We start from the raw sequence: 144,179 nt of genomic DNA on the forward strand, positions 1-144,179 counted from the left end.
CATACACATTTTGTATGAACAAGAAACAAACGTCATTATCTTTTGTGTATTGAAAGTCACGTAAATGGGTAAACCACAAAACATTCTTAAACACTTAGCCATAAGCCATGCTGTGATCCCCGAGAAAGAAACATTTCGTACAGCCAGCAACTTTGGCCTTGTATGAGCATGAACAGACAAATTACCCAATATTTGTCCAAGAATTTTCATGAAATCATTTGGCTCGCTCCTCTGGCCAAGTATTCCACAAGATATAACTGTTGTTTCAATTTACGTCGACGGTTGTTGTCCCATAAGCCTATGACTCATTGTACAAATGTTACGTGACAGTGCTTGTCGGAACGGTTTTATTAAATGCAGGATGGTGTCCAAATTGTAAACGGCAACGTTTTCATATACTTTTTCTATTACTAAATATTCTCTCGAATGGTATCCTTGTACCCCAATAATTTTGCTGCCTTTACTGAAATTATGCTTGAACAACGTTTTCCTTCCTGCAGAAATTTAATTTTTATCGTAGACTGGAAATTCTCCTTCAGAGGATCAACCTTATTTCTGACAGACGTGTATATTTCTGACAAACACAATTATCTCGTTTATGCTACCGGTAAACTATGTGTGGCAATTCAATCCTATAATTAATAGCAATTAATTGATGCAAAGACGTCGTATGTTTGCCCTACGATATGAGGCAAATTGTTTGACGTTATAATATTCATGTTTTCCTTACTAGCCGTTTATAAAAGTGCTTGTATTGCTAAATACAACTTTTGACGTATGTAAGTGACCCGGATGTGCTGTTCCCCACCCATTTTCTGGCAATTGTATCCATATGGCATAAAAATAAACTAAGTTAAGTGATCTTATCCGTTATTGCAAGATGTACGGTTTGAATCAACACCGTTTCTGTTCCTTTGTGCAGTGTATTGCGGTTGTCATGATTACGAAAACATTCATGAACGGTAATGTATTAGAACAATTACTCATGTTTGTTTAGATTTTGTGAATGTCTCATTGGTAAATGTAATCAGTCGCTGGCCATGACAACTACTATTTTGACCATTCTACAATTGTCTTTCTTTCTTGATACTTCGCAGTTATGGTAAAATTTCAAGTTCAGGGAACAATAGCCGAAATGGCAGAAGTGGTAGTCAATGGTTTGGGTTTGAGTTTGATTAAAATCGCTATTCATTGGTAGACATCACGCCTATCAACCATACAAATGTACGGGTTAAATTTATGTTAGTCAGCAAAATCACGAATATGTGTATTTGCATGCTACTAAATTACGTTGATATGATGAATTTAAAGTTTACCACAGTGACTCCAGGGTTTGAATATTATGTGTGTTCTAAGTTTGTTTGCAACGATACCATAGTCGTCTATAACAGACGGCTCAAGGTGCGTAAATTGTATCTTTGTTAATGTTTGTTGAGCACATTTTACGGTATAAGTATACTTTGATAGTGGGCCAGTCACTTTTTGTTTGAGATATAGATAAAATAGTTGTTGTTGTCAATACTTATTGTTTTAGAACTGGGCTTGAGCCTAATCAATTATTAAAAGGTCATTGTGTGAAATACGTGATTGTGAAATCGGTGAAATTCGTTTAGAACAGAAAGTGCTAATAAATGTGTCACTGCTGATTTCTGCCAAATAGTATGAAACGTCGTTCTTCATAAGGCTAGTCTTAAGTTGGCTTGTAGTATCAATGTTATCAAAGTGCAATGTTTTTATTTTGTTTAGGGGCGTATGTGTACATAATAAATGAAAATCCCATAAAATTTACACTCCTTGCCATTAACTGTGGGACAACAAACTTTCTACAGTTTACGTCCGGGGGTTCACGAAACCAATGTAGAGTTTGAGATTCGCCTATAAGTGCAGCCAATGTGGAATTACAGAATAGCTATTCCGATCATGATATACGTAAGTGTGATTTATTTGAACTGGAATAAACCGCATCAATTGCTGTCCATTTTGGTGATAAAATGTTCGACCTAAGTCGCGCCAGTCGCACCACTGCGATAGTAGTGGCTTGTACATACGCCTGTGAACATATCTTGGCAGCTGGTTTTTTGATCAATTATGAATCAGCTTGATTATAAAATATGTATCATCCGATCGGCGAGGAGACACATTTTACAACTGAATATGTTGCAGATAAAACAGTTAGCGACTGAAGTAATTATAACGATATGGAAAGTCAAAGACTGAGTTAAACGAAATGTATGTATGTATATATATATATATATATATATATATATATATATATATAATATATATATATATATATATATATCTGTATGTCTGTCTGTCTGTCTGTCTGTATGTATGTGTATGTATGTATGTATGTATGTATGTATGTATCTGTATATCTATCTATGTATCTATGTATCTTTGTATCTATGTATCTATGTGTGTATCTATATATGTATCTATACATGCATATACATGCATGCATGCGTGTATGTTTATATGCGATTATGTGTCATCATTAGTACGAGTACTTTAAAGTTTATGAAGGCATTGGGATAGATCACGTGGTAAGGAGGCTGTAAAAAACTACAATAACGATAAGATGATATTCAGAAATCATATTTACAAGAACCAAGGACCATTTCAGGTCAAATTTTGCACATAGCATTATCACTGCAGGTGCTTTCAACTGTGGCAGCTGTTTGGGCGCCGCCAATGTTGCTTGCAGCTTTAACCATTTTAGGGGTTGAAAATTTCAGTTTTTCTAATATCCAATGAAAAGTTACTTTGATTGATATGAAAATTATTTAGCGAGGGGAGTTCGAGTCAGAGAACACAAAAACCAGACTTATTTTAATGTTTTGAGTTGCCATGGTAACTATTCTGGGATTGAAAATGTTACTTTTTCCCTAATTCCTATTAAAGAACTATTGATTGATGTAAAAATTGAATAGTAAAACAATCACACTCATTTTAATGTGAGATGTTTCCATGGCAACCATTTAGGAGTAAAAATTACCAGTTTTTCAAAGATTCCATCTAAAATCCAGTGAGTGAGAAAGGACAATTTAACCTACAACAGTCAGTAGTTTTAAGTAATGTCTCTATTGTAAGACAGTTTTGATGCAATTGGTGAATGCGGGCAACTTTTCAAGAGCTATCATTTACCAGCAAACCTGGCATGGTACTAGCAACTCTAGACACTTTGGAAGGAAAAAAGGCTGTGATGAAGGCCAAGCGCTCTCTACAAAAGTCAGATGAATATAAAACAGTCTATATTGAAAACGATGTTTCAAGAGATGTTCGACAAACGCATGCTAATTTTCGTAGTATTCTACGTGCCTTTTGAAAGGAAGCAGTGTCCCTAAGTTGGATAACTACTTCTTCTTCGGCCATAACTGAAAATTCATCTCAAGAAGAGCTGTACGTGGCTCGGGAGGTGTTGGCATATTTTTGCATATGCGTTTACTGAACCTGTACGATGTAACTGTAATAGATAATAATATGGAAGCTATCTTGTGGCTTAAACTCAAACACAGACTTTCTGAAGGCTCTTTTTATGTTGTTGTTATATATAACCTAAACGTTCTCTACGGGGAGATATTGGCAATGAATTCTTTGAATATATCTCACTCAACAATTGAATGTACTTGACCAAGATTGTGTCGACTTTCACGTTTTGTGTGGTGACTTCAACGCCAGATGCGGTCTATTGCAGGACTCTGTAACAGATTTACATGATGTATCATCGAGATTCGTTGTAGATGAGGTGAAAAATTCCTACGGTTATTTGCTGATTGACTTTTGCAAAGATAATAACATGTGCATGTTAAATGGGCGTGGCAATGATCAATATAATGGTTGTACGTCAGTATCAATTACAGGTTCTGCAGTAGTTGACTATTGTTTAGTACCAGTCGTCGACCTGAATAGATTCAACAATTTCCAAGTGTGGTCTAATGCACGACTTTGTGATGAGCTCGGTATTTTTCCTACCGGCACTGTACCCGACCATTGTGTTCTCACTTGGAATATTTGTGAAGAATTTGATGGCGAAAACGAGGTTTTTGTATTGCGCTCAGGTGACTGCAAGAACGTTGCACCGAAAACAAAACAGGTTTACCAGTTAGACCATATTTCAGATGAATTTATGTGCAACCAGAACACTCGTGTTCACGTCACTAAGGGAGCCTTCAGTAATTACAGGGGTGGGTGGGCGGGGGAATTTCGCGCACACCTGTACCGTAAAATGTGACCCCCTATCCTTCTGTCTAAAATGTGACCCTCCCCCCTTGTCCGACATTCTAAAACTTGACCCTCCAGTACCACTGCGGTTTTCTCCCCAGGAATAACTAAAACAGTATCGGCTAATTTACCTAACAATTGGTTCAATTGTTATGTTCGGGACAAATTACAAAGGGGAGGGCTGGTGTTTTTGGAGGGACAGTCGCAATTTATCCCGCAAGAATTTTTGAAGAGATATGGTGCTTCATACATTTGAGGGAGGGTCACCATATTTTGTGCAACTATAAGAAGGCAAGATGTGGCTGATTTAGTGCTTCATCCAAAAATATGAAATCATAATACATGGGAGTCTATCAGGCAAATTATTGACAATTTACCGCCACAAAACATGGTATATCTGTATATTATATATGTTTGATATTGTATCTAAATGTACTTTGCTTGAATGGTGTCTATGATGAAATTATGAATAGTTTTTTCCAATACAAAAATAGGTTAATCTTTGCATTTGTGTACTCTTGATTATTGATGTTAATGTTCTTTATTCGACTTGAGTGGTTACAAGTCTATGGTTGTGCAAGAAATTTGATTTTGGAATTTCACTGAAATGTCAATTCACTATGCATTGCGGTCTATGATGAAACTATGAATAATTTTTTTTCACTACAAAATTAGATAAATCCGTGCATTTAGGTATGCTTGATTATTCACATTGTTGTTCTTGATTAGACCAGAGTGGTTACAAGTCCATGATTTTGCAAGAAATTTGATTTTGGAATTTCAGTGAAATGTCAATTCACTATGCATTGCGGTCTATGATGAAACTATGAATATATTTTTTTTCAGTACAAAATTAGATAAATCTGTGCATTTATGTACGCTTGATTATTCACATTATTGTTCTTGATTAGACTAGAGTGGTTACAAGTCCATGATTGTGCAAGAAATTTGATTTTGGAATTTCAGTGAAATGTCAATTCACTATGCATTGCGGTCTATGATGAAACGTATATTGTTGGTGATTTCCAATTCAGGAAAATCACATGGACAATCAAAGTTTTGGCCATAAAATCAGCTTCTGTCAAAAGTGACCCTCCCCCCAAGATAGGTTTATAAAAAGTGACCCTCCCCCTTGAAGTGTTTTCTAAAAAGTGACCCTTCTTTCAAGTTCCCCTGGCCACCCCCTGTAATTACTGAAGGCTCCCTAAAATTATTGAAAATCTCGAACGAGCTCAATTGCAACAATCGGATGTTGATGCTATATACAATGATATCTATGAACTTTTCAAAAGTGAGATGGATACGCATCTAGAGTTCAAAGATATATCATTGAGAACCACGAAACGTCGAAGGAAAAATAAACCAAGGTGGTAAACACTACTCTCAGACTTGTGGAAATCAGCTTGTCAAAAAGAGAAACTATGGCTCAGATGCAAAGGTCCATCTAGGCTTAAATCAAAACTGAGACAATCATTTAGGGAAGCTAGACGGTTGTTTGATTCTGAATTAAGGAAAGCAAAATGATGATACAATAAATCACAACAACAGAAATTGCTGGATGTGCACACCGAGGGGACAAATTTCTGGAAAGACTTTAATGAGATATTTTCTTCAATAACACGTAAACAACCGATACCAATGGAAATTGTAAATAAGGGTGTATCATCTACTGATCCTGAGGCTGTGTTGAACAGGTGGAGAAACGATTTGACAAAATTATTCATCACGAATGAACCTACATTAAAAGATGACTCCGAAGAGTTTTGTTTTGATGATAAACACCTGTGTTTTCATAAATAAAAGCAATTTGACAGCGAGTATGATGACCTGATACCCCCAGACATATGCTATCCAGACTCTTCAGAGTTAAATCAACCAATCACAATTGCAGAAACTGAAAGGGCTATCCGAAAAGCAAAATGTGGCAAAGCGACAGGTTTGGATAAAATACGTAACGAAATTCTCAAGAACAAGGCCTCCACAAAATTACTGCATCGACTTCTTGCTTCGTGTTTTGATTCGGTAATTGTTCCAAGCATCTGGCGTCAAGGCCTTATTCATCCGATACCAAAAGGTGTAAACAAAGATTGGCGTGTCCCACTGAACTACAGAGGAATTACGCTGATATCATGTGTATGTAAAGTATTTACTTCAGTACTCAATAATCGTCTGTTGAACTGGTCAGAGAAACACGGCAAACTCGCTGGTGAACAAAATGGTTTTCGTAAACTGAGATCGTGTCTGCATCATATATTTGTATTGTATTCTGTGATCGCAAACCGATTTGACAAAGGAAAATCTACGTTTGCATGTTTTGTTGATGTGAGGAAGGCGTTTGACCGCGTGGAAAGAAACTGTTTATGGTATAAATTAAGTGAATGTGGAGTAACTGGAAATTTTCTGACTATTTTGAGATCCCTTTACAATGGTGTAACATGCATGGTACAGGTTACAAACTACCTCACAAACAGCTTTCCTGTTGATATCGGAGTCAAACTAGGTGACAATCTATCTCCAACACTTTTTTGCCATTTACCTCAACGATTTAGTAAGTGAAATTAAGAAAACAAGCACTGGAATAAAAGTTGGAGATGACACGGTCAGCATATTACTGTATGCAGACGATATCGTTTTATTGGCTGATACAGAGGAAAATTTGCAACGTTTACTTGTTATAGTTTTACTTGATATATTTTGTTTCATTGTGGGCCCATGTCAGTTGGCGTAACGTCAAAATATAAATACTTGGGTATGTACTTTAGTTAACATCTAGACTCCAACGTAACTACATTTCACCTCGCCGAATGTGCGTCGAAAGCAATTGGGATAATTATTGCAAAATGCAAATTGTATGGAGGAGTGTCATACCAAATGTACACGAAACTTTTTGATTGGTTGGTCGTTCCAATCCTTGACTACGCGTCAGCTGTTTGGCACCAAAATCATTAACAGTATTGATAACGTGCAACATAGAGCAATGCGGTCTTTTCTTGGAGTTGGGGTATCTAGCCCTATTGCATCACTGTATGGTGATATGGGTTGGATGCCAAGTGAGTACAGGCGCAAAGTAGAGGTTGTAAGGTTGTGGGTCAGATTGCAAGGACTACCAGACTCTAGATTAACCAAACGTGTATTTCTACATGCCCACAAGTGGAACATGCGGGCAAAGCTGATATTTAAAGAAGCAGGACTCTTGGATATATTTGAATAACACTGAACGTCAGTGCTAATGTTATAATGGATTTAGCCAAAGACAAACTGAAAGCGAGTGCATCAGTGAATTGGAGATGTCAGTGTTTAAATAAACCAAAACTTAGAACATATTGCACTTTTAAATATCACTATGATACTGAACCTTAAGTATCACTTAATTGTCAACACAAACACTGCTCAGTTGTTGATAGATTATGTAACGGAACATTGCCATTGAGAATCGAAACTGGGCGCTACTCCAACTTAGAGATTGCAGAGAGAAAATGTATTTTTTGTAATGATAATGCCGTTGAAGATGAGTTTCATTTGTCTTTAACTGTAGTCTTTATGACGATATTCGAACAAAATTTCGTTACACACCTACACATTTTTCCCTCAAAGAGAAATTGAGCTATTTATTCTCGAGTAAACATGTCAGAAAATTTTTAAGGTTACTGTATGAAATGTTTATAAGAAGGAGGAACACAGTAGCATCTATCTAATCCAAGTTTAGTAAATCCTAAACCGGATTCTAGATTGATGTTCGCACAGTGAACGGTATATAAAATACGTAAAGTGACTCATAAGCTGAACACTCGGCTGGGGTTTCATATTATTTAAATTTAACAGAATTGTATTTTTCTCTTGGTGTGCAGTGTTGTCCTTAGAAGCCGGGTGCCGGGTAAATAACCCGGCTGTTTTGCATTTTTTTCCCGGCTACTTTTAACATCATTAGATTCGGGATTGCACTGCCAGCTGTTAGACTGCACACGTACGATTAGCAGTTTAAAGTTTCGCGACCCCTTTCCCCGCATGGAACTGCACAAACACAAAACAGTTTTTAAATCCCCAATTGTGGCTTTTTGAGCCCGATCTTTTATTCGTTAAATAGTGTGATTGGCTGATGGACGCACCTATGGTGTTGCCTATGTTACGAGCAGTGTAATTGGTTGACTAGTATGAAGGTCATCTTAGGTAATTTTAACGATGGCGTCAAAAAGAAATGTGGCGTCGGCCACTGGCACCTTGCCGATGGAATATTTGTTCCCGAAGAAAGCCCAACAATACATTTAGTTTATGCATGAAAAACTTCAATTTCGCTGAATTTGTGAGAGAAAGGCGCCGAAAAGATGTGATTTTTATCGACGGTTCGAAGTTCATGAGACCATGGATGTAAAAAAATTTTTTACATCCATGATGAGATTGGCAAGCTAGTTTTCCGCCGCCGCGATGGCTGCCAACGTCACTACGTGTATGATCTTCTCAACAAAATTGAATCAAGTTATTCTCAGAGCAATACCGACGCATTTTATAGATTAATTTTTAAAAAATGAGCTAGGACTGATTTTTTAGAACTGACTGTTTATGTGAATGGGTATTTTATTTTCATTGATTATTTTTACGTACTAGAAACCATGGTCACACTCACAGGCATGTGTGTTGCCGACCGTTGCCGACCGGCGAATCATCGTCACGGCTCACAGCTTCACCGTGGCGCTGATCCCCCGTTGTTTAAGACAACAGGACAATACGTCGTGGATTCCGGCATGGGTTCAATTTCACTGCGCTCCTCCATGTTCTCCATGTTGGGTTGCCCGATAGTGTCTTTCGATGGAACCTCTGAATCATTTTTTTCACTGACTCGTGGAGCAAATTTGAAAGAAAATAGAGTTGTTTCCTTCCGACGCCATACTGCATATCTGCTTTGATCAAATTTGGGAACTGCGAGACGGGACGATCTTGCACGGTTGACATTTATTAGTAATTTGTTGCAACATTTCTGTCAATCACTCACTTTGTGTCATAAGTTTCAGAAACTATGAGGTAATGAAGAATGGGAAATGAGCAATGAAATGAGCAGACTGCAGGTGATTTAAGATTAAATGTTAAATCTTCACTGCAAATAAAACCATAAGTGTGTCATAGATAATACAAACAAAACAAAATCATGTTTGTTTGTTTTGTAGTATGTGAACCACGTCCAGCACGTCTAAGACACACAACAAAAGTACTGTTTCAGTCTCAGCTAAATGTCACCTCAGATGCCACCAGAGAACACCATTTCCACTCCAAAATTTCATTTTTCGCCTTGCGAGAGGGGGGGGGCCTCTTGCGCTCTCCCCCCCTCGTTCGCTACGCTCACTCGCCACTCGGTCGCTTCGCTCCCTCGCAGTACACCCGTCTACTTTCTTAAATTACCGGCTACTTTTAAATATAAGGACAACACTGGGTGTGAAACTGTGTCACTATAACAAAATTATCTACCTATCTATCTATATATCTATATACCAAATAATGGCATTTATAACAATTTTAAAATATCACTATTATCTTGCACCTATATTTGAAAGCTCTGCCGTGAGAAATTCATGGGTTTCTGCAGATATAATTTAATTATTGAATAATTGTGATAGAAGATTTGAAGTGTCTGTTATAGACTCTTAGTATATTCCTCATTTAACCGTTTAATACTTTTCCAGGAGTAACAGTCTCAAAGACTGATTGATTGTTATTTAATTTCTTGGCGAATTCACAATATTTTAAAGATATTGAAACTCTTATGTTATGATAATACAACTATTGGCAATAGAAAACTTAAGATAGTCTTATTGCTGTAAATATTTACAAACAATGCTTTGGGTTTGTCCAATGCCTACCAATCAATTTTGTCATCAGGTAAGTGCCTCGATCCATGGATGTAATGTCATTACAAGCATATCGACACACTTTATTTGAGAAGTATGTTCGTTTTCCCATACCTACATTAGTGGTTTATGAAAATTATATGCCATCGTTTACCTGTTATAATGAGTATGATCTATAATGTCAGTCATTTTGTTTAATTGCCCACCAAGCCATGTAATTAAAGTCATGAAGTTTACTGTTTAGCCGTTGTAAAATGGGGTATACAAAGTTAATGCGGAAAGAAATAATGGAAGGCATCTATTGAAACACGGGGTAAACGTAGGGTATAAACAGATAAACAATTTGATGATTAATGTTTTAAAATCTCGGGCGAGAGCTTTTACAGTCAATCATTGGTCAATGATAAATATTTTAAGTGGATCAAAATAATACTACTGCTATCAAAATGCTGAAAGCCCAAAGTTACAGATAATGGGCTTAAAAAGGACAGGGTTTGTTTCAAAATCATATCCTTTATTCATTAAAGTACACATCTGCTTTTCTACAGTTTTGTTAACCATTTTATGTATAAATGTAAGTAAATGATTGACTTGATGAAGTACTCATTACCTGTATCATATTCATGAAACAAAACTGTAAAACACTCTTGTCCGATAAACTTCCATCGAAGTACCCATCTTCTTCCTGACTATGCCCCATATAAATTCAATCCTCTGAATACTTGTACTTGAACCACACAGAAAGGGGAAATCTGGAGGACTTCTATCATTTCGCTGTTTGCATTTGTTCAACATGACTATTTTCTGTACCAATATAGCCTTGCACAACTCTTAGACATCTTCCATTATCAGCTACTGCATTGATATAGTGTCCTGCAATTACTCTGGGTTCATTATTTGTTATATAGGCCTCCATCCAAATGATATGCCGGGAAAAGCTATCAACAGCTCCATTTATAGCTATCCCATAAGGTTTTAATTTGTCATACGAATCTCTATGCCAAAACAAAATTTGGCCCCCAAGCTCTGTACTGTCGATGACGTACACGTCTATTAAGCCGTAATCTGACTCCCTCTGGATCTAATAGAAGAAGCAGTAATCTTATGGTTTCTCTGTCCACAACAAGTCCATGTTGAATACACTCCTGGTGCATCTACCGAAAGCCATAGAGTTGTCCATATCCATTAAGCTCCTTCTTAATAAAGGCAGCAAGACCATTCACATTAGACTTAAATTTGCGTCTATACAAACAAATTCTGTTCATACAGCGTCATAAATGTCGCACACTCAGTTCTGTGTTGTGTTGATGTTACAAAATAGTTTGAATTTCACCATTTCTCAACCCAAGCAGGAAAAAATGTTCAAGGAGTCGGTCTCTGTCATCCATATCTGAAATCGGAAAGTAATCATAATTTGTTAATAATGAAAGCAATATTTGTAAACCATACAGTTTCGATTCTATCATGAAGAAGAGATACACACAAATCAAACTCTATAGGTATTGCCAAAAAGCGAAACATACATGTCACGGTGCAAAGAGCACACACAAACTGTTGGTAGTTACAGAAGCGTTTTTGATCATACAGTAACCAATGCATTTTACTGGAAATCACTAAATATCAACGTCCTAATGGTGTGAAAGTATAAATTTGCGTACATGCATGCATGCTTTCCTTTCCTCTTGAAGAAAACAATAAGACACAGAGAAAAAATCTTATGAAATACATTGGTTCTAAAAGTTGTGATATGTCGGCTCACATAGATTTAAAGTACGGGAGAAATAATCGCCCATTAATTTGCTACACGATAGAGAACTACGAATGCAATGCAACTGTTATGCCTGACAGAGAAAGATGGCGTATCAATCAAGTTCTGAAAAATACAGAAACAAAATGAGAGCTTTCAAGGGGAGATATTATTTGGAAAAAATTACGATGTCGGCTGAATACCTACCTCTTGCCAGCTAAAAATGACAAACTTGAAAATCTTTATAACGTGAAATATTTCCACTTCACTTTAAACCTGCACTAACCTTCTCATTCTCTGGCAAACCAAATTATTTTGAAGTCCAACAACTCCCCGTCAATTAAAAATTACAGACATTAAGTAAAAATTACAGGTATAAAAAAATTACAGGTCTGAAAAAAAGTACAGGCATGCAAAAATAATACAGGTATGAATCAAAATTCAGGCATGGAATAAAAATTACTGCCATGGAAAAATAATTGCAGGCAAAATACAAAATTACAGGAATGAAATAAAAATTAGAGCTAAGAAAAAAAATACAGGCATGGAAAACAGTTAATGGCCTGAAATAAAAATTACAGGTAAGAAAAAAATTACAGGCATGAAATAAAAAAAACAGGTATTGAAAAATAATTACAGGCATAAAACAAAATTACAGGAATGAAATAAAAATCACAGGCATACAAAAATTACAGGTATGAAAAAAAGTTACAGGCCTAAAATAAAAATTGCAGGCAAGAAAAAAAATGCAGGCATGAAGAAAGTTACAGGCCTGAAATAAAAATTACAGGTAAGAAATAAAAATTAAAAATCTACCTTGTATTGTGACAACAAAATATTTGCCAATACGCTAATGTCATGTTTTTTTATGCTAGTCCACACAAAGTGTGATCAGAGTTAGGAACAGTGTTGACTGCAGCATTCTGTGGAAAATTATGACCCAGCTGATAGTTTTGACACGCATATCATGAAGGGAGTGAAAGGAAAACAGTGAGCACGTACTATCTTGGATTCAAATGTTTAATAAAGAATTATCATGGTTTGCCGGCAACTGTACAGAATCTATGTCACCTGTATGATATAATGTACTGTCTCTATGTCACCTGTATGATATAATGTACTGTCTCTATGTCCCATGTAGCGTATAATGCACATGCTACCTCTTTCCAATGACATATGTACGTGATGAGATACGTTTTACAAGTCCCTGCTTAGTTAAGAATCAAAATATTGTGATCTCGGTCGACAGCATAGCAAGATTTCTGAACGTCTCTCACACCTGTGTGTGGACTGATCCACTCACGACTGTCATCCCCTCGATTACTTGTATTTTGATCGTGCAAAGGTCACTAATTCAGATGAAATGCAGTGTTATTTTTTCAGCTTCAGGAGCAACTAAAAGGCAAATGACTGGCAGAAGTCATCACGTTTGACTTCAAACCCAATTCTCCAAAGAAGCTGTTCGTTTCAATTACGTGTTTGTGCTTGTGTTACTTTAAATTTTGAATATAACTACACAGTTCATTCTACCTCCATGAATGGCTCTTTGGCAAAAAGTATATCTAGTTAGCTATAAAAATTCAGCTCACATTATGGCCATATATGAGGGTCTTCGCAGATTGGATTTATTTCTTGCTTGGCGAGCATTTTTGATTTCAGCAATCGGATTAGTAAATAATCTTAAAAAGTGGTGCACTTACCAATATCAACTTCAAATTACTGCATTACATAAGGGGCCGTAGATAATTACAACAAGCGCATTGTAAACGCAATTTCTGTGTTTGGTGGAGAGGGGTTTGTCTGTATTTCGATTACCGCGCCCTAAATTCGCACTACATGTTCTGTTATATGGCAACATCTCACTACCCGTTTTAAGCTCACGTGTTCTCACGTTGTCTAATGTCATACCGATGTCTGTCCGTCTGTCCGTGTGTGTGTGAGTGTGTGTGTCTGTCTGTCTGTCTGTTTACACGATAGCTCATAAACGCCTGAACAGATTCAGATAAGATTTGGTATACAGGTGCCGTATGCTACTTGCAAGAGCTGATTAGATTTTGGTTAGTGTGGCTTGCATATTAATGAAGTTATGCAATATCATTTTTTTCCATACAATGGTTTCCCTATCGAGACGGTAATGACAGTGTAGACATATATTAAGAAATACAACACTAAATTTCATGAAACTTTTCACAGATGACAATCTCAGAACATTATGATGATACTGTGAGTGTCATGTCAATTATCCACTCATTTGCATATTTAATGAACTTTTGTTATCAGTGACATAACTCTGAAATTCCTCCACCAAACTTGATGATTCGTGCAACAAATATTGATCGGATATATATCTAATTATACTTAGAAGCATTGGGCAGTGTCAAGTTTAAAAATAGCTCATTTGCATATTTTATGAAGTTTTATAATTAGTCATATAACTCCAATATAACTGCACCAAATTTGATGAATTCTGCTGCAGATACTGATCTGATAGATATCAAATTGTGGTGTAAAGAATTTAGTTGTGTGGAGTTAATTAAGCGTTCATTTGCATATTTAAGTAACTTTGTATTTAATGATATTACTCCAAAATTACAGCATTACATTTGATGAAACTTGCTACAGATATTGATCTGATAAATATTTATTACACGTCTCACAAGGTTGTCGATTATATTGGTATGAATTGGATTTATTGACAGGAATAATGAAAAACAATACAATTAATCCTCGTCAGAGATAGTTACACTGGCAGTAGACCATACAGCATCAAGTCTTAGCTATCAGCAGTCTGTCTGCCACTCCGGTTCAGAGCTCAATTGAACTGCTGTCAGAACATACAATGTCTGTCTTTGTTCTTGTGTTTTTGTTAGTGATTATACTGAGGTCTGCAATTGTTGCGTAACATCTCCTTGCTCGATATTTTGTCGCTTTAAAATGAGACAGGTTGTACACTTGTTGTACACAACTTCATAACAGTCAAAAAGTATGCAGTAGTTCATGTCATACTGTATTATTTCATGCGTCCAGTAGCGTCTGATAAATGTCAAATATAGTGGAACAAATATTTATTTCTAAACATTAAATGGCAAAATACACGTTACCAGGTGACAATATGTAGTCTAACTTATATTAATGTAACGTATATACGGCTAGGTAACAGAGCTTCTTAGTTAATGACGAACAATGACATATAACACATACAATTTCGACGAAAAACCCACTGTAATAACAGAACGAAGAATGTCTAGAGCACCAAGCCCTCTCTGTCTCAACAAGAATAATTGAATCCCATACCCAAATGGACAGAGACAGAATGTCTCACACGAGTTTTGCGGATCTTGGCTCCTATAAGACATATGTTTCCAAAGCAAACATGTGACAGACTTACCATCTCTGTCGAGTGAGGTATAGGAAAATTACAACTATCTTATTTTATTGCAGAAGATACTAATATCATCAATACGTTTTTTGGTTTGTATCATTCCGTATACAATACATATTCCGCATCAGCTCAAATATAAGGCTGCGAAATTTGTTTATACAATTGAAAGTTTCCTTTTCACTGCTCTGGCAGCATTTACTATCAATAAAATGGCAATGTATAACTAGATATTACTGCAAGAAGACGTGTTTGGTCATTATTCCTACATATTTCTTACCAACAGAGAGTGCACAAATCCGTTCACTTTGAAATGTGTCGTCTGCTTGCGCTTTACGGGTTTACAGAACACGACAGCCCATTCGTCAAAATAATACGCTAAGGTTCTTCGCGGGAACAGCAACGGACAATGTACCATCTCAAAACAACAATAGATTCGCTCGCAAGACAATACAGCGTGTGCATACAGATCTATCTTTCTGTGGTGTTCTCACACTCCCAGCGTACTAGAGATGTGAGAAACGAATGAAACTTACAACAATAGTACTCACAGCTGCGAGTTAGTGTAGGACCACAATTAACACTGCTGTGCTGGTCACACAAATAAAGAAGTGTGCAATACAACGACAGGCATAACTATTTCCGTCTGGTCACGAAAAAGAAGTCTGTCCTATAAATAATTCTTCTTATAAAGCATAAAAATTCACAAAAGTGATGTTTTTAACAAAGTAGACATTAAATTGTACAATGTCTGTCAACAGATGAAAAATCTTTTCTTATTGTTGCAAATACATTGTACGTTGTTTCAGGTAAATACTCTCTGTGGACCAACTCGTAATCAACCGACAGCTGCCTGACATTGTTTAAATTAAACCATTGTTGTTTATTCAAACGTGTTACTATGTCCAAGGAACGTTATTTTCATTCCCTCTATCAGAACAAGTTTTCTCACATTTCAAACATTTCCTATTTTGATGAATAAAAAATACATGCTACTTTCTGTGGATGTACGGATTGACGTTAACGATTGCCAAATATCATTCTATAAGCTTCTCATACTAACCCGTAAGCTGACAAAATTGTTATTTTGACAGTAGTTGTCATGTGATCGTTGATTGTAGATATTGACGAGGATACATCATGGGCTTTTCCGACTAATGCAATTTGTAATAAGATGGTCCAGTACAAATTAAAAAAACTGGCTTCTCGATACAACTGACTTTTTTCTGAAATGTTGAAAAGTAGTATTCTAACTCATCTTTAGTGAATGAAGGAACTAATTTGATATATTTAACTACATCACACTCTGGCTGGAATTAATATAGCTGGGTCAAGTTTGTTGTTGCAAGCTAATCACATTGTTTTTATATGTTGTTATTTTTCTTTTGCTCTCTATACTTGTAACTCTTAGTTTTCTTTTTTAAACTTTATTTTCGTTACGCCAGGTCAATTTTCACCAATTCTACATAATTTATTAACGTTATTCTCGGTCTCTGTCCCATCATTATCAGAACAATCCCTATCGTATTCACTACTTATTGCTTTCTGTCTGGTTTTTTTTCATTGATGGTAAATTGTCCGTCTATAAACAATCCTTAGTTTTTCAACTCTGTGTTACGCATAAGAAAGACTTTCTCTGCTGTATATTTTGGTATATTACCATCATGTTACTGTTATAAAATGAAAATCTTTAAAGTTAATAAAATAAGTCCCAAGTGTGACTTCCTAGTCTTGACATTCTAAACGTGACAAAAATAACTCTCCCTTTCGTTGGTACGGAGTCCGATAAAGGACACAAAAACATTTTATTAACATACCTGGTCACGCGAAATCAATAAATACCCATAATAAAACCAGATGTGAACTGAATGCGCTCACGTGTTTTACAGCAGCCTCATTAATAGTACTACACTTCAAGGAACAGTCGGATATCTGTTTTATCATTGTATGTAGCTGGTTTCATCAATTTTCGCACAGTACTCTTAGAGTTAAATCACTAATTACAAAACTTAAATTAATATGTAAACGAACTATTTATTAACTTGAAACTGCCCAATGCTTTTCAGTACACTTAGATATGTATCAGATCAATCTTTGTTGCATGAATCATCAAATTTGGTACGAGAATTTCAGCGTTATGTCACTAATAACGAAATTTCATTAAATATGCAAATGCGCACATAATTGACATGACTTTCACAGTATCATCACAATTGTCTGTGATTGTCATCTGTGAAAAGTGCATGCAATGTTGTACAGTATTTCTTGATATATGTCATAACTGTCTCCATAAAAAATTATACGTCATTACTTAATTTATAAGCAAGCCATACTACCCAAAATCTAATAAGTTCTTGCAAGTAATATATGGTACCTATCTACCAAATCGGACTTGAATCTGTTTGGGTGTTTTTCGTTATTGTGTAAGCGGACAGACACACACACACACACGCACACGCGGACAGACAGACAGACATCGCTATGACATAAGCTCATGTGTGTGAACATGTGAGCTAAAAACCGGAACTACTTTAACCAGGATATGAAAAAAGAAGTATATAATGTAAAGATAAGTAAAACCTTTGAGAATCTTATCGATATAAGAAAGATATTCTTTTGAACGTTTATATCTCTTTATTTTAATGCGGTACATTTTACGTAAATATAACAATATCAATAAAACAAAAATATTCTTTGGGCCGTTTACCCTTCTGTAGGCCTAATACGGTAAAAATGTCGAATATACAATATGAATCGACATGAACTGTGTCTGTAAGAAATGAGTTGAAATCAGTATATTTTCCAGAACTATGTATATCTAGAGAACTTCGCTCCAATTCAAGCCTTTAGGGGGGGGGGGCAATTTCGACCATGTAAATTTTCTGCATGTTGTTGTATTTGATACAGCAATGAAGGGTTACAGTGCCTGTCAGAAAGTATAAGAGTGAAGTTCCCAATTATGAGTTATAAAAAGCAGGATGTTAATCGTGTCACAACGTGTCTAAAATCTATTATTTGCCGGAACAATTTTGTTCTCCAGGTTTTGACGAAACCCTTAATCATATTTCACTCATGTTCCCCCGGTACAAAAGAAATTTCTTTTCCTGTTGTGATACCTTATCAAAATCATGCTCTTTTTGGAAATACAAGTACTCTGCTCGTTTATAATCATTAACACTACTTATTAGAAGGTGAAGCAATAGACTTAAGGATTTGTATTATTTTTGTCCAAAGGGCACTGTAAATTGAAATATTTATAATTGAACCGCTACAATGTAAATACAAAGAAGTTAAAATGATACTGAATGTAAAACTTGGTCAGTACATGGTAATTTGACATACATGTTCACAAGTCGTCTTATAATGTAATCTCTAAGACTGTTTTTGGCATATCCGTTCTGAGGATCATGTTGAATTTTAGAATATTTATCAAGTCCAAATCTTATGAAAAATCAAGCATTTTTGAAAAGGTGTAAAAAATTGAAAATACTAATTTGGAATAGTAAACGTCATGGAAAGAGACATTCGTATTCACATTTTTTGAAACTTTTTATGGTTTCTGTCTTATGCAAGCTCATTTTGATGCCGGTATGGTACTTCAATTTTATTATATCGTCTGGTTATGTTGATGAAAACTAATCTTTATTTTTTCTGTAGAAGGTTGCAGTTTTGAGTTTCAAATGTCCATATAAAATATTTTACGATTTTTCTCATTGAACGCAGACCGCTGAATGTCATCATTGTTCTTGAAGACAATGCTGGAGTTTCTCCCGAGAAAAATAGAATTTCACTTCAACTTTTAACTTATAGATTCAGTGAAGTGGAAAAGATATAAGCTATCACATCATCACAAACAAAAGTAAAAGGCCACATGAATCACATGTTAAAGTACAGCATAAAGTCAATTTATCAAACTGCTAAGTATGCAATTTGTTTTCTGTCGCAATTTGTATGTTATTTTCAATTTATTTTCCTTGCTTATGTATTATGAAAACAGCATAAAAACACAATTATCTCCGATATTGAAAGAAACCTTGCAAGTTGTAAAGATAGCAATAATGAGAACACGGTTCATACAATCATTTAGGTAGTTTCCCTCATTTTTTAAATAAAGCATTTAAAGATCATCTTTCTCGTATTATGCATCAAGGCAAATTCCCTCACTTAAGATGATTAAATCTGGCACAATCCTAAAAAAAATTGTTTATGTATTTCAAAAGTGTCATCAAACATACAAAACTTAATATAAATCTTTATTCACGATTAAAAGTTTCCCTTATTTAGAAGAATGATATTTAGGACCTTCAACATAAACGCAGCAGTCGGGGTTTACTTATTAAAGGAATCATTATAGCTAACTGAACATTTAGCGAAAAGGCACACACGCAATTAATGCTTCATATTTAAAGTAAAGCCGGGGACAAATGCACTGTTCTACCCCAAATCTTTGGCAAAACTGCGGAGTCGGCGAGTGATTGCTTAATTTTTCGTAGAAATCAGCAAAATTTCCTACTAGTTTCATTGTTAATGACAACTTATTCAAGTTGAAGTGTAGATGTAACAAACTGTGGACAGCAATCGAGGTATTACATATAAAGGCTGCGTTGCACAGAGAATTCTGGCCATTTCCACATTGCCCCGTTACAGAACCCTCAAACTCGAGAGACAAAAGAGCGCCATCACCGACAAAACTAACATATTTTTTTTGGTTTGGCTTAAATTTCAAACTTAATTCTAAATTGGATAATGTAGAAGCAGGTATTCTTAGGAACACTTTATTTATTCTGGTCTAATCTTTAATACCATTTACCTGTAACCGTTCTGTGAAAAAGTTATCATACAATACTACGATATAGCCTGACAATGGTGTCGCTTATCTAAGTAATATTTGTATTTTGTCTGTAAAAGTTTAAAGTAGAATGCATTTATCCATCGGGTGGAATTGCGCTGATAGGTAACATACATTTTCAAAAGTTTATTTAATTTCAATTCTCCTCATGTCATTGATGTATTTAAGAGAAACAAATAGTCAAGTTGCTAAAATATAGTTTCGTTTCAAAACGTGACATGAAGACATGAAAGAGCTTAACTAATCCATTTTCTTTGCAGAATTCCTAAATTCATATAATAAATATATTATATTTTAAGCTTACATCAATCAAATGGACTGGGGGGTTTCTTCCTCTTATTACTAAAATTAAGAATGTGTGATACCTACACTATCATACAATTTAAAATATTGAATTTACCATTGGACATCAGGCTATCTTCGTTTCTGTGCAAATCTCTGCGGCTTCTAAAATTTGTTAATTAAGTAGTATTTTTCGATGTAAACCTCTTGCCAATTAGGATAGTGGACCAACGTTTCAGCATTCCGTTCTGTATCTGATACCGCGTAACAACAAGGTTTACTATAATTCACCGTATGTCACAGGTTCAGTGTCTGAGTACTGTTATCACAAAGACTGTTTAATATTATATTATCATTAATCCAAAGGGGGATTCAGTTATTATTGCTTTCTTATGCCATGGTTGTAAACTGCGCATCAATTAATATCATTGTTGACATTTAAACTCGTATAAGGCATAAGAACCTCAAAATGTCTGAGACTGCTGCTCATGAACTAAACTTGTAACAAATTCGCACCTGGACAATATACCTTCTGTATTTTAATGGAGACGTTCGACACTCGTTTAAATAAAACGTTATATAGGAGTAAAAGGTTTTGTGTCATGACCAACGGAAGGGAATTATTTATTTCTGTATATCTTACTCTATGTATTATATTGCGAAAAGGTATTGGACTATCACTGCAAGGATACCAAAATCTGGCCTGTGCCGGCAGATGGAAAAGGTTGAATGACGGCGAGGGTGTAAATGATCGTCAGATTGACGAGCCAACTGTAACCACTGTTAGCATAACCATGGGACTGTTAACTTAGTGAACGTTACAACGACAGTGAAATTTGTATTTTTAGCCATATTTTGAAACATGGATAATAAACTTTGCGCGGTAAATTATAGGATTTTTAGCGAATTCAAAATGAACTAGTAAAAAACATTCCTCAAAATAAGCGATACACTTTACGTAAACAAAGTGACCATCAGGCTAACTGTCAACAAATTTACTTTGTCGCTGTTCTCTATCATTTGATTCAAAATGAAGTTTCAAATCAAACGTGCAGACGTTAACAGTTACAACAAATATGCAAATTGTGAGTTGTCTCCGGAATCGTTCCAGTATCATCAACCATTTTGTATCTCCTTGGTAAAGTAGCAGTCACCAGTACTTCAAATCACACTGCGGTAAACGTTGTCAGATGATTGCACAAGCATACAGTGGAATTGACGTTGGACTTCGGAGATACCTGAAAGGCAATTGGCCTGTATTAATAGACGAGGGCGCTAAAAATAACAATTTCCTCAGAACAACCACGATATTTTCTTTTCGGGCTGAGGTAGTCAAACGTTTCTACTATTGCACTTCATCGTTTTGCCTGAACGTCCACGGAAGCCATCAAGATATTGGCCATTAAGAAGAAGATTATGTCAAATACGGCCAAATGCTGGACGTGTTAGATTATATGTCATAATGAAATAAAAGTGAATACGCAAAATGGCGTATCATTTACGGCAAGATGGCTTATTACCTGGTAATTACACTGGAGATGGATTATATAGCAAAAATAACAAACGCACATATGGATGGAACAATAGTGTTTTTGCAACTGCTTAAATAAAATTCAGTACAGTACGTTGGAGAAATAATTTAAAACAGACGGTTGCACTTTTGCTTGTGTACGTCAGGGTCAGGGTCTAATGTCAGGAAACGAATACTCAGTATCGCCTTTTGAAAAAGTTTGAATTGGAATAATTAGATAGTCCAGCGAAGGATAATACGAGTGACGTAATGACCGTGTCACTACGAGTCGAAGACGAGTGGTGATACGTTAATTACGTCACGAGCATTTTCCGAGCTTAGGGAATAATATACTTATCACATGCACAAGCCAAGAATTCGTTATTTTTTGCAAAGTAAAAGAAGTTTTCCATGACAATTCCGCGTTTTAACTTTTGAACTACTTTATGAATAATATTAATAAGCCGTGCGCAAGTTGTCAATCATTTCCAGTCGTCCGTTGCGTGACCGAGGAAGACGGCGTTCACGTTCGTTCATGTGTGGAGCAAATGCTAGACGACCTCTCGGTTTACACGTACCTTCCGCAAAATTATGCACTATTTCTAAGATAGCATGGGCCTAGAATTTACCTCAGACGAAGATACGCTATTTTTCGGGAACACAAATCGACTGAATCTCGACGGCGCGAACACTGTAAACGTTGCGCCTGACCCTGTACTGGTTGCAATGCCAAAGGAACCCACGGTAACGCGACCAGCTTCGAGTTCGTTGTTTCCGCAAATTATTCACGTAATTTCGGAATATACAGGCGGTACACTCTTGTGTTGGCGACAAAACTAAAACAAGGAGACTCAAAAATTTGCCTAGTTGGGGTATTTTGTGAGATTCTAATTATCATGATTGTTTACGATATTTTCACATCACACACATTTTGATCGTTAGAGTAATACCAGCCGCCATGTTGTTTGTTTACATTGACGAGCACACCGAAGGTCGGTACGTAGAACGACCACCGAATAAATCCCGTATTGGCTTATGCATGTGATAAACTATCATGTCGAAGTGCACACCGCCAAAATAAGAAATGCGAACCTTACAACCACTGCTTTGCCAAGAATTAGTGTTATCAACAGAATAACTACATCTGTGTAAAGTGGTTGTCACGTGGAATTCGACTCCATGACCTGAAATCCAAACACGAGACAAACTTAGTGACCATTATAAGTCTTTTAACGGGCTATTTATAATATTGACAAAAAATGGATTTTGGAGTGTTGACGAGTAACCTGAACTTCAAAGGCATGCTCCTATATTCGAGTAAATGTCACAGAGTAAAGGAAGATCTATGATTCGATGTTTGCTAAACGACAGGGAAATAGATGGTCGTTTTTGCTTCAGTAAGAACAAGGTTGATTAGGATATATTTAGGATATGCTTGGGCCAAAAATATTCATTTTGTTTGTCATCAACGGCCTTTTGTCAAAATCATGCGATGGCGTGGTTTTTCATTTAACATGATTGCAGCTAATTTGGGATAATTGGATGGTGAAGTAATGTCCATTTAATATACAAATGTAATCTCATTTTTCCCTCTGAGTAACACATTGCCATTCTTACATATATACAGCACACTCGACCAAGGAAACTGCTGATGCTGCTAGCCAAGATTGACACGCACAGGAAGAGTAACAAAACTATTTTCTCTGTTTTTGCCAATCAGAAAAAATTGCTTTGCAACTTATCATCTATTGTTTTTCGACAGAGTTATTAAGGAAATTTAGAATGTTGCGGTGCAATAAAATTCACATTCGATGCGACATAGCCAAAACACGTTCTTTTGCCGTGGAAGCGGCATTGGTTGGTGTATAGAATGAACCCATTCTTTTGCTTCAAAGGGCGATGTACACGACTAAGAACTAAGAAAGCAGTGTTTAACATCAAATATGGGAAAATGCATATGCACCATTAGTTCTCCTTAATACTAGAGTTTGACAGAGATTTTACAGAAAGATTAAATATAAATTTAAATATCGTGGCACCTACTGTTAGTGAGATCAAACGTCACATAATAGCTTCCTGTTCGGGTTATTTTATTTTCCGGTAGGAAGATGTTAGCAATGCTCCCATTAAATATTACTTCTCTGGAAAACGTCACACCTCCATCTCGGCTGCCATTTCCCGGTAATCCAGTTGACACATGTGCTGTAGTGTTCTCGTAGACATGTTCATAAGTTTCCAACACTATTTGAATGGCATGGTAGGGCTTGGGCGCCTGAGTAATCACGACATAATCCATATGAACAAACAGAGTTCGGGAACTTAACAACTATGGTACCCATTTTCACACAGCCGCCCTGACAACAACCAATATCCTTTGATTTCTATCACAAATTAATTTGTACATGCAGTTCCGTTTCTTTGTTACCTGAACTTTATGCAATGGTTGCTGTAGGCATATTCAGTGTTTTAGCTTACGTAGTCACAGAATATAAGTTTACAATAACTTACGCTGTTCAGCCTTGTTTTTAAACAAAACATACAGTACATGATAATATTCTCGTAAAGATATTTGCCTTATTTAGTAAGTTCCCGGACTCAAGACCCCGTCACGGATAACGGCTTTAACATACACAGGAACATTTACGTTTATCCTAACTTATTATTATAGGTTATAATTATGTGAAGGCACATATCAAGATTAAAATAGAATTATATAGGTCGTATATCAATAGATAGGAAAAGTTACTGAGGGCGTAACGATCAGAAATGACGAGGAAAATCACCAGATATGACAGATAGTTTCCTTGATATAGATCAAATGTCGAATAGGGAGAGTTTCTCAAAGATAGTTACAATGATCAGAAGAGGAAGTACTTACCATAGTCTCAAACATGTACTGCGTAGTAGCGTCGGCTTCAACATACTGCCCTATCACCATCGTTTTATTTAACGATTTGCGACGATAACCGAGCCAAATACCGATTTCCTTCGTGGCATTTTGTACTGAAAGTAATTATTTTGAGCAAAGGGTTTCTCACGATCGTGCTCATGACCACACAATACATATTGGTAAGCAAATTACATGGCTTTGACTTTGCGTTAGTGCCTGTTAGAATTTATTACAATCTTAAGGCAGTTTATGCAATGTATCAGGTGGCATCTTCATCCTAAATTATCGTGAAGTCTTCCTCGCAGTTTGTTTCTAAACTTCGAGCTCTATTTTCCGCAGCATCGCAAAACATGTGTTATAATGACCAGCATATAAATTATTACTATGCTTATATGTTTATGTACGACCACTTGTTTGAATAAATACTTTTGTGGCAGACTTTTGCTGATTAATATGAGCGTTCATACTGTAAATATATAAATTCGCCCTGTCCAAGCGTCTTCCCCTCAGCTACTTCTTGGTAATGTAAGGACAAAATTACACTTTGATACATTGTATATTCTGAGTGCCATCTAATTTTTGCAAACTACCTTCTTCACCTCTAGCCGAATAAAAAATGTAAAGCCGTTCATCACATTGAAATTATTAATGAAATAGTTAGCGCTTAACAGTTAATATTGAAATGCGTTGTAGAATCAATTGATAGTTTGATGCTGAATACCTTTGATCTCTTCTCCGTCTTCATTCTTAAATGCCAAGGTCAATATGTCTGTTGTAAATTGTTCTGTCATGTTTAATATTTGTTGAACATCAGCCTTTAGAAGAAATATCTAGAGTAGAAGAAAACATGTCCGTTTGTAATATTATTTGATTGGATTATTTATAGTTATAATCGAAGATAGATGAAAACAAAATAGTCGCGATACTTTCAAATTGGTAACAGTCACTGTGATGTACGAAAACGGTCTTGTGTTTTCGATCAATTATTCGCGCTTTGCGTGTATTGAAATAACATTGCTTCAGTCCAGACATACGCCTAGTGATACATAAATAAAAATGTCTGACAAACAATTTTAAAGGACTGTCTCAGATTTTTTACAAAGTAATGAACAGAGGACGACTTTGACGGACTTGTGTATGAAATAGAGACTTTCAGCCATTTCAAATTCTGATTATCTCAGACTTGATGAACATGTCTGTAAGCAAAATTCTCAGCCTGCTTATGACTCTATCAAGCATGCGTCTCAGAAGCGACTGTTGCATGAATACAACCAATTGCATTATAATGTATCGAAAAACTGATGAGAATAATAGTAAAATCAATATACAACAGGAAATTCGATATTGACAACGGTTTTTAGTCGCATTTTATGGGAAAAGACAGTATCATATTATACTGTCTGTGCAATTAACAGCTAAACGATAAGAGGGCAATCAACTCCGTCTGCAAAAGAGGAAACAATGTTTAGCAGGAGGTAAGGCTATAACAGAACAACACCAGCCGATCAATAACACTAGCACCGGCGTCTGACCTCCTGCCAGACAATGTTTCATCCTTTGCAGATGGAGTTGATTCATCTATTACCGCCTAGCTGATAATTGCACCAGACAATGTAATGTGATAGTTGACCACATCGATTTTACTGTTGTTTTCATCAGTTTTTCGATACACTATAATGCAATTTGTTGTAGCATGTTTTTGTTTGTAAAACAAAATAGTTACCTTCATTATTTAATGCAGCTTTGTATGCCTGGGAAGCCTTGTCGCACAAATTATGTTCGGAAATCACTTCAAGCGAAATATTTAACTACAACCTCTTCAATGCTTCAATACTGTTGTTTAAAGAATGGGAAATAACATGCCAACAGTTTGGCTAAATTTAAGTTTTGGTTGCGACGATGACAACAATCCTGATCTGAATACCTCTTTGAAAAGACACGTACCATTCTATTAACAGTAACGTTTTCTCTTAAATAGGGGAAAATATACTTCCTCGTGGGGATTTCGAGTCCGCTGCCAGGGTCAACCATCACAGTACTATCGCATAGGCTCTGTATCGAGTTCTTTTCAACATTCAGAACGAGTGAAGAAGTTTGAAGTACAATAGCACCACTGCCACTGGTCATTTTTTCAAGCATGAACATTCCAAGACTATCAACGATTGCCATAAGTGTTTCGGTGAAGTCTCCGGGTTTTGATAGATCAATGTCTTCGCTGACAAATGGCAAAACGTTGTCGATTATATCTTGTATATCATTGAATATTCCTGTAAAGCACATGAAAAAACTTTTAAATTGAAAGGATTCTTCTTAAGATAATGATACCTTTGGTCACACGTATCTCGAAAGAGTACTTATATATACAGAAATAACTTTTGACCTCAATAACGATACGTTTTGACAATATCATCAACCCAGAACATTCAGGTACATTAAACACGTGGATTTTTAGTTTGTCGGAAGATACATTTACAGCTTGCAGTTCAAACAATAAACGTCATCATCAGACACACGCGCGCGCACACACACACACACATACATACACTAAACAACTGAAATGCAAACCAACCTTCAGCCAATCTGATGCGCTCGTTCAGTGTTGAGTTTTTCTCTATAGCTTGCAGGATATTATCGTAGATTCTATCGATGCTCTAAACGCAGTAAGTAATAAAAATGTTGACAAATTGAATGTGTATTGTATAAAAATATGGTTTGCTAGAAATGCGGTATTCGTGGTAATTGTGATATTTTTAACCATGAAAATCGTGTACAAGTGTAAAGATAGCGGTAAATGTCAAAGATTGAAGTACTCTTCAATAGGCCAATAGCTTTAGTCCGCATAGGTAATGTTAACGATAGAAATGACTGAAGCGAATAGAACCAAAAAATACGCTTTCCTAAATTTTTCATTTACCATTTGGGAATATAGATATACCATGAAGTATGTCATGCCTTTCCCTGATACATGTTGTTGTCAGCTTTTTTCTAATATACATTTATGCTTATAGAAGAAAAAAAATCCTTGTTAACCTAGAATAAGATGTTATTGAAATTGTATATTATTTCGTATGATATAATATTGCAGAAATTTGGCTACAATATACAAATAGACGTAAGACGGACAGTATAAAAGTTGATTTTATCGGATACAAAACAATTACCACGATTTTTTCACTTGAATTACCTGTGATATTATAAAAGAATCCGATGTACTGCTCGGAGACGGCACAACAATAGTCGGATCAACGTTTTCTACACCTGGTCAGACAAAACAATGATGTTTGCTGAATAGCTGGACCCTTGAGAGGAAGCATCTATGCATGCTGCATCATGGGGCATAGAAACGAGCTCTTTCTTTGCTCTAAGCACTCCATGCACAGAACCTAGCAAAGTTGCATTTGTAAAACAATAAGGCATAGAGCAATATGTGAAAGTATACGAATGTAAAAAAGATTCGTAAACGTTATAATTTTGAGGCTTCTATTGATCCTGCTTCTATATATATATATATATATATATATATATATATATATATATATATATATATATATATATATATATATAGAACATGACTATTCTTGTAGTAATCATGAAAAAAAAGATTCAACTATATCCAATTTTTCTGTTGCTACCAAAACACCTCTTAAGGGCTTACTTCTGCTTCACTTTTGCGTACTGCTTCATATATTTGGTGAGAGGCATACACGTGAGCCATTCTCGACATGGTGGCTGATACGTAGATCAAATCATTTTGCTTAATGCAGTTTAAAATGTTAAATGAAGGCAGACCATAAACAGTGATCGTTTATATCCTATGTTAAGACTTTTAGAATTGGTCACATTTACCTGCCGATGCACATATGTACATTTTAGATACGGTGCAGAGACCAACGTCCCAAGCATGGCCTTTTGAAGCTCTAGATAAAGAGAATGACGTAAGTAAATTTTCATTGCAAATAACCCCGTTTCTAGCCTTCTGGCTTTCAATCAGCACATGAAAAGCAATTTGATAGAGGAAAGGACAGTTGAAAAGAACATGGGTTTTAATATATATATATATATATATATATATATATTATATTATATATATATATATATATATATATATATATATATTATATATATATATAATATATATATATATATATATGTATATTTAATTGAAGGATGTGTGAAACTTATATTTCGTTACTCTGTACTAAGTAATCTGTTTATTTATTTATTTATTTATTTATTTGTTTGTTTGTTTATTTATTTATTTATAACGCTCAGCTTAACATTGAACACTGTTCTTACCTAGGAGGAAATCTGTATATATATATATATATATATATATATATATATATATATATATATATATATATATATATATATATATATAGTTATTTAGTTACTCGCAAAGGAGAATTAATTTGCTGTAAGAAATTCATTTATTCATTGTTTAAGCACGTATGTTCCTGTTTTCAGTAATGTGATAACTCTATACATTACACTCTATGGGAACGCCCTCTTGTGTCAGGCATGCTCTTAAAGGAAAGTCCCGCTCCATAATATCATGTGAAACCTATGTTTTATCTTCAGAATTTGTTTTCAAAGTTCATCCTAACAGACGTACGTCTAGTGTCCTATGACACTTTTCACAAGTGTGCCAATCTCAAGAACAATTAGAGCTTGAATAACAGAGGAGAAACTTGAAAACGACCCTACGCTGCCTGTGAGGACTACCCTTACGCCAGAGCTAATCACTAAATTATTTTCAATCGGTCTCACTACAACATACTTCATAAACGAGGGGACGTTTAACCAACAAACAGACGGACCGACTAAGGGCTCCCCTGTCAGTCCGGTCTTCGCCGATATATTCATAGAATTCTTCGAGAAACGGGCTCTAAGCACCTTACATCATCCTCCTAGATTTTTGTTGCTAATATGTAAATGACACCATGACAATCATCAAGCGACCTTATTGTCAGGAATTCACTTACATCTCAACAATAGGCGCATCCAGGCATTTAAATCATGATCGACTTTGAGAAATACAATGTTATTCCCATGCTAGACTGCCTTGTCATCAGGAAACCTTGGATCGTTAGAGTTCTCTGTGTATGGTAAAACAACCCAGACAAACATATGCCTAAGCTTCAACAGCCACAAACCCCTAGAACACAAGCTTGGAGTGATCAGGTCCTTGACACATAGGGCTAATACCATATGTTTGACTGAAGAATCAAAACGCATCGATTCGCTCCACATTAAACAGAAGTTTGGTATATGTAATTATCTTTATCACATGAAATGCCCCAAATCACCACCCTTGTGATATATAAAGGACGGTTAAAAAGTCCGAATTATACCCCGTTCTACGTCTTCAACCGAGACCTCTTTTCTGCATATTACTTTTTAATACCGTTGCTCAGCGCGACCAGCTTGCGGCGACGCTGTATGTATACTTGAATTCGAGTCTTTTTCTGCAAACATTTTTAAAACAATAAAGGGATACTGTTTGTTATAAGCCTTGTTATAATGGTCTGAAAATTTGACAGGATTGGTAAATATCAAAATGCTGAACGTAAAATGAAATAATAAGAGGTAATAAACGGTGCTCTCGGGTATTTGGTTGCGGATATAAGACTTCTCGGGTGAAATTAGCATATTTGGGTGAAATAATCACCTAGAAAAGTAATACGTTGCGTACTATATGACTTACAGAAGCACGTAAATGTGAACGCAAAAAAGTGTGATATCATCTCTTCCAAACATGGCGTCGCTTGTAGTGAGAAATAGCAAGATATCCCTGATGTGTAAAATGGTATTTGAAGGTAAACCGACAAGGAAAGGAATGTCAAATTCGCCGAATTAACTTCTCAGACGCCCGAACGGAATCCCCATCGGCCATCTGTGCACTTTCTGTACGGTATGACCTGTAGCTCTGGTTTTGCCGTCCGACCCAAATACTCAGGGAAAGCCTTGAGGTGCAGTACTGCAGCTAAATCTTGGACTACTCAAATTCGATGCCATGTTTGCAAATACACCGGTGCACTGTTGATATAAGGAGACTACCTAGTTTGCTGAAAAGGTTGCCTTATTCAAAGCTACGACTCATGATCCTGCATCGCATATCCTCGTGTTCGCATTCTTTATCGCATTGTGTCATATCCGCATTCTGCATTGCATAAGTCCATGTTTGCATGTTGTATCGCGAATCAGCTTGTGCATGATCAAACGTAATTTCACATCGAATATTCTTGTTGTAGTTAAATTCTCGCATTCTTTATGTAAGAATGTCAAGTCTTCATTTCGAAATAATCGCATTTTCCATCTCATCATGTCATGTCGTGATTACGAATGTCAAATGTGCATGCCCAAGTGATCGCATTTTGCATCTCATCATGTCAAGTCGTGATTACGAAGGGCACGTCGTAACAACAAATACAATAGCTGAATTATGGCAGGCATCCGACGCCATACTCTGTCGTGAAGCAGTCATATGTGACAGCAGTGATGACAGCCAAAGTCAGTAAGCCGATCGGCCATCTAACCGAAACAATAAACAGCCCTTTTCAGGGCCATCACATTTTTCAGAAAGAGAACTACCGTTACTTTGCCCTATTTAATTACCTAAAGTATCTTTGTAATGGAAAGTTTTAGTGAATAAACAACCATTATTAGTGATAAGGTGCCGAATAAATAACTCGACCATTCTACATTGAATGGCAGACCCGGCAGGTACGTTATTGACTCTGTATCAAAATTTTAGTCCATGTGACTTACAGCGGTTTCCAGATTGGTCGCCTTCACACCCGATTGAAATTTATGAATGAATGTAATCTGCATATCACCAGGGGGAACCGACCGTCCACAACTATACGTACACTGGAAAGAAAGTAATCCGGCCCACAAAAATTCTACTCAATGGAATACTTCTGCGATCTGACGAAATAAATTTGCCTTATTTCTCCTCACGTATCGTACGAAGACTGTTCATGTGATGGATATATATTCACGTGATATTGTTGTCTGTGTGACGTCATCGTTCACTCGTGTAACACGCGGAGCCGCATAACATTGAATTATATGTAAGAAGTGATCATGGAATATGCCCAGCAGTCCAAAAGCCAATACCCTATCTCAGCAACATAAGAAAAACAACTACTAAGGGCCATTTTACTTTGCCCTATTTGAGGGAAGTTATAGAAGCTCTGAGTCGAAAATTTACCATGATAGGGATTCATATTCACACAACCCCAAGGAACATTATCAGAAGTACACTAGTGACTCCCAAGGCCAAAACAAAAGTGTTGAATAATTCTGGTGTGTTGTATAAAGTGCAATGTGGAGAGTGCTTTGCCCACTACATAGGTGAACCTGAGAGACGGCTGCACAAACGGACTCACGAAAACAAGAGGGATTCATCACCTGTTGGTCTCCACATAAGGGCGACCAAGCACACGTTTGACGATGACAACATGCCAGTTCTGGACCAGGAATCAAATTGTTTTCGACGTGGAGTAAAGGAAGCAATATATATCGCTGGCTATAACCCAGAATTAAATCGTGACCACGGCAGCTATACCTTACCATCAGTATACAGTAGCCTAATTCGAATGCGAATTGTTCACAAAGTGTCATTCATGTTGACGAAAGGTCTTGCTTACCGGGCAGACCCGAAAGCTACAGACAGTAGTAAAATTCTTTGTTTAGGGAAATGGTTGTTAATGTATACAATGTGCCCTCCCAGTTATCACCATAAGTCCCAGTTATGCCTATAGTGTGACGTCACACTATAGGTATACGGTTTACAGGATTTCCCTATACCCCTACTTCTGACGTCAGAAGTAGGGGTATACGGGGTCGGCACTTTTTTGTACTGAAACTGTTTGTAGGCATTCTCGTGCAGATGAAAACTGAGTGGGCACAAAGGAGTTTACTGAAAAATGCGCTAAATGTAATAAATAGCGAAAACGTCAAGGCTTTCGGTATCGATGATTGTGAAACTTTGTCTGTTTTTTGTCAACTTGGAAAAACGAGAGCGTTCACTGTTGTCTGCTCCCTACGTTCGCTACTACCACTGTACTGTGCTATCTCGTCACGAGCCGTAAACAGCCGAGTCATCGCTCAAAATCGACAAATGTATCACCGAACAAGAATCCAACATATATATTAAGAATATGATGTATCAAAGTCAACACATCATTTTGTCAGGTGACGGGTTAAATTCTTAGCATCGGCAAAGTGTTTTATTGCTGTTGAACTTTTGCGGTAGGCTGTACTAAAGCGAGGAAGTTTACTGTAGTAAAGTACGGCATACGCGGTTTTCAGAAGCTTGTGCCACTTCGTCGACAGCTCGATAGGAGCCGCGGCTACAATGAAGTGTTTTCATAAGACATGAGTAAAATCGAGATCGAATGAACGTTACATCGCAAATGTTAAGTTTCTTGTTACGCTTAGTTTACTGTGATTCTTTATGATTTTAGTTTCATTCATAATTACGACGAACGATGATACTCTTCCTCTCAATTTCAAACAGCGTCCATGGCGCTGAGAATATATATGCGAACGTACGATCTTCATACGGCATCGTACTCCTCCAGTCCTCGCAAGTTTCGAGCAATATGATTTTCCTAGATGCATTATGGTTACATAAATGACCAACAAGAACGTTGTGATACAGTTAAATGGTGGTTTACTCTCGCTAGGAAGTTTGCTATGCATTATAGGTAATTGCGCTCTCACATGAAATATTTCTCCCCAGAACTAAATTGCGCTCTGATGAAACGTAAGTTTGACTTTTTCATCCTTCCTTTTTCGTTCTTTCTCAGTTCAGTTTTACCAAATTCTTAAACCAGTCTCATATATAGAAAATATATCTTAAAGGAATTAGTTTTGTTGTCTTCAGAAAATAAATCTTTTTTCCATAAAGAAATTAATTTTACTCATGGAAAATAAAACTTTTCTTTAAGAATTTAAGTTTTCTGCTCTAAAAACATAAGGTTATATCATTTAAGTAACTCAGTTTGCGCTTGGCAAAAATTTTAAACTCTTACTGTGAACAATTTTTATTTCTTTTCGAAATAAAAAACGCTTTTGAGAAACAAAGATTTTGTTCGAAGTTAAAAGTTTTCAAAAGCAGTTTACCCTGAAAGTAAAGTTTCCCCGTTCAGAAATTAAAAGATTTCTTACAAATATTCAATATATTGTCAAGAAAAATGGGTTTACGTTCAAAAATAGTAATTTTCCATGACGTGTAGGGGACTTTATCTTGAAAAATATTTGCTTTTGTTTTACAAAATAAAAAATACTTTTGAGAAACATATTTTGTTTAAAGTTAAAACTAAAAATACTTTCGAGAAGTTAAAAGTTCAGATAAAGTTAAGATAAAGTTGCCCGTACAAAATTAAAAGTCTACGGTGGAGAAATAAAATCTCTTACAAATATTAAAGATATTGTCAAGAAAAATTAGAGTTTATATTCAAAAGTAATAGAGTTCCGTGGCGTGTAGGGGCCACCGTAGTCTACTTACACAATATATATATATATATAGAGAGAGAGAGAGAGAGAGAGAGAGAGAGATAGATAGATAATATGTTAGAAAGCTAGATATATTTCAATGTATGATTTCGTCTAGTAACACAATGTATAAGCTGACCTCAGTTGGATACAACGACCAGGTCCTTTAGGTTCACCTGGCGCCCAAAGACTAGAGTTTGTCAAATCATCACCATCGCTTGTTAGCCATCTTTTTTTGTCCTTTGTCAAATAAGCGTCTATCCAGAAGTTTGCATCAGTATGTCCTTGACCAATGATTAGTGCGATTATCTTTGAATGTATTGATTCATCGAGATCTTTGACCAATACCTTGCCGTTTGAAATGCAGGAAGCATTTGCTTCATAGAATGTTGTAGAATTTGGAAACAGCTCCATATCCGTAGCTATAAGAACAATAGAGAGAGAAGAAATTTATGTAAATATTTTTTTCCGTCACTGATTTTAGATTCTGCATGGTGAATCTTCTTGCTCTTGTCTACTGGCCCTTATCAATGCGAATCAAAATTGTTACCTTCGTCAATTTAAGAATTTTTGGAGTTTTATGGCAAGGAAATAGTGAAGATAGTGTTATAAATCATAGTTATAACACATTTGTCTATGCCATTTGTTGTTTCAAAATCTCTGGCCAAAAAACTCAAATTTATGTAATTTCAATACCATTTAAGACCACATTGTAGTTATACGTCCCAAACTAAAAAGAGGATAAGAAACATTAAGTTGCGACTGTCTATTACCTTTTACTGAAAGTAATTTGTCACATTTTTACAATGCTCTGCTTTAGAGGGCATATGTGACGTGGGGATATATATATATATATATATATATATATATATATATATATATATATATTATCATATATATATTATTATATATATAGTATTATATATATATAAACCTTGCCATGGGTAAGATCGAAAAATCTATTTAACATAGTCATGATTTTATACCCCAGAGGTGGAAATTCATAGATGATGTCCGCTTCATCTGGATACATGGGCTAACCAAACTGCATAATTTCCTCCAATTCTGTAATCAAATCCATCCCATAATCAAATGCACTATCATGGAATATAGTTCACTCAGCCTGCCCTTTTTAGACACTCTCATGACAATCCAAGACAACCAAATTTTCCTCTCCATCGACAGCAAACCCACTGATCGCCACACCTACCTTTGGTTCACCTCTTGTCACCCCAAACATACGTTTAAATCTATCTCATGGAGCCAAACTCTTCGCTATCGCCGAATTTGCTCCCACGAAACCCTCTTTGACCATGCCACTAAACAAATGAAAGAACATTTTGTCAACCGTGGTTACAATGCTAATGAGAATGATAAACAAATTAATGTAGTGAAAGCAATTGACAGAAAAGAATTAATAACGCCCAAATCCACAAACGCCGATAAACGTCACAAGAGAATACCTCTTGTTGTCACTTTCAATCCCCGTCTTCCAAAAATCTCCAACATTCTTAACAAACACTGGGGAATAATTGCACATGATAAAGAAATCGCCAAAGCCATAACCGATGTTCCATTCACTGCCTATAAACAACCACCAAATATCAGGAAATCTCGCGTACGGGCTAGACTCAAAAGGCCCTCAAACTCCGTTAATCCTGGCTCAACCAAACGCTGTGGTGAATGCAATCAATCTAAATTTGTCGCTGAAACCACCACAATTACAAGCGCAAATAATGGCAAGTTCACAATATTATCGGCAACATCACCTGTAACACACGCAACCTTATATATGTTATCATCTGTCGAAAATGTCTTCAACAATATGTTGGTGAAACGAAAAGAGAGTTTAAAAGACGTATACATGAGCATGTTTATACTATTCGCAATAGAAAATCCACTCCGATCTCCGAACACTTCAACAAACCCGGTCACAACCTTACTCATTTCCAAGTAAGCGGCATTTGTAAAATGCTCTCTATTAGCACCCAACCTAGAAGAAAACTGAACTTTCATACATTACTACACTTGAAACGCTGTCACCCATTGGAATCAACCGTAAAGAAGGGTGATTTCTCTTCTACTTTTCTGTAAGCCCCCCCCCACCCCCGCTCTCTGTTCTCCAGGTAGGGGGTCTTGTTGCTCCGTCTCTTCAACATATACTTAAGGGCTCCCCCGACTATGACATTTAATTCTCCATCCAGACCTCACACGATCTAGGTTAGTAAAGTCCCTTCTCCATTTTACCTATGTCGATTTTCACATTCTCATTTTTATTCCTGTATTTTACATCATTCCAGTGTTTTCATTCTGAGTACTGTAATTTTTATCGCCTTTTGTAGTCTTTGTAAGGTTTTGTCATCATGATTTTACTTTTCTGTAGTCGTTCCACCTTCCTTTGACATGTTCTATTTTATCCGCTTTTATTTTTTAAATAAAGATCGTTTGAAGATTGACGAAATTGGTCGAGAACGCCTTTCATTTCTCCACACTGTGTCAAGACTTTGCTGTACTCCCGCTTCTTCCTGATAACTTCAATAGTTGCAGTTGGACTGAGTCTATTTCTTGGAGTGATATATATATATATATATATATATATATATATATATATATATATACACACACACACCAGATATGAACTGAATGGCCTCGCGTGCACATTTTGTAAAGTACTTCTTGGGGTATTGGCTTTTATGAAGAAGGAAAATGTGTCAATTGATGACAAAATTTGTTCCCGAATTTCTCAAAATCATCTGTGCCGCGCCGTGTAGCAGCAAAATGAGTTCGTGACCTTTGAAGTACGCGTTTCAAAAAATAAATACCCATGGGAACCTGCTCACCACGCCACGCAATCATGTACAGCTGACTATGGTGCACTTGTCAGGCGATGGTCGATGATTCTGGTTATTGCCTATATTGTCAAGTTCAATGCCTAATTTACGGAAGCACGAACTCTGTCTAGTGTATTCGAAGCTCTGCGTACAGGTTGTGCACACGGCCTCTACCACGTGGTGTCCTGTGGACAGTGTGGTACATGTGGTACAAGCCGTCGGCCTACCACCGTACCGCCGGGAAACGCAGACCTATTGTACGCAGGAGCTAGCCTACTGCTGCTGATTTAACATCAATGCCAACATGGAAATCTCATGAAAAACTTTGTCATTGTTGGTTCTGTAGCTAATACAATCTTGAAAAGCAACTTAAAAGACACAGACTGTCAATACGTCGCCATAATATTATGCTGATCTCAGCGGAACCATGCCGGAATATAAATTCGCTGACACACACACAAGATTGAAAAGTGTCACTCTACATCTCATTCTCAGAGAAAAATGCATTGATCAACCCGATAATCTAGCTTTTGGTTCGCTATGTCCAGAGTAACCCACACGATTCTTAAGTCAAACGTCGACACGACGACATCAACAGTCAAACTCAAGATTAGCGATCAGCGCGGCCGAGTGACTGAATTCAGAAATCACTTTGTGTAAAATGTTTTAGTATAGCGCCCTCAAACATACTTATTTAGCCCCCCATAGACTTATACAGGCCACAAATTTTCTTTTACTCATAACTTGATAAATTCGCAAAGCACAACCACCAAAAACTAATCAGTTCTTGCAAATTTGAAGAACAAAGTGTGTGCGAAATGTGATCGGAAACTGCCAAGCCGTTTTTGAGATATCGTGCTAACAGACAGACACACACACAGAAACGCCTAAACCATAACCTCGCTGCGCGCATGCGCACGCGAGGTAAAAATGTACAAAATGTATACAATGTGCCCTCCCGGTTATCACATAATGGCTTTATGGCAACCTCTGAACTTGGGCACAGATATATATATATATATATATATATATATATATATATATATATATATATATATATATATATATATATATATATATATATATATATATATATATTGGGCACAGAGATATATATATATATATATATATATATATATATATATATATATATATATGATAGCAAAATAATCGCAATCATACCGATCCATAATCCAATGACAGTAGGCCCCTATAAACTATTAATTGCCATAATTCTGCGGCATTAAAATATATCTATCTTGATGATTATTTTAAATTGCAATTTTCTATTGTGCTAAAATGCCTTGCGTCCCAGGAGTCGACAAAGCCTATGGGACTGCAATATTGTATGCATTTGTTGACGGTTGAATATCGTGTCTCGAGATGAATTAATTTACTGTATGGCTATTTTTCGAAGATTCCGAAAGCGATTCAAGAAGAGAAACTATTCTCACTTACGTTAGTAAAAATGTAAATTTACCTAGACTTATAACAAACAGCGCTCTTTTGCTTAATCTCATTCCCCCCTAAAAAAACGAAACAAAACAAACAAACTAATTTTTCAACAAACCTGGCACAAAGTAGAGGGCTAGAGGTCAGAAGCCTAACAACATAACCACAAATTAAACAAAATGACATCATGAGTTACAATTTGAACAAATACAAAATTAAAAACAGAAAAGAATCAACAAAAGGCGGAACACTGAACAGTAACATTTGTTTTAAACCTCTTATCTGGTCATAAGGGCTATAGCGCCCGTTTATTACCAGAGGGGTCCGGCCTTTAGTAGAACACATGAGAATATCGATTCAAAACCGGGCGTTTTTGAAATGTCTCTGTATCAACGATTGGCATAATATGTATATTTTGAACGAAAGAAAAATGTCGCCCTTTTACAAATTTGAACATTAGTGTAGCTTCAAAGAGGTTGCAAAAATAGCGTTTGCGCATAGAGGGGCGTTTTCTTCACAGACTCACTCACGTTTTCGATGTTTACACTAAATTTACAGTCTTAGAAAGGAAAGGAAAATGTCAATACTTTTTGCGTAATCACAAGCCAAACAGTGGTACCTTCAACAAAATAACTAGTACTATACAATAATGTCTAGGAAACAATTCCGATACTTGAATAGAAATCAAGATTGCCTATTTTACTGCTGTACATATAATATGCCATTCGTACGTTATTATCCCTCACTTACCTGTTTCGTTGCACAAAATATCCCTGAAAATGATTCCAACACACAACCATCTGAACAGAGCCATCCTACAGCTCTGCTGTCTTGTTCGTGTCATTGTTTGCTCTGACTAATTAACCTAGCCTCAACGAAATTCCACTTTGCGTTGATACCGGAGACAAAAAGAATTAATTAAATACCTACACATGTCACTTTCTTCTCAGTAACTATTCCCATGGTCATTGGCTTTTTTGTGAAAATGATGCTTGATTAATCAGGTCTGATCCGAAGTCATTAGTAATTAGTAATTAGAATTTCCCAGTATTAATTATGAATTTGATCAGCGAGGCAACCTTTTATGTCCTGTTTTCGAGTGCGTAGATGGAAATAAAAATGATGTTCGTTCTTTCTTTACGTTCAGTCACATATTTGGCATATAGCCTTGAAATTCTGTAAATAAATGAGAGGACTCACCTCTTTTTGAATCCTAGTTCACGACAAGAGCTTTAAGACTCGCTATTGCCACCTTAAAACTTGAGAACACATTTCATCCTAGGCGATACAATTTGAATGAGCATGGCCCTGGTGGCTCTGTTGTTATCATCTCCATGTTTAAGATGACAGGACTTGATATCTTGAAATAAAAATTGCATTCAGAAATACGTTGCAAGAAAAAACGTGGTGTCTCTGTATATTACTTTATTTTTGTCTGTTTCAAACATAAGAGATGAATATATCATTTATGCCTTTATTCCTTATATGACGTTAGTTTGTATTTTTCAAATAAAGGTTCAACTAGGGGTCAGTGAACAGTTGTTTCCTTTGAGCCAGAGAGAGGTGATGGCAATTAAATAAAAGTTCAACTAGGGGTCAGTGAACAGTTGTTTCCTTTGAGCCAGAGAGAGTGATGGCAAGGAGTACAAAATCAATCAGATATCAACACGGCATTGATAGTTACCGTACAGATAAAGGCTACCGCGATGTGCTTATAAGAAGTCACAGGATGCACTAAGATTGATGCGTTACGACAAGAAGTGAAAATGAGAATATGATAACAAATGTCGATCACAAACCAAACGCAGGGATATATCTGTCATGGGTCGTTGATTACTCTGACGCCTGTCAAAAGAGAAAGTGGTCTTCTGCTGAATATGGGACTATGAACTCACATATGAACTCACATATTGAATTTTATCATAATGGTTTTACTTGCCTTACAATCCGCTTGGCAAATTGAACTACTTTGTTTAATTGTAATTTTAACGAGGGGACTTTCCATCAGAATGCAACTGTCTTCAGATGACGTACAATATTACGATACATCTTAATTTATTTTAATATGGAGCAAAGGTATACTCCTTGATTGTGTGAAAAACTGATTCCCGGTGTATTGCTAAGCATACTAAACTTCGGGACCGTCTCAGATTGCCGCAGAAGTTCAAGAAACGAAATTCCTTCGTTTAGATCAAAACCCCTCCCCTCCCCCTAAACGAAACTTCAAAAGTGCAAAATGAGAGATTTCTGTCCCGGCAGCGATGTAATTTTATGCGAGTCAGATTTACACTTTTTTCGATTTACAACTACCAGGAAGATAAAACGTCTATTACCTCCATGCAACTCCGTAGTAGGCAAATAGACGCATCGTTCGTCTATAAATACAAATCGGTTCGTCGAGTTGGAGTGATACACATCGTCACCTCATAAACGTTCAATCAGTCCCCCCTCCCCGTTTAGTTTCCAGTCAGCCAGATGCAACAACTCGAGACGAATATGAACATTTTCAATTTTGTCAAATGAATGCGGGAAATGTGGAAAGATAGTAGAGCGATTGTATATATAGCGATGTTTGTAACCTTTCACGATTTCAACTCGTTTATATACTTTCCTTAATCTAACATCGACATCTACCTAGTCAACTGCAACTTTATTTCGTTCCTGGGATAAAATACATGTAGTACTACGTGTTCTTCCCAGAGGGTGTTAGAGTACGGGGCCCGACATCCTTTAATTTTTGCCGATATCGTATCAACAAACCAATAACCTATCCTATATCTTATGAAAGTGATTTTTCACTGATGCAGGTGATACTGCAAACCTTTCTGAAGGTCTTTTGAATATTAGTATGCAGAGGACCGTGTATGAAAATAATAAATTCCTTAGTAATGCAATCTCCCGATTTATAAAATGTTTACAAAATCATTTGCTAATGAGTATAAACATATAAGGGAATTTAACTTGTTACCCATGTTTACAAATTTCAAGCTTAAGGCAATCAAGCACCACTATGGCATACTCAGAGAATGAAATTGGTGCACCATATCAACGGAAGAGAAAGTCAGAAAGTCTGAGAAACCATCTTTCAACTCTTCACCTTGCAGTTCACCAAGAAAAGTGCAAGTTAATGAATGACATATGCATGCACCGTACCGTCTAAGCGAATGTTTGAATTCACCTTTTGATGATTATTAGGACAGTAAACTCCATCATTATGGAGACAGTTTACTTCATCATAAGACTGGACACAGTGTGACACACATGCTGAATTTGACAGACTATGTGAACAATGTCAGACATGGTTTAATACTCAGGAAGGGAGAATTGAACTTGTTAAAAAAGTAGGTGACATAGAGAATACAAATGTGCTACAGCAGACAAATTTTGTATTTCATTATATTTGTTGTTCCTCAATTTTTCATCGTCAACTTGTACATCTTTCTTACACATTTATATTGAGAGAATAATATATTGGTTTTAACACTAGTTTATTGACTCCTGTCTTGTGTTTTAAATTTTCAGAATTTACAGAAGTCAAATAGTCCCCTTTAGATAGTGCCTATGCCATCGAGATTTTGCAACAGAAATCCTGAAATACAATCGCGGCAAAGCAAGTGCATAGGTAACTGATTATAATACAAACACTAATAGTAATTAATATGTAGTCTAACTGCGCCTTGTTTATCTATACTTAGTCGCTATCAGTAAGAAATCTCAGCAGGGTGGCGTTTCTCGATCCCCTTCGAGCTTGGCGGCACATTCAAAATTCGACTAACTCGTGTAATTGTTGTACTCCATTCACTACAGTACAACTCGCAGAAATGTACACCAACAAAATGGGGTGAGAATATCACAGGGGAAAATCTCTGAGTAATGATGTACGATCTCTGATTGTTGAACTAGTTCAGCAGTTGGGTGGAGACCCGCAAACGGGATTCACATCGAGAGGAACTTTCCAACAAGTAAGCGATCGCCTTCACGTTGATACTCAGTCAGTCTGTAAAATATGGCGAAGATTTGTCTTAACCTCTTCAAGTAGATACCATCCTACGGTAAGAAATACTCCCAGGAAGTTATTGGATGTAGAGATTGCATACTTACTAACTTAGAAAGTTTAAAGGTTGAAAACCCCGGAATGACATCATGGGAAATGAAAGTTCGGTTGTCGCTAGTTTCGCCAACCGACGTTAGCAAACGAACGATACGACATACTGTACGTAATTATTTCACCGAGGGGAAATGGACGAGGAAACGGTGCACTGCAATCGCACGAGAGAGATTCATATTTGCAAATTTGGAGTACACTTAGAACTACATGGACTATTTGTATACAGTTGAGCCTAGGCGTTTGAAGTTCATGGACGAGTCTGGGCACAGTCGTTTGGTGGGCTATTCAGCACTGGCACCAATCGCCCCATAGACGAGTGTACAGAAGCGAGAAACACCTAAAGTCTGGAAACAGAATGCTATAAAAAGCACGCCATGTCACATTCCGTGTCCGATTTCACTGTGAAAATTAGCAAGTTCATCTATCATGTAACCGTCGATCGTTCCCTATCATTCTCAAAATTCATACCTGGTACTTAATTTGCTTCACAATCGCTCGTTTCGTGTGATTTTCGGCCGAATTCGACGGACACATCGCTAAAACATAAGCGTGAGCAACATTCCAGTCACCTCACAGTGGACGTTGGGCACCTCAACTGTTAGCACCGCATACCCATGAGGGGTGACTGGAAGGTTGTTCATGCCTTATGTTTTGGCGAGGTACCTTCTGAACTCGGCCGTAAAATCACACGAAAATTCATACCTGATACTTCATCTGCTTACAAAATGCTCATTTCGTTTGATTTTCGGCCGAGTTCGAGAGACATCTCGCAAAAACATAAACGTGAGCAACATTCCAGTCATCCCTCATGGATAGGCGGCGCCAACATCAGTAAAGTGGAGGTACCCAAGAGGTGACCGGAATGTTGCTCACGCTTATGTTTTGACGATGTGTCCGTCGAATTCGGCCGAAAATCACACGAAACGAGCGTTTTTGAAGCAAATTAAGTACCAGGTATGAATTTTGAGAATGATAGGGAACGATCGACGGTTACATGATAGATGAACTTCCTAATTTTCATAGTGAAATCGGACACGGAATGTGACATGGCGTGGTTTTTATAGCCATTCTGTTTCCAGACTTTAGGTGTTTCTCGCTTCTGTACACTCGTCTATGGGGCGAATAGTCCCAGAGCTGAATAGCCCACCAAACGACTGTGCTCTGGGCTTTTACCGGGCCACGGGATATTTACATGTGTGAACATTAATTGATTTACCGACCGGCCTTTGTACACTTTGATCCCCGTGTCTGAGTATGTATTGCATGTAAAGGTTCATTTCATCTTAGATTTTTATACATGTAACTGTTCACAGGTAGCTCGAAAGATAGACACTTTTTATTACAGTTTTGTAATTCATGTTATTGTACTGTTACAGATTTCTCCAATCTGTGGGACACTAAATATACTTTGTTCCTGCGTTTCACGTGACACATTTCACGTGTCTTCAAAGTCAGTCGAACATCATAGAGAGCTAGATTTATTTTTTTGTAATTTTGTCACATACAATATTTAAATTTGGATTAAAATAGATTAACATAACATAATGTTGTCAACAACCCATGATTTTACTACTTCACTGGCCCCGGATATGAGGTTACTGATGCGGAGTTAGTTGGTATACCTACCTTAGCATTTCTCACGATGCGACCTCCTGGCTTCGAAATCAATATTATTTTCAACAGAAAGCACGGAGATTACACTCCCTATAATATCATCAAAAGGACTTCTATCTATACTCCCGACGTAACAAGAAAAATAAACAGCATCATGTAAAAAAGGCAGTCTGTTACAGACATGAAAACTTTATTACAATCGAAAAATAACCAATGAAAGAGAATAAACAACTAACTGTATACGTGTATGACGGTTTCATCATGTTGATAATTTTCAGGTCAAAGATACATTTTGTGTTGGCATTCTAGTTCGACATTGTCTTTCGACTGAAGTGATAATACTAAAGTCCGCGTAGGAGGATGATTAAGAGAGATGAAAAAACGCTTGCAGATATCTGAATGTCTCAGCAATCATACACACCAACTTGTGTACTATGAAGTATTCAGTCAATCGTGTTACGCATACTCACATTAACACGAGAAAATGACGAAATAACAGAACAACATTTTCCATGGTGAAAATGGATTCATGGAAAATGCCATAGAAAATCTAATGCAAGAACGGAAACGGAAAAGATAACAATAAAACTTTCTCGTTAAACAAATTTACTAAAGAATTTGACAGCTATCCATCCAGCTTTTCAAAGTTCACTATCGTTTGTCGTTTATTATAATTAACGTGTTCAAGAAAGAGAGCAGGTTTGCCTAAATCATTTAAAGTGGTTCGCTCCTCTTTTGAGTTTTCAAGTATAATTCCGAGTTATATGAAAGTACAGTTCTGTATCGCAATGTTTTAGAGAAAGGGCATTTACTCCGACGGAGGTGCTGACGGTTAATGGATGCTTGGAAATGGAGTAATCGGTACAGTGGAACTTCCATCGGTAGTAGCGTCCTGTTGGATTGATGAGAAATTTAGCCGGAGGCGGTGCAGGCGGTGTTGTTGGAATAGAAAAGTTACTTGTCATAGGAAATGACCCTGCTCCATACATAGCATCATACGGCGAAGGGGATTGAATGTAGTATGGCATTAGTTGACTATATATACATTGTTGGATAACCATAGAAGGGTGACATGCATAGTAGTTCGAGTGATCCGTCGTCTGGCCATGGTGTTGTGAATTACTGTGGGAGAGGACACGTGATGAGATGCCTCGAAAGGCGAATTGCGTTGAGTACTACTGAGCGTTACAGCACGCTGTATCTGTTCAGCCTCTTCTTTACGACTTGTCGGATAGATCGGATTTTGTTTGCCAGTCACTTCCGAAATTGTGCCTACAGCTTGACCACTTTGTGTCGCAGCGACTTCTTCGGTATGGGTGGAAGCGGTTGACGGAAATGTTATAGGTCGCACTGGATTAGTTTCAAGTAAACGACGCCGATTGGTATCTCTGGACTCCGCAAGGCTATTACTTGTAGGTCCCAAGCGCATTTTGTTCGTATAACGATGGATAATCTTCGGAAACGATTTCTTTGCTTCATCTAAATTGCCCGGAAGTTTACCTCCATAATGTGTACGCAGTATGCTTTTATGTTTGTTCAGCAAATATCGCTTCGGCCGCGGTCCTGCTGCTGTGTTCACCATATACAGTTCTCTGTTACTATTAATCAATGCTACTTCTATTTTCTTCTCAAAGGAGGACATTAGTGTTTCGCACAGTTCTGTCTTCTGTTTGAGTTCCATTTGCTTTTTTTTTTTATATCCCTATTCAAATCATCGCGTTGTTTTCCCAAGATGTTTAGTTCTTTCTTCTCGTCGATGTGCGCTGGATGGCTGAGGTCGCCGCACACGCTCGCAGATTTACATTAAAGGACAGTTTTTTCGACTGTGTCCCTCGCGTAGATGACACTTTGAACACCTCTTTTTCGTTGAATCTTCCATGACGTTCGATACATACTTCTCATTTTCTCTCGCAATATCAAGCTCAATTATTTTCGTTTCCCCCTGCATCTTCTTTCTTTGCTTTTACATCAAGTTCAAGTGGTGTTACCGTCGTAAGGATCGTCATCATCAGACTCGACTGGCTGTTGCAAGTGTTGACTACAGGTTGTAACATTATCGCGGTCAAATTTCAGTTTCTTCGGATTGCTGTTGCATCGTTCTTCACCATGCCTGTCACAGTCACTGGTCTCTCTGATGACGGGTAAACATCCTTCCATGATTCGTATTTTGATTCGCCGGTACTCAGCGTTATTGACTGCAGTGGCACATCGATACATGTCAGTGATGTCAACTTCATTGTCACTCATAATCCACGTTCCTTCGTCATTTTCATAAGCCACTTGAAATTCGGCAAACCTCAGGGACGTGATTTTTTCCACCAGCTGTATCATGAATTCGTTGTAATTTAACGTCCGCTCTAAATATACTTGTCGCGTTTTCGTATTGTTGCAATAAGCAACTTGAACTTGGAAAGCGAACGCCATAACGTTTACCTTCTCCACACAACACTGCACAAGTTATATCTCTGACACGTGTTGTTGGAGAGAAAGTGAGTCAAGGTCACAGTATTTTAAACACGGAGTACAAGCCAGGTCAGGGCCCCATTCCTTACATGGATCGTCCAGAATATAGTCCAGATTTAATACAGAACCCATTAATGAACACAGTATAGTATTTCAATACAAGTCTACAAGTTTACGATGTAAATGAATTGTATTGATAACGTTACTAGTAACATACGGTAGGTGTCTTAGTATATTAACCCCCCTCCAAATAAATGGTAGTGTCTTCAGGAAGTCCATGCCAGGTCGATTTCTTATATTTATGTTTGGCAAGGAGACTTATCATATCTAAACCAAGCACCCCGTGGTTTATTAGCTCTTTATCAAGTAAAATAAAGGTGCCGCTTCTACACTTTAAGGTTTTCCGGTACTTGTTGCTATTGTAGTTTATGTTTGTATTACAATCAGTTATCTATGCACTTGCTTTGCCGCGGTTGTATAATTTCTGGGGTCAGAAAAGGGAAGGAAAACATTGAGTGTACTGAGGTGTAAAGTAGACCTATGTAGTGCATGCTTATATCATAAGTGCTGGGAAAAAAACATAAGAATTGCTTGTGGTAAAAACATTTGCGCCGCCTATGGGTGCCTGCCGGCAAAGAATACATGAGAATAAGGTTTCCAAATTTTGCTAATTTCTGGTGCATTGTGACAATTTTTTTTACTTCTGTCTGTTATGACAATTTTTTTTTCTCAGGCCATGACAAGGTCAATTTTTTTTCTTCTATCTCATCTGGTGACAAATTTTTTTCTCAAAATCCTCCATACCCCCTCCCAGAAATCAAATGCTTCTCCCTTAATGAGTGTTTTTCTGCTGTTTTCGCATAGTAGTAGCTAGCAAGCATATAAAAACTTAGCTCTGCATGGCAGGGCTGTGTGTTACCGGCGTTATACGGAGTTAGTATACAGCCGGTAACCACACAGCCTTGCCATGCACAGCTAATAAAAACTGAAACTAACATCGACCGCACAAAAACACCGTGGATACGTACGGCTACCCTGTATTCCGCACACAAGTACGCAGGAGCGGCTAATGAAAGCCGGTAAACAGCTGCGGCCGTCCGTGCTGGGTGATCTCATTACGGTGCTCGAGCTTGACTGGTACTAGCTCTGCATGGCAGGGCTGTGTGATCCCGGTGTTATACGGCCTCCCACCACAGCCGTGCAGACTGCCATTGGCAAACCCGCTAGTAGCTCCTCGGAAATACGGCGCGCAGTTTCTCCGCCGAAAACAGCCGATTTTGAATCAAAAACTTCCGTCGATCTCCATTTACGAGCATACCCACCACATTTAGGTACACGATGTGCTCAGCTGCGCTTGGAATCTTACTCAAAGCCCACTTTTATCTCTGTATGCGAGGGAAGTGTTCGCATACATGCCTCCATTGTTAGTCTTGTTCAAGATTTCTCGTGTACCCAAGAGCACCCGCGCGAAAGCAAGCATTGCAAACAAAAGAACACTGCGATATCGAACTTTGGAAAACAACACTGATAGAGGCGCGCAAAAGGAGTAAATTAAGAAATATGTAAAATTTCTAGAATTTTACCATTCATTTGATAAAATGATAGGTGTATGATTCCCATATTTTTTTTGAAGCAATATATCTTATTCAATAAACTAAACAAATAAATACATAGTCTTACAATACCATAATTTTGCATTTCTTACTCAATTAATTAATTGGAAACAGATGTTACTGATTGTCATTATACTAATTGCCAACGTGATTGAATTCCTTTGAGTAATAAACGAAATCCCACAATGCTTCATTCTTCTGATACTTACACTTCCTCTGCAATGGAGCATGTGTGCATCAATTGCAGTGGGCATTTTGCCCTAAAAAAGAGAGGTTTTCTGAGACAGCGACTAGATTCTAAGCTACCTAGTTCAAGTTTCACTGCTGAAGAGATTTTAGAATGTGTATATGATTTAAAAGCATCACCAGGCAAGACACGGTATTTATGTATAAGTTGTGCAAGTACTTTGTCTAAAGTGCAACACTCTATGGAAAAGTATGGGAATTTCTCAAAATCCTTTCTTGAGAACAAGGCCAAGGAAAGCTACATAGCGAAAAAGATCTCACCCATACGATCACCAGCGCAATCACCGATACAGACTTCAAAGCGAAGAAGAATTGGTGGAACACCAGTCAAGAGTTCAAAGGTTTTGCCACATAGAGCGAAGGTAATTCAGAACAGTTCCATTAGCATGGAATGTCATGAGTAGTGGAATATTTCTGGTGGATTCCAATGTTTATTTGACATTGTTGTTATTGTGAATATAAACATCAATCCAAAAGCTAAGGTAGACACACCTTTTTGAATTATTGTGATCAACAAAATAAATATAGCACTTGTTTTATTTTGACTGACTGATATTGTTGTTGAAGTTTGCCACAAAAGAGATAAACATTGCAGGTGACTGTGACTAGTTAAGATAGAATTATAGAGGCCAATGACGTCTAAGTTACAAATTTGTCTATCAACATTTTTTCAGGTTACTTATGCCAGACAAATAGCAGTAAAAGCCATAAAACAATGTGACTATACACGGGCTTTTAGGGCTTTGATCAAAAGTAGCCGTTCTGCAAGATGTGCATTCATTAAAGTAATATCAAATATGCTTAAGGCAGAGATGAGGAGTTACTTTTAAGGCCAGCCTCTAACATCAAAGAGAGTGACGATGGAGAATCTAAAATCATTCCCTTGGGAAGAGATCATGGATGAAGAAAGCAAGACCTACCTATTACCTTCACCTGTATAACATCAATGGCAATGAAGAGATGCATGAAAGAGTAAGTATTAAGTTATTGTTATGTTATGTTATATTTATTTATTAAAGTGTCATGTGTGGTCTTAAACAGCTTGGTTGCCACACCCAGCCCCAAGGGCTTACAAGACACTGAAATTGTAAATAAAATACAAAGATATGAATAGCTCGAAATGTAATTTAAGTATAAGAAGCTTGTTGTCTCATTGAAAATGCAGATAAACTAAATTAAGTACTATGTCTGACGTTTTATGTCCTATATAAATTATTTCCATTTTACTAGCTTAAAATCTATATGGTCTTCAGCTTGGTCCCCGACAGCTGCAATTTTAAACAATGCTCTTGCAACTCCATGTGTATATACCAGATGTCATGTGGTGACCCGTGGATTATACTTTTTACCCAAAATTACAACTATTGATACACACCTTGATACCAGTCAATTAACCATGATGATGCTTCGTGTAATTCTTATTTACAGAATCTCTGCAGGCAAACAACATCCAACAACAGGCCAAATTGGTAGAATGGTAGCCTCCTCATGAATCTGTTGCATATCAGGAATCCTGCAAAGTTTACCTTTTGGGCTGGAGTAAATTCAGTGCAAATGTGGAAAAATGGTTGTAGTGCAAGAGTAAGTGATTCATATCTTTTCATTCTCCCCCTACTTAATAAAAGTTCATTTCATTTGTTATAAGTTCAGATTTCTGAACAACATGAAATGCATTTTACCGCCAAGATATATATTTAGCAACCTACAGTAAAGTTGGACTGCTACTCACCTATGGTAGTGACATCAGATTTAGACCACCATGGTTACAGGGGGTTATGAAAAATTATATCATACCAGTATATTGATGGTCGAGACGCGAAAACAACCGTGGTATATTAGCGATATACCATGGCTGGCATACGCGCGAGCTTTCAGCTTGAGCAAAAATCCGTTTTTGGCGTTCCAGGCCACAATTTCAATATACTGTTGTGATATAATACCAATAAACCACCCTAGCAACAGGTATACCACTTAATTTTGACCAGTTCACTCTATCTATACACTCGCTAGCACTCGTGTATATAATGTGATAAAGTGATCAAATTATCATGATATACCTGTTGCTAGTCTTGTTTATTTCTTAATTACTATCAACATATAAATAAAAGTACACATATACAGCATATATCCATACATTTTTGTAAGTAAACGGGAAATAAAATCGCTGTCAATTTATAATTGTATATCTTCTGTGACACAGCTTTTCCAGTGTTTCAAAAGGTATTGGGCCATTGCCTATCCTAATCAGGGGCACGGAAAGTTGTTGATCGCCCAGAGAGTTCACATGACAACAAAATAAAAGAATGGATTCATGACATCGAATCAGAGGGGACCGTAAGTATATGTAATTTAAAACTTTAATACCTCTTAAATTTGCATTGGCCTGAAAAAAGCAAACAATATGATTTAAAAAAAATTTAATTGAGAAACTGGCTTATTACTATTCAGACTTTCAAAGCAAAGTTTGTGCATCAAATACATCGTTGATGAACTTTTTATGTAGTTGTGAAGTAAGATTGCATTCTGTAGGCTGCATGTACCCCTGAGCAAGGGGCAGGACATACCAGGGTAGGCAGATGTCTGTTCGCTATTAATGAAGAAGCAGAAGAAAGTCAAGGTACCGACGAAAGTCAAGATAAAACATTAAGTAAGTTTGAAAGAATCTGAACAACAGTATTGCTTAAGATTCCTTCCATTCTCTTCAGTATAGAACTATTCATCATATTATACAGCAAGTGAAACCTGTTTATTAAACACCCTTGGGACAGAAAAACTTCGCTTTGTTTAATGAAGTACAATTCAATTGAAATTGTTACTTTTTGTCTTGAAAATGTGCCATGATTAGAGGGGTGTACATAACAGCAGGTTTGAAAGTATCTCCTTGATGGCAGTGAGAAACGCTATAACCTTAGATTAACATCATTCAACTCCTGCAGAGATGGACACATTGTGACTGCTCTCATTAAAGACTGTACCAATTAAACAGAAGCTAGGGATTTTAGGTCACACAGGACTACAGATTTCCTTTCAGAGTTTCTTATGGCAATTATGTATACCATTAGATTTACATCCATGGATGAATGCAGGATAGATGAAACAAATATATTTCCTACCATTGTGAACCACTGTGCCAATAACCACTATGTTATTGTTGTTGTTTTTGTTTTTGTTGGATCCTGGGTTCTCATTAGCATGGGACAATGTCCAGATACAAACAACTGCACAGCACCAATCGACAACAACGAGGAACAAAATGCTGATGTAGGCCATGGCTTACGCGGCGAAGAATAGAATTTCGTTCAGGCACCTGGATTATCCCAACACAGTCAAAGCAGCAGAAATTCTGCTGACCACATATCTACCTTTTCTAGAATCTTTGCATAACCATAGGAGTCGTCTGGAAACACTTGTTTCGAGAATGATTTGCGAACATTTTGATCATTTTCACAAGTACTATACAGACTGTGTGGTGGCCCACCTCCCGCACAACTATTCAAGAGAATTGGCCCAAAGGAGTGACCTTGTAATTCAGGCAAATACTTTTTCTTACTTTTAACAACATTCTATGAGTCAATAAAGTGGATCATGATTTTGTATACAGCATGCTACACCACAGTCCCCCTCAACATGACCTTTTGACAATATGGTTTCTACTGCATTGCTGCATGACCATTGCCATCACATGAATATTCACAGAGAATAGAGAAATCTTGGTGAATTTTGGTCTTTGCTGTTATTTGTTTTGGGTTTTTTATAATATTTAAAAACACAACAAACTATTGTTGTTTCAATCAACATTATGATTGAAACAACAGCAAGGAATGGTGTGTTAATATCAACTTTATAAGTCAATGACACTGAGATTTCTCTTTCCCCTTTTGTTCAATAACAATCTTAACAACAGTGGTGACAACAACAACTGCAACAAAAGCATGTGGATGACACTGACAGCCTGAACGGAGGGTACCTAATTAGCATACATTAATGGGGATTACGTTTGAATTCAGACAGCACCCTCTAGTCGGAGATTGACCGTTAGTAATTTTTCACGGAGATTTTCATCACTGAATTTTACCGTCATCGTTGGTCAATCGTATCTACTTTGTGGTGATATTGAATGATACTGTTAATGTTGGAAAGTATTCGCATGTAATTTTTTTAGAATTTCTATGCTGTGAAACTGTCATTTTAACGATATGATTGGTTTTTTGGGATCGTCTGAAGGCCCAAGTTTAGCGATGCCGCAAATACATGCAATGATATTTACGCCCAAAAGAAGACCTGCAATCGAATTTTCGTGGTTTTAGAAATGTTCAGACGTAATGTCAGTTTGGCTCAAGGTCTGGATACAAACTTACAGACATTTAAACTTGACCCGTGAATCCGCGTTTCCATCATGGCGGCCTTCACGTCGGACGTACTGAGTACGTGTGTGTGTATGTATTGTGCTTGTGTAAGCGTTCTAAACAAAGTGCTACACTCAGTGTGATATAGTTTTCGGACAGGATGGTGAATTTCGCCCAAAGCCGTTTCATAAATGACAAGCTTAACAAAATCTTATTATCATACCTTCGAAACTTTATTGTGTTTATCCTCAAACTGTTAACACGACGGAAGTGGTATTTAGAGGGTAAAAGTTGTCAAATTTTTGACCCGATGTTGAGTGCGTAGTAATCGGACTGCTATCGCAGTAATCGGACGTCGTATTTGGATTATTATTGTAGGGGCTAAATATTGATATTTTGAAACTTCAAACCCCAATTTTCAATTTAAGTGTGTTTAGAAAACTGTACCATGTACATAAATATTTCGTGATAAATTAGTTACGTGAATCCATGGACGACACAACTATATTTCGACGTGTATGGCACTTACATATCGGACATGGACTGTCTCTGTGTGTTGCTTTCGACGCCTTGTAACGTACGGTGTGGCTAATTTCGCCAAGTTTGTAGCGCCCGAAATAGCTTGTACCGAAAAAAAATATCCAAAACGGGGCGGCAGCATCACCTGACTTAATATGCAGTACTATGACTTGTAAAACGCGATTAATACAGAGCGAAGTGAGTACAACGAACTGTCGTGTAGGGCGTCTTATTTCTGTACGCGTGATGGGAAACCCGTGAACAACAGCGTAAAACAGCTATACTTGCATTATTAGAGAGGTTAAGATTTCACCCGTAGCGAGAACGTAACGTAGAGTGGCTACGCGTTCCGTACGCGTAACGTTCTGCACAGATTCGGATTAAGACTTGACCGGCCCCGTCGCTTTGCTTTCCACGGCAGCAGTAAGTGGGTAGCCGAGCAAGGTTCACATGTCTGTGTTCACCTAACGATCTACGTAACAGCCTATCACTAATGCGACAGTCTACTGAAGTTTATACATTCAATTCGCTGTTTTGCTTTTTATATGCCCATAGATTTGAAGCAAGTCTAGATTAAGACGTGTGCGTGCCGACTCACACAGTCGCATCGTCTTAAGGATTTTGCTCTGATATCAGGTTAATAGAACACAGAGAAAAAAAAATGAAAATACTGAAATTTTACTTTGTGTCAGAAAAACCGTGTCAAAGCCAAGGAAGTAAAACAAACGACAATGTTAATTTCAGTCTAGACTGAATGTTATCGGCAGTGCAGTGTATGCGACGTCTGCCGCCGCGCGTGTGCCGTCGTCTGCGAGTGCACTGCAGGAGGTAATTTTTCCTTTTTGTTACCTAAAATATCTCAAAATCAGACGGCGATTGATAAAACCAAGAACAACAATACAAAACGAAAGGAATGTTAGTTTTGATTATCAAGTCTATGGCGAAGCGAGCGTGAAAATCGCTCTCGGAAAAGGTGTACGAGAAAAGTGGCCGTTTCACGTAGAAAACGACTGCCAAACGACAAGAGAACGTGTGACATCATCAGAACATGATGAGAGCGCGCAGAAAGTGATGACGTATCCGTTCCCGTTCCGTTCCCGTATGAAATCTTAACCTCTCTAATGTCCGTTTGCCGTACTCGGCAGCGTGGACGCCCGTGCCACAATTCAATGCGCACACCGGTCTCTACACGGCGTCACTTAATCATGCCGCAAATACATGCAATATATCGCACGGCCCTGAAATTTGGACCACTTACTATCGATACTATAAGGAACATTTTCTGAAAGTTTCAGTTTGGCTCAAGCTCTACAAAACCCTTAAAAGTTAGGTTTTTTGGCAAAAGTTGGATTCCAATACGTCGTTCGATCGTCCGCCTTGGCACGGTAATTGTGCCATCGTAAAAAAATTTTGCATTCTCTGGTCAAATACTTTGAAAAATCTTAATAAATGGTTTATTGTCAATGAAAATCGGCATAGTTAAAAGAAGGATAAGTTTCTGTTTGAGTTCACGGCCTTGTTTTTGAGATCGTACGCCGGTCTCTCTCCCACACACACTTCCGCACTCAGCGAGGTAGCGAAAACGAGGCTCTCGAACACGATAAAATATGCAAATTTGTAACCCTCCGTTCAGACTGCTGAGATTTCTCTATTCCCCTTTGTTCAAGGTCAATCTTGAAGTTGTTGAAGAAAATCCGTCATCACTGCAAGGTGTAATCGGCATTATTGACTGGCATCACCAGTACGTTCCCAGAGTGAATACCCCTGAGGACAACACGGGTGACAAATACCATGTTATAATGTACCAGAGAGATGGCCTTTCGATATAAAGGCACATGTGTGAAGACCTCAAAGTGGTCCCTGACTTCAAAGTGGTCCCCGTAGTTGTAATTGAACTAAATTTTTACGCAGTCCAGGGTTTTTTCATTCATATATTTGCATAAAGTTGTTGAACTTTGTAACATTGCCAATACTAATCTGTTATTTCGGTCCTTTTTAGCTACTATAGACTTTAGTCCATAGAAGCTATTGGGATGGGTATCCGTCCGGCGTCCGTCGTCAGTCTGTATGTATGTATGTATGTATGTATGTCCGTTTGTGAGGCGTCCGTCCACTCAAATATCTTGAGAACCGCAGTACTTACTGATTTTATATTTGTTGTGTAGATCAAAAATATGATTTTGAGAAACTGTTTTTTTTTATTTTTTGATATTGTTGAAAATAGGCAAATTAATGCCAAAAAAGGCGTTTTTGGTAAAAAATCTTCTTCATCATAACCGCTGGTCAGACAGCTTTGTTATTTGGTATACAGGTCCCTAGGGATAACCCCACTTAGATTTGTTCATATTGTGATGAAATATGCAAATGTGTATTTTTAAGGAATTTTTTTGTCATTTTTGGTCAAAGTTTGTATGGAATTCTTGTACTGTATAAACCCTATCAATTCACCCAGAAAAAAATAATTAATATGATTTTAAATAATTGAATTAATTAGGAAATCATCAAAGCCAAAATAATTTTAGCGTGGAATTATAAGAAAGTTCAACTTTTTTTGACAGTTCAAAGTGAAATGCTTTCCATCTTGGAGGATTAAAACATGTAAAGGCAACTTTCCTGAATCCCAACTTAGATATATTCTGAACCACCATTTATGTTATCTAAAAGAAATTGCTCATAATAGTTTGTCATGATAGGGTGGTCAATTAAATAGAGATAGAGAAAGTTCTAATTTCAATTTATGGTTGACTTGGTAAGGATAAAATAAGATTACTTTTTGAGGAAAAAAATAGAGTGGTCAATTAAGAGAGTGGTCAAAGTGATAGGGTTTTTATGGTAAAGCTGGGCTGTAAGGTTCCTCATGTGCTATTTATAGCACTTATACAATCTGTGTAAACAGTGCAATGAAAGTGTAACATGATTCCTTATAATGCTTTGGATGACCTTGAACTTCTTAAGTTTCAAACATTTGTCTCTTCAGTGTGCTTTCTCTGAGCATGTACAGTCTTAACTTATTCAACAGAACTTCCTTACAATATTAATTTGAAAGTTAAAATGTGCTTGGTTAATAGGATGAAAATAATACCGATACTAAAAGATAACCAGCTCAAGATTCTTTATAACCTGACAGATATGCTGTTTTTTTATGACGTAAATCTTGATTTAAGCAAGTCTTGTTTACTTTAATTAGAATGTAATTAACTCTCGTTTATTTGCTATTATAGACTAATATAGTTTGATGAAATATGCAAATCTCTATTTTTATGGAATTATTTTCCATTTTTGGTCAGGCCATCCTGAAACGAGCTATCAAAGATATCCACCTTCTTCATCAATACATGTGTCACTGAAGGTTATTCTCTACATAACACAGCAGAGCTCTGTCAACTGTTGAGTCGCTTGTTTTTTCAAAACCGCTGGTCAGACAGCTTTAGGCCTAATATTTGGTTTACATGTCCCTAGGATGACCTTAGTGAGATAATTTCATACAGTCAGGAAATACTTAAATTTTGTATCAATGTCTATAGTAGCTTCAGGGACTTTGGCCCTATGTTTAATATATGGGCTCACTTTCATCACATTTTCAAAATTCCGATGCATTTTACCATGCGAAAGCAGCCCAAACTGCACGTCAAATTTTTTCACCCGGGTAGGGTGTCTCATATCAGCCTCATGGGAGTTTGCGCTGCACACGGTCTGGGGCCCGGGTCAAGACCTGGCGACAAACCGATCACTGTATGAATCTCCATTGCTTACCAGTTACCTTTACCAATATCTGAGTGAGTAACAGCTCAAACAGTCATTAGTTTCAACCTTGTTGCTCGACATTATATTTCACGCGATTACTGATTGTCTTCATTCAAAATCTAAGTGAACGTATACACAGAAACATCGCCATTCAGCCATAGCTCACTTCGCGGATAGAATGGCGCAGGGGATTGTGGGACAGTTTGCGTTCATATAGAAACGGCGCGGCGCCTGTCGTAAACATTGAAACGTGAACAAATCGTCTGTGTGCGTACGTACCGGTTCTCCGTAATTATGTCACATCGTTGCGCTGTCTGGGGCTGTGACAATGATTACAGTAGACCAGAGAAGTAGGTATCTCGCCGTTTTGGTAAATGACTTAGTGAATTTGTGGTTTTCTCTGGTAATTCCTTGATTTCATGCAAAATCTTTAGGCTGATCGGAACCTTAGAAATGGCGCAGTGTTCTCCCTAGGATTTTTTTACAAGAGGGCGAAGACGTGGTGCGAAGCACCACAAGCGACCGCGTAAGCGGTCGCGGGGGAGGTCAGGAGGGGGGTGTCCCCCCTCCTGCTGTTGGAGCTTTTGAAAAACAGAGATAAAATGGTGTTATTTGATGGCACTTGGGGAGTATTTATTTCAGCTTTTTTTTCGTATAAAAAACTCAAAGGAAAAGAAATCTAAGACGGTGTTCCACAACTTTTATTCCAGTTCAGTGATTTCAATGAAGATTACATTTTTTGAAAACGAAAACATAAGCTTAGCGACAGACATACATTTATTCTTATCACCATAGCACTCACGTGTTCTCATCCTCCGGCAGAGCCTAAAATAGGTCGTTTTGCTTTGGGAAGGAATACACAAGCGAAATTCTAACCTCCTAAAAAACTTCAGTGTACTCTGCTGTCCTTGGTTCGGCTCAAGCTCCTGGCATGTTTACTCAGCTATAAAGTCGGTTACCTAATGCACGGTCCCTATGGAGGGACCGTGGCTAACGATACGTTACGGCCTGAGCCATGCAAACATGCTGCCATCGATGAGTTGCACATGGGCTTATGATCTCGGATGACATCACAAACTTGCGAGATTTGCAAGATCGATAAGAATTACGTTTGCAGCCTGAAGGATCGACGTTTACGCTTGCACTTTGCTTGTAAATCACTGTCAACTTTTTTCCCTGTACATTTTATTGTTTTATTTTTCAAAAAAATAAATCTTTTTCATTTCTGGCAAGGGGGCGCTCGGAATTTACAAGAGGGCGCCACGCCCCTGTTACCTTATTCAGGGAGAACACTGTGGCGCCACCATTGTGATATTGTACATGTTCGTGGTGGGGTCCACCCAGATTAATTGGTGCCCGTTTTTTTGCGTCAGTTTGTGTAATTATGTGTTATTCTTAGTTTTTCATTCGTAGTTTTTCATATTGTCGTCATTTTATGTTGATTTCAAATAATAAATTTCATTTGTTGAACTTCATGATTTGAGCAGCGTACACTTGAGTTCAATGACCGTACGTACTTTATCCTTATATAGTAAACAAAGATTGATGAGGTTCAGAGAATAATAGGCACCAGCCTTATGCTGAATCAATTACAGTCTTTGTGGATACGTTACGATTTTTTTTTGTATTTTGACTATTTTGGTTCTATTAAATATCGACATTTAGAAAAAAATATTGTATTATTAGTTGTCTGATTTTGTTCCTTTGATTTTAATCCATGATTTAGTTTTCTAATTTAGGATATTTTTAATAAATAACTTTTGCTTATTTGTAGCTTTGCTGGTTCTATTGCTGGTAAATTATTTTTTTTTAATTATTTTAGTTTTATTTGTAGCTTTGTTGATTCTACTGTACATGTAGTTTGGATTCCTTGATGAGCCATCACAGTGCACTTCCTTGTTCATCTAACCTACTTATATACTTGCTGAGAGTTCAGAAACAACATCACTACATGACTTTAACAAGGATATGTCTAAGACAAGTGTAATTGTGTTATATTTTCCTCTGTTATTTCACTCAAAATGAAATATTGACTAAAACTGTACAATTTACTGGACTATTCATCATTTGTTTGATTTTGGATAAGTGATTTGGATTACATGAGGACAAAAATTAATTTGTGGCTGCATTTTCTCCACAGGTGGATTATTATGCCACATGTAAAACAACATTTAGGATGTAGTGCTAGGATTAAATTGCATAAGTGTCCAAAGGCGTCATGGTTTCCAAAATGGCAGCGTTTGCTGAGACGTGGCAATCACTTCAGTGTAAGCGCCTATACCCGGATATGTAGCAACCATTTTGAGTATGGACAACCAAGGCTGCAGTCCCCACATCCCACCTTATATCTTAAGGTTACCCTTGCAGTGAAGATCTAACACCAACACGACGAGTCTTAGTGAGACAGGGAACAGATACCCGACATTCAACTTCATATCAGAAAGGAAATCTTAGTCAGAATCAAACACCAACACAACGCAACTTTGTAAGACAGGGAACAGATGCCCCTAGTTCAAAATAAAGCGCAAACTTTTCTGCAAAAATGAAGGTAGTGACCATGAGAACACTAACTCAAGTGTAGATTATGAAACTGAAATTGCTAATTTAAAACAACTGCTGAAGGAAAAAGAAAATGCACTCTGTGATGCCAACAAAGAAATCCAAAAACTTCAGAAAGAAAATTGGTTTGGCATCCATGCCATTAAACATTCAGATCACTTGATCCAAGTCCATACAGGATTGCCATCGTACAGTTTATTTTGTTGGTTATTTGATGAGGTCAAATTACCAGCAAAAAATATGAAATACTATAAAGGTGAACAGTCCTTGGGAACAAAGTGTTACCAAGAAACAATACAAACAAACCAGGACCAAAACAAAAGCTTTGTCTGGAAGACGAGTTTTTGATGACGCTGATGAAGCTGCGCCACAATTTAACACATGATTTCTTAGCATTCATGTTTAAAGTGTCTAGTAGTGTGGTATCAGTCACATTATCAACATGGATATCACTACTTGCCCTTGAACTAAAGCCCCTCATTCATTGGCCCACTGCAGATGAGCTCAGCAAATACTATCCAAAATGTTTTGAGCGATTTGGCAAGGTGTGTGCAATTATAGACTGTACTGAAGTACAGACAGAAAGACCATCTTTGGATAGTACCAATGCATCAATGTACTCAAGCTACAAAGAAAGACACACTTATAAAGTGTTAGTTGCTTGTACCCCAGGAGGTACTGTGTCATATATATCGGGGGTTGTCGGTGGAGATATGTCGGGTACAGAGTTGGTTCGTCGTTGTGGTATTCTAAATATGTTCAGTTAAAAGGACAAGGTTTTGGCTGACAAAGGTTTTAATAATAAAGATGATTTTCTGATTGGAGAAGTTGAACTGATCACACCTGAATTCAAAAAGAAAGATGTGCAGCTTACTATTGCCCAAAATGTAACCAATGCAGAAGTGTCTAATGCCAGAATACATGTTGAGAGGGTAATTGGTCGCATGAAAGACTTCAGAATTTTGCAGGGACCAATTCCACTGACCTTGGCAGATCTGGTTGATCCAATCTTTATAGTATGTGCATGCTTGGTTAACATTATGGGAATTCTGGTACCATTTGACCAGAAACGTTGACTGTAAGCAGAATCCAGTCTGAAATGATTGTCTTTCAAATCTGTGACTTATTTGTGTTTGAATTACTTGTAAAAAAATAGTAACAACAAAATATTTATGAATACTTCACTTGTGCTTTATTGCCATGCACCATAGAAATATGTATACCTGTATAACATACAGAAGTATTTTTTTATAGAAAAAGCTGTTCATTAAACTTGCCAATAAAAATACTAAGAGTTTACATCAAAACATACATTGCAGTGGTTATCTCCATGGAAACTATTGGGTAATGGGTGCCAATAATGAAAACTGATTTATGACCAATGCAATTCCATTGCTTAAATTAAAACCAACTCAAAAGAGAAGTTTCTTGTAGGAAATAAAACATCGGTGACATTAGCATAATGCCTTTTCTTACACACAATATACCATACAAGAGTTAGATGCCTGTTACCATAATTCATTTTAAGTAATCCAAAGATTTGTAGTTCTACTGTAACATCACCCAGATTTACAGATTACAAACTTACATGAAATTCATATATGACTTTGATATGAATATTACAAATGGCCTTTTACCTCCTCACTCCTTAAACAATGAAATTATGCTGATCAGGAATCTTCCTTTTATTATCAACAACCCCTACAGCCAAAAACAGTAAAGGTGACCGTTTGCTTGCCCAATATGTTCATTTTAAAGTCGCATTAAAGTCACAGTAGCTGTAACTTTTGACCATTTTTTCACCCATATTCATAATGGAAACCAAGCCAGATTCTATTGAAATCACACTAAATGTTGATTAGTAAGGATCTAATTCTACCCAACTGTACCAGGTCTATTGTTTTGTATGTCGTTTGTAAACAAGGTTGAATTTCTGTCCGTTCAGAAATTCATTTTGACAACAATCTTTAGCATAAGTCACTGACAAAGGTTGCACACTGGGGTCAATTATTTGGTTATTCTCCATTATTCAGCATGATCATTGAGATTAATAGGTTGCTATGTGTAACAAAAATTGTGAAAATATTCTCAAAAGTTACAGCTACTGTCCCTTTAACTGCAGTTTTTGACATTATTTAATGATTTTAGATTCAGATTGTGGAATTCACTGCCTTTAGAAATTCACTGTGCCAAGACTGTTAATTCTTTTAAATGTGGCCTGAAGACTCACCTTTTAACAAAATTTTATTCGTACCGGTAATTGTTGCAGTTTTTACCTGCGTTTTACCTGTGTTTTGTACATCTTTTTTTTTAATCTGTTGTACAGCACTTGTTTGTGGAGTGCGTTTTTTAAGAATTAGAAATAACTAGAGAGCATTTGCAAGCAAAAGCGAAGTTCCAGAGACCAGAGCAGCGGAAGAAACGAGAGAATGTGTGACAAAGATAGGTGCAGAATGAAAGAGTGCTTTGGATTTTACTTTGGTGACTGACCTACAATTCTAACACTAGCGGTACTTTTTAAGTATTATGCTTTATTTTCAGCAAAAGTCTTATCACAAGGCAGTCCGGAGAATTACAGTACACAGATTACAAATGCCTACATGTACGGTAAAAACGCAACAGATACATACGGGGGCGACAACGCACGGAAATGTTTATCAGACGACATTCTCGCAAGCCAGAGCAATAATTTTCGCTCCGCTGACCTACGCAAAAATCAATCGCTTGACGGGTAGCGCTGAGCTGTTGCCGTAAAGAGGCGAGTAATTTACGACGATGATCAGACGAGAGGAAACATCGGACCTGGGCCGTTGAAATTGAGCTACATGCATTTTCATTTGATTAAAAGCACAGACTAAAACAATTTTCATTGCTATGTCGCTGTTTTCACAAGATACTGACCGTTTGATCTTGGAAAGTTGAGTTGCTTTTTACGTGCAGCCAACGCATGCCGGTGCGAGACAGACAGTACGTTCACTATGAATGGCTACCTCTGCATGGCAGGGCTGTGTGTTACCTGGTTATCGGCCCTCCCACCACAGCCCCGCAGACTGATATAGGAAAAACCGCTGGTGGCTCCTCAGAAATACGGCGGGCAGTTTCTCCGCCAAAACAGCCGATTTTGAGTCCAAATTTTGCATTGATCATCGTTTTCGAGCACACCCACCTCGCCTTGGTACACGATATGCCAATCCGTGCTTGTAAACTTTCAAAAACCGTACTTTTCTCTCTCTGTGCGAGCGATACGCCGCCATTGTTGTCTCATGAGCATTCGGGCGAAACAGTGTAGCGCCACGTACGGCGAGTATTTAGAGAAAAATAAAATCAAAAAGCAACAAAAAACAAAGCGAAAGAAAGCTAGAATTATTAATAACTGAACGCAATATGATAGTTGAGCAATGCCAAATAAAAAATAAATCAATAAACAAACAAGAAATGCCCGTAAAATCCGTCCGAGCTGAGCGATGACGTCATAAGCGTGTCGCAATGCATTCTGGGTAATTAAGGTAAAATTTGTGTATAGCATGTTCTATGGTAGTAATACCGGAAATAGAGAAAGAAAGAAAGAAAGAAAGAAAGAAAGTAAGAAAGAAAGAAAGAAAGAAAGAAAGAAGGAAAGTGAGCAAAAACTAACAGTTCCAGAGCTGGTCTCTGGAACTAATAATAATGAATTAAAATTAATTCATAGAAATGTTCTTACTCAGAAATGTTTACTCAAGCATAATTATCCACTGAGTAGTACTGCATGTGGAGGCTTCAGAATGACAAGTAATAAATTGGTGCCACATCCAAATATGGCCGCCTTCGTACAACTACATTGTATATGATGAAGTGTAAATGGTGCAGGAACACATTTGAATCTTTACAAATACAACATGGTGCAACATTCAGAATAGATGGGAAAGGGATTCACTCCTCTGACAAATATTTCTCTGTCTTTCACATAATTTGGCAAGATTTTGAAAATGGCCAGAAATTTAAAATGGACAAAAAATCTGTTCAATTTCTTGCCTATTCTGCTATAAAGGATGTTGTTGAGGCATACTTAATGACTATATCATTCAATTTGTAGATTACAATCAATATCTGAGAAAGTTAGAAGGTACCTTGAGGATGGACAAATTTTGCAGAGTTGCAACTCATGAGCCTTTAAAGCCCCAGTATTTCTCATTTTGGACCACTTTTCATCATCAAAAATTTCCTGTTTTTTCCCCATACCTTCATCTTGGAACACTACATAATGAAGATATAAGCATAATTTGTGCTGCTGCAGCTATATACAAGCCCAAAATATTGCCCGTAAAACTTGAAATGATGCACTGGCTTGTTTACAACACATGTGAATTATTGCACGTATCTTTGCAGATCTAAATTGTATACAATTGTGAGCACAGCTTGTCATTAATATTACGCGATTCAGTATCAATTATCAGCTACTTTTAGAAATTGAAGATACTGTTCTAAACCAAAATATGTGAAAACGAGAAATACCGGTACTAAGGCTTTATGAAACGTATCAGACAGCAAATGATCACCTTTTCTGTTTTCAGTTGTATGAACATGCAATGGAAAAAGCAGGCAGATCTCTAGATCACACTGGGTTGATTATGTCAACATTTATACAATTGATACCAACACTGCTACAAGAGAGTCCATTAAATCAATATGGATGTTGCTGATTTCATAAAAATTATCATTTTCTTTTTTTAGATTGAATGCAATGTGAACAGTACCATGTACATGACATATTCAGAAATCTTTCATTCCCAGTTACTTCAGCACATGGGTAATGAAACCACTTTTCACAGCCATCACAGCAAATACTTTGTTCACTATCTGAAGAAGGTTCCTCTGAACATACAGATTTGCAGATTGCACACAAAACATCTATAGGTCCTACAAGAACATTATTGTTCTTATCCTCCCCATCTGTTACCAGAGCTGATTGATCATCTATAGACAGCTCCTTACCTCTTTGTCAGTAATGGATGGATCACAACATTCTGATGTCATCTGTACATTTACATCTAAATCAAGATTACCCTGGTGCCCACACTCAGCAAAGGTGACTGCTCTATTTACAATGTTATTTACAACTTTCTGAACCATTTTCACATTATAGACATGTTTAACCCTGAGGTCATACAGTTCAGGTACAATAATAGAATGGTAAATGACTCTACATTTCTCAACCATTGATGCAATAAATACATCATCACGAAGGACTGTCTCAATATGTATATTATTTTGTTTTGCACATGATCTCAGTACAAATTTTGCATAATTTCTTTTGGTTGCAAACATTTGACATTGTAGCTGAGCATAATATGAGTGTGAGGGATTGAGTTTTATTTTATCACCTGTTCTGATTAGACATGTCTGTTTTTCGTCTGCAATTTGTTGAATGGTAAGATTTCTAGTAGTATGAGGATTTTTTACTTCCAGACTACCTTTACCACAACACTCACACTCTACAAGACTATCAGGTGAGGCACCAATGATTGGGAATTCCCTAGATATGTGGAATCCAGTATCCCTGTCGACCAGTATCTGTCGCAGAGCTGTTTATGTTTCTTTTTTTCTAGAGCTATGTAATGATTTATACTTGTCCTCTCCATTCTTTTCCTCCACAGCATTTCCTTTGATTGATACGTTTCAGTATATCCCATTAAAGAACCAACAAGACTATTATTTTTGGTTGCTACATTCCCATCATTTCCAATTTTATTTATACATTCAGATACCTTTGACGCAGTAATACGACCTTCTCTAACCTTATACCAGAGAGGTGATGATACCTGTTCAGTTGTCCCATTTGCAATTTCTGTAATTGTTTCATCATCAATATTACCAATTGTGTGCATTAATTTTTCTTCAAATTCTTTAATTGTAATACCAGGATTTTTTTTATGATCTCTTGGGATATCAATGGGATAGTTTCATCAGTATCAAATACATCAGTATTGTGATTGACATATGAATATCCAGGGGCATACAACAAGATACATGTACCACAATTACCATTTGTAATTTGAGATAATCTTTCTAAATTAAAATCAGTTAATTTCTTTTCACGTTGATAAATTATAGCTCTCGGATCAAAGTCACTTCGTTTTGGTTTGTCATTGTCTGTGATGTTGCTACTAAAAGTTCCTTTCACCTTCCGCACGGCCAGGTTTTTCACGAAATCAGGTTGGTGTAGCTTTTTCCCCTTCTTATGTGGTTTATGCCACTCTTGTGGCCTTGATGTACAAGCTCTCGTACTGCCTCCTTCAACTTCTCTGACGATGAAATGCAGGAGCGCTGTTACATGTTTACAGTAACCTCGTAAGCTGAAACAAACAAAAAAGACACAAGATGTCACATAAATTCTATGTCACATCTATGATATTTACAGGTAAGTTGAAGCCCCTGTAACACTGACTTTTGCGAGCTTTTTCTAAACTACTGTATTTGTCTTGTCCATATTCCCATTCTACTCCCTATAGCATGACAAATGGCCAAGTATTTAGCTTCTCAATATAGTCATTGTATGTAGTTAACAACAACAATATTATTGTCGATTAAATTGAATTCTACTCTGGACATGATTTCATTTGTAAACAAGAATAATGACTATTCCTCACATGCAGACTATATTGAAATTACAAAGACTGGGCATTCTATCAAGCTGTAGGGAACAGAATGGCAACATGAAGTTAACAAACGGAACAAAATTTACCCAAAAGTTACTGTTACTGCGGCTTTAAAGGCACAGTAGATGTAACTTTTGATGATTATTTCATTATTTTTATTCTGTTCAATAACAAATGTTTCTTGTCCTACTTACTAAAACATGCCTACATGTAAGTGCCAAGTATTGAGCTTCTCAACAAAGTATGTAGCTTGTAAAGTGACATGTTAATGTTAGTATTTGATTTTTAGTCCGGACTTAAAAGTCAGTTGTCAACAGTAACATTACTGGTAATACATATATTGACTGCGGTGACAAGCTGAATACTTGGCATATCAACATTTTGTAAGGAGTAGAACACGAAACTGTTGATGACACACAGAACAAAATTACTGAAAATATTGTCAAAAGTTCCAGCTACTGTGCCTTTAATCACTGCATCACAGAATGATAAAACCAGTATCGAATATATCAGATTACACACACAGAAAAACACAGGCAGATTTCAGTACATGCCTACAGCATGGTCTGATCAGTACCTGTAACAGACCCTGAGAAATAAACTCTATTATAGGACCTGTAAAATTGGTCAGATATCAGGGGTGTATGGACAGGTCTGAATCAGGCCTGGTATTATAGGAATGTCTACAATGATGTAATTTCTGAGTGTATCCAGTGCTGTGACCACATGACTGCATGACTGAAACAGTTGTGTACAAACAGTGGTTTGTAAGATTTCAGAGGTGTTCAAAATTTTACATAAATGGACAAATGTCCATCACAGAATGAATAAATTCATAATAGTGTGTAAACTGACAAAAATTCAGACCCTGTCACCACATGACTGAAACAGTTGTGTACAAACAGTGGTTTGTAAGATTTCAGAGGTGTTCAAAATTTTACATAAATGGACAAATGTCCATCACAGAATGAATAAATTCATAATAGTGTGTAAACTGACAAAAATTCAGACCCTGTTACAGTTCAGTACTCACATCACTCTGTACATTCCTGTACATAGTGATAGTGTCGCGACCTTTCCGTAAGCAGACTCAACCTCCACCGAGGTCAAAGTCAAGTCGGCTTTTAGTCACTATTCAAGGCGGGATATGGGTTCGATGAAGTCGCTGGGGACGTCGGGGCCGGACGGAGTAAGAGCTAGGGGATCGGCCTAACACTCCTTTCACACGAAGGAAGCACGGAGAAAAGAAGTAAAGTTGAAGCCTTAAGCGGCGTATTTATTAACGTGAGAAAGAAATTAACAGACTGTTGAAGGAATAGCTGTACCTTACTTGAAATAACCCTCTGGGGCGCTACGGCTGCGGGCAACTGCTCTCCGTTGAGCAGTTTTACGTGCTATTCAACCGGCACAACTTATTTGCATGACGAACGTCTGAGAAAGCACTTCGTGAAACATTGTACCCAAAAACGACTTTGAGAAAATGTTGCGTTGCTAACCAACGTCAAAATAAACAATCCCGCAGAGCTGTCAATCAAATTACCATTAAGCGTAACGGAGCTGCCTAGACGATTAGAACGAAACCGCAAATATGTGAACGCGGTCAAAAATATGTCGATTTCATTCCCGCAAGAAACGTCACAATAGGTCTGGCAGAAAATTCCGGCACTATTAAAAATCACAGTCTTTACAGCACTGTTTAAGACATAAAACCTTTACATCATAACCTGTTACAGTAATGAGTTGTCTTGGACCTGGCAGCACTTTCCTTGTCTTGTATGATGAAAATCAATGGAATTGACTTCAGATCATTTTGCTGACACAGACCTGTAGCAAAGGGATGTACCAGGGCCTGTACAGCGTCTGTCACAGAGGCAATTTTTTTTTGGTGTGTATACAAATAAAATTTGAGATGTGACTTCACCTCCTACCAAGCTCATCATCCATATTGAAAATATATTCATATAAAACATAATGAAACATGTAAGAACTTACCCTGCAGGACACGTGCAATATGCTGATTTCACACTCCCCGTATGTTTGTGAATGACCACCCAGATATTATAGGGTGCCTCAGTCTGGGCCTTCTGACGTCCAACCGTAGCTCTAACAAAGCAGTAGCTGAGATTTGGACTAATGCTGTGGTACTCAACACCAGTGACATGACCAGAAAGATACAGGCTCTCTCCTTCCTTTACTGGTATATTACCTTGCGATATGTTAATCAATTTGTGTTCTGAAAAAAAAACAAATCAGACAACAAAATATGTCAGAAATCAAATATGAAGTATTGGCCACCAATATGATTAACAAAACTGAACAGTTAGTGCCTAATACAGGAGACTTTTAAGGTAGCGATCCATGTTACTTTACAATTTTTTTAGGTCTCATCGAAGACAAAGAAGAAACCCCAATAAACCATACATTTCCTGAAAGCTGAATATCTGAAATATATTATCTAACCACAAGGGATGTCCAATGCCAGATAGTAACGAAATTCAACCTGAAGACATAAAAAGTGATATTACATGTTGTTCAATGTTGTATGGGGCATGACGGTAGACCCCTTCAGTAACATAAAAGCAAATGAAAACTGATTAACAGTCCCTTCAGTCACTCTTAGCCAACAAACGGAAAGCTGGCTGATTAATATTTTGCAGATATTAAAACAAGACAGGCACTCCAGAAGTGTTTTGGGCGAAGAACAGATCATTGTACAAACTTTGGTAGGAGTGACTGTACTAAACATGTTATCAAGAAAGCCTAAATCTTCCCTGAGTGTGCACCAAGTACAGTTCATTGGAATGCATAAATAGCAATTTCTTGTTCTTCCCAGCAAGGCATTTAACTTATTGTCACAGCCTGCTCATTATTAAATTCACTGTTATTGACATTGAATTTCAGTTTGGAATACAAATCACATGTCAATAGTAACAGCAGAGTTGTAAGCTCAAAAGAGGAACCAATGATTGAACATTTCAACACGCTTTAGGCAACAGACATCAAACTGTTGCTCCCCGACACATCACAAAAATTACTGGGAAAACCATAAATAGTCACAACTATTACCCCTGAATAGTTATATCAACCAGAAAAAACTCTGCGCTCTGTCCAAACATTCATGACAGTCCGTCAACACTACTTCTTTTAGGTCCGACTTCAATCCATCCTTGTAACAGATCGAAAAATTCGTCGATCGAGGGCGCTCCTTCACTGACGGACAGTAAAAGTCGTCTGGTCGACGTCGATTCATGAAAAACACAAATCATTGAAATGTTATGTGCCTTACTTGTTTCAAGGTATTCTTCAAATTCTGCACGCGTTGTTTCTGGAAAGTGTTCCGAGCTCCTTTCCCAGCCGACAGTTATTTCTGCGGGGTCTGGCAATTTTATCAATCCTCCCTCCAACAACAACAAATCTGACACCTCCTTTCCGAGTATTTCCGCTTCCTCCTTGAGAGACTTTGTTACCGGGTAATTTTGGGCATTTTTAGCGAGAGTGAGTAGTTCGTCTCTCCTTCTGCGGGAATATGGAATACCCCGATTCCTCAAGAATTGTTGCAGCTGACTGACGTTCATACACAGGCGCTCCTTAGCTGGTTAGTCTGCTAAGTAGATCGATTTTCGGCTCGATTTATCGATCCCGTAGTCGATATGCCCGCCACTGCAACCTAAGGTTGCAGTGGCGGGCATATCGACTACGGGATCGATAAATCGAGCCGAAAATCGATCTACTTAGCAGACTAACCAGCTAAAGAGCGCCTGTGCGTTCATATCGTCGATCGTAACTCCCGCCATGTTGGACGCAAAATGTACCATCATGCACTGCAGCGACCCTATCCGCGAAGTTGTTGGAACGATGGCCATGCGTACGATGCTGCGTTGTGTGTTACTGGCGATACAAGCTGTACCTCTCTATTTGCCAACTTGGATTTGTTTTACCTTTCAGTCGCATTTTTTGGGAAAGGGTTTTTAACACAGTTTGTCATGAATTTAGGATGATAGTTGAAAGAATAGAAATATACTCCAACACCGTACACCCGACCCTAGCCCTGCGTACAGGTCTGTGTGTTCCCGGCGTTATACGGGCTCCACGAGGCCGTATAGCGCCGGGTTAACACACAGACCTGTACGCAGGGCTACACCCGACCCCAGCCCACTAAGCCCCAGGGTTGTAATCTGTATCGTGCACGCACAAGAAAGCAAATTAGCTGCAAGTGAACAGAGTAGTCAAGGGCCGCGGCCGGCTTGCTAGGTCGTTTTGACTGCAACACGACAGAAAAAGTCGACGCACTGCCCGTCACGTGGGCTGCAAATGTTGTAGCTGTACAGTTGTTGTGAGGGAGCCGTTATTGTTTGCGGGGTTGGAGTCCGAGGCTCGAAAAGCCGAAAATGTTAAAGACTTTATTGTTTTACAGGCTGTGAGAAGCTCCCTGACTTTGTTTGACGCATTGAGTTGCCCATCCCCCCCCCCCCAAAAAAAAATAATTACACCTTGATGCCTAAAAGTAAGATGCATGTTTCTTGTTACCCGGCCAACTCACAGGTGCTTTGAATTGCCAGTGTGGTATACACAAACAAAAAGATACGCCGCTATTTGTTGGCCATGTGTCACTTGTGATTGGAAATGAAATTCATATATTTTCTTGTATCTGTAAGGATTAGTTGCATGGCTGCTGAAGTGAGATATAACAGTACAATAGGGCTAAGTTGTTGGGTGTTACCTGATATAATCTTATGTTGTCCTGAGATGTCCTCCTTACATTCTGAATTTATATCAGGCATTTTATGCCCTAATAAAAATCTCCAATTACATATTAGGACTAATGTTAATGTATACTGAACACTTCAAGGTTCTGTGGGTAAACCCTAAACATTGTTTTAGCATTTTCAATGAATTCCAGTGAATTGTTAGAATTTTTATTGAATGTGAGTTTCTGGCAGCAAAAACATTTACATATTTTTCGCGATTGTATTGTAACAAACACAGACATAAAGAAATAATGACATTTTTCATCATGTCTTTTGTATTAGATTGCACAATGGATGGTAAACGTGGTGTCACTTTACCTAGTAAGGAACAGTTTGAATTGATGATGGATGTCCTGAGCAACAAAGTGAAGATGAAAGAGTTGCCAAAAACCTTAGGACCTAGCTGGAGATCAGCATATAGAAGATTAAGAAAATTCCCTACAAGGCAGAAGATATATTTTATCCGCCGACAGGCAAAGCAAAGAATTGCCTAACACTAGATGGTAAAATAATAGTGTATCAGCAGGACATGGATTCTGTTATAAGCACTATTATGAGTCCTTGAAGGGTGCTGGCGCAGCGCATTAGCCATTTACCAGACACTGAAAAATCATTTTGGAGGTATTGGGAAAAAGGAAATTCAGAGATACTTAAGCAAATCTCTGTTTCATGGAAGGCTACACCCCAAATCTGACAACAAAACTCCGCTTAAACCTGTTCTTGGCAAAACTGTTATGTATAGAGTGCAGATAGATCTCATTGTCATGACTGGTGAACCCTGTGAAGTGAGTGATGTCACGTACAGGTATACACTGTCAGTTGAAGACATCTTTTCCAGATGTGTATGGCTTTGACCACCTTTCAAAGGGATCAAAAGTCGTAGCAGAAAATCTAGCTGATATCTTTCAAAAATATGGCCCACCTCGAATAATTCAGTGTGAATGTCCGAATAATAAGAGGCCGGAGCAGACATCCACAGTCACAGGGCAAGGTAAAAACAAATGATCAAATTAAAGTCACAATAAATGTACATGTACAAATTTTGTTACCAATAATACAACAATGTAGAACTTACTTTACATGTACATATGATAAAGAGGCAGTGGCTGCAATGTTTGATGACTTTTTGATCAAATCTTGTTTTTTTGAGTCAACAGCTGTACAAGTGAAAGGAACACTATATAAATGCATATTGTTGCAGCTCATTTCTATTGCCTTGCTAAAAACAATACAAGTAAGATTAGATTGGGATAGGGAGAGAGTTGCTCGAGGAGATTGGAACATTGAGAGAGGAACATAGCGGACCCAAGACATTTAGACTATGGGAGAAGCGTATCTTGGGCGTTGGCAACTGTCAAGCTTGTCTACAGAGAAATAAAATCTATGTAGTACCAACGAACTCTAAACGTCTCGTGTAGTCAATACACTGAAGATCCCCAGGTACCTCTCGGCAGCCAAGGCGAGTTCAACACATAAACTCCCCATGAAAGAATGAATAGTAATAGGGTGGCCGGAACGTTACTACTATGAAGAAAAAACTGATAGTAACATGGTGGAAGAATCCTACGGGTACAGAGCAAACTGCACGAAGACGGAGAACTGGTAACCAACAACGATGACGACAAGAAGACTGAATACGACGAAGTGATCTTTGGAATTCGACTGGCAGTGTAACACTGTAATATGAACCAATGCGAAATATCTATGAAGAATCCGACTGCTGAAACATCAACTGAACAGATCAACATACACCGAAGAACGAAGAACAATTAAGCAAGCTGCGAAAATCAACGACCTCTTCAGTGAGCGGCCCGTGAGTATCGTAATGAAGTTTGAAGCATCACGGACTCTGCGAACTCTAGTTACCAATGAACTTTCGATGAAATCAAAATTATGATCTAATAATGAACATTCAATTTGGTTCTTATTACGATGTTTAAATGTTTTGTTTAATTATTTTACGGTGATATGGTATTTTGACGTCGAAGTCAATGTTCTTATTTGGTAAAATATGGTATAGAGATTAATGATATGTAAGATAGGAATTTTTATTTTAGACGTTAAGCTCATTGTTATGGAATAATTGTAACTCGATGAAGAATTGTCTTTCTTATGGTTATATTTCTCAAAATCTTACATCCAATCAAGAGAGAGTTGACTGTTCACTTCAGACTACTTTTGATCATACAGCTAGCGATTGAGCGAAAAAGATCGCTGACAAAACAATTGAGAAATTCATATTTTAATTCATCACGGTATGGATTTACATGACTGATTCTGAGTGTGAATGAAATGAGGCCTCCAGTGTAAATGAGTGTGTATGGTGTAATCATACCAGTTGAATTATTTAGATACATTTTTGTACAAGCCGACTGGTGTCATATGATATTACGAACAGAAATTAAGCTCTGTTTCATGTTAACTACTTCTATCATTTAGCACTTACGCTACTTATTTGTTTGTGAAATTATTCTAAGATTTGAATCGCACTTTGGTAATTGATACACTGCCTGTGTAAACAATACTTGAAAATAGGAAAAATGTCTTGTTTTATTTTTGTATCTGTAGAAGACGAGTTTTCAAGAGTTTTTAAGAGTTTTACGAGAATTTTATATAGTCACGATGAGTAAAGGTGACTTTTACGTACAAAGTTTTGGGAAGACTTCATAACGTAGAGATGATTTTATATAAGTTATTGTGACGATGCATTTATTGGAGCATCGGTATAACGAAACAGAGATATTTTTGATTTGAGCATTGTTTATACACAAAGTGAATGCATATTACGATGCTGTGATTCAAGTAGCCTATTCTTTTTACAAAACTAAGCTCACGAAATTGTTTTGTGATATTGTTCTATTCTTTGTTTCTTCAGAAGTTAAACAAAAAGGAAGAGAAACGGATAAATGAGAATTTATGATAATTATGCCCCCTGAAGGGAGCCACACGAGGTGAAAAGGACGGGAATATTTAAGCCGTCAATCTCTGAAACTAATATGAGAAATCGGCGATTATCCCACTCTACCTCAAATAATGACGAATATGCGCAATTAAGTTGTAAGAAAATATTTAAGTTGAATATAAGGAATCAATGATATTGTAATAATTTGAAGACGACGTGATGATGACGAAGTTCAGGGAAAATGAAACAAATGTATACGTTTTCTTCACAGTTGCGAGGATGGCCATGTATATGCCATTTAAAACTCGATGTAAACAAGGAATTACCTTTGATATGTAAGTTTTCGTTTCTTAAGACTTTACGAATTGTTGTAAATGTACGACTGTTTGCTTTCTTTACACTTTAAAATTTAAATAGTTTAAGGAAAACAATGCGGGACGCATTGCTTGAAAGACGGAGAGTGTTACAGAGATATTTTATCTCAGACAAAGGTTAATGAACCTAGCGGTCATCGACACCAGTAACATGGTTAATTAAAACAACAAGATCTCAATTATAAGTCGATATGCATACAAACCATATGTTAGGCAAACGCACAATACGCTAATTCCGTTTTACGAGGGTGTTTACGGAAGTCAGGACGAAAGCAAGAACATATGTCACAGAGATGTTTGAATATTAATAGTATAATATGTTAATTGTGACAGTGACGTTTATGATTGGATGTATCATTTTATCTTTAATTCATGTCTATCGTATGATCCAAGCCACGCCTTAAAGATAACGTTTAAAATCCCATCCTTAAACATACAACGAACAGTCTGGGTTGCTAAAGGAGATTGGAACATTGAGAGGGGAACACAGCGAACCCAAGACATTTAGACTATGGGAGAAGCGTATCTTGGGCGATGGCAACTGTCAAGCTTGTCTACAGGGAAATAAAGTCTATGTATACCAATGAACTCTAAACGTCTTGTGTTGTCAATACACTGAAGATCCCCAGGTACCTCTCGGCAGCCAAGGCGAGTTCAATATATAAATTCCCCCCATGAAAAAACGAATAGTAACAGGGTGAACGGAACGTTACTACTTTGAAGTAAAAACGAATAGTAACACTATCCTTAGGTTGAACGTTTTTATCGAACCATAAAAGATAGGATACAATTTGACAAGTTTCTAGTTGAGCAAACAGAAGAATTTGACATGGGTTGAGTCTCTACCTACCTGTGAACATGTTTATAATAACACGTACCACCAAGCTATAAGTAAGTAATCTAAATTACCTTTTACCTGAATACATGCATGCAGCTATATTTAGTCTTGGAGACACTGCTTTATACATGTTATGATGTAGATATGATGATATCAGCAATTTCTCCCTGTGATCACAGATGGTTTCGTGACACCTACTTGAGCCTCCTACTTGAGCCTAAAGTTGGCAAGGCTGATTTTGGCATTTCAGTCTCTTTTAAAATATAGTAAGTTACTTTCTAGAATAGGCCAAACCCGGAATTCGAATCGACCACGGTACACACAAAGCCATGTGCGCAAACGCGCATAGACGTATGTGTATTTCCATACGCGTTAGTTCACATGTGGGTTTGCTTGTACCGGCATCACGTGATTATTTGGGCGTACTGAGTCTGTAGAACGCATCGCGTCCTTTTTATTCCGGAGTAGAACCATTATAAATCATACGATTTCTCTAAAAGAGAGACCAAAAGCTACTTGGGGCCTTTGTATATATCATTCACATTAGGAGGGCAAATGCCAAGCAGGAGAGAACTTTATATCACTGATGCAGGTACTGTTGATTCGATAATCTTTCATGGAAGAATATATGTACCAGTATGACAGCCTAGTTTGATCAGGGTACCTATTTAGTAAAACTGTCTTTTTTCAGTATTAAGCTTGAGCTGGAAATGATAGCAAATATATAAAGTGTGAAAGGTCAACTTGCCTTTTAAACTTCAAAATGTTTTCTGCCACGGTAGTTTTATCTACCAATATGATTCCAATTATGCTAATGTTTGGAAGTCTTTTTACCACTGTTTCACAATTTTGCATCTGTTAAAAAGAAGTCACTGGATTTATGGTTGGTGAAATGGTTTTCCTTGAGACACCATCCATAAAAGACAGACATAAGACAAAGTCAGCCTTACCAATATGTATGTCTTTAGTAATGAGACACACCTTGGTGGGTGTAATGGTGTTTATAGTATGAGTATCCATTAGTATTAGCACTTTTTTGATATGTTGGCAACGTGTAATTTTTCATCAGATATATATTCATTTCTCCGATGACAGATATTTCATAAAAATAAGAGTCGTGGCTGATGTTGTGGCTGATGTTGCATATTTGCATTTTGGGGGCAATTCTGAACATTTTTGGTGGACAAATCTTCTCTGGAAACACTTCTTTGAACTTTGATGTTTAGGTTACTGACCATAGTCCAGTTTGTCCAAATTTGAGTTGAATTTGCAGTTTTGCATTAATTTTCTTTATGAGGTTGTGGCAACTGACTGTTACCCTAGCAGAATAAGTACTTTTAAGATACTGTGAGTGTAAAGCCAATAAAATTGCAAAGATTTTAATTACATTCATTCTATAGGTGTGTTTGATTGGAAGTTTGTTTGAGCTTGGCTATATGTTCCTGGAAACTCTTGCCTAACCTGAGAATATTACAATCATGAGTGAAAGAAATAATTTGATCTACATTGATCTCAGGAGCATAATTCTGTTTCTGGGTAGTTGTAGTAATGAGGCTGGTATTTTTGCTTTTCAGAAATGACCCCATTTGAGGCTTTCTTTACGAGACCAAATAATAGGTAAGTTCGAGAACCTTCTGCAGAGGATACTAATACAGAAGTAAGTCAAAGCTTTGTTCATTCATGTCTGTGGCAGTTTTAGTAATGAAACTAACTAAAAAAACTAAAACTTTCTGACCCTGTAAAATAAATTTTGCATTGTCCTTATTTTATTTGCGAAACAGATAAAATTTGTGTCTTAAAAGAAATTGACATCTGTCTGAATCTGGCAGTATTTATAGACCGCTACTTGCATAATGTTTTTGTCGTGTTGTGTCTGTTTAGTGTCAATAAGGCATACATATGTCAATAAATTGTGTTGGATATGTGCACATGCATAGACAAGGAAACTCACATCACTGTATTTCAACAAAGTGTCCACTCAGCTGTACTGACTCTGAAGTGGTATGCAGACTATACCATTTATTTTTCTGATAAAGTACTTTTGCAACAATATCCACACATGAAGTTGTCAATCATTTTCACTTGTTAGTCATATGACCATGGTATACGGAGGGACCGCATAACCTTACACAGTAGGTGCCTTTCATGATCAAGTAACACATGATTTCAAGGATAGCATAAGCCTAGAAATTTAAATTACACTAAGTTTCGTTAGTTTTTTAAGGACAAAAATCGACTTAATCTTAACAGCACAAACATACTGTGTAACATCACCCTACCCGATCTTGTTGTAGTACATACAGAGCCCATAGTAATGCAACCAGCTTCAAGTTCGTTGTTTCCATAAATTATCTCATAATTTATTACAGATATACTACAAGTGTTACACTCTTGTCTTTTAGTAGTAAGGATTATTGTTGTCAATTGAAATATATATGTCATAACACTACTCATTATGCAGCTTGAATGAACACTTGACTCGCCTTGTTGCAGTGGAAACTTCATGTCTAACAATGTCTTACACGAATGTACTCTGTGCCTTGAAAGTTCAGGCAGCATTTGGGCATATACTGATAATGAGACAGAAAAAAAGACAGCTAATATTGGATAGTGGATTTATTTGGTCAGATTGTAATAATTATGACTGATTTAACAAATTTTACTGTCAGACAAAGTGTGATCTGGGAAACATACTGTATAGGCTGCCTCATTGTTTGTTTAATACATTGACGAGCATATCTAAGATAAATGCAAAAAAAGTTGGACACACTACATTGGTGACATAAACGCAGGTTGTCATGGTGTAAAGTGACCAGATTATAAATCCTCGTTTTTCAGTCTTGAGACGACAAATTTGGCTTGTGTATGTGATAATGACTTTTACACATTCTTGTTGATTCAGATAGATTGGATATAATCTGCTCCTGAAAATGAAGTTCCTTTAACCAAGACAGGTATAATTAATGCATTATAAATATTGAATGTAACATTTAATTCTGCCTTATTTTCCAGCTTTGCCATAAGATTCATCCAGGATGTTTTACTTAAGGAAACAATAGCTGTCCTTGTTGCAACAAAACATGGTATAACTATAGAAGCTGCTGATAAGCTTTGTAAACAAACAGAAATGTGTAAACAAACAGAAATGTTGAAGCAGTAAGTAGCACTTTATTGCCCAAGTTAAATAGGTATCTGCAGGATACAATATATTCACACTATCATGTGTATCAGTAATCATGCTGCGGTTTATACGACTACAATAGCAGTATTTTCTGAGCGATTTCAAATGTGATTTTGTGGTTCTTCAATAAGTTGCTACAAAACCAAGTGCCATTTTGTAAGAAAATGATAATATCCTGTCTGTTAATGTGCATTTAAACGTGCATTTGTTTGTAACACCGTCTGATTTAGCTTGCAGGCAGCTATTTTGTTTCTAGTTGTCTAGTTTCCATGTGTTGAGTTTGTACTTTACATGCCTTGACAATACTTTTATTGTATGTTAGGTCATGAAATTTGTGTTCATACACTTTTGTAAATTATATATTGTGGTTTCAGTCTAATTTGAACTCCAAATGTACGGTACCGAGTAACCTAGCGGAGAAGCCATAGACAAAACCGCTCGGCCAAATCCCTAATCTCGGCCTCATGTGTGTTCAGCACATGATTTGAGTCTTTGCGATTACTCCTATAGTTATGTATTTTGTTATGTCTCCATTTCAATACTTACCATAGTAATAATTTTACATAAGTTCTTGTATATTGAACAGACCTGGTTTGAGTCGGTTTTTGTTTTTCTTTCTTCATTTTTATAGATGCTATCTTCGATGACTGTATTGATTTGCTTACTGGTAATAAATTTTGAAATCTTAATCTCTCCAGATAACAGAGTTCTTGTAAGGTCAGAGTTATCACTGCTTGCTGATTTGGACCATGCCTACATGTCTTAAGAGGTGAATAATGAACTGGTGACGTACTGAAAAAATGGCGACCAACAGAAAAGTAAAAACAAACAGTATGTCCAACACATACACACCATGATCATACCAGAAACAAGCATGATGCCATTTACTTAATACACATGAATGCCAACTATTTGTTGTAATTTTTATTTTCCTGTCATATGATTATTTTTGAAGATCTGGAAAATCTAAAATGATGTTTAAAAGTTTGAATTTAAACGCTACTTCTTAGGCTATTGACAGTGTTGTACACTTTTTTGGTCTTTAATGTGTCTTACTTTAAAAAAAAACCTTGGAAAACTGATGATAATTTGAGATTGGTTTACAACACATTTGCAGCTGTATGGGGCTTTAAGGTTTGGCTAAAACAAAATAGAATTGTTTTACACCAAAACCCCTTGTCTGACAGCACCTTTATTTGTTATACAGATTCATAGGGATTATCAAATTGTGAACTATTCAAATTTTGATAAATCCACAATATTGTCTATTCGCGACAATTTTTAGCTCACATTTGGTGTAAATGTATGCATACCAAAAAGAGTTGTTATGGTAGGTCAGTGGCATCTTCATTTATGTATGTTAGTATGTGCGGATATTATCTTCGTGCACATCAAAAACTCAAAAACCGCAGCACTACCATTGTAGTATCTGGTGTACTGGGATACCTAGGGATGGAGATGTGAATTTGTTCAAATGAAAATGTCAGTCTTCAAAATATGATAATGATGTAAACAAGAAATGTGGTAGAAAACAGAGGAAATCCAGCAAATGCTAAAACTCTGTAGCCTCAGTCTCGAATTTGTTTATGGTGATTTTCGTTAATATTGTTGTCAAATTTTCATTTTTTTTGAGGGGCCATTTTTCCTGATTTCGTCATTTTTCCCTCTGAAAGCACTTGTCTATAGCCTTGAACACTTGGTATACATGATCATAGGGTTGGTCTGTGTCAGATTTGACGCAATTATGGTGAAATTCTCATTTGTGTATTTTTGGGGCAATTTTTCCCATTTTACAGTCGAAAATGAATTTCTCTCAATGTTCGTGTTGAATTGCCTTGAAACTGAATACTCTTGAACCTAGGGTTGTTTTCTATAGGATTTCTTACTTTGTTGTGACATTTTTGTATTTTTTTTTTTTTTTTGCATTTTAGGGCAATTGTATTTTTTTTGTCAAAAATAATTTTCTTTGGAGTAAATGGTATGATTGCTTAGAAACTTGTTTTGGATGTGTCTAGACGCAACCTAGATTGAGTATCTTCAAATTTTGGGGGAATATTTGCATATACGCATTTTTTGCGCAACTTTTCCCATGATCATTTTCTCTGAAATCCCTCTTCCGATTGCTATGAAACTTTGTGCATGTTGCCAGGGGTAAACATAGTTAAGTATACACACTGTGGCCTGCTACATCAAATCAAATGTGAGCCAAGTGGCATTGATGCCATGTTTTCCATTTTTGATCAAAAAATCTCTTTCTCTAAACACTCCTTGTCTCATAGCTCTGGCTGATTTGTTCTCAGGAATAATCTTACTGTGATGTTAAAATTATAATAATAAATTCGATTTTTTATTAGCAGTAATCCAGCTTTTTTTGACATTTCTTGAAATATGCTATCAAAGGTATCCATCTTCATCAACATATGTGTTACAAAAAGTTATTTCAAGAGCACACCAGGACTGTAGTGGCCATTAGGTAATGTGCTTTCATTTTTGTGAAATTGATGCCCTTTGTCTCATGTTTACGGTTATTGAAAGTAGTTAAATTACTTTATAAAGAACAACTGTTCTTGTGCTTAACTCTACTGTTAAAAGTTATGTACTGTCAAATCAATATTTGTTTTTGGCTAAACAATGCTTAACATCTATTTGTATGTGTATAAGATTGAATGTATAACTCAGAGTTACTTATAGGATTATTCTACATTTCTACTGATTTATCAAAGATTGGTATTGTATTGAAAATATGGCTCTAAAATGCCTGTAAAGGTGTCCACAGAAAATCCGCTTGATTGTATGCTCCATCTGCTATGATCAGCTTCATTTAAGATAAATCAAAGAATATGTTGACTTGAGAAATGTAACATGTCAGCTTTGAAGTAACAGGTTAGTAGGACTATAGTACACTTCCTTCGATTTTTGTCAACTTAAAGTATTGAATACAGAAAATCAGTTTTACTCCAAAAGTGTCCTTTTGAATTCAAAGTGGTCCCCGGGGAATTCACATGATGGTACATTCTGTCAGCTTTATTCAACATCTTTTTCATAATTGAAGGAATGTTCTGACTTGAAAAATGTAACATGTTACCTGAGAAGTATCGGGTAATAATAGGACTATAGTACACTTACTTAGATTTTTTCAAGTTTCAGTATTTCATGAAGAAAATCAGTTTGACTCCAAAAGTGTCCTTTTGACCTCAAAGTGGTCCCCGAAAACTTTGGATAATTTTACGCTCTTTGCTGTATTCAACATAATTTATGTTATAGAAAGAATATGTTGACTTCAAAAATGTAAGAAGCGACCTGTGAAGTATTAGGTATTAATGGGACTATATTACACTTCCTTTTTTGTCAACTTATTGTATTGAATAAAGAAAATCAATTTGACTCCAAAAGTGTCCTTTTGACTTCAAAGTGGTCCCCAAAATCTTGGGATTATTTTACGCTTTCTCTGCTGTTTTAAACATCGTTTATGTTATTGAAAGAATGTGTTGACTTGAAAAATGTGACTTGCGACCCGTGGAGTATCAGGTATTAATAGGACTACAGTACACTTCCTTGGATTTTTGTCCAACATTTAGTATTGGATAAAGAAAACAAGGTTGACTCCAAAAGTGTCCTATTAACTTCAAAGTGGTCCCCGAAGACTTGGGATGATTTTTATGCTCTCTGTGTTTTTTTCAACATCGTTTATGTTATTGAAAGAATGTGTTGACTTGAAAATGCAACATGCGACCCGTGAAGCATCAGGTATTAATAGGACTATAGTACACTTCCTTTGATTGTTGTCAACTTTTCGTATTGAATAAAGAAAATCAGTTTGACTCCAAAAGTGTCCTTTTGTCTTCAAAGTGGTCCCCGAGGACTTAGGATGATTTTACGCTCTCTCTTCCTGTATTCATCATCGTTTATGTTATTGAAAGAATGTGTTGCCTTGAAAAATGTTACATTCGACCTGTGAAGTATCAAGTATTAATAGTACTATAGTACATTTCTATATGTTTTCCCAACTTTAGGTATTAAATACTAAAATAGCAGCTGATATTTCATCAGAAACGTCCATGTGACAACAAATGCGTCCATAATGCGGTAGTTGTCGTCAGACTTGAGTTTGACCCCCCTATCTTACCGGACATTTAGGATGGGGACCACTTTGAGGTCGTCACACATGCATCTTGTTTTAAGTCGTCACACATGTGCAATCCTATGTTATTAAAGTATTTAAACATGCATAGATCGACACTCTCTCTGTACGTTTTCAAAGTTTAAATGAAATGAAATATTTCCTCTGAGAATCACAAAGTGTTTGAAATACTAATTATGCACAAATTGATTTTACGAGTTGTTATGTACTTTGTACAGAAACTTTAAGGTAGTATGCACCTCGAAAGTGAAAGTTTGAGAGTCTGAATGTCTGTCCTCGAGGTGCGTTCTACCTTAAAGCAGTCAAGGGGCCAATACACTGATGCACAAGTTTCAAGGATGAACCAGATGGAAGGCAGCATTGGCAATGCTCTGAAAAAAATATATGAAGAAAAATTTTGCAGAAACCCACGTATACACAAGTGCAGGGGGAAAAGCAAAGTACAAATATGATGTTTCAAAGTTAGTACATGAGTAAAAAGAGGACAATCTATTTGATATCTAACCAGGGAGGAAACATGCTTAATTTCCAGGATTCCACTGCAAAACAACATTTCATAATCCCAGTGGGCTTATCAAGTGCTTAACGTTGTATTCCGATAAGCTTGATATGGCCCTTGACGTATTACCAGGGCATTAAATTGTAACTGCAATACAGTATGGTACAATACCATACAATACAATACAATTTATTAATCTCCGCAGAAAAATTACAATATCTGCTTCAAAACAATGCAGCGAAAAACAAAGACAATAATCATTCAAGCAGGTTCACAAACAAACATATAAAGTATGTGACAGAAACAAACTTGCTGAAAAATCTGGCTAACTTGATTTAACATTGTAGTAAAAAATAGCTCTCTTTCTTTAATGGAATGCTCAAAATGCTGTGTAAACAATGCTCAAACATCATTGTAAATCTACTTCTTTCAAAATGACAATTATCATATTCTTTGTATAATGGAAGTGTCACATCTCTTGCCTACTATTTTGTCTGCAGTGTGTAAGTTTAATCAAAAGGAGCATAGTTTCCACCGATCAGTCTACTAGGTATTTGAAAACCTTGTTTTCTTCTGGACTGAGATGTTACCATCCCAACAAATAACCCAAAATGCCAACGAACTTCGAATAGTCGACGAATAAAATGTGTACAAAATGTTAGGATTGCATATAAAATCTTGGAAAGGATGGTGCGCTGTTTACCAGGCCCAAGTATTGTTATAACAAACTGGGCCCTGTTGGTAAGATAATCAAAAATCCATGCAAGTATCGAAGGAGACACATTCATGTTTTGGCATTTTTGAACTAACATGTGGTGTTAGATAGTATTCAATTCACTAGAAAACACAAAAGACATCAGTCGGACAAAATTTCCACATCTATCCAAGTGTGAATAACTACCTAGATATTAATTTTATGATTCTTTAATATTGCAGGGGATATAGCAAAGACACATTTTACTTTAACATAGCAGTTTCGAGGGTACACAAACTGGGACAAGATATGTAAAATTCTTACCTGTCAGGGAGAATACTCATGGTCTTTACTTGAGAGTCGTCCAATACTAAAGTGTTCAAGATTCTTTTCCTCATTATCTTAGTGGCAGTTGCAGTGAGAACAAGTAGAGGGAAAGTCACAAGGCTTCTTAAAACAGACACCTGTTTGTATTCTGGTCTAAAATCATCACCCCTAACCCAATATAAATAGTTTGATTGTAATTTTGTAGTATAGGTAGTGATCCATGGGACCAGTGGGTCAATATTCAAATGCAAATTAAAATATATAAAGTTTCTCAAGAGATTCTTTTGCATCTTCCCATTTTATACATTTGAACTTTGTATTCTCGTTGATGTCAATTGCTTTGTTTGAAAGAGAAAGGAAAAACTCAAATTTAGAAATGAAACAGTGGTTAGGATCTTGCAATGCCAAGTATGTGCTGTTATATACAAATCACTTTATGATATTGAATCTCATGCTGATAAGTCACTGCACTACAGGACATGTGCACAGCAACCATTATCTGTTCTAGAGACCATAAGAAAAATCAAATATTTACTGTATGATGTAAAATTACAAATTCTTTCTCAATTAATATCAAGAATGCGTGTTATCACCTACCACTCTATAATACAGTGCGCTTTGTCTCTTCTTATAGAAGTCATTTGTCAGCATGGAGCGCCAGGGTTCACTGCAAATGGATTCTAGATCTGGTGATGTAAACACTGAAGAATATTGTCCTTCAGTCATGTCTTTAAATGCAGAGAAAAGAAAGTCTTAAGAGCAATTATTTAAGAACACTGATTATGGCAATTGATGAAATCTGTGATTAAACTGTGTGTGATTTAATTTACAAAGAAATATTTACAAGTAATCATTGAAGCACCTTTAATATCCTTTTGAGTCATCTCTGACAATTTCAGAATGCAAGCAACCCTCACACCCTGCTCTGCCCATCTTTTCTGCTGATGTATCATCAGGCTGCGAAGAGGACATACAATGCGGCCAATGTGTGGAACGTTCTCTGGATACATCTGAAATTGAAGAGATGATTATTTAGCCTGTCGGGGGCTACAACTCAGAGCAGCAAGAAGATTCAAATGATGAAGTAATTCATGTGCACCACTTTTCAAGAAACTAGGTATACTTGACATTTTCAAACAACATAAATTACAACTCGCACTTTTCGTACACGATGCTTTGAATTTTAGGCTACCAGACACCTTTTTAGACTTTTTTACCCCTATCACACATGTGTACAGTACAAGGCAAAATGTTCGGAAAGGCTTAGCCATACCAAAAGTCAGACACAAAGCAGGTCAATTTACAGTTAAGTATGCTGCAACGAAGTTGTGGAACAGCATCCCTTGCAGTATAAGAGACATAAAAAATATACATCAATTTAAACGGCAATATAAAATGTATCTCCAGTCATCAAATTAGCCAGTCATGCATTGTTTTCATGTTCATTCTAAGTTAACTTTATCTTCGGTGATAGTTTTTTCTTTTTCTCTCGAAATTGTGATGTTATTTCCAGGTTATTTTTCTTTCTCTTCTGTTACCAATTGATATCTTTATTGTAACGATCATACCTGAAGCAGAATTCTTTTGGTAATTTCATATTAATATAATTTGATTTATTTGTAATGATTACGTTTCTGTATTACATTTAATTTAATGTATTGAGTATAGTGAACAGTTTTGCCCAGAATATTATTAAGAATATATTTGTTTTCTTTTGTATAAGGAGATGGACTTGACTAGTTGCTAGACAACTATTTTCCTTTCTCCTTTTCCCCTTTTCTCAATGTTTTTGTCACAAAGTGTTTGTTTGTATTTGTTTTGCTTTTGATTCTGGGAATAAATATATAATTCATATGCAACATGTCAAAACAAGCAAACATTTGATGTAATCTGACTTTGAAATATATGGTTACAAAATTTAACGATTAATTTCAAGCCCTACAGTTACAACTGAATGACATGTGAAGTGGGCTGACAAAGCAAGCCAAGTAATAAAAAGAATATTGCCACCTGTAACACTTACTAGGAAAAGTGCAGTGAAAGAGGGGCTATGCCAACTGCAACACTTACTGGAGAAAGCTGTGTAGTGAAGTAGGGGCTATGAGAGAGTCTACATGTCGTTCAGATGTAACTGCAGGGCTTGAAATTAATAGTTCAATATGGTAACCTTTTATTTCAAAGTAAGAATTCTTCTAATGTTTGCTTGCTTTGAGATGTTGCATATAGATTATTTCATTTGAATCTGCTTTGGTTTACCATACGGATTAGCGTCCAGGAAATATGATATAAGTCATCAGTCAATCGTATCAGTCAATATGATCAGTCCTTCCTGATCATATTGACAACTACGATTCTCTGGAACAGGGAACTACGGTGGCGGTATACTGTCCAGAATACAAAGAAGTTCAACAGATAGAATGAACTACAAACAGAAGTGAGCAACAATTTAAAAAGCTTCGTGCTTTTCCCATTACTATATGTGTGTTTGTACTGTGTCTGTGTGTCGTCTGCTCCATGTACACTGTGTTGTTCGGTCGCACACAGGATTGTAACATCTAAGTCGGTTGCTGTGACCAACTCTTTAGGGTTGGAAACGGTAGCCGACTGGTTTTGTGTGAGGCCTAGCAGCTAGGCGATGTTGCCGTGAGTGTGTGTGGGGGGGTTCGAATCCCGTTTGGGTTATAGTAAACATTATATATTATATGTACTCTACATTGGTATGATTATACATGGGCATTGGCATGGAAACCTATGTTTAGAAGACATGGGAGAAAGAAAATTGCCTTTGAAGACGAACAGCGAATGAAAGCAGCTATATTTTGCGAATTCACTTTGAATGAGCGGAGAATGCTAAAAAAGAAACCAAGACATTGTTACAAGATAAATACAGAGATGCTATCTCTGCTATAGATGCTTAGGTCATCTGTGGATGCATATTTACATTTTGAAGTATAAACCTTGACCAGTAAGATACTTTGTTTTACACGCTCCCAAACAGGACTCAAAGGTAATATTTTCAGTTAGAAGAAGTTCTCCAAAATCCAAAATTTTAGGTACGAAACAAAAAGAAATGGGGCCTCCTTCAAAATTGTCCGTAATTTGAACATTTGTTACTTCCAAAGGGAAGTAACCGTTATATAAGTTGTTTCTCTGTCATGGCAAAACCAGTCTCTAAAGTTTAAACTTGTCATCCATTGTGCAAGAAATGTTTTAACTTCATTTTATCGTGCAGTCTTTTTTTTTATAGTTGCTGCAACTGACTTTTGTAATTTTTATTGTTTTGGACAATTTATTCTCGTATCCTTTGCCTGCAACTAACTGTGCAATTGTACGTTTCCGGCATCTGCTGTGTTGTGGAATCATGCGCTGGTGTTATCGACACTGAATAGTTGTTAAATGATTGATCGAATACATGGCATTGTCAGAGTGAAGATTACTAATGTTATCAGTGTGCAAAATGCTCTTTTGCTGGTTTTGTACATATTTTCTCCTTCACTGTGTCCTGTACGGGCAAATCCAATTTCAGCCTGATCAAATGCGCGTTTCAAAGTGCTTTCTCCTGGACTGCAATTTATAGTAGTGTGCACAAGAAGGAAAGTTTGATTGTGTGATTTTTCTTTCAATGATTAACTACTCATTACTCTTGCTAGTAGTGGGCCACTTATTTCATATGACTGCATTGATGTTAAATGGATTTCTGATGGGCCTGTAATTTAATATATCATTGAAGTCATCGTGTCTTCATAGCTGAAAAGAAAAGTTGACCAGCAAAAGCAGACAACTTTGCAACATTGTTTAACTATTTCACCAAAGCAAAGTAGCTGTACCGATGCGCTCACCTATGTGGCTGGGAGACATCAAAAGTTTACTGAAATCTCATTTTAGCATGTCTGTATTCATACACAATTCGGGTGAATCGGATAGTGAAGTAATGTCGCTTTAATCTGGAAATGTCAACTTATCTATTTTCTTTTAACGTTACACACTTGTTTTTATGAGTAATTTGTAATATTGCAGCTATATGATACCTAACACTTTTGAGAAATGTATAAAATATGAAGGTCTTATTATCCCCAATTAGTTCGATGGTATTATATACATTTCCTACATATATGTACTTACTGTTTATAGTAGTCTATCTCGCAAAAAATGATATTGCTTTCGAATATGCATTACATGACCTCCCACACTGATATATTTTAAAATGCTGTATGTGTAAAATCGTGCGTTTGGGTCCAGGTAGTATTTCATGTCTCAGTCGAGGCAACCATAAAAAGGCTGTTCTTTCGTACCTTGCACTGCCCAACATATGATATAAATCCACTGTCCTCCCTTAGTTTCGCACAGTTCTCGTTCGACGATGACTTCGAGTCACAGTAATAGCAGTCTAGGCTAAATGCACGCTCTGAAATGCAAGGGACAGTGCGTCAACCAGAAAGCAGCAGGAACTGATATGATAAAAACAACAGTACGGCTTCAGCTGTCGTGAGACAGCAGTAACTGCCATATTTGTGATATTTGTGAGAGCCATGATTATGGTCGTCCCAGAGTGCTATATTATTGCCTGAATACATGAGATTATGTGCCCGAGAGCAGGTTGCCCGACGCCAGGAGGGCAAATTGTCTCCTGCTGCAAGGGCACATCAATCCGTATATTCTGGCGATAACATTTTTATTACATACCTCTTCACAGTTAATGCTATATGACATTTAGTTACATGCAGGGCATTTTCAAACAATTTGAATATTATACACCAACAACAAACATATTTTAACGAAAGTCAAAATAGCAGTGCGCGCATGTGTATTTCACATCTAGCGTTAAGCGTCTACTGTGTCATCGAAAACGACCAAGGGCTTCACTGGCCCGGGTAACCATGGAAACCGGTCAGTACATCGTTCACCGACCCGCTAACTCCCAGATGTTCCTATTCAAACCAATGCACTGATTTGCACTCACATCGAGGCATGTGATATATTACATCATTTGGCAATAAAAACTCGCAGTATTAAGCTTATGTCACTATTTATGGTAAACGTTAACACATAAAATGAGCTTAATAGAGCATTTGAATGTAATTAAATAGCGTTACCGATCGACTTAGTTAAGCAGGATATAGGGGATGTAATGGATTGTCGGATGAAAATTTTTTGCCAAGTATGTTTAACTTCTAAGCCTTCATATCTTGTCACTGGCATAAAAAATTAATTACACCTCACTCATTAAGCGTGCACTGCCATTGGTTAAACATGGCTCACGTGACATGTAAAGTATACACATATTGACTGGCTATGAGGGCAACAGCATACGTCTGTACCCCGAGGGACTGTGAGTCACCCCCAAAAACAGACTGTTTCCCGAGGCCGTAGGCCGAGGGAAACAGTCTGTTTTTGGGGGTGACTCACAGGCCCGAGGGGTTAAAGACGTATGCTGTTGCCCTCATGCCAGTCAATATGTGTTTTGTAACACACCTCATCCGTAGCGATGCACAAGAACGTACTATACACAAAACTTGTCGCATGTAGGTCTATGATGTAATATGTTTGAGTGGTTCAGTAGAAAAAGTTTTTCCTAAAAAGACCGCAATACTTCTGCAAAACGTTCAATTCACCTTTGATTATAGTTTTTGTCCGTATCCAGTCCTTGTTGGAAACAAAAGCATTCAATTCTTCTTCAGAAAGTAGGATAAACCAAGAAATTTCTGGATTATCGTTTCGATCGGCCGCAGACGACATCTTTGTTTACATTCCGGTCCGCGTTCGCGTCAAATATCGTTTTTGACGTCAGCGGGCATCATTTTTCAGAACTGATGCCTGGCAGGCAACAGTTCAAACGAATGATGCCTGATGACGTCGTTTACGTGGATCAGCACAAAAAGAACGCATCCCACGTGACTATCAATTGGCGAATTAGAACACAGACTGCGGATGAGGTGTGTTACAAAACGTGATGATGCCCTCTGCAAACGTGATGATGCCCTCTGCGAACTTGATGATGCCCTCTGCATTTGATATTACATGGATGACGTCATTTTACTTACTGCGCGTCCTTTCTGCGCATAACAAATTGTCGTTCGCTTGTAAGCAGTCAGCAACTATGGCTTCGAAACGTCATGCACAGCTGTCACCGGCACAGTTAGACGATATTTTGATGCAAGTAAACAGCAAACGAACGAAAATGGCAACAAGGAATGCAGTTTCTGTGTTCAGCGACTATGCAAACAACAAATGTGGATACGCAACCGAGGAGATCGGCAAATTTTCAGCGGCAACCCTAGACTCGGCACTGACAACATTTTACGCTGAGGTCTGGGGACTCAGAAAGGCGAACTGTACTCGAAGAAGTCTTTGTGTTTTTGTGTCTTTGCATGTTTGCTTGTTCGGTGTAATAAAATTAATAACACACGCCAGCACGGGCAAGATCACGATTTGTTGCCTGCCCTCGGGCTGGTGCTCATGACGGTAATATTGATGATACCCTCGCCTTCGGCTCGGGCATCATCAATATTACCGTCATGAGCACCATCCCTTGGGCGGGCAACAAATCGTGATCTTGCCCTTGCTGGCGTGTGTTATTATTTAAATAGTCACCACAATTGCGACCCGGCAAGGCTTGTGATGTGCCATCACACTCCAAGGCCACAGCTTCAATATGTTTTACCTTGATCACGATTTGCAATCGACAAAGAAAGACATGGCGCTACTATAACTGTAAAATTTGAAACCAGATGAATAGGCGTTAACATATTCCGTAAGGGCTGACATATGTAACACCGTCGACAGTAGGGTTAAGGGTCACGTCCCCGTGCAAAATACGCCGGGTAGACGGTTGAGCGAGCTATCGAGAGTGTGACAAGACGAGTATCGTAAAATTATTATTATCAAAAACAAAACTGCAATTAATACTGAGCTGGCTCTTTCAAGTGAAATTATTTTTGCAGCTTGTGGTCAGTGAAGGGCGTTGTCCTTTTTTTCTTAATTTACAGTGTTACTTTGTAAGACCGACAAAGGCCCGCCTTTGCTACGGCCCCACTAGGCCCATGCCTGGAAGGCAAGGTTCGGTAGCATCCATATGCCATTTAGTAATTTTGGGTTGGTATTTTTTGATCTCATCACAAAAGAAAATGAAGAAAAGCTGAAATCAACAACGCTTTAACTTCTATGTATACACATGTGGTTGCAACCATTGTCGTTACAACCTAACCTATTACAGGTAACATGTATAATTAAGCCGTACATGTCCGTTTTCAAGTTTAGTTTGTTCGTCTCCAAATGTGTGCAATTGAGTTATTGACAATTTCGTATATAAATGCACATCGTGCATGCGTTCTTTTGTCTACGCGCCTTTAAGCTACATACTCGACTGAAACATCACCTCTTTTCAACTCTCCTTAATTGTCAAGTTTATTCCCGCGCAAAGTTCTCCGAATATTATGTTCAAAGTAAGTCAATCGAGCAACCAGAAGCAACATTGTGACTGCTATTATGCAGTCTTCCATGCACAAAAGTGATTGAACAGTATTCACACCCTTGGTGCTTTTCTGTTTCATTTTACCCCTTGTTAATAACGATAGAATTGATTTGAAAGAGTCACAAATGAATTGCTTTGTAACATTACTGTAAGACCTAAAACCACTTACTTCACTCTGATATTTTTCACTTTTAAAATTTTCATGTTCTCCTCTCTACTATTCAATATAGTGCTTCTGCCGCTAAATACACTAAACTTTTGATGTATGTGAGTGACCCCGGATCCTGCTGATATGCAGCGTTGAATAAGCTGTTTCTCTGATTGATCCAGTATCACTATTCACAGCGACTTAGGGAGTCTATTTGTATTGTTTTAATTATATTGGTAAGATTCAGCTACCCAATTGGATAACAGCTTATTCAATGCTGCACATTAGCCCCCCCCCCCCCCGCCGGATATGCTGTTCCCACCCATATTCTGGCAATTGTGTCCATATGGCATAAAATTAAACTGACATGTGTGATGTTATCGGTGATTTCAAGATGTATGGTTGGAGCCAACGCCATTTCTGTTCCTTTGTGCAATGTATTGCAGTCCTCATGATCACGAAAACATTTATGAACGGTAATGTATTACAACAATTACTCAACCGGTATGTGCGTTTTTGATTTTGTGAAAGTTTCAGTGGTAAATGTAGTCAGTCGATGGCTATTTCGATCATTCTTAATCTGTTGTCCTATCTTGAAACTTCGCAATTATGGTAACATTTTAAGTTCAAAGGAAACTAGCCGAAAAATAGCAAAGCTGCTTGTCTATGGCTTGCGTTTGGGATTGAGTTTGAATAAAATCACTTTTCATTCGTAGATATCACGCCTATCAATCATACTAATGTATTAATGTACGGATCAGAACTTATGATAGTCGGCAAAATCATGAATAACTGAAAAAATATGTGTTTTTTTGCAATCTGTTACATTACGTTGATGATCTGAATTTAAAGTTCACCACTCGAGAGTTGAATATTATGCATGTTGTAAATTTGTTTACAATTATAGCATTAGCTTTATAGCATAGCGGTCTATAACAGGAGGTGCAAGGTGCGTTATTTGAAAATAGTATTTATTAATAATTTTTTGGCAGGATTGATATACTTTGATGGCGACTCAATCACCTTCTTAGAGATACAGCTAAAATAGTTGTTGTTGTCAATACTTATCGTTTTTGAACTGGGCCTTTAGTAAATCAATCATTCAAGGTCATTGTGTGGAATACGTGATTATGAAAATCGGCGCTTCTTTCAGAACAGAGAGTGCTAATGAATGTGTCACTGCTGATTTCTGCCTAAAAGTATGAAATATCGTTCTTCATAAAATAGTCTTAAGTTGGCTTTTAGTATCAAAGTTATCAACGTGCAATGTTTTTATTTTGTTTATGGAATATGTCTACAAATTTAATGAAAATCCCATAAAGTTTGCACTCCTTGCCATTAATAAGTTAAACAAACTGTTGTTATCCAGCTGTACACGTGGGACAACAAACTTTATACATTTTACTTCCGGGGTTCACGAAGCCAATTTCGAGTTTGAGGTTCGCCAATAAGTGCAGGGAATGTATGAATTACAGAATAGCTATTCAAATCATCAATAAGTAAGTGTGATATATTTGAACTGAAATAAACCGCATCAATTGTTGATAAAATGTTCGACCTATGTCGCGCCACTAGCACCACTGAGTTCTAAGTGGCTCGTGAATCTTTTGAAAGACAGTGAACATATCTTAGCAGGTGAGTTTTTGATCGATTAAAATCAGCTGGACTATAAAATGTGTATTATCGGCAAAGAGATACATTTTACAACTGAATATGTTGCAGATAAAACTGAAATAATTATAACGATACGGAAAAGTTAAAGACTGAGTTAGACGAAAAGTATGCACGTATGTATGTATGCAAGCTTGCATGCACGCACTTATGCACATGAAAGGCATTTGGATCGATCATGTGGTTTGCCTTCCATTTTGGCTTTTGCAAAAATACTACAATAACCATGAGATGAATTTCAGAAATATTATTGAAAAGAACCAAAAGATCATTTCAGTTCTCATTTTGCACATAGCTTCATCAGTGCAAGTGCTTTCAACAATGGCAACCGCTTGAGCCCCTCAAACGCTGCATTGCAGCTTTAATTATTATCATTGTTTACTTGCATGGCTTCATAGACAATCTTCTAAATCTAAAGTTTGGATATTTTCCAGATTACGATTGTGTTGGTGGTACCACATCCCCTCCCTTCAAGACTTTTTCGCTAAGAGTTACCTGGATAGAAGCCAAGCAAATATGTGAAAACGACAATGGTCACTTACCAAGATTTCATGACCCAGAGACTTTTATGATGTTTGCTACACTTGCACTTACGCAGTATGAACCAGAAGGTATACTCATCTACACGTATTTAGTCATTCAGTAATCCTGTTGAAATCTTGATTCAACAGGAAACCCAAGAATTTCGTGTGTTTCAATCTGATCGAGAATTCACCATCAGCTTTTGATGTAAACAATTGAGATAATATGTTTAATTAATCATCATTATTATCACCATCATCATCATATTTATATTAAGATAAATGTAATCACTGGAAAATATGATAACATAAAACATTGAAAAGCAAATGGTGAAAGCGTAACAGAAATATTCGAATACCTTAGAAATGTTTTACGCAAAATAATGGCACAATAAGTCGGCGAAAGTACTATAATTGCTTTCTCTTTCATTATCCGAGTAGATAGATGCGTTATTTGGCCATGCATTAAACAATTCTTCAAAATTAACTTCCTGACTCAAAAGGTCATGTAGCCATAAAATGTATGATAATAAATGAATGTCAACTTACGCTATTCCTAAATTTACGACAATTGGTGCAATGACGTTAATCCGTTTCTCAGAACCCCTTTGAATGGCATAAAGGATACCAAATACAACAAATAATGTCGCAAAAGTCGACAATTTACCATTATTGGTACTGTTTTTGGACACAAAGAAATTATTCTAATAAAACAATTGACGTGACCTGAAATGGACTTAGCAGTGTGCCCATTCACTTGAAAACATCATAATCCTAATGATTCCGGATAATCGTTTCGAAGATCATCAAACAATTCCTTGCCAATTCTATGGTCAGCAATTTTTTTAAGGCCGAAATAAAAAGTTCATGGTTATATAATTTTTTCTAAAGGTTGACGTTAACTATTTTGACTTAAAATCAAAGTCACTTCTTCAGAGCCATACGAATTTATTATGATTATCTACAGACAAACGCTGCTACAATAACCCCTTTACAGTGTGGTGGAAATAACATTTTCAATTGTTGAATTTGCACAAAACTTTGAAATCGTCAAGACGATTTTCATCAATAGAGACAAATCGACCTTTTATGTAAATTTAGCTTCGTTTTTATAAAATTTCTAATGACGTACATTGATAACTTTTAGGATGTTCAGGTGACTCTCTTTTTTTGGGGGATCAGAATACGTACGGTCGATATAAATGACAGATATACAGAAGGAACCGAAACGTGTCTATCAGCAATGCAGTCGTTGTACTATTGAAGTTACAGCTACTGCATTTAAACCTGTGGACTCAATTACCCTTCATAAATCTTGTAATGGGTAGTTGAGTCCACGCACTGCTGAAAGCAATTAGGCATGTTAACTTCATCCAATTCCTAATTTGTTTATAAAGTGAACTTTCCTAATTAGGGATTATCTGAATTGACTTGACCTTGACCACACTTGATGAAACTTGCTTTGTACATTGAAGATACTATGATATAACACATTTTTGAAAGTTATTAAGCATTTTTTTCTTCAGACAATTCCTTTTTGCATATTTGATTTATTGTTCATGATGTTGATCATAGCACTTTCAATGAAGTTGCAAAAAGTTTAAATTTACACACAACTGCTATATATAATGAAACACGTGAGCATTTTCAGTTCATATCTGGTTTCTAATATATCAGAATACCTTTGGGTCGATGCAAATGACAGAGAAACTGAAGGTCATTTCAAACATTCCGATGGTAGCGAAATGTGTCTATTACTTTGGGACCAGTGGGAGCCAAACAATATTGGTGAAGAAGATTGTGCCTTAATGTGGTAATTTAAAAGTATATTTATTAGTAATTTAATTATGAATCGTTGACAAGCTATAGTAGTCACATACAATATCTATACATTATGTACTGACTGCATTCCTTGCTCTAGAAAGACAAATATTGGCTGGAGATGCTTAAAGGGCGTTGTGTGAAATGCGTTGTTATTCAACGGAGCGAGACATCTTTGAATCTCAAGGAAGTGTATCCTGTGGTATCATTCAAGTGTGCATCATTCAAGTGTGCATAGGTTACTGTATTATATTCTGGATTTTAAAACATGGTGTATACAAATGGTCACTGGATAGGAGAAATTGTCGATAAATTACAGGTTGACGCACGTTCAGTTATCTCAAAGTACACCTGATCAAGACCACCCCTGATTTCATTTTCTCCTCATATACATCAGGTACCCATACCTTTTGAATGACTGGACTTGTGACGATCACTTTATGTTCATGTGTCAGTATGTTAACAGCACAGCCGGTCAAGGTTTGTATATCTCCTTTATCTTGGAGCTTTACATTTTATGGTAGGTGAGCAGACTGCTAGTGTCGAGATTTCGAGGACTGCGGTACTTTTCATACGAACCGTCGCTGCTTGTGACCCTGCACAATGTTTTCCTCTTTCACTGAGTCTATTCCACTGAACTTTAATCAGCGTTATCGTTTGAATATGATGGCATTCTGATCTACGGCAGCGGTCACTCAGCTAAAACATACATCCGAAATTTCGGGTCACGTCACCACAACAGATATTACTGTTATAGTTTATGCATATTCAGTGGCCATTGTGTATTTCAAATTCGTCACATTTTGACTCTTCAGATTCACTTTTTATTCTTCCGTATGCAAGGCAGAGGCGAGGATTATCTACAACGACATTACGCAAAATATGTAAACAATATTCAAAGCTTAATTAAGAGATGCATGCTACCTCATATTTAAATATAAATCTTCTGGTTTTTGGAAGATTGCATATGAATTTTATAGGTACTTTTATTATTGCTGTTATTGTTTCTTCAATTCTTCATGGGCAAAGCATTGGGAATAAGAGATGTATCCGAACGGAAGAGACGCACACATGCTTGTGCATGTAAAAGTAACATTAATGGTGTGACTGAATAGCCAAACACTGAACAATTTCACAATGATATTGCTTGCTACACAGGAACTGGTTGTATTGACACGCTCGAAACTGAAAGACGCCCAAAAAGTAGACCTAGAGCCTCACATAATGTTTATCAGTAAAGAAATAGTCGGAAAATACTATAAAAGATGATGCTACTTCTCTAAAGTGGCACTTTAAAATATCTGGAATCGTATCCAAGATTAGCACATTGTATTCTCTATTTTCATATTGTTTTGAAAACAACACTCAATATGTCTGAAAAGAAAACAACACTCCATATGTCTGAACTTATTTAAAGTTTATTGATTTCAAAGTACTAAAATTACTTTTAATTTATATGATTAACGAAGTCTTTGCAATTTAGAAATGATGTTACTCTTAGCAGAAAAAAGCCTGAGGTGTTTATTTATTATATCCTATTAAACACAGAGTGTTCATAAATATATTCATGTAAATAATACAAAGAGTTATTCTTACCCGGTTTCTTATCAAGTCAGGGGACTGCCGTCTGTGAAATCTGCCATTAAGTGGTTGACGTTTATGTCACATGTATTAACTCTTATCCAAAGTTGAGGTTAAGGACTTTCTTTGTTTTTAGTTAACATTAGGCTTAATATTTTGCTACCGAACAATTTTACTTGATGTTGTTGTTACTTTGTTTGTTAATGTCGATAGCAATAAAAACACAGTTGTTATCTTGTAATGCAAGACTTATATGATTCTCTGCTGCAAAAGAGATTTCCTGCAACGCTTTACACATTTTGTATGAACGTTCATTTATTTTCGAGTATCTCCTTCACCCTCGATATTTTGATGTCCCCTAACAAAATATAAGATGTTTATGTTCCTCTGATGTTCTAAATGTTCTCGACCCTTATCTCTGTAATGATTTATGAACGCTGTATTAGATTTTAAGTTAGTCCTTTAAAGTTTAAGGAACCACACATGAATCAGCAACATAAAGTTTAAGGAACCACACATGAATCAGCAACATTCAGAACTCAACTTGGGTCGATGTTAATTATACATCCTTAGGGGCCTATCAGAATGAAGGACAGAGTCGAAAACGCCATTCCTGCAGTAATGTGGTGTTGTATAACCTTCAGCCATGTGTTTCAGCCAATGTAACTCACTATTTTCAAAAGCTTGTAAAATATTTGATGTGAGCGGTCTCTAATTAAAATTCATTTAAACATATGGTCATGAAGTGTTACTATAAGCTTGTTTTGCTTGTTATCTTGTCGACTCGCCTTGGCTTGCTGAGAGGTACTGAGAATCTTCAAAGCATTGACTTCACGAGAGTTCGTTGGCACTACGTAGACTTTAATTCTCGGTAACCACTCTTGCCAGGTGCCACCGCCCGCTGCATTCGTCCTACCTTGTCCCTTGTTTATGTTTTTCCATATTGTTTTAGAATGATATTTAAACGTTAATTTTAAGGCGTGACTTCGATCATATGATAGATATGAATTAAACATAAAATAATACATCCAATCATAAACATTAATACAGGTCTTGATCTTAAATTTACATGTCACAATTAAATATTCAAACGTCACTGTGACAGATTGGAAACCCGTGCACGTGAAATTCTCATGTACCTTCATTGAGTGGAAACTTCGTAAACATCCCCTTAATGCAATTAGCGTCTTTGAGCATTTGTCGCAAATATGGTTTCTATTACATATCAACTTAAGTAACTTAGATACATAATTTAAATAGAGATAGTAATATAAGTTGCCTTTTTGCTAAGTGTACACCTAATGTTCAGCAATAACCGGAATATTAAGGTTATCTAGTCATGCAACGTGAAGCATAGACCTATGTAGACGCCCGAGAAAGGTTCGATTTCTACCTGTTTCCTCTGGCAGATATAATGGTCAACCTTGGGGACAATTTGAAGGTTTCATTGTATCTTTCAACTTCACAATATGCAAATGAGTACTGCTTGAAGGACGGAGGGGCTTTACTTAGAATATCTGACCCTCAAACAATGGTGGAAATATCAAGGCTAATGGCTGTCCATGATCCGGCTTCCCGAGACGTTGGCTGTAAGTATTACTCTCTTCACAACGGCCAGGCGAGGTCATCTTTTCCCACCCAAATGCTTCGTAAAACTTAATGTAACTGGTTTAAGAGTGTGTGGACAAGTTACTTCGGTATCTCAAACTAGTTATTCACCCAAGGCACAAACTTCCTATCACAAATGTTGTGTTTGATTGTATTTTGCATTATCTGATAACCAGCTATAGTCATCATGAGTAGTAATTTTCATAAACGAACTCCTTCTTATGCCATATGAATAAAAAGCGACCTCTCGAACTTCGCTATGGATTGATGGTGTTGAGCTGTATCAAGAACAAGTTTGGACAAACTATGACGGAACACCACTGAAATACTTACCATGGAGTGATGGAAGACCAATCTCTGATATGAATCAGCATTGCATAATAGCTTCCACGTAAGTAGCCCCTGAAAAATAACTTTGAACTTTCGAAATCTATGTCGTAATGTGAAATGTTATGATCTGATTTCACAAGAAGGGATGTATTTGCAATGAATTCACAAGGTTTCCAGAGGCACTGACAATGAAAGAGAGAAAGTACTAACTGAACAACTGTAGGAAACAAATCACTGGTTTAAATAGGCTTACAATGACCGCGATTGAAAGCTAGAAGAGAAAATGTTGACGGGGATTCCGATCCAAAGTGATTTGCAGAAAGTTACTGGAGCGCCTGCCTGGTTGGCTGAATGAATCGCACACAGGATCTGCATGGTCTTATTACTTAATACATGAACTTCAAAAGTCTTTGTCCCTGACAATTTACTTTATAGCTGATGATTCTATACTGCCCTTGTAAAAATTGCATTCTCACAGAATGCTCCCCAAACAGCTTATGTAGTCTAAGTTTTAAGCGTTCCCTTGTGGCAGTTTTATTTTCAGTAAAAACATAATTACTATCACGTATCCAGATTAATGTTCCTAATATTTATATCTTTCAGCAATAGCCCTCATGTATTCGTTAATACCTATTGTGGTTGTCACTTCAAGTTTGTATGCCAATACAGTACGTTTTATAAACTCCATCTTTCCTATATTCGGTAATCTTATGATAACATGCGCTAATTATCGTCTTTACAATTGCAAAGGGTAAATTGTAGGACAAATGCGAATATTTTATATTTTGATGATTCCCGAAGATTTGAGTCACTCGCAGAGCAAACAACTGACTCAAGATAATCAGGATGCCCTACCCTGCTTACGGAAGTATGTAAACCTGGCATTGTAACCTTGCCATACCAGGTTACTTAAAGATTGCTATTACACATGCGTTTTTAGTGTAACACATGAATAAATAGCAGTGGAAGACCCTATTTTTGCTAAATTTGCTTATCTTATGATACATCCGTGGCCACTTTAGTGTTGATCAAGGCTACTTGATACAGACAGAAATTCTGCCTGTATAAAGACAAAACAGGCCCTGCCAAGGATTGTAAATGAGAGCTAACGATTTGCACCCTGTGTTAAAAATTGTGAAACAAGATACCACTTCCATTCATGAAAGCCTCTACTCGATAATTAGTTTATTGAGGCAACACACTTTTATGAGCTCACTGCTACAGCATCAAGTAAAATTGTATGTCCCATGCAGACAGTGTGTCTGGGGAAATCGAAATATACAAATCTTGTATGGACAAGTGCATGGAATGCTACATTTTATCTCAATCTTGAAAACAGTGTGCCAATCGTGAACTCTCATTAACAATCCCAGACAGAGCTAGTTTTGCCTTTGTACAAGCAGAATTTCTGTCTGTATCAAGTAACCTTGATAAACACTAAAGTGGCCACGGATGTAAGTTGGGCTGAATATTACCTCTTCTCTCATTGGAGGTTTTGATTTTTATCCTCACAACACTTCCTCAGTGAACATTAAAAGAATGCCTCTGATTGTTAAAATATCAAATATCCTCTTCATAATGTCTGGCATTGTTCGAAGAAGAAATTGATTTCCGTGAATGGCATAGACGATGGCTATGTTTTATGAATCACAACGCAGTCTCTGGGAGAGTTATGCTCTTGTCCCTACTTTAAAAGATATCACAATTACCATGAATATTACCCCAGGCCTTCGAAACTGATGTCTGCAAGAGCTAGCATCCTCAAGTTTTGTGTGATCTTCGAAAGCTACATTGGATAATTGAATGATACTGTAATAATAAGGAAACATCTTGCTATGGCTACACTGCAGTTTGACCCTCAAAAACAACTTGGCATCATGCATGCATATATTGGTTTTCCAATCCTGATCAAGAATGCCTGGAATTTATATTTCAGACGTCTCCTACAAACCCGAAATGCCGTCTATTATTTCAGCTATATTTGATGAAGTGTACTATGCAGCCACTCCTGATTGTAGACGAAATGAGCAAACAACAGCCCTATCGACGTCACCATTGATCAGCGTTGTACCAAGTGATGCTGTCATAAGCAAAATTAAGTCAACCGTAGGCCCAGGAGAGCAGACACCATACCTGGAGAATGTCATCAAAGAATTATCAGTTCAGAATGTCATAAATGAGAATTTGACTTTTGAAAGGGCACGGCAGATAACAATTTGGGAAGGTGCGACCAAGACTTCATCTAGCGATAATGCTACAGGCGAATACATGCAAACCGTAGGTCCAGGAGAGCAGACACCATACCTCGAGAATGTCATCCAAGAATTATCAGTTCAGAATGTCATAAATGAGACTTTTACTTCTGAAAGGGCACGGCAGATAACAATATTGGAAGATGCGACCAAGACTTCATCTAGCGAGAATGCTACAGGCGAATCACTTACATCCGACAGTGGAAACAATAAACCATTTCCACTGGGAACAAAAAAGGTTGTATCTGATGTTGTTATTAAAAACGAAATTTATTCATCAGGAAGTAACATTGCAGAAAGCGAAGCAGAGCCTCTCCTACATTTCTATTGGAATTCAACAGCTCAAAACGATGGAAAACTGTACGACAATACAATGATTAACATGATCGAGGAAGATGAAAAAAATGAAACCATTACAAAATTAAATAATGGAAGCAGCGATTCCGTCAATGTGTATATACGTCAATGTGAGTAGTATTTGTTATTAGCAAAGATGATTAGTTTAAAGTAAAAGAAAGTCAGCAGTTCCTGCTGCATTTAATAGGCTGCCAAATCTATTAACGGTACCTCAAATCCAACAGCTGTCCTAAAAGGTATATGTTGAAAAAGCAGTGCTAAAAAAGTATATGTTTAAAAAGTAGTTTTATTACGTCATCTTAAGCTTTCCTGGGTCTCTGCTGGACGTCAACGGACAGTAAATGGCTTTGAGTTTTATAGTAATACCAATCATTAAAAGCCAACACAGCTAACTTGCATGTTATTTTCCTGGTTCTACTTAACGAAAAAAAATATATAAAACAAATGTAAGAGTATATTATTACCTAGGCAAATTACAAAATTCACAGAATTGTTTCAAACAACCCGATTGATCTAACAAATTTTTAAGTTCTTACTTCCGAACAAGCTGTTGTTACGTTTGTACTGATTTTGGTATATTTATATTTGTGTGTGAAAAATTTCGTGTCATGCTTAGTTTTATCGGTTGTTAGCCTAAGGTAAATACCGCAGTAAGTAACCTGGTCTATTTTCCGGCTTTCGTTTACTATTTCAACGACCGGAAGATTAACTAAAGTAACCAATATTCCTGGGGCTCTCATTCTACATAGTTAGCCATTACAGAGAAAATATGCTCGAAAGAATATTGATATGTCAACCTTATTTTTAATGGAAACATTGGGTTTGGCAAAGTCTGTTGACATCAGCTTTCATGTTTTAAAGTAGCCGCACACTTTTTGGAACTTCAAATTGGCAAGGAATTCCATTCTTGCAACGCACAATACCAACAACTTCATCAGGATTATCCTTTTAGAGGCTTGAAGCACTAATTTAATTTTCTGTAGTCCTGTAACATCAAATTCCACTTATCATAACTAAAACGTGCCAAAAATTTCTTTGTGACCGTGTACATAGAGCAGTCCACTTTTCTAGCAAAGGAGACGCATAGTAGCCGTATGTCTAATCCACTTTTATTTCTCGACAGGTAATGGAACAAATGATGCAGTCATGGTAATAATTGGCATCGTTGTCGCACTTCTGGTCGGACATTTGATGTTTTTGTTGATTTTTTCTCACATTATTAATCGTTAGCATAAGAGCATTTTCTCGAATTATGTTATTTCTGATAGATTGATCATTTACGCAATTTCTTGAACACACGCCGGTTTATATCTTTTGCGCAACGTGAAGATACCAGACTTTTACTATCGAAACTGTGATTCATAATGCATTCTGAAATACCATGATTGCAGTACGCTTTTATAAAGCTATTTTGATCGTTACACTGCATACTTGAGATTACAGGAGGCACGATGCGCTTACTATTTTCGAAACACATGACATCACTTCTTGGTCTTTTGGCCGGAGGTGCATATATCTTTTTTTCATAAATATGAATTTGTTGTCTGTACCGGTGATTTACTGTCTTTTCTTATCCGTTTTGTGTGTATGTTTACAACTATTGTATCACGAATTTTAATTGCCCCAGTGTTATCGAATTATGGATGGGTATGATTGCGATTATTTTACTGTATTCACATGTGAGGTTGCAATTTGGCTCAATCAGGTGTTTGAGGGCAAACTTTGCCTGGCGCATGCGTAGATCACAAAAGATCTGACACTGCAGTGATTTCTTGGGCGCACATTACAAGTTTTGTCGGTCTCTTTATCACAATTTGAGTGTATACATCACAACTTATGGGGAACACACATGAATTCCTTCTTGGTAAGCGTCCTTTTGTAGTATTTAGTCTTTCAGAATACTTTTAAATCAACTCTATAGACTTTTTCAGGTTATACCCGGTTAGATGCAAAAGTGCGTACACATTGAGTATGCAGACTAACAGACAAGTGTTCCATGGCTAGTGTTTTACCGTTCATCGGCATAGTAATTTTTCTGCTTTGTATTTCACGATATTGTTCACACAAAACCGAGTCTAGTACATTTTATGAAGTGACTCCTAGTCATAGCCATTCAAACTACAGGACACTTGTAGTAATGTTTACGTGTAGTGTGCACTGATGGAATGTTCTGTACAATTTGCAAGACACTTACACCGCTGTCATATTACTTAAACATATGTTTTAGTGTAACAACTGTACAGGTTGTATAAGACTACACATATACATTGCATCCTGTCAGGATGAGTTTTGTGTATGATTAATATGCAGTCCAAACTGTAGTACTGTATTCATCAAATCTTTTCATCGTAATCTTTCTGATGCAACAAGATATTGAATTTGTTACTGTATTGCATGTAACTTTTTCTGAACCCGAATTCACCTGCAGGAATGTACTTCTAATTAGCCTTGAATTAATGTGGAATTGGAAATAAACGAACCATTTATTGGGACTCAAGCTGTGTCTGTATGGAACTCTGTCGAACGTTACAGACAGAAACTTGATCGCCTGATGCTTGTATATTTGATTTTCACGTGAACAATTTATGACAATTACTTAATATAAGTCAATATAAAGTGTGTGAATATTCCAATATAGATAGTGTTTTATCAGAGAAAAAATGTTAAATTGTTATAATAGACTGGACAGACGGTGAAGGCTATAGTTAAAGCTTTAATCAGAAAAATAACAGACTCAACATATTAACAGGAAAAAGATCACTTCTGTGCCTGTTATTATTCAGATATTTTGAACGTTGTCATCAGAGAAGACATTTCTAGTGATGTGTTACTTTTGATACAAGTATATCGTCAATTAGTTCTATTAAAATCAGATGTTGAGATGGGATCGATTGTTGCCGTACATTTATTGTTTTGGCGTTCATGTGTGAAATCGTTCCAACAAGGAGGCAATGTTAAAGCTAACAATTCCACTTCTCTGTATTTATGAAAAATGTGCAAAAATACTCCGCTCCCATTTTGATCACGATTAAATCATTTGTGGCATGTTTCGGAACATTCAATCTCAAATTTGAAAGTTGAATGTCAGTCTGCACTCTGGCATTTGGCATATTACAGAAAGGGCATTTATCAAAATACTGGTGATTTTGTCACTACTGATCCAAAAGATAAATGGCGTACAAGTTGTAAAATATTGCCTAGAAGTGTTATGATCATGACGCGATAGCTTTTTATAGTTGATCAACTGTCCTGTGCATCAACGAAGCTGGTTCAGTACAAGTAACTGTATGACGAGTTGATAGAAAACCTTAAAAATGTTAAATCAAGGTTACACCAGAGCAAGACTTGTCTCTACATTCAAACGCTTTTTTGGCAGGTATCGCAAGCTGGTCGATAAATACAATATCTCTCTTCGACAAATGATTGCTGATGGCATCGGTGACATTGGGCCTTAGTTAGTGACCACTACCTATTTGACTTACAGATTGATATATGGCGGGTGCCACATGTGGGGCAGGATGCGCTTACTATTTTCGAAACACCTGACATCACTTCTTGGTCTTTTGGCCAGAGGTCCATATATCTTTCTTTCATGAATTTGACTTTGTTTGTGTACCGTCTATTTACTGTCTGTTCTGTGCTGTTGTTTTGTGTCTATGTTTACAACTATTGTCTTACAAATTCTGACCTAGTGTTATTGGATTATGGATTGGTATGATTGCGATTATTTTCCTTAGTTTTCCTAACATTTAAGTTTAGATAAGAATTATCACACCACTCAAAAAACTTGCCAAGAGCGGGACCATGATGGCATTCTGATCCCTGTAGAAGTGAAAGCAGAGCAAACTTTACAGGATGGCTACCTTCATGTGTACTTCTACAATCATCAGTATAAAGGATATACCGGTAAAACAAAGGAGACAGAACGCAACCCCGAGGAGAACCGGCCGGTATTTGTTTTTATCAAAGGGGACATGGGACATTGAAAAAAGACCCTTGTGATCTATTTGTTAGAAAGTCAAGGATCCAGGGTACAAGTTGACTACTAATATCAAACTCTAAGAGTTGTAAGACACATATGTGGCATTTGCCTAAACGTTAGGGGGCGCCAAACGTGAGGAGTTTATTTTCTCTCTGTTCCAGATGACGTACGATATTAATACTTCCTCATGCTTGAGTCCAGTTATCCGAGGTTGACGCAATCGAGACGATGTGCTACTTACCATTATGTCACTTCTACTGATGAGAGATACAATCGGGAAAACAATATTAAAAGGGCTTGAAGAATAAGAGCACAATAAAATTTGTACATTTTTATCTTTATTTACTTTCCTGACGCGAGGTTTTTAATACTGCAGCGGCATACTTGTCTGCTTCTGGCCCGTTTGCGACTGTTGAAATTCGCGCATTTTAGGCAAGGAAGATAGCCAGCTGTTTATCGGGCACTTATCGCAAGCTGCCCGCTCAGAGTCATTCAATTTCACGGACCTTAGGTACGGCAGATTGTCAATCCTTTTTTGAGTAAAACTTTCGCTAACTGCCCGCTGACGGCCATTGGCAATCCATATTCTTTGGTACGGAAAATGTCAACCCTCTTCCGGCTCATCTATGGTCTGCTACCCGTTGACAGCGATTCCTATCCACGCGCTTTTTGTACGGTAAATCACCGTGGGTGGAGGGACGGTGGGTAAATTTTCCACCTCTTTTCCGGAAAACCTGTTCCCAGCAGCCGAATGAATGCAATTCCAATCGTCGCACTTTAAGTACCGGAAATTCGTCGCCCCTTCAATGAGCGCACCTGTCGTCCAATCGCCGCCATCCGCCATTCGTATTCCAGTATTTGTGATACCGAAGATTGTCAGTCTTACCGGAAACTTGTGTACCCAGCTCCCGCCGGCTGACATCCTTATTCACGCTCTTTATGTCCGGAAAATTGTCAGCCCTTTATCGGATACATCTGTCGCCAAATTCCTGCCATCTGACTTGCTTGTCCTCGGCAATTTTACTGGTCGGTAATGCCAAACCTTTACCGGACACATTTGCCGCCTAATTCCCAAACATAGGGCTACATCCATTCTGTCAAGACTTGGTTTGACCGCTCAAGAGCAGTACGAGACTTTATTAAGCTTCTATCAGCACGGCCGTCAACTGCCGCAGGGAAGATTTTAAAATCCGAATAATATCCGATAAAATCGATAATATCGTCTGAAATCTAAGTTAGAGTCTAATATTAGACGAATGGGGAAGAGGCAGATGCCTGACACGCTCCTTTATTGGATAATATATTGGCCACTTCACCACCTGTCTAATATTAGACTCTAACTTAGATTTTAGACGATATTATCGACTTTATTTGATAATGTCCGACAAAACAGCATGTCGGGCATCAGCCATACCTCACTCGTCTAATATTAGACACTAACATATAAGTTAAAGTCTAATATTAGACGAGTGGGGAAGAGACAGATGCCCGACATGCTGTGTTATCGGATAATATCCGATAAAATCGATAATATCGTCTAAAATCTAAGTTAGAGTCTAATATTAGAAGCAGATCACTTTGGTCTCATGTTCCTGGAACTCTCTAACTTAGACATTTTAGACGATATTATCCGATAATAAAGAAAAAAACTATATGTCGCGCCTTCATGTCACTTTAGGTACGAAAGATAGTCAGCTCTTTATCGGGCACTTATCGCAAGCTGCCCGCCAAGAGTCATTCAATACGGACCTTAGGTACGGCAGATTGTCAATCCTTTTTCGGGTAAAGCTTTCGCTAACTGCCCGCTGACGGCCATTGTCGCCCCTTTGATTAGCACACCTGTCGTCTAATCGCAGCCATTCGACATTCAAATACCCGTACTTGTGGTATCGAAGATGTCAGTCTTTTACCGGACAATTAGTTACCCTGGTCCCGCTGCTGACATTCTTATTCACGCACTTATGTATGGAAAATTGTCTGTTCTTTATCGGGTACACCTGTCACCAAATTCCCGCCGTCCAACTTTCTAGTCCTCGGCAATTTTAGTGGTTGGTATTGCCAAACTTTTACCGAGCACATTTGTCGCCCAATTCCCGATACTCGACGACTGGCCAACTACATCCGTTCTGTCAAGACTTGGTTTGACCACGCAGGAGCGGTACATGAATCAGATCTCGTAAAACGGAGTGTTAGTCAGAAGGCTAATAGAAATATAATGAATTGGAGGGATTTTACCTTCAAACTAAAAATTGGCATTACTACATATACTTCCGGAAACTATATGGGAGGCCAACACCTTCCTTAATGTTTTAATATGCCGATCCCGTTAGTTACTAATAAATCATAAATATTAATCAATACATCCCTTCTTTGCAGTGTGTAATTTAGTACAGCAATCATGATAAATTTAACATTGCCGGTGCCATTAACCAAACACAAAAGCAACATTCTCTTGTCAAAGCGACTGTGTGAAAGTGCATGTAAGATGATAAATCAGAAATTCTGCAAACCGATACGCGCTGTGCGTTCCGAATATTAAAGACACCCATTAACTCTACGTTACGTTCTCGCTACCTATGCACTACTACGCACGATAGCGATGGCCACAGTTACGCGTGGTTCGATATACAGCGGCCGCCGCAGTCGTATGCATAGAAAAACGCATACCACTGCGGCAGCCGCTGAGTATCGAACCACACGTATAACTGTGGCGATGGCGGTGAGGCGAGCAGCAGTTCTCTCTATCTCTAAAATATGACCACATAGGCAGCATTGTTTTTTTAATTAAGGAATTCCTTGTTACAACAACCCAGGCCCTATTTAGAGTTATTTTTAATAAGGTCTCGCTGAACGGGAATCCCAATAGAAACAGACTTGTTCTAACTTGTGGAAAATACATTCATATGTAATCTCGCCATCTCTGGAATATTTACATTGCATTAAAAAGCTTAGGTGGAGCCTCTGGTATTATATTTAAAAAATAGCAACTCAGAGGAACATGTGAAAGTTTCGCCGGTGATCATAGCACCTACGAAAAGAGACGCTGCGGCAGATTTAGGAACATCAATGTTTCTATTTGGTTGGGACTGTTGAAGATGATGGCTAGCAGATGCAGTGGGGACGGATGGTGAGGTGAGTGCAGTTTTCGTTGATAGGAATTTGGCCGGTCATGTCAATGGCATCATGTTAACGTTTTCGCCATTTGCTTCTTTCGCTGGATCATTGACATAACAACGCGGATTGGAATTACGAGTTGTTGGTACAGGATAATAGACATGTCCGATGAAAAACTGATAGTCTTCTTTTGAAAAATGTGTGCATTGGGATGGTTGTCAGCGTGTAGCAGGCGACGGGGGTGCCAAATAAAAAACTGATAATGTTCCGTACAACAAGTGCATAGATTTGCATGGCCATCGGTGAGCACCATGGTGCAGGCAACAGATGTAATCACCCATCCCGATGTAACCGATAATTTGTTGAAAATCCTCCGTACAAAAAGTACGTTTGTTTCAATAGCCAGCGGCCGGCAACAGACGGCAGGGTGCCAGATTGTTAGGGGCGAAATCTTCCGTACAAACTGCGTGGATTGGATTGTTTGTAAATGGGAATTATGTCGTTATTTACTGAGTTGACTATATGTTTCGTTTAAAAGGCTGACAAGTATATTACTGAGTTGTGAAACACTATACCACGTACCCTTGATTTTAATGTTTTTGCCGGCAGAAGCTGACGGCCGAACCACAGTCGCCTGCTTTCTCAAATTTCGCCCTGTGCCTAAACGTGCGCGCCCCACAGACGTGTGTGCGCCTATCATGTAGCCTATGGGGCGTGTAGCCGCAGAGCGGAATTTACAAAACTGGGCGACTGTCTCAGGCCAATCTGATTAAAATCTGATGTATAGTACGGCGACCTGTACGTGCGCGGTATTCTCTTGCTGTCGCCGACAGCAAGAGAATACCGCGTAAACCCCGTAAGTAAAGACGTCACCCTACTCTACATCTGATTTTGGTCTCAGGCATATGTATACACACTCCCTATGGAGCCAGTAATCGCAGAACGACTGTTAGAAAACAGGCGACTGTAGGCGAACTTATGGAATGTTCTTAAAATTTCGTGCAGCTATTTTGCAATGAGAACTAGTCTAGGGAATGAGGCAATCTGATTAAAATCAGACATAGAGTACGGCGACGTCTGTACTTTCGCGGTATTCTCTTGCTGTCGCCTCTCACGACAGGCGACAGCAAGAGATCTAGAATACCGCGTACGCGTAAGCAGACGTCGCCGTACTCTACATCTGATTTTAATCAGATTGGGGAACGGGAGTACTGAGTGCTCGAGTGGGACTTTGGTGGCCATTGTACGTAACCGACGAAGAGCCGACAATGATGTTCCGACATTTCTTGACTTGAATGTCGGGTGGCGGGAACAAGTAACATATAAGTCATACGAAAGACTGATAATCTTCCGATTAAAAGTGCGTCAATTGAGATGGCTTGCCAACTTGCAGCGGGCGACAGGCGTGACCGTCAGCGGGCACTGGGCGAGAGATGTGACCGATAACCTTCATTCATCTTGCAAAACCTATGCTAGTATTCCAAAACGGTCACATGTCACATTCATTTGGGCTTGACAAGCTCATGTTTCTCCTTAAAATGTTTAATTTTTATTCTAAATATCTTCTTCTATATTAACAAAATAACAAAAGCAAGTTTTTTTGTTTGCAAAACTCTCATTCGTGTTTCACTTTGCCACCAATAATGACTTACAATTTTCTGAACAAGTGTGCGTGTGATGAATCACAGTCACCTGTGATCTATTCCGCTGTGCGTCCATATAAGCTTATGCGCCCCATAGATGTGCTCATCTTCTTCTCAGGCATAGGCATATGTGCACACACGTCTATGGGGTGCATAGGCCCAGAGCGGAAAGACCACAGGTGACTGTGGTTGAATATCTATCAGTCAGCACCGGGCGACAGGTTTCCGGGGTGGATGAGGGGCCGGCAATTCATACAAAAATGCGAGGATTAGAATTGTGTAAACGGGCAATAGGTGACAAGTAGGCTACGCTTATACAATTATTATGATGGTAACGAAATGACCATGTCGTATGGACTTCCTGTGAGGATAATACTGTGTGCATGTAGATTTGATACTCTTATTGACTGTTATCAGACTGTGCATCTCCCGTGAACTGTGTGGTTGCAGAGAGTTTGTCATCTTCAGGTGTTGCATACTGAATTCTGCGTCAATATTTTAGACTTGTAACATACATCTATTCTTTGTTCCATTCATTAAATTTGTGGAACGCAGCTATCCGTAAATACTTCGGAATTCTGTTTCGCTCACAGTGATAGATTTCTTGCATTTTGAATTAACCTCCATAGTTTGTATCACTAAAGTCACTAAATTAATTCAAAGAGCATTCATTAGAAAAAAAAATTGTCAATATTTACTCATGTGCCTACTATTATACGACGCGATATGCATGAAGTCACCATCACCATGATCAACAAGAGATGAACACATTTGAAGTTTAGTCTGCATTGATATACGATCCTTAATATCAAAAATCAATGCTCAAAGTTACATTTACTTGATACAAAAGCACTCAAAATACGGAAAAACAGATTATAATTTTAGGATTGACGAGTGAAAAGATGTGAATCTATACTGGAAAAGCGAAAATCACGCAAGAGAGAGAGAGAGAGAGAGAGAGAGGAGAGAGAGATTTCATTGTTCTATCAATTTAGAATCCATCAAAACCGACACAAAACTGGCGCCATTTTCATAACAATTTGTTTTAATGTACGTTATACCGATCAATACAGAAAGTGGACGCACATGTATCTCCCTTACATGTGAATTTCTAAATGCCATTTTCTCCCTTACATGTGAATTTCTAAATGCCATTTAACTTGATGTGTGTATAACACACGCAATAGAATGACGTGTGACAAAAAACTGCAAGCACACTCACCAAAGTAGCGGTACGATGTCGCCGTCTAATTGGTATTGAAAGTGATAACATTTACTCTAGCCTTTACATTGTGACTAGATCTCCAAAATATTCCATTTGGTCTAATTCGTCTAGATACAAAATGTCTCGTTGATCCTGAAAAAAACTTGACCATCATGATACGATAATATAATAGTGCATCTAGAATGACTGTACCGAAACATGATCCTTTCAACAGCGTTCTGATCGCAGGGTATGTTCAACTTTTGCATGGTCAAGTTCGTTGTTACATACGGAGACTGTCGCTTGATTTGCAGTACTCTGCTTTCTATACAACCTCGATAAATCGTGCTTCGTCCTTCATCATCACACATCATCGTCTATAAACGTATCGGTATGGTATTACACCGTTTCGGTCCAGGTGCGTCGACCTGGCAATTCCAAACTCAAGGGCATTTAGGCCCTGGCTACCAAAGATGTTTCGGTACCATACAACATTTTCCGGAGACTGTTTTAAAGTGACTTGAAAACGTCTTAACAGCACGCCTTCCGCTTCGGCTTTTGAACAGTATGAACTCTGTAATGTGTTTCTTATTTACAAAATATTCTTAAAACGGGTCCGTTTTAGATTCATTTTGAACCCGTTTGGATTGATTTGACTTCGTAACTTTGGAAGACACCCCGACGTGGCTGTGCTAGTTGACATGATCACTGATACTACTCTGGACTTAAAAATTCAGACGCAGAGTAAATTCTCATGATACATTTTGTTTCATTCTCTAGAATATGAACGTGTTAAAATCAGAGCGGTTTAATAGATGTTTTTGCCTTAAACCGCTTCGACCCAGGCCTTTCTGCGCAGTATTTCCTGGCTCTACACTGTGTTAGCCGTAGCGCCCATGACGTTTCAACACCACTGTATTCTGGAGCACGGTCCCTCCACAATGGGGAGGGACCGTGTCTAGAGTCTCTTTTAAAATGACCGTGACAGCTTTCTGACAGTTTGGCTCGATTGCGTTGCTTTTGGCCGAGATATGAAATAAAATAAAGGCGGGTCCGTTTGTTGGCAACTTCGCTGTGTGCTTTGAATCGTCACTTTGCGCCCGTTCAAGGCGGTTTGGCTTCGTTCAACTTTCGATGACACCCCGGCAGACAATCGTTCATGTTGTTCCACGATCAAAAACTTAGATGCGATACAAAGTGCCATGGTACATAGTTTTTAATATGTGAAATCAATTGCCAGAAATGTCACTATTTATAATGATACTAATTAATATTATTTTCATAGTTAATTCATTGTACTATTTCAACCTTTACGTAATATTTTGTGTGTCAGTGTAGGCTATCGCGAGGAAGCTTACAAAACAAGTAACAATCTGAGATATTTCCATTGTAAAAGTAAAATTTTCCAAGATAAGGCATTGTGAAACGAGGTCGATAAATCTGTAAATCATCTCACACGAATTCGGTTACGGCTGGAATCAATTTGGGACATTTGGGCACTTTCAACCCTCATTATTCCATTCCATATCGCTAGTTACAATTAGGTTGAAAATGAGTTCCTAACGAGTTACTGATACGTATTTAACCAGTGAAATCACAATGATGGTTTCTGGTGAAGTTGTTCTACGCACTCGGGATCAACTACAAACCAAGTTCTCCTTGGCTTTTGCCGCAGGTTCTTCACGAAGTAGCTTTCCAAGGTGGTAGCTTTTCTGCAGGGCGAAAAGCGTCAAAGAACAAGGTAAAAGCTTACCTCAGCATCGTGTAAGGAGACCTGATACAGAGCTCAGCAATACAATCAAATTACACACAATGCACAGCTGCGTCGATTATCTCAATTACATCCACTGTATAATAAACTTTCTAAAGTTTTTTCCAGATTGTTGTTTAAGGTCATAAAACCGATTTCCGTTGTTTCCAGTATGGCGTAAAAGTTCAGGTTGACCTGGAGCCTCGCCTTTTCCAGCACATTTCGATTTGAACCAGTTTGCAGGCCGTGACGAAGTACTTCAGGAAATTTAATCATTCAAGGTCATAGAAAATGTGGATAGTTTAGGGAGTCCAGTAGGAATTTAAATATCAGAAAAGTTAATGTGACGAATTCTTCCTTGATTAAAGATGTCAGCGCTTCTGTGTCAGATTCATGATCTGGCACAATGACTTGAAAACCATGACTTGCCTCCATTTCGGTTGTTAACTCGCCTCTTGTATGTGTGGAGAGGTTCAATGACATTTAGAACTATTTGTTCTAGATGGTTTCCATATGTGTGAGCGCTCTCTATAAAAAACCCAAAAACTATGCGACCTGACCGATTTTGGCTGGCCCGAATTTCTCGAAGTGAACAACATTATCATGTCAACGCTGGTCTCGCTCGGTAGTTTTCAGCAACTTGAATACTGCTTCCAGGACTGTAGCGTCAATCTTTAAAATCTTCATCACATTCTCATAGCAAATCATCTACGCCATTTCTTCACTACCAATGAAAATCACGGTCCGCACGGATGGAACATTTGCAGCTACGCCTTGGTTGTGACATTTTATGTTTTTAGCTCGTAGAGACTACAAGGCAAAAGAAAAATCGTTTTACACAGATTAAAATGAAAGAAAAACATCTTTCCAATATACTCTGGCTTTATTCATTACAAATAGACTATCGGTGACCGTTCATTTGACTGTGTGTTAGTCTGCGTATCAATAACACGGTGGAGAAATTGGAATGAAATATTTTTTCCATGCAATGTGATATGTTACTGTCATATCATAAGGGAAAGAAACTGGATCTGACGACGAGTGCTGATGTATAACTGGAACTTATTTGTTGAATCCGGAACCATGACTAGGCCGAACGGCGCAGTCAACGATACATGAATATGCCTGTGTGTCAGTCGGACCAAGTTAGTTTGTCCTCTGTTGAGTCTTGGTCACTCCACAGACGAGTGACCGTGGTCCAAGTTCTCCGTTTTCTGAGTGAATGTCCTGTCTCGGTCACTCCACCAGAGAGTGACCGTTATTATCGGTCCCAGAGTTCTAGTTTCTGAGTGAGTTTGTCCATTTATACAGTATCTTGGCTATGTCGGATGCCGACGCCATAAAGAATATAATAAGACAACACTTTGATTTACCGACATTAGAAATGATTACAAAGTAGAAATTATCACATGCCCGTGCGTGGCTTGCTACAATTCTTATGTTTCAATCCCACGCTATGAATAAATTAAAATGATAACAAGGCTCAATATTACGATTGGTTGAAACACAATAGAACATGGGGTAGTACGCAGAAAAATTAGTTACTGGGTAATTCTTTTAAATGTGTAAATGAGCGAGATCATGTTGTCGATACTGTGCTGGTATTTCGTGGCGCCAGCATTGTTAGAGTCCAAACAAAGAAACGTCAGCTTGATAACTCGCGTCCTAGAACGCTAATGTATTTTGAGCGTGAAATATTACTATTCTGTGCGCCAATTTGGAAGATTATGACATGGGCCAATTTCGAAATAGAAAATGACCTCATTTTCAAATAATACGTCCGTTCCCTCTGAGTTGAGAATACGACAAAGTACATTTTTTTAAAAGAAAGTTTGAAACACGTGTGATTTATAATCATAAAATGCATGATCACTATTAACATAAAAATAATCCTCGCGTCTTTTGCGGGTAATAATTGGGCTCGTTTGGCCTCGAAGAATAATAGTAAAGAGCGTGTAGGCATTCGGATGGCGGACTTTGTGCGTCTTCTTGTGACCATCTCTTGGTGTGCCGTCAGCATTAGAATAGATAAAGCCTGTTCGTAAATCTTAGTAACAAGAAAAACGCGCTGGCTTAGCGTAAAACGGAAATAGAGACCAAGTATTGGTGTTCCAAAAATCTTTGCAAAAACGGCTTTCAAATAGATCCTCATTCGTACAGAAACGCGTGATTTAAAGTGTATGAAATGATATTTTGTGCGACTAAACACTGTTCAAGTTTTGAGAGAAGCAAAAAATGAACGTTTTCAGATTTGGGCATTCAGCGAAATAAAACGATTGAATTTCATGCAAAGGGTAGTTTGCATAAATACAGGCACGAGTTAACAATGAGATGCAACATTAAAAAAATACACAATGGAAACTAGAACGTCGAAGAAGCAATATACAATACAACATAATGTAGACAAAATTTATATTGCGATATCATACCGAATCGTGAAACATAGAATTCTGCTTCTGAGGGTGTGACATCAGGCAGTATGATGGAGCCGGCCGTTACCCTGCACACTACGAGATCTCACACAATAAAATCACAGCAAATGTCAATTTGTCACTCAACAGCTGATAAAAAAAACACTTAAGAAAAGTCACGGTTCTAATAAATATACATTTCATCATCATTATCATCATCATCACGCTTTTTTTCTGCCGAGACATCAGTCTCTGCGAAGCCTAACTCCCCAAAACTGTGGACAGACATTGTAACTACAGGATTAGCGCCATCAACAACAGTTTCTTCCAATCCAACATCTTCAAACCGACAACCACATATAGCACCAGCTGCGCTTCCTAGTGAAATATGTGCTGAAAATTTGACTTTGTCTGAAAAGCCCAACTTCAGTGCGAACTCTGCAAACTCTCCGCGAGTTGCTGGCGAAACAACAGAGTATTGTACTGCATTAGATAAAGACAATGAAACGTTTGATTTTGAAGGTGTTGCTTTTTCCATTCGACCCAAAGTGAAAAGGTTGTACGTTGGTGGTATCAAAGAGGGTACTACACGCGACCAGATTGAGCGTCATCTCAATAAAAACAATGTCCGCTGTACGTCAATTAGACTCATCACAAGTAAAAGGCGTGGTGCCATAGCTGCCAAAATAAATGTGACTACCGATCACATTCAACGTGTCTTACGCCAAGGATTTTGGCCGCCAAATGTGCTATGCCGACTATGGATGGGTGAACAGAAATTCTCTGAACACATTAAGCATCTACAATCCACAAGACGCCAACCTGAATCCACCAATTCATGAAATTTAGTCTATTGACCTTTTCCATTTTAAAGCTTGTTCTTGTATGCTTATTGTCTACGCTCCAGACTCATAATTCTGCTGAAATTCTAAGACTCGCATGCTGGAATGTCAGAGGTGTGATGTCTACCGTCCCCTACCTAGTCCAACTTCTTAATGAAACTGACATCTGCGCTGTGAGTGAACATTGGCTTTTCCCACATTCATTGCACTTCCTTGATTTGATTGACAATGATTTCGCTTCCTTTGGTGCGACAGACAGGACGTACGATCTCAACCCCTGTAACTTTTCAGCTCGAGGTCAAGGAGGTGTGGCGTTCCTTTACCGGAAAACACTACGCCCGCAGATCGAACTTATTGACTTGAACGATGACCGCGTTATTGGCTTGAAACTGGACTGTAAAAATAATCAATCTATCTTTCTTTTTGCTTTGTATTTACCGCCTGTCAACTACACAGTAGACTCATACGTGGAATATGTTAATTTACTGGAAGACTTGTATAATACATATACACCTGTCGGCCACGTGATTTTCTTGGGAGACTTTAATGCAAGTCTAGCAGGACCACGTCGACATGTAAATCCTGTCACAACGAGAGAGTATTCTCTTCAGCAGTTTGCCGATTCTTGCAACCTTCAACCAGTCAACCTATTTAACATTTGCAATGGTCCAGTTGAAACTTTTTGTTCCTCAGATGGCTTGCATCGATCGACAATTGACTATATATTGATTCCAGAGAGTATAGCTGACAATGTTTCCAAGTGTCAAGTACTAGATGATGATGCATTGAACTTATCAGATCACTACCCAGTTGTGTGCAATTTAAAACTCTCCGTCGCTACTTTCCATTTGTTGCCTGATCGATCACGCTTAGCGTGGTCTAAAGTTAACGATGGTGTCATCAGGCAAACATACAGTCACTCACTCTCCCACAAACTAAAGTTGCTTTCTCTTGACAGAAAACCATTAGTTTGTCCAGCCGAAATTGAACAAGTCACGAATTCCCTTATTAATGTTCTACGTGAAACCGCCTGTGAACATATTCCATCATCTCGTTTCAAACCTTTCTTAAAACCATATTGGTCAGAACTTAAAGATTTTCATCGTAAAACATGGGAATGCCGCAAGAAGTGGATTGAAGCTGGTAGACCCAGAGGACACCAGCATGATACGTATCGTCTTTACAAGGAATCAAAACGAGTATTCAGAAACCAGCTACGTAAAAAACAAAGGGAAGAGGAAAGGAAACAGTATGATTTCGTTGAAACTGCAATGGAATTTGACCAAGGAAGTTTTTGGCGATATATAAACACTCGACGGAAAAACAAAGGTGATACCTTTCCTGTTCTTAAGGTAGATAATCTGAAAATTTGTGATCCTGACAAAGTAGCTGACGCGTTTGCTAAAGTCTTCCAACAACTGTACGAGCCATTGGAAGATAACACTTTCTCTAGCATTTTTAAATTAACAATCGACAACAACATTAACTTACTAGTTACCGAGAGTTATTTGAATCGGGAACAGATTGTGTCTACTCCTTTCACTAACGAAGAAATCTCGTGTGCCGTAAGGAAATTAAAACGCAAAAAAGCTGGTGGTCCAGATTCAATCACTTATGAGCATATTATATTTGGTGGGCCAGTTCTCATCAATTGTCTTACGCATTTATTTAATGCAATGGTTGATGTAGAGTATTCTCCATATGCCTTTAAATCAGCATACCTAGTACCAGTATTTAAAGGTGGCAACAAAGACAAATTCAATGTTAACAACTATAGAGGTATTTCTTTACTGCCAGCTCTACAAAAACTCTTCGAACTGTGTATTTTTCAACGCCTACAGCCATGGCTATCCAGTTTTCACATCCCTCACCCACTCCAAGCGGGATATCAACCAGGGCAAAGCAACGTCACAACGGCTTTCGGCATCCAAGAGACTATCAACTATCACATTGAACGTCGTAATAAAGTCTTCATGTGCAGCTTAGATATACACAAAGCCTTTGACACAATTTGGTGGAATGGACTTTTTACGAAACTTTATAGACTGGGCATAAATTCAAAACTTTGGAGGTTCCTACGCACAATGTTCCACGGCCAAAATTGCCGAATCGCCATTGGCAGATATACTTCGAAAGATTTTCCTATATTTCAGGGAATCAGACAGGGAAGTGTACTTTCTACAGTGCTCTTCCTTGTTTATATTAACGATTTATTTAACGAACTAGAATCTAATGAAATTGGCTGCTTTGTTGGATCATCGTTTGCTGGTGCACCCGCACTAGCAGATGACATATCAATTCTTGCACCTACCCTGTCTAGCTGTCAAAAACATGTAGATTGTGTCAGTGAATTCTGCTCACTATGGAGACTAAAACTTTCCACAAGCAAATGCAGCTTAATTGTTTTTGGAGAATCGAACGTTGAGCGCAAATCTAGGCAAACCCATTCAACCTTACTCCTGAACAATACAGCAGTCACCGAAACGGACTCCATTACAATCGTTGGCATGAAATTGACCAGCTCTTTATCTTCAATGGAGAGAACTGTTACTGCCTGTAAAAAAGGCTAGAGCAATCATCAACTCTCTTCGTAGCTCGGGTATCGGCCCAAACGGTCTCAACCCTATTATCAGCGCAGATGTTTGGAAAAGGATGTGTATTCCGGCAGTTTTTCATACATGTGAACTTTGGACCATCTCCGACACAGAACTTCTAATGCTTGAAAGATGTCAACGTTATGCAGCAAAGTTGATACAAGGTTTGCCCACGAGAACTTCGTCAGACATTGCTCTAAGCACGCTTGGTTTATATTCCATTGAAGCATATTTAGATCTATGCAAATTAAGATTCTTTGGCACTCTTTGTCGATTGAATAGTACCCTAGTATGCAAGAAAGTTTTCTTAATTCGTCTTTGTGAATTCAAAATTTCTGCCGTTCAAAAACAAAAGGGCTTCATTCCCGATATTGTAAGAATTTTCTCAAAATATGATTTGCTTTGTTTTTTAGATGAATTCTACATTTCCGGCTTCTTTCCATCTAAAGAGATATGGAAATCTATTATTAAGGAAGCTGTTTACCAGAGAGAAAATGACCTTTGGAGAGCTAGGCTTGAACAGAGACAAGACCTTGAATTCTTTCATGCTATTCACGTCAAACTTGAACCACTTTTGTTATATGTTTTTGCTAAAACGTTCTATGAGTACAAAGATATTGTGTTACAAATACTGAGAGTCATTATTGAAACTGAACCTGTACATTGCCAAAAGTGTGATGAAAACACCAATAATCTCTTAGTGCATATTGCCACTACTTGTCCCTTGACAGCGATCCACAGAAACTATTTTTGGTCAAAACTTATTGACAACACCAGTGTAGAATTTACAGTCCATTTACACAATTTGACTGATAAGGACCTTGTTTCAGTTATGCTTGGTAACACTAATATTATTCGCTTATTCCAATTGAGTGAAAGGGAAATTCTTCTCCACGCTGCTATGGAACTATTTCAATCTTGTCTAGAATAGAGCTTCCAGGTACTTTGTATCAAGTGCTAATTTCCTTAATTATTTATTATTAATTTAATTTTTCTCTTTCTGTAAACGTTTTTGTTGATGTAACTCTTCTCATTGAAGGAGGAATAAAGGAACAACAACAACAACAACAACACCACAACAAAGAAAATGTCTTTACGTTTCTGTCTGTAAGGTAATCTTTTACTTCTTTGGGTAGCTTGAGTTCAGATTCTTTTTTCTGGCGCTTTTATAGTTCGTTTCAATTGGTTGTGTGTCCTGTCAAAACTCAAAGGTTTGTAGAGTTACGGAGGCTGGTTAAGCTTAATTTCCTTTCAGTAATTCTATTCAGCAGTCTCGTTGTTTGAAAATTTTCTCACAGTGATTGCATACAAACGCAGATTTCGAAATGGCAATATAATAAAAAAATTGAAAGCCTAGAATCGTACTCAAAAACATCCTTCTTTCCCAACCCACTTGAATTAATATTTAAGTATTCCATCCCGCGTGTGTAGTAGGCTCGAATATTTGCTATGTATTATTTTGTCGTAGGTATGCGATGAACGAGAATTTTAAAATTAAAAAGAAATCAGAGAGCATATTCTAGTCTTCACATTAATCGAAAATACAATCACTTAAACAAACCTATCATTCTAAATTCCAAACTTACTGATCGCATCATATAATTCCTCCATGGAGATTGTTCATCGTTGATTATGGTGGCCCGTTTCCTCATTAGAGGAAGCGTGGATTCCTCGTCTTCAGGATGTCCTTTATCGGGGAATTCCTCGATGTGACTCTTCAAGTTGATAGTTTCTAGATAGCGGGTCGTAGAGGATTTACTCACACGGGGGAACTCGCTCATCGGCAAAGTGGTCGGCTTGGCAATGGTGACTTTCGTGCTTCGGGGAATTAATCGTAGAGCTTCTCGCTCGGCGACGAGAGGTGACTGACGACCCAAAGTCAGTTTTCGCACTGGGTTTGGTATCTCCACAATGTCATGACATAAAGGAAAGAAGCTGGAACTGACGACGAGTGTTGATGTATAACTGGAACTTATTTATTGAATACGGAACCGTGGCTAGGCCGAACGGCCCAGCCACATCAGTGAGTGACTCTGCCTGGGCCCTGTTCTCGTTCCTAGTTGAATATTGTTCCAAGTTTTAGTTTCTGAGTGAATGTCCTGTCTCGGTCATTCCACCAGAGAGTGACCGTGGTTATCGGTCCTAGAGTTCTAGTTTCTGAGTGAGTTTGTCCATTTATACAGTATCTTGGCTATGTCGGATGCCGACGCCATAAAGAATAAAATAAGACAATACTTTGATTTACCGACAATAGAAAAGATTACAAAGTAGAAATTATCGAAGTGTCCTCTGTCTTACTGGTATCTGGTGATGTTCAATGCAACCCAGGGCCACGCACTAAATTTCAATGTGGTGCTTGTTCATATGCAGTGAAAAATAATCAAATGGGCCTACTCTGTTCTGTTTGCAGCACTTGGTTCCACATAAAATGCGAGCGGATTTCATTGAAACAATATGAGAGGCTTTATGTAAATTACAACGAAGACTGGTGCTGTACCAGGTATGCCATGCCATCTATTGATAGTATCGATCTGTCAAATGACATACCGATCATCGACCAGGAGCTTCATGGAAGGAACATGGAGTCTGCTAATACTAGTACTACTACTACTACTACTACTACTACTACTACTACTACTACTAAGCATGTGTACACGTCGTGGTAGTGTGCTCTGAGTTTTGATACAGTTTTTGAGTCCTTCAGTGTTTTCCGGACTTACATCGGTGTTTCATCTGATTTTGCTCCGGTTGTGGACTGCTGCTGTCAAGTTTTTTGTGTGTTTCAACTTTCGATTGAAGAGATTTTTGCGGATTTCCCTCAGTGGTTTCCGTGTGCTGTTTCCTAGGCCAAGATGGCCGCGCCATTCATTGACAATGGACGCTTAGCTACGTTTGCCGGCCTCACGAGGAAACATGGTGTCAAGTGTGAATCCATGGAAGGAGTCTCCATTGAAAAGTATTTACAGGCCATTTCATCGATTACTGGTCCACAGAATATTATTGCTGCTTCAAGAGTTTACGGTTCAGTTATCGTTTATTTCAACTCAGTTACCTGGGTGGAAAACGTGTGTGTGAATGGTTTTGAACTGAACAGCTACACGATTCAAGTTGAGCCTGTTGTGAAACCAGCGACAAAAGTCATCGTATCAGGGGTTCCACCATTTATTCCCAATCATGTGATTGAAAGTGAACTCCTTACTTTTGGTAAACTGGTGAGTAAAATCAAAACGATTCCTCTCGGATGCAAGAGTGAACAATTGAGACATGTAAGATCCTTTCGAAGACAAGCTTTAGTGCTGATCGATGCCGACTTCCACGGTACATGGGAAGGACCTTTAACGGTCGAACACGAAGGTAAAAGATACAGAATTTTTCTTTCAACTGAAGAAATGAAATGTTTCAAGTGTGGTCAAAAGGGACATGTTCAGCGTGATTGTCAACAATCACTCCAAACCGAATCAACTGCTACATTGCAAGGAAAAGACAATGCCACCGTAATTAACGACAGTCAGTTTGAAAGAGGTGACAAAATTCCGACCAACAACGATGAATCTGTTCAACGTCCGATGGAACCAATCAGTGGTGATTCGTCGACTGTTTTCAATCACGACACAGTTGTACGTCAACGTGGAAATGAAGACACAACAATGGCTGATAACGTTGATGGTCATAACGTCACGGACTTTTCTGATGAAAACGTTATTGATATTCACAGTGTGGCTCACAACAGAACAGTGATGGCCATGGTAAAGAGGAACATGACAGTATGGTTTGTAATAACGAAAATGACAAAGTTCAAAGTGAACCAGCTTCAGAAATTGATACAGAAACTGTTTTGAACACTGACAAAACGAATGACAACGGAATTTCAAAGGTAGACGATGTTACTGATGATGAGAGGGTACGAACCCCTCCATCGCCTTTCCCCCCTTCTCCGGACCTTTGTTTTACGCAAGCTTCGGAATCTTCGGTGTCTTCTCCGGCTTGCACTCCGTCGCTTGTACTCTCCGGACTTTCTGATTTCGTTCCGGATTCTCAAGACATTGCAGACAAGACCAATGCATCGATGGATATGGATATGTCTGCAGATGTTCTCAGAGCATCTCATTCTCACCGCTTTCTACTCAACGCATAGCAAGCCAGTCAACAGAAGACAGTTTGAAAGATTCATCGCAAAGAGAGACTGATGACAATGAATCTGTGCTGTCGGACATTTCAGATTCTTCGTTTTTCCATGATCTATCGACTCAATCGATTGCAGATTTCTTGGAAAATACAAAGCACTCAAAGAAGTTTATTCAGGATTGTTTTGACTTTCATCCAAATTTGAAAGAGCTTGCGAAAATGTTGCTGGGATATCGCTCTTCACAGCCTGTGAACAGCGCAACGAGAGCTCGCATCTACAAACTGGTACGTAAAATCAAGGACTATATCAGAACTACTGGTAGGTCAACTGCGATTGAGTCTTCACTTTAATTCATATTCGTTATGTGGAAGCATCTCACATTCCTGTTTATATACATGGCTCTGTCCTGTGTAACGCTGAATGTTCGTGGGTGTCGAGACTCGATGAAACGCTTTCAAGTTTTTGATTTTCTCAAGCATATTAATCCGGCTTCTTGTTACCTTTACAAGAAACTCACAGCATACCCAGTGATGAAAAAGTATGGCCTTTGATTTGGAGAGGACGTTGTATTTTGTCGCATGGTTCAACAAACAGTGCAGGCGTCGCTATATTGTTTTCACCCTCCTCTACAATTGATATCATTCGTACATCAGAACCAATTCCTGGACATTTACTTCACGTGCAAGCAAATGTTGATGGCAGCCTAGTCAATATTATTAATGTGTATGGACATACTACCTCCAATGAACGGTTGTGGTGTTTTACCAAGCTGAATGATCTACTATCAAGTTTAGATGTTGACAGTGTAGTTATTCTTGGTGGAGACTTTAATTGTACTCTGAATGAAGAATTGGACAGAATCAATTGTAAGGAGTCTGACATGTGTGCAGTTCGTTATTTTAACAATTTAATTCACAAGTACAGGCTTGTTGACAGTTGGCGTCACTATCACGGGGACAGCCGTAATTACACCTGGCACAGAAATGACAAAAAGGCTCGTCTTGACAGGATTAACATCAACAAGTGGATGAGATCTCGCATCACGGTGGCTTCAATTCATCATTCTGCGCTCACCTTTTCGGATCATTCATTGGTAAAGTTAAGAGTTACACAGAAAGACGTCAAACATCGCAACCCGATATGGTGTCTCAATACAAGTATCTTAAAGCATGAACACTATAAAGATATTATTTCGCATTTTTGGTTGAACTGGAGACAGCGACAGAATAACTATTGTGATTTGTTGACATGGTGGGAGATAGGAAAATGGAAAATTAAACTTTTAACTCAGCAGTATTGTGCTTCGAACCAGTACAACCTGAAAGGGGATAAATTACGCCTAGAAAGGGAAATTCGAGAACTTGAGAAAAAGTTACATGAAGACAAAAGTCTCTTTGATGAATATCAACAAAAGAAAAGTTCTCTGGCTCAGTTAGTGGATGTGGAGAGCAGAGGTGCAGCTGTACGATCTCGTCACCAATTACTTACTCACAGTGATGTTTCGAACAGTTTCTTCTTTTCTCTTGAACGAGAGCGGGGAAGGTCAAAGCCCATTATCCACATGAAACGTGATGACGGCTCAATAACGGAAAATCCCGATGAAATTCGTGACATTTTTTACAATTTCTACAAGGAGCTTTATTCTGCTGAAAATGTTGACTGTGATGCCCAATCTGCAATTCTCGACAATTTGGTACAATTGAACGAGGAGGACCGTGATTACCTTGATGGTGAAATTACTCTTGATGAACTTACTTTTGCTGTTAAGCAACTTTCAACTGACTGTTCTCCAGGTATGGATGGTTTGCCTAATGAATTTTACAAAACATTTTGGTCTGTTATTGGTCGAGACCTTCATAAAGTTTTCATTGAGTGTTTTCGTAATGATCTGCTTCCTATTTCTTGTCGGAGAGCCGTGCTTAGTCTTCACCCGAAAGCTGGAGACAACACTTTAGTCAAGAACTGGAGACCAATTAGCTTGTATGTAGCGACTATAAAATTGTCACGAAAGCTCTTTCAATTCGTTTACGTAATGTCCTTTCCAAAATAATCCATGTTGATCAGTCTTGCGCTATTCCAAATCGTCACATATTTGATAATGTGAATTTATTACAAGATAGTATTTTCTATGCCAACGACACAAACTCACCTCTGGGTATTGTTGCTCTAGACCAGGAAAAGGCTTTTGACCGTGTCAGCCATGATTACCTTTTTAAACTCTGAGCTCTTTTGGTTTTGGCCCCGCTTTATTAATTACATTAAAACACTCTATACAGATATTCAGTCAGTGCTGAAGATAAATAGTTCAATTACCGCTCCAATTTCAATTAACCGTGGGATTCGTCAAGGTTGCTCACTTCTGGTCAACTTTATGTGATTGCCTTAGAACCATTTTTAGATAAAATTAGGAATAGCAGTAACATAAGGGGATTGATAATACCAGAAGCTCCTAGTCCTACTTGCCTTTCTGCGTATGCCGACGATGTTGAAGCTTTTATTACTCGAGATGAAGATTTTAGTAACTTAAAGTCCACTCTTAAGTTATATGAAAATGCATCTAATGCAAAAGTTAACCTCAAGAAATCTGAAGGTCTCTGGGCTGGTAGTTGGCGAAATCGTACTGACACGCCATTAAATATCAAATGGAACTCAACAGGGTTAAAACTGCTCGGTGTGTATGTTGGTAACTCAAATAATTATTGTCAGAAAAATTGGTCTGAATTAGTGAACATCACTGAAAACAAGGTGAAATTTTGGTCGTCTTTTGCACCTGGCATGTCATACAGAGGTCGTGTTCTGATCATTAATCAGCTGATTGCATCAAAATTACTTCACAGATTGACTTGTACAACTCCCGATGTTCAAACATTTTCTTATCTTCAAACCCTTTTTCTGAGATTTTTCTGGCAAGGACGTCATTGGATTCCTTCAGAAACTCTGTATTTACCTCTCATTCAAGGTGGCCAAGGCCTTATTCATCTTAAAACTCGTTGTATTTCTTTACGTCTCAGTTACATTCAAAAGTATTTGTATCAGGATGTTCATCATCCGTCGTATTATTTCACAGATTTGTATTTTAGAAGAGTTGGTGGTCTCAATTATGACAAACAGTTACTTCTCACGACTGACATTGATTTTTGTAATACTGCTATTCCTGCTTTTCATCGTGATTTGTTAAATTGTTGGAATTCTGTTGACAAAATTCGTAAAGGAATCCCACTGAGTGTTCCTGACATTCTTAAAGAGCCTCTTTTTCAAAACCCACTCATTATGCATCCCGTTCATAAGTCTCCTTTTACTGTACCAGCTTTGTCAACGCTCAAGTTACTACTATAGGTGATCTTTTCAATACTGTGAAAATCGTTGGTTAACTTCTTCAGATTTGTGTGATAGAGTTGCGATTCATTCACAGCGTATTATTTCTATGTTTTTACAATGTGTTTACAAGGCTATTCCTATTCGTTTGAAATCCGTCATTGAAAATCATTTTTGTAACAACAATCCAAACAATGCGCCAGATACTGTGTATTCTTTTCAGCTACAACATTCTACAGAGCACAATTATTTTCTGTGTAAAATAGAGAAAGGTGCAATTTACAAGTACTTGATAATGGTTCATCATTATGCATGTTTACCAGACAGATTAGACACCATCTGGAGGGACATTTTGAGTATTCCACATTCCATCAAACCAAACTTTGCTTCATGTTATTGTGATCCCATCATAAAGAAAGAAGGGGATTTACAATGGCGCATTATGCACGGAGCCTATCAAACTAGTTCTTTTTTGTTCCGTGCTGGTTTTCGTTCAGATGCAAACTGTTCTCTCTGTAATGACGTTGATTCACTTTTACATACTTTCCTTGAGTGTCCAAACATTCAACCGCTTCTAGGTGTTATTTCCACTATAACATCTCGTTTAGTTTTACCTGGGCAAGCTGTAAACATTGCATGGTTTTTCATTAATCCCCCTGGTAAAAACTCTGTATTTATTCATAGACGTGCAATGTCTCTTTTTATTTACCTTTCTACAATGGCTAAGTTGTGTATACATTTAGCAAGAAGAAATGTGATTAGAAACCAGGGTCCTGTTGATCCTTTGGACATATTTAAAAGCGAGATTTTCACCAGATTGAGACTTGAATTTGAATATCATCGTCTAAATGAAAATTTACATTCTTTTAATATTACTTGGGCTTTTGATGATATTCTTTGTGACACTCATGATGTCAACTCAATTTTCACATTTAAGATACTTCCCTGCTTTTGTGCATCGCTAGGTTGTGTCATCTTTGAAATATTATGTGATAGATTTAAGATATGTCTTTCTTGCTGACATTTACTGTTGTCATTCATGACGTTTTCTGTTCAATGCCGACCATCACTTTATAGTGATTTTCTTTTATTTGTATATTATATTTCTTTCGGTTCCTTGAAATGTAAAATTTCTTTTTACAGTTTTAGTATGTAGGGACCTATGTGAAATAAAGATATTTGAAAAACTACTACTACTACTACTACTACTACTACTACTACTACTACTAATGGCGATGCGAGAGAACAAGACAGAAAATTAACGTCGATTGACAGTCGAACCCTAGGAGCGGATACTCAAGCTGAAGTGCCTTTTCCATCAGAGGCTGATGAACAGCATTTTGAATGTTTCCAAATGAAAGGTTTACATATTTTACATCTCAACGCGTGGAGTTTATTACCTACATTAACCGAGGTAAGACTTCTCCCTGAACGAATCCAAGCAACAGTTATAGGTATCACGGAAACATGGCTTGATGAAACCGTCCCTGATAGCGAGATCCAAATTTCAAATTATGTTTGTCAGAGAAATGATAGAAACCGACAGGGAGGAGGAGTGTGTATATATACACGTACTAACATCGCTTTCAAACCTCGACCTGACCTACAGGATGAAAATCTTGAATCAGTCTGGATGTATATACTATTGCCGAAAGTGAAGCCAATTTTGTTGGATACGTGCTATGGCCCTCCTAATTCTAGGATTTTTTTCAATTCTTTAGAGGAGATATGTTTAAGATCTGATCGGATACCTGGTAATGAAATCATCATTATCGGCGATCTCAATTGTAATGTTTCTTCTCCTTCAAAGGTTAATAGTTTGTTGAACAATCTGCATTCATTTTGTGATGCGATCGACCTCTCTCAACTAATTAAAGATCCCACTAGAGTCACTGATACCAGTAGTTCTATAATTGATCTCATCTTTGTGTCTGATGAGGATAAGATATATCGATCTGGAGTATTGCCAGTGGGAATCAGTGACAACTTGATAACATATTGTACCTGGAAAGTTGGTCGTAGAAAAATAGGTCAGCACAGAACTGTAAAAATTCGGTCAATGAAAAATCATGATATTAATTCATTTCAAAATGCCCTTAGAAATAGCAACTGGTTTGATGTTATTAATTGCGATAACGTCGACTGGGCTTGGGACATATTTTAAAACATCATTTATGACAGTAGTTGATAAATTTGCTCCTATAAAAGAGGTTTGAATAAAGTCAAGGTCGGAAGAATAGATTGATTCAGAAATTTTAGAGGCTATGAAGCTTAGAGACAAAACACTTTCACAATTTCGCAAAACGGGTTGGAAACTTTGTATAAAGAATTTAAACGGCAAGGAAACTGTGTGTATGAAATGGTAACTAGAGCTAAATCAGATTTTTATAAGTCTAGGATAAAAAATACATTAACTCCCCTAAACAACTCTGAAAACTCTACGAAACTTAGGTACTCCATCAAAAAAGACAGGTACATCAAATTCCGACATTCGTTTGGCCTTTGGGGAAGACATCAGTTTTGATAGTTAAAAGATGGCACAAAAGTTTAATGACTTCTTTACATCAGTTGCATCTTCATTACTTCATAAATTACCTGTTAGCGAAGACCGTTTTGGTCGCAAACATGTTCAAGATGTTTACTCTCAAAATTTTTCTCAGAATTCTTTTGGGTTATCTGTAGTCGATGAGACTGTTATAACTGATATTATCGGTAAAATTGGTAAGAACAAAGCACGTGGTTTAGACGGCCTTCCCTCTAGATTTGTAATCGATGGAGCTCAACAAATCAGTGCTCCACTTACCCACATTATAAACCTGTCTGTTCATTATGGAGAAGTGCCATCTGATCTTAAAAGTGCTAGAGTGATACCTCTTTACAAAAAAGGAGATAAGACCTTTGAAGGAAATTATCGTCCAGTCTCAATTTTGAGTGTGGTCTCCAAAGTTTTAGAAAGAGTAGTTTACAATCAATTTGAACAATATCTTCAGAAGTTTGACATTTTGTATGAATTTCAATCTGGTTTTCGGCCTGGGTTTTCTACGGACACCTGTCTGAACCACTTACTGACTATATTAGGTCAAATATGGATAAAGGGGAGCTAACAGGCATGGTTTTGATAGATCTTCAGAAAGCCTTTGATACGGTTGACCATGCAATACTGTTGGAAAAGCTTGATGCATGTGGCATGAATAAAGAGTCAGTACGGTGGTTCAAGTCCTATCTGTCTGGTAGAACTCAGGCCGTGAATGTGAACGGTACTCTTTCTAATAATAACTCAGTTGATTGTGGAGTACCGCAAGGCTCTATACTGGGGCCTTTACTTTTTTCAATATATGTAAACGATATGCAATCAGCAGTGTCATGCAAACTGCTCTTATATGCTGATGATTCAGCTCTTCTTGTGTCTGGCAGAGATGTTGAACATATTCAAACAAAACTTAGTAAGGAATTTGGGTTTTTTCAATGAATGGCTAACTGATAATAAATTGTCTCTTCATGTCGGTAAAACAGAATCTATTTTGTTTGGTTCAAGTCGAAAATTAAAACAGTGTTCGGAAATGCAGGTTCTGTGTGGGGATGTCAACATCGCTGCAAAACAGTGTGTGCAATATCTTGGTACTGACTTTAGTAGTAAAGTAAAGGTGTACTTTTGGGATTAATAAGAATTTTTACACCCCATTTTATTCATTTATCTACATGAAGCGAAGGAAAAATTAACCATCCATGTAACTAAAGTATAACCCTGACCTATATACGAACTCACGCACGCGCAGCAGTGCATTGTCCTGAACTAAGCAGGGAAATTCCCTGCTGAGTCATTCACATTCCAAATGGAACTTGCGCAATACAGTAGCTATGACTCACTATCAGTACATCTGTCGGATCATTTGTTAGATAGATTCCGACTGTGCTGCAGCTCTGTACAGCTCCTTAAGGATTCCAGTGCTGATTCTCGTCTTCTGGAGGTAAGTATATACTTGTTTTATATGTGTTTTTCCTACGCCTATCGGAACGAGATTTTAGTCCCTACCGGAACCATAGGGATGTTGCGCAACCCTCTTTTCCAGAAGAGTCTTTCCAGGACTTTCGCAATACCCCTACGGAACGTTTCGCAATACCGGACTTCAGTTACTTAGCAACTTGTCACGTGGTTTCAGAGGTCTGAAACTCTACAGTTTTCAGAAAATTTTCTGTGGAATTTTTTCTGAACGACTCTAGTTAACTTGTTCACCCGATAGATAAAATTTTAGTAATTTCCTCTGAACTTAAAATATGACGAAAGACCATTACTTCAAACAAAATGAGTCGTTTCAGATGAATGGTACTGATATCTAAAGTGTTCACTCTTTTATCTTTACGTACAAATGTAGTTCCTAAGTCGTTCTCTATTCTATTCCCACCAACAAAACATTCAATACTCATTCCCCTCCCCGATCTTTATCAATACTTATGATAATATCACAAGTTGTTCTGTTATCTGTTTTCATAGCATAATATCCAACCAAATCGTCAAATTCATCTCCAGTAGCTAACTTTACACATCTAATGAGAACTGTACCATGTTGAAGTATTTTCATATTATCTGTCATCTGTTGATTTACTGTCTGTAAAGTGAGAACAGCTGCCTCATCACCGACACTTTTAAGACCCAGTTTCTTTAAAGTTGTGTCCCAAAATAATCTTACTGGAACTCCGCTAGCTGTATACGAGCAATAATTCTCCCCCTCGTTTATCCACCTTCTTAGTGTATTATCTGCCTTCATTATTGTATTAAGAGGACTAATTTTAAGGTGAATCGGTATACCAAGAAGTGCAATGTATGGATTCGTAGGAGTAAGCCAACTACGAAAATCTAACAATTTATATTTGTTTACATTGCTATCAAAATAAATCACATTCGGAGTTCCTGGTGGTTCAGCAACACCTCCTGCAATTTCACTACCCAATATATCTAAGATGTTACGCGGCACATTATAAGGCATGAATTTCTGACTACCGAATCCCATGTCAGAGCAAAAGGAGTAGAATCATTCGAAGCCTTTGTGGCGTCAATTACAGTTTCATCAATGTCTTTAAGTTCGGAAAATTCTACAGCATGTTCGTGGGGTGGCGCCGCGGCATTGGCTAAAACGAAATATTTTTCGCGGTCTTTATAACGAAGGACGTAATCCTTATTATGATTAGCAGCCATCTTAGTATTATTGTTAACTTTAACATCACTCAGATCTTCAAGCTCAAGATTTTGCATACGAATTGTACCTAGACCGAAGCCACTTGGATCAGACATACTCCGTAGGGACCTATATACAGTGAAAATTAAAATAATACCTTGTAATATACAATACACAGTCATGGCTTCAGCTATAGGAATGACAGTTCTCGGTGCTGTATTAAATGCAACGGCATTCACAGGAGGAAATATTATCGGACAAAAGCTTTCGGGAATGGTGACGCTCTTATTGAAGAAAGGTCCGACATGATAAAGCATTAGAAAAATTTGAACATGATCGCAACGTCTGGTCAGAAAAAAGATTACTACAGGCTGACTGGGAAAGAGAAAATCAAGCAAAGGACGCACATGCTGGCGGCAGAATTAAGAGATACAGATGCAGAAATCCTGGAAGAAGCAGAAGCGGTGCAAAGCCGTTCCGAAGGGGCAGTTCAATTCTCAGATTATTATCAGCCCAGTCCTGAGCAAAAGAAATATGAGATGATCTATATTGCTGGAGGATTGGTCGTGGGATGGTTTATCTTCCGATAGGGTTACACCGGTAGGGGGGGCCCTTCGGAACGCTTCGAAACGACTACAGCAATTCAATACAAAAGCTAATTGGCCAGTTATTGAAATCGATCATGTTCCCATCCTGATCTGTTATCCAGATACGCATTGAATTCATGTAATCTCCCCCTTTTCTCAATGGCATAGAAATTGCTCCGTTTTTAAAATCGTAAGTAACCTTTTCACTTATTTCTCTCGTATCCCGGATGGGAAGTATTTGTAAACAGTTCGATACTTTCCCCTGTATGTATCCTCCGGAGGCACCCGAACCAAATGAAACATAATTTCCAGTAACATCGACTACATCTGAATGAACTATATATTTAGTGACTGTTAAGAAATCCACTTTCTTCGGACTAATAGTACTTTTTATAACTGGGTTGTCCTCAGGTTTATCTGAAAAGCCGACGACGTTGGCGAAGCTACCTGTGGCATTGAAATAGACTTTAATATCTTTAGCCAAAGTTAGATAAACATGGTTTGTCGGCAGATGTTTTTCAAAATTAATTTTTGCTTCAACCCGATTGCTTTGTTTAACGTATCGATATTGTAGTTACCTGGACGTATTGATTTAGTCTTCTTCGGTTGGTCACCTTCTTGATATTTTATTACATTATTCGTCGATGTTATGTTATGCCATGAATTATATAGTCCGCACTCTAGCAGTCTTATCTTCGTAAACTGCGTCGTGTCAATGCAAGGGTAAAAATTAACAGTGACTGGTTCACCTGTTTGGCTTTCAATCCAAATGATCATTGTTGTACGTTGTATATATTACTAAGTATAAATGTTCGATGAATAATATTCCGAAGGTGCCCATTACACAGTATAAGGTTCTGCAGGAATAATATTTTTCTGTTCAAGGAGATCTTTGGTCGCAACCGCGGCAGCAGTCGCACCGCCTAATTTTGCCAAGCGAGTTAAATTTGGTCGACTTGGATCGCCAACCTCTATTTTCAGAAATTTGCTGGAGATCATAAGATATCCCATCGCAAGTCCTGTGATTACAATACCATCGTACATTGTGTTTACAACTGTTTTATATCCATGATTGCTGACTAGTATATAAAATAAAAAATAAAAATAAAAAATATGGGGAGTTAATCCATCTCATACAATGTAGGGGGCTGGGAACACCCCCTCTCCCTCCCCCTCCCCTCCCCTCCCCTCGGAACCCCTGTCGGAACTGTTCTGGAGGGAGCCGCTACGGGCTCTGTTTTTTCGCTTTCTGTGGAGGATCTTTCCGGACGGAACAGGGGGTATGTCGAGCACGCCCCAATATAGCCCTAATGCAGTCAATGAAACTCCCACAATTCCTAAAACAAGATAACATTTATTATACCAGCGTGAATTATTATCACACTGTTCTTTCATTGTAGGTGGTAGGTCTGCTTCAGTCGCTACCGCATCGCTATCATGAATCATTGCTTTTAGTTTCTTCTCCTGTTTTGCCTGTTCCATTCCGCTAATTTCTTGCCCGCAGCAACTCTCCCTGGATGCTTCGTCGGTAACGTAATTTTCTCTATGTTGCGCTGTGGCGTAGGGAAGGTCGTCCCTGATGGAGTCGTTTGCGGTGTGGGCCCCGTCGGCGGGGCCGGAGTCGTTTGCTGAGTCGCGAAGTTGAATCCATTTATTTCAGGTACTATATTAAACCCGATTTTTTTAAAATTTAAATGTTTACCCGTAATTAAACCGGTGGAAATTAGAGCAATCAGGGGCCCCCACGTGTACGCTATCCGTCCTGATAATCGTTTTATTTCACTGTTTAGAATAAAATCCTTTTTAAGATCAGTGGCATAGTTATCTCGATCATCGATTGGAACTACCTGACTGATTGCACGGGCTCCTAGATCTATGAAACTTTGAGTGATGGTATCACTTATAAGAGAACTGTATTTCGCTTCGTACATTTTGAAGGCTTAACCACCGTTTCATCTTTCCATTTTTCTACGTCAGCACTGAAATCTCCTTACCAAAAAATAACTTACTTTGACCACTTGCGATGACACAGAGTATTTTTTCACGTTTTGTCTCTATTATGGATTGATTATTGTCCGAAGGCGCTGAAGGTGCCGAAGCCCCTTCGGAACGTTCGGTAGGGCGCTGCCATATTTGCCGCTGCCGATGACTTTATTAAATTCTCCATTGTTTGCAGTATGTTATCTATTCTTAGTAAAAAATAAAAAATTCGTTTAAACCTGAATCCGAAATAAAGTATTAACATAGTCTGGAATGTTAGTACCCCTAAGAAATCGTTCCAACAGGGATTCCGGGAAAATTCTCCTCCATTTAAATCTATATGTATATAGAAACACGAATAATGAGTACAGACTTATTCCCAGTTGCTTTTCAATTGAATAAGACGAGCGTACCACAGTACAGCATGCTGATATTCCTTCCAAACCGGACGGGGGAATAAAACCTATTCTCATGGACTTAGAATATATGTAACGCCGACAGATAAATTTACTTTTCATCCTCGGGATGTGTTCAAAGATAACGTAATCACTCATCGATCAGCTAAAGAAAGTAATGTCTGGCTGGGCGGTCCAAACATGAAATACTGGGACCAGCAATTAAATTTCGCCGTATGGTGCAGCACTACTGGTTGCGGTATATCATTCGCCCATCTCGTCGATAAGAAATTTCCTCCGCAAATACGATCATTCTGCCGTTTCCATGTATATTTTACAATACGTAGGATCCTTCACGAAATGGGCGTTGCACTTCCAGACGACCCCTCCCCACCTTCAAAGCCGGCGACAATCCGTACAATCTCGTCCAATATGAACTTCTATGTACAGAATTTGGAAATATAAGTCCAACGAAGTCCGACTTTCGTTATCGAAAAGGTCAAAATAAAGGTCTTGGTTATGGATATGAATATTACACTAATCGTGGGCCTGTTCGACAGCCAAAAGCGATATACAACGGTCGGGACTTTTCCTCTCCTCCGACGGAGGCGTTTTCTATACACATACAATTTTTGGAAAGAAAAAACATTACTGCCCGACAAAGACCGACCGCACTACTATTTCTTCCGAAATGATGGATCGGAGGGACAATACAATAGTTTCATCCTCTGACAGGAGACTCGGGACTAACAAAGGCCGGTCTCGCTCGCCTCAATGAAAGCCTTGAAGCCTACGTATATTGCATACTCGGCGCACAAGCGAATATTCGTAGTACCATAGTAGGCGATACTGGCAGCGCAGAGCAAGTCCGAAAAGAATTCGGCGTTCTCCTCGAAGATGAAATTCGTAATACCGACAAAGTAATTAGTTATAGGCGATATCAAGACACAATAATGAATACTGGTGTCAAACTTGATATGGCAGTCTCACCAAATTTACTTCTCTTACCGTCTGAGATGGTCATTCTTTCGGGCCCGGCAATCTCGGGTTATAATAATGAATTGCAATACGCAACAGAATCTATGGTCTTCGGAGTGAATGGTGATATAAACACGGAAGTTCGAGAAAGTGCTGTACACGAGATGGAGGGGGGGATCCCGTGAAGTGGCAGGACGAGCCCGGAGAGTCACCTCACAATGACACGACTCGGATTCGGTCCCCTCCCCTCCCCTCCCCGGAACGGGCAGCATCTACGACCAGCGTAGACCCTATTCACGAATATGGTAAAATTGGTTTGTTATCTTTAGCAATATTCATTACTATTGTAGGTACTGGAATAAAGTCACTAACTATATAGTTCATTCAGATGCTGTCGATGTGACTGGGTTTCATCTAACTCGAACCAGTAACTTGAAGAGATTCATTAATTTACAGTATATAGATCCAGAGGAAAGTTCAATATACGTAACCCCACCATTCAACATGATTATAACTGGACCGACATATTCTGGCAAAACAGAATTTATGTTGGACCTCCTCACCGGTCCGTACTTAAGGAAATTCGAATATGTGATATTCATTTGCCCAACATTCATGAATAATAAAGCGTATAATAGAAGATTCATTTTCACCGATGATAATGTGTTTATATTTCCAGTCGGACTCGATGCAGTGGATGATACATTAACCTACGTGCATAAAGAATGGGCTGGAACGAACACTTTAATAATCCTCGATGACTGCGCCTCGTCCAAAGATATGAAGAAGCGCAGTAACGTTTTAGTCCAACTTGGTTTCAGCGCAAGACATGACGGATTATCTGTCTGGGTTCTGACTCAACAATATACTAGTATTAGTAAACCATTTAGGGAAAACATACAGATGTTAGTACTATTTTACACACCGAACAAGATAGACAACAAAACTATTATAAAAGAATATGGAATGGAGGTGTCAGAACGGGAAGCCGTGGGCCTAATCAAGCAATTGAAAAGTAGGCCATTCAGTAAACTAGTATTTCGTTTACGGAATCCGTACGACATACAATTTTTCGTATAATATACCTAAACATGGAACCTGAAGGCAACACCGAAGGTACTCTTAGAGAATTATATTACAACCCGAAAACTGGTTTTGGAGGTGTACAAAAATTGTATGACGCAGCACGGGCCAGCGGACTCCACGTTACTAAGAAAGAGGTGCAGGACTGGTTAAAAACTCAGCTAACTTATAATCTACATAAACCGGTACCTCGTACTCGTGGGGGTGCCTTCCGGGGCGGCCGACGCGTTTTTGTAACATCGATAGACTCACAGTGGGAAGCGGATCTCGTGGAATTCCCTTCATCATTCGCAAAAGAGAATCGTAACATTCGATACATGCTAACAGTAATCGATGTGCTCAGTAAATACGCATGGGCCAGGCCGATACAGTCAAAAACGGCTGATGATACGTTACAGGCGCTACAAGACGTGATTAAGAAATCCGGAGAAGGCCCGACAAACTTCAGACAGATGAGGGGCGGGAATTTACTAATCAGAAAATGCAGGGGTGGCTCCAGGAGTCAGGCATTCATTGGTTTCACACCTACAGTGACAAAAAAGCTAGCGTCGTTGAACGTTTTAATCGGACTCTTAAGACGATGATGTGGAAATACTTTACATATAAACAGACACGTTCCTGGCTCCCCATTCTACCCCACCTTCTCGAGAATTACAACAACACCGTTCACGGAAGTATCAAAATGAAACCCAGGGACGTAACAGAGGAGAACGATTGGCAGGCATTTTATACACTATTCGGTCCTGAGTTGGCAGCCGGGGGAGCCAACCCTGAATTCAAGCCGGGAGAACGGGTTCGAATTACAAAATACAAGACCACTTTAAGAAAGGGTATTTACCAAATTGGACAGAGGAGATTTTCGTAGTTTCAAAAGTTGTGTACGCAGCTGGCTTGGGAACGCCACCAGTTTACAAAATAAAAGATCTGAATGGAGAGGAAATACTCGGCACTTTCTATTCCGATGAACTTCAGAGCGCACCTTCAGAACGCGACGAGCTGTACAGAGTAGAACGAATTTGAAGACGAAAAAAATTAGAGGAAAGAAATATTATCTGATAAAATGGAAAGGTTATCCAGAAAGTTTCAATAGTTGGGAGCCAGAGGAAAATGTTATTAGTACTACGTAAGTACTTCGTAAGTTCCTGTGCTGGTACTTGTCAAGTACTACGTAAGTTCCTGTCCATGGTACTTGTCAAGTACTACGTAAGTACTAACGTAAGTATTTACGAAAGTTATTCAATAAGTACCATGGAAAAAGTCTTAATTTCTTGAAAGCCGAAAGTGTCAGTTTACCACCCCACTTCCACCCCCACCTGGCCAAGTATTTATCATGTACTGTCGTAAGTAATGTTCACTTACTGCATCTTTTTCGGCCGTATGTGGATGAGGTGGGGCCCCTCGGTTCCTCCGAGCACATATTAAGTTTGCAAGATCTTCAAAACGACTTCTCATGTTACCACAGTCCGTTCTTTCGAGTCCCCCTTTTTCAGCTTTATATATAAGTTCTGGTTGAAGTATAATGTACACAACTGACATGAGCCATAGACAAGTAACTTCAAAGTCCGGTGTTACAGAACCGTAGGGTTTCATAATGTCAAGTGCTCGTAGGTCAAACGAAGCATTATAAGCACACACAGATTCACAAGCGTTAAGAAGTTTGTGTAGGTTCTTTAGTGAGACTCGAGGTTGTTCTAGTTGTTCTTGACCAGGTGGGAAGTACGCTTTTTCAAGTTCCTCCTCCTTGAAACCGTCTATTAAAATCCCTGGCTGCCGCATCGCGTGAGCTCCCCATGCAATTCCAAAGTCAAAAGCTCGTGGATATTCTACTGGTCCGACTGTCTCGGTATCAATTGTTGGATTAAGTATATTCTTGAGAACGAGGGGGGTAAGAGCGTTCCGAATTACCAAACATGGAAGTCTGTAGTCGTGGCAAATTCTAAGAAAGTCTGTTTGAACTTGTTGTGAATCTCTTCTAGTTCTTCTAAGGCGGTATTTCGTACGACCTGGCTCGAGTCAACACATTCCGCCTGCAATAATCCCAAGGCATATCTTTGAATATGATAATGAAACTGGGTAAATGGTCAAATGCTCTAGAAACAATCTTTTTTTCTTCCCCCTCCGTGGAAACGCCCCGGATTCGAGAAAAAGTCAGATGTTGAATTATGGAAGAGTCACAAATATGTATTGTTCCTCCCTCCTCCTCCCAGCCTGACATTGTAAACTAAGCGTATGTTCTATAAACTGGTTCTGAAAATCGGCAATCGAAACGTGGCGCCCATTATAAAAGTCGGCAATGTTGCTGGAAAAACTAGTGTCAAATTCTGGTACGTGATACGGATCCAAATTTACTGCATCGTAACTCTTACCACTTCCAGTTGGTCCATTTATGAATATGTATGACATTTTAGGATACTATATCATAGAAAAAATTTTTTTTAAAATTATTTTTATTAAGATATATACGATAAGACAATGACAATCCTTTCTATTTCAACTGCAATAAAAATACTTGAAACCGGAGAAGAGAATATTCAAATCAGTGACGAAGGGAAACTCATATTTGGTGAATCATTGGTAGATCCTATTATATATGTAGACAGTGAGCTAGAAGTGGTTTTCAACATCGGACCTAAATATGGATCGGGAGGTGATCCAGCTACATGTGATGGGGTGTGTGTCCGTTGGCAACCGAGTCTTCAAAAGTTTACTGATTTAATAATATTCCGTACCCTAGGTGAAAGTTTCGATGCATCTACTGCTAAAAGTTATGCTCTAAGCCTGGCCGCTCACTCCAAGAATACTACTGGATTTTACAATCCATCTAAAGTGTATCAGAAGCGAGGGAGCGAGGGGTCTCAGCCAGTTGCGTATTTTAAATTTCAGTTTAAAAGCGCTACATGTATTGATATGGTTCAAGAAATTGACTGCGGTTTTAAAACAGTGAGCCCGTTACTACCAGTCCGAGAAAATCCTGCTATTGTACCTCGTAATATCAGGAAAGGTAGTAAGATAGAATTCTTAGCATTTAAACCGCGCTTAAGTAAGAGTGCTCTTTCTTTCACTGTTGAGAGATTAATATTTTGTGCTGCGCCTAATAAACCAGAAATTCAAGATGTGGAAGAACTAGTCGACTTAGAAAGATTAGGTGAGATATATAAACAAATAAATGCTGCCAAAAATATTATAGTGGATTTTGATGACCTATCATAGAATAATTATTTTTTCATTTTAAAAATTTTTAGGATAGTATATATCATAAAGATGGCCCGTCGATTACATACAGCATTCAAGGGAGCAGTTTTACGAAAAGAATTTCCTGAAGTCAAGCGAGTCAAGGATATCGGGGAGCTGGTGGATATTGAAGGTATGGTCAAAGAAACGGAACGAAAGATGTACTCTGTTTATACCGAAATGGAAAGTCAAATTATCGGATCCGAAAACTGGTAATACACAAATTCGTATATTGCCTGTTAAATTAAAAGATACATACACAAAAGATGTAAGAGGATCGGGATCGGATGTGGGGCAACAATTAATAGATCGCTACGATCGTATGCTTGATACAATTGAAAATGTTGAGGGTTCTGGTCTCGTTCTCGAGGAGATACTTAATTTTGAAGTAATTCTAGTAGAAGTTTTACTCGGGGCTGGGGCTCCTACGGGAACGGAACGAGTCCAACTTCCCGGATGGTTAAAAAATAAGCATTGTGTTAGCGATCTTATTCTACCGGTGGGGGCTGAGAATTGTTTTCAATACGCCATCGTAGCAAGTTTAAAGTTGACCGACCCCGAGTTTCGTGAAAAGAAATGTGGTCAGGTAAGGAGAAAATGGAATACGTACGCCCCATTTATGGCTGACTACTGTTGGGAGGGAATACCCACGCCCACGCCCGCCGATATGACTGTATTCAGGCGCTTCGAGCAGCAAAATCCGGGCACGAAACTTCAAGTGTTTCAGATCCACGAGTCCGATCCAGCACCGTCCGACATAACTGTGTTATATAGCGGAGCCCCTGGCGGAGCCGAAGGTGAAGCCGATAGGAATCAAATAGCAAATATCTTACTGATAGTTGGCGACGGCGGCCGTTCTCACTTCGTTCCAATTACTGCGTTAAATCGTCTTCTTAATTCTCATACTAATCGAAAGAATGAGCGCAGACGGAAGTGTATTTGCCCGGTTTGTAAAAGAGGTTTTAAGTCAACAGAAGAATTAGAAATACATCAGGTGTACTGTGGAACAGACGACGCCCAGCCAGTTTTTCCTAAGGAAGTGTGTCAATTCGAAGGACATCGGAAGAAGGTCCCCGCCCCCTACGTCGTCTATGCAGATACTGAGGCAATTATTGAGAAGGGGACCGGCCGGCACATTCCAATTTGTCTTTCGTATGTTATGTGGAACGGGGGTGGGGCCCGGGCCGACCCACTGTTTATGGTAAAAGAACATTCACAGGTCTCTCCTGTGTTACAGACTTTCTAAAGGATATGAAAGAACGGGCCGAGTATTATTCGAAATCGTATTATTGGAAATAATACCGATGAGGGATCCTTCTAATTACCGGCGCGACGGATGTGATCCAGTCTGTATTGCATGTGGAGAGCCGGCAGGATACCGAGTAGTGAAGGAGGAGGCGACCTTCTATTGCGAGGGTTGTCGCCCGTCGAGAACCATTCCTATCTACTTTCACAACCTCAAGGGATACGATGGTTCTTTTATTTTGAAAAAGTTACATGAAATAGATGATGGTCCCGGACAAGAGCCAAATTTAATAGCTAAGACGAGCAATGGTGGAATTATGGGTCTCTCGAAAACATTTATTTTTCACGCCTCAATTGTTGTTGCCGGAGGGAAGAGGAGATAAAGAGACGTTTCTTTTCTATAAAGTTATGGACAGTGCTCAGCTGATGATGGGGTCATTGGCGAAGTTGGCAAAAACTGTGCCGGACCACGGATGGACGACGGTACCACTTACGTACCCGGACATTCAAAGGGCGAAAGGTTTCTTCCCATACGAATATTTAGACTCGGTTGACAGACTGGGAGAGGGTGAGCTCCCGGAGAGGGAGGAATTTTATAGCGAATTGACGGAAGAGGGGATTTCAGAGTCCGATTACGAACATGCTTTGCGAGTATGGGACGAAGTTGGATGTAAGACGATTCGTGATTATATGGAATTCTATTGTGAGAGGATGTTCTCCTTCTTGCTAATATATTCGAAAATTTCCGTGACACATGTTTAGAAGCGTACAAGTTAGATCCAGCCCACTATATGTCAGCGCCTGGCTTGACATGGGATGCTATGTTACTTTACACGGGTAATAAGTTTAAACTCATTCAGGATGCTGAGCAGATGACTTTCGTACAGAAGGGGAATTCGAGGCGGTATCAGCCAGTGTAATATTCATTATTTACAGACAAATCATCCGGCTTACGCCGCCGGCGGGAATACTTACGTTAGTTACGATCCAGAGAAGCCGGTGACCGAAATAAAATATCTCGATGCAAACAATCTCTACGGCTGGGCAATGAGTCAGGCAATGCCTACGGGCGGACTTCATTGGATGACGATGGAAGAGTGGGAGGAATGGGAAGGCGGGGCCCGAGCCGGCGGAGCTGGCGGAGCGTGGGGACCTGGTGCCACCTTTCCACCAAGTTTTCTAGAAGTAGACTTAGAATATCCCCCCGAATTACATGAAGAACACAGCGATTTGCCATTAGCACCGCATCACTATGAATTTCCGAGGCAGGGCGGTCGACTGATTACAAGTGTGATGGATAGAGAGTCCTATGTCTTACACTACAAGTTGCTGGAATTCTATCTTCGGATGGGAATGAGATTGAAAAAGATTTATCGGGTGCTTGCTTTCGATGAAGCTCCATGTCTCGCGAAATATATTGACTTTAACACTAAAATGAGGGCAAAGGGAGGACAGATTTCGAAAAGAATTTCTATAAGCTGATGAATAATGCAATGTTCGGTAAGACAATAGAAGATGTTCGAAAGTACAGAGACTTTAAATTTGTTTCGGACTGGAACCCCTCACGGAACGGTTCCGATAGGGGCACGGATAGTGGACGTAAAAAGATTCAGAAGTATAATCCAAAGATGAAACATATAACTTTCATAACTTCCGAAGAGGATGGCGATTCCTGCGACAGTGCCCTACTAGAACTGAAAACGGATGAGCATAGATATGTAAAACCAGTTTTCATTGGCGCGGCGGTGCTTGAACTTTCTAAGCTGCTAATGTATGAGACGCATTACAATTACTTTCGGACCCAGTTCCCTGGAATACGATTAGCCTACATGGATACTGATAGTTTTGTTTACAGTGTGCCCCTCCCGGTCCGGACGGCTCACGCGTCAGCACTTTCAATGATATAGTCCGAGAAGATGTGGAAAAGAATGGTGAGAAGTCTATATATGATACTAGTGGGATGAGTGGGGCCATGGTGGCCCCCAACTTTCCGAAGATTAATAAAAAAGTGATAGGTAAATTTAAAGATGAGTTGAATGGTGAACCTATTCTTGATTTTGTCGGCATACGCTCGAAGTGTATTTTGTCGGCATACGCTCGAAAGTGTATGCTTTTCGAACTCCAACTTCGGAGACGAAAAAAAATAAAGGGGTGAAAGATGTTTGTGTTAGAAAACATTTGAACTTTGAAGATTATAAAGATCTGTTTGAAACTGGGAAGGAGCCCGAGCCGGCACAATTTGTACAGTTTGTACGGAAAAGGCTGGAGAATCCGTAGTGAAAAGCGTAGTAAAATTATGATGGCGCCAAATGATATCAAACGTGTGCAGTTATACAATCCAGACACGGGCGAATGGCTGGCAGAAACATGGCCGATAGGACGGACGACGGGTCATGGTTTAAATTGTAAAGACATTAATCTACTATTTTCAATAGAGACTAGGGCATCACTGATAACATAAATGTGAGCAAATATATTGACATCGTGAGCGTCATCGCCAACCTAATTGAGGTGTCTTTCTTCAGAATTTCAAGTTGAATTCCGTCCTTTGTGTTCATTACTTTTAAACCATTTCCATGAAACTCAATATCTTTAAAACTACGCAGATCGATAAACAGACAAAATTTATTCCTCAAATAATCGGCCTCATCTATATCAATTTCACACCAATCTTTATCTTCAGCAAAATACCGTCGCACCTCTCGC

The 144,179-nt window shown here is 37.9% G+C and overlaps 2 protein-coding genes across 3 annotated transcripts; both read right to left on the reverse strand.

Annotated features, from left to right (window-relative positions):
• Window positions 1-17,805: 17,805 nt before the first annotated feature.
• On the reverse strand, window positions 17,806-39,791 carry LOC139126341 (polycystin-1-like protein 2). 2 transcript variants are annotated; one of them, XM_070692411.1, is made up of 11 exons: window positions 39,709-39,791; window positions 34,365-34,647; window positions 28,565-28,635; window positions 27,903-27,976; window positions 27,288-27,369; window positions 26,663-26,985; window positions 25,440-25,548; window positions 24,707-24,831; window positions 23,872-24,100; window positions 22,921-23,012; window positions 17,806-21,556 (listed from the first exon to the last, which is right to left on the reverse strand). In XM_070692411.1, the coding sequence occupies exons 2-11, from the start codon at window positions 34,637-34,639 to the stop codon at window positions 21,485-21,487; spliced, it is 1,452 nt and encodes a 483-aa protein (XP_070548512.1). In that variant the 5' UTR covers window positions 34,640-34,647; window positions 39,709-39,791; the 3' UTR covers window positions 17,806-21,484. The 2 variants fall into 2 exon arrangements, with proteins under 2 accessions (XP_070548512.1, XP_070548511.1); XM_070692410.1 differs by lacking the exon at window positions 39,709-39,791 and adding an exon at window positions 39,259-39,356.
• A 21,098-nt stretch (window positions 39,792-60,889) lies between these two features.
• LOC139126278 (uncharacterized) lies at window positions 60,890-69,957 on the reverse strand. The gene is made up of 5 exons (XM_070692322.1): window positions 69,642-69,957; window positions 68,348-68,588; window positions 63,379-66,052; window positions 61,975-62,086; window positions 60,890-61,904 (listed from the first exon to the last, which is right to left on the reverse strand). Exons 1-3 carry the CDS (start codon window positions 69,928-69,930, stop codon window positions 65,584-65,586), a joined length of 999 nt encoding a protein of 332 aa, XP_070548423.1. The 5' UTR covers window positions 69,931-69,957; the 3' UTR covers window positions 60,890-61,904; window positions 61,975-62,086; window positions 63,379-65,583.
• Between the last annotated feature and the right edge of the window lie 74,222 nt (window positions 69,958-144,179).

Source organism: Ptychodera flava, assembly GCF_041260155.1.
Source record: "Ptychodera flava strain L36383 chromosome 3 unlocalized genomic scaffold, AS_Pfla_20210202 Scaffold_27__1_contigs__length_13241970_pilon, whole genome shotgun sequence".
NCBI classification, from domain to species: domain Eukaryota; kingdom Metazoa; phylum Hemichordata; class Enteropneusta; family Ptychoderidae; genus Ptychodera; species Ptychodera flava.

Excerpts from the sequence above, each read along its gene's own strand:
- LOC139126278 (XM_070692322.1), bottom strand. The coding sequence starts at position 69,930 with ATGAACGTCAGTCAGCTGCAACAATTCTTGAGGAATCGGGGTATTCCA. Across the intron at positions 68,589-69,641 it reads TGAAGAATACCTTGAAACAA|AACACAAATTGATTAACATA; the intron begins GTAAGGCACATA and ends TTTTTTTTTCAG. Across the intron at positions 66,053-68,347 it reads TATTGCACGTGTCCTGCAGG|CTTACGAGGTTACTGTAAAC; the intron begins GTAAGTTCTTAC and ends TGTTTGTTTCAG.
- LOC139126341 (XM_070692410.1), bottom strand. The coding sequence starts at position 39,352 with ATGACACGAACAAGACAGCAGAGCTGTAGGATGGCTCTGTTCAGATGG. Across the intron at positions 28,636-34,364 it reads GGTCGTTGTATCCAACTGAG|AGCTTCAAAAGGCCATGCTT; the intron begins GTCAGCTTATAC and ends CTCTTTATCTAG. Across the intron at positions 24,101-24,706 it reads AGTACATGTTTGAGACTATG|GCGCCCAAGCCCTACCATGC; the intron begins GTAAGTACTTCC and ends GTGATTACTCAG.